Below are 112,184 nucleotides of genomic sequence, written 5' to 3' on the forward strand. Positions count from 1 at the left end.
GCTTCGACGGGACACGTGAGTGGATAGTGTGGAGTGAGACTAAACCGGGACTAAACCAGGACTAAAACAGGATTAAAACAGAATTAAACCAGGACTAAACCAGGACTAAAACAGGACTTAACCAGGACTAAACCAGGACTAAAACAGGACTTAACCAGGACTAAACCAGGACTAAAACAGGACTTAACCAGGACTAAACCAGGACTAAAACAGGATTAAAACAGGACTAAACCAGGACTAAAGCAGGACTAAAACAGGATTAAAAGAGGACTAAAACATGACTAAACCAGGACTAAAACATGACTAAACTAGGACTAAACCAGGACTAAACCAGGACTAAAACAGGACTAAAACAGAAATAAAACAGAACTAAAACAGGACTAAATCAGGACTAAACTAGGACTAAACCAGGACTAAATCAGGACTAAACTAGGTCTAAAACAGGACAAAACTAGGACTAAACCATGACTAAAGGAAGGTTAAATCAGGACTAAACCCGAACTAAACAAAAACTAAACCAGAACTAAACCAGGACTAAAGAAAGTTGGATTCAAACTGGCACAAAACTGAGACTGAATCCAGGACTAAACCACTGGTAAACAAGAGCATGACCTAAACCAAGACCCTAAACCAGGACTAAACCAGACCTAAACCAGGACTAACACTCTCTTTGTAGCTGCACATCTGGCAGAGTACTGATTGGCTATTGCAATAATAAACACAATATCACAAGAAGCACATTTATTAAGTTATAATAAGATGATCAGGTCTTTCATTGAGAACATGTAATGTTAAAGAAGTGAATCAGTGCACTGCCCTGTTGGACGAGTGAGGAGCGCAGCTTTGTTCCTTCTGTGGAAATCAGCCAACAGTTAAAAATATAAATTTAATATAAAAATGATAAACATAAAGCCTTTTTTTTTTTTTTTTTTTTAATTTAACACATCTTTTACATTAAAACTATTAAATGCTGATGAATTGGTCATTGCATTGTTGGACTAGGGAACACACATACAACTTTGTTCTCATAAATGTTACATGCTTATTGTATTTTTGTGATGAGGAAACAACATTATAACATAGATCAGAAGATAACATGGGCCTTTTAATTATTATTATTATTATTATTATTATTATTATTATTATTATTATTATTATTATTATTTTATTTATTTATTTTCCTGTATAAAGTTCAGATTTTGCCCCTTGCGTCCATGTAGCAGAGGGGATAAAACACCCTATTAACCCATTACTGCACACATGGCATACTTTTTCTTATCAGGCAGCATCCCTCCCTTAATTACACTTTCCAAATTTAAATCCATTACCACGATAAGAATCTTATCCGCTGTCACTCACTGCTGCATCTCTCCGCTCTCTTGGTCTCAATTAGCAGCGCTAGCAGAACGAGGAAATGCAAATCCCGCTATGAATTTATAATAAGCTAACACCAGTGTCCATTGAAACTAGAGGAGCGATATCTAGGCCAGTATGAATGGATATAATAATGAATGGGAGCTCGTGTTTTCAAGCAGTAATCCTGGTTTTGTTTAATTTTAATACAGGTTTAGACTAAGATAATACTTTGAGCATTAAGTATCAATACTAAAAAAGTCACATTCACAGAGACTGGACAGAGACTGAGCTGGATAAGAACTGTCTTGTTTTATCCTGCTTAAAGGTGCATTATGTAACTGTTCCAGCGGACCTGTTTGTCTCCATGGAGATGTTATTGCTTTGCCAGGGATGTTCCGCCATATGCCATTATACATACATATCGTTTTGTTCAATAGTACCTTGAAAATCATACATCCTTACTCTGACTGGACCTCTGACCTGTGACCTTGTTTCCATGGATGTAGGCAAGTTTAATTCCATACTTTGGTACATTCTGAGGTGGCCAATAACAGAGAGGAGGACGGTGCGGGGGTGGGTGGGGGGTGGGGGGTGGTAACAGCAAACATACATAGGTTCAAATCAATATGTTCTTATAATGAAGGACGACTGTAGAATGTCCTGCTTTAGAAGACTTGGGAAATATAAAGAGTCCCAACTGGATTTCTATGAATGGGAATCAATACAGTCTTGTTTAGACCAATTTTAGTCCTGGTTTGATCCTGGATTAATCCTGTCATGGTTTAGCCCTGGTTTAGTCTTGGTTTAGTCCTGGTTTATTCCTCGTTTTGGTCTTGGTTTAATCCTGGTTTAGTCTCGGTTTAGTCCTGATTTAGTCCTGTTTTCGTCTTGGTTTAGTCTTGGTTTAGTCCTGGTTTAGTCCTCGTTTTGGAGTTGGTTTAGACCTTGTTTTAGTCCTGGTTTAGTCTTGTTTTAGTCCTGGATTAGTCCTGGTTAGGTTTTGGTTTAGTCCTGGTTTAGTTTTGTTTTAGTCCCGGATTAGTCCTGGTTAGGTTTTGGTTTAGACCTTGTTTTAGTCCTGGTTTATTCTTGTTTTAATCCTGGTTTAGTCCTGGTTTAGTCCTGGTTTAGTCCTGGGTTAGTCCTGGTTTAGTCCTGGTTTAGTCCTGGTTCAGTCCTGGTTTAGTCCTGGGTTAGTCTTGGTTTAGCCCTGGTTTAGACTCTATTCAGTAACTAAAAAGGGGTCTACATTATGTGCAGTGTGTAATGAGACAAATAAGATAAAATCAGATCTTGATCTGAAATGCACAGGACTAAAACAGGACTAAAACAGGACTAAACCAGGACTAAACCAGGTCCAAACAAGGACTAAACCAGGACTGAAGAAGGACTAGACCTAAACCAGGACTAAACCAAGACTAAACAAGGAATAAACAGGACTAAACAGGACTAACCCAGTCTAAAACAAGATTAAACCAGGACAAATTTAAGGATTGGTAAACTGTTATATAATGTTAATAAAAAGGGGGGTTTTAAGTGATATAATTCCATAATAATATTGACATTCTAACTCATTTTCTAATTCAGCCTGTATCAGGGATTCTGTTGCACTGCAGTGTTTCTGTGGGACCCACACTATATCAATCCATAGTATCCATAGCATACAATGAATAAGTAAATACATTGGGGACATGGTAATAGTAACGTGAACATCAATACATTTCAATGGTGAAGGACGGCAGTAGTGCTGTAGTCTCCAGGTCAATTGGTTCAGCTCATTGCAGAGTGAAGTATGTAGAAAGACCCGGTTTAAAAGACTTGGGAATTATCACTGGAGATTCTATTGTGTCTATGGAGTATTTCTGTGAATGGGAGGTACAGTCCTGGGTTAGACCATGTTTAGTCCTAGTTTGGGGGCGGGTGCAGAGATCTGGGTGGCAGTCGAAGGCGGGGACCTCGACAACCAGATCTCCGGACATGGAGACTAGCTCTGGGGACATGGAATGTCACCTCACTGGGGAGGAAGGAGCCTGAGCTTGTGCAGGAGGTTGAGCGTTACCGGCTAGATATAGTCGGCCTCACCTCCACGCAAAGCTTGGGCTCTGGAACCCAACTTCTTGAGAGGGGTTGGACTCTCCATTTCTCTGGCGTTGCCCGCGGGGAGCGGCGGCGAGCTGGTGTGGGCTTGCTCATTGCCTCCCTGGGAAGGGTACTAGACAGTGCACCAACCGGGGACTCCGTTGTTCTCCTGGGGGACTTCAATGCCCATGTGGGTAATGACAGTGACACTTGGAGGGGCATGATTGGGAGGAATGGCCTCCCCGATCTGAAACCGAGTGGTGTTTTGTTATTGGACTTCTGTGCTAGTCACAGTTTGTCCATAACAAACACCATGTTCGAGAACAAAGGGTGTCCATCGGTGCACGTGGCACCAGGACACTCTAGGTCAGAGGTCGATGATCGACTTTGTTGTCGTGTCATCTGACCTCCAACCGCGTGTCTTGGACACTCGGGTGAAGAGAGGGGCTGAGCTGTCAACCGATCACCACCTGGTGGTGAGTTGGATCCGCTGGCGGAGGAGGAAGCCAGACAGACCTGGCAGGCCCAAGCGCATCGTGAGGGTCTGCTGGGAACGTCTGGCGGAGCCCTCTGTCAGAGGGGTCTTCAACTCACACCTCCGGGAGAGCTTCTCCCTGATCCCGGGGGAGGTTGGGGACATGGACTCTGAGTGGGCCATGTTCTCCACCTCTATTGTCGATGCGGCTGCTTGTAGTTGTGGTCGTAAGGTCTGCGGTGCTTGTCGCGGCGGCAATCCCCGAACCCGGTGGTGGACACCGGAAGTAAGGGATGCCGTCAAGAAGAAGGAGTCCTATCGAGCCTTGTTGGCTCATGGGACTCCTGAGGCAGCTGATGAGTACCGGTGGGCCAAGCGTGCCGCGGCTGGGGCAGTCACAGAGGCAAAAACTCGGGGTTGGGAGGAGTTCGGGGAGGCCATGGAGGAGGACTATCGGACGGCCTCAAAGAGATTCTGGCAAACCGTCTGACGCCTCAGGAGGGGGAAGCAGTGCTTCACCAACACTGTTTACAGTGCGGGTGGAGAGCTGACCTCGACTGGGGATGTTGTCGGGCGGTGGAAGGAATACTTTGAGGATCTCCTCAATCTCATTGTCACGTCTTCCGAGGAGGAAGCAGAGACTGGGGACCCGGAGGCGGACTCGTCCATCACCCTGGCTGAAGTCACTGAGGTGGTTGGCAAGCTCCTCGGTGGCAAGGCTCTGGAGGTGGACGAGATCCGTCCTGAGCCCCTCAAGTCTCTGGATGTTGTGGGGCTGTCTTGGCTGACATGTCTCTGCAACATCGCATGGCGGTCGGGGACAGTACCTGTGGAATGGCAGACCGGGGTGGTGGTCCCTCTGTATAAGAAGGGGGACCGGAGGGTGTGTTCCAATTACAGGGGAATCACACTCCTCAGCCTTCCCGGTAAGGTCTATTCCAGGGTACTGGAGAGGAGAATCCGACCAATAGTCGAACCTCGGATTCAGGAGGAGCAGTGTGGTTTTCGTCCTGGTCGCGGAACACTGGACCAGCTCTATACTCTCCATCGGGTCCTTGAGGGTTCATGGGAGTTTGCCCAACCAGTCCACATGTGTTTTGTGGATCTGGAGAAGGCATTCGACCGTGTCCCTCGCGGTGTCCTTTGGGGGGTGCTCTGGGAGTATGGGGTCCGGGGCTCTTTGCTAAGGGCTGTCCGGTCCCTGTATGACCGGAGCAGGAGCTATGTTCACATTGCCGGCAGTAAGTCAGACCTATTCCCAGTGGACTCCGCCAGGGCTGCCCTTTGTCACCGGTTCTGTTCATTATATTTATGGACAGAATTTCTAGGTGCAGCCAGGGGCCGGAGGGGGTCTGGTTTGGGAAGCACAGGATTTCATCTCTGCTGTTTGCAGATGATGTTGTCCTGATGGCTTCTTCGAGCCAGGACCTGCAGCAGACACTGGGGCGGTTTGCAGCCGAGTGTGAAGCGGCTGGGATGAGAATCAGCTCCTCCAAATCCGATGCCATGGTTCTCGACCGGAAAAAGGTGGTTTGCCCTCTCTGGGTGGGTGGAGAGTCTCTGCCTCAAGTGGAGGAGTTCAAGTATCTCGGGGTCTTGTTCACGAGTAAGGGAAGGATGGAGCGTGAGATTGACAGGCGGATGGGTTTCCTCCGTAGGGTGGCCGGGCGCACCCTTAGGGATAGGGTGAGGAGCTCGGTCACACGGGAGGAGCTCGGAGTAGAACCACTGCTCCTACACGTCGAGAGGAACCAGTTGAGGTGGCTCGGGCATCTGCTCAGGATGCCTCCTGGATGCCTCCCTAGGGCCCAGGGCTCCCTGGGCATGTCCCACCGGGAGGAGGCCCCGGGGAAGACCCAGGACACCATGGAGGGACTCCATGTCTCTCGGCTGGCCTGGGAACGCCTTGGGGTCCCACCGGAGGAGCTGGAGGACGTGTCCGGGGTGAGGGAAGTCTGGGAGTCCCTGCTTAGACTGCTGCCCCCGCGACCCAGCTCCGGATAAGCGGAAGAAAATGGATAGATGGATGGATGGATAGTCCTAGTTTGGTCCTGTTTTAGTCCTTGTTTAGACTGTATTCAGAACTAAAATGGGATCTAAAGACTAAACTATGGCTAAACCAGGATTTAACCAGGACCAAGCCAGGACTAAACCAGGACTAACCCAGGAATCAACCAAAACTAAACCAAGACTAAAGCAAGGCTAAACCAAGACTAAAGCAAGGCTAAATCAGGACTAAACCAGGACTAAACTAGAAATAACCAGGATTAAAACAGGACTAAACCAGGACTAAATCAGGATTAAACTAGGACTAAACCAGGACTAAACCAGGACTAAATCAGGATTAAACTAGGACTAAACCAGGACTACAAAACCTAGACTAAACCAAAACTAAATGATTACTAAAGCAGGACTAAACCAGGACTAAGATAGGATTAAACTAGGACTAAACCAGGACTAAACCAGGATTAAACTAGGACTAAACCAGGGCTAAACCAGGACTACAAAACCTAAACTGAACCAAAACTAAATGATTACTAAAACAAGACTAAACCAAGATGAAACCAAAATCACACCAGGTCTAAAATAGAACTAAACCACAACTAAACCAGCACTTTACCAGGACTAAACTAGGACTAAACCAGGACTAAAACTCTCTATGCATAATTAAAATCTGATTTTAAACTACAAAAGCGTGGGGACTTGGACTACCACCTGCTCTCACCTGTTTCACTGCTATTTATATGAGTCTGTTAGCTGCACCTGTTTGAAGTTCTAGCCCGGCCCAGACAAAGCAGGGGGACTTGGGCAAACTATTGAGTATTTTGTCCTGAGGATTGGCTACATTTCAACATTCAACATTTAAAAATATAAGATGGAGCCACTAAACACATCTGAACCAATGAGTGTGTGAGTTAGTGGAGACACGGGGACATTTCAGAACGTGTTTGTGCCTATCTAAACTACAGTGTGAGCAGTTTTTATGCAGAATAAAATAGGTTTGTTTTACGTCATACCTAGAGAAGATTTCGTTGTCTGCGGAGGAAATGATGGTGCTTCAAAAACCGCAGCCTTTGTGATTTACTATGAGTCCATTCAAATTGCGATTTTGACTGGTTTGAGTTGAACCTTGCAGTCGTACTTAGGGAGGGAGCCGTTGTAACTCCCTCCCTAAGGACTGCTTTACGAGACGGCAACAAAAAGACAACAGCGCCGTGTCTGAGATATGACTGCTGTCTTCTCTCACATCTCTACAAAATGGATGACAGCTGTTGTGTTTCAGGTTATGCTCCTCAGGGCTCACAACTGCTTTGAAATTCAAAACGGCACTGGGTCTTGTTTTGTCAAAAATATTGTGTTTTGTGCGATGTCCTCAAACAGTAGCCTCTATCAGGGCTGAACAGATTGGTTTGGTCACATTGTAGCCGGGGTTAGCATAGTTTTAAATAGTTTTACATTGGTCAAGTACTCGGTTTTGTTACTTAAGTAAAAGTACACATACTGTAGGAACAAAGTACACAAGTCAAACTAAAAGGATCACATGAAAAAGTCTACTTAAGTAAATGTATTGAAGTAACCGTTTAAAAATGTTATTAAGGAGTGAAAAGTAAAAGTATTTAGTGCAGATTTTGAGGTTGAGGGGGAAAGAGGAGGAGAGGGAACAGAGAGATGGAGAGACGAGGAAGAGGAGTGGAGAGAGATGGAGAGATGAGGAAGAGGAGTGGAGAGAGGATGGAGAAAAAGGGGGAGAAGCGGGAACAGAGCTGGAGAGAGGAGCAGAGAGAGGGAGGAGGAAAGAGGAGGAGAGGGAACAGAGAGAGGGAGGAGGAAAGAGGAGGAGAGGGAACAGAGAGCTGGAGGAGGAGAATTATCAGAGCTGGAGAGAGGAGGAAGAGGAGCGGAGAGAGGGAGGAGGAGGAGAGGGAACAGAGAGCTAGAGAGAGGAGGAAGAGGAGCAGAGAGGAGGAGAAGGAACAGACAGCTGGAGAGAGGAGGAAGAGGAGCAGAGAGAGAGAGAAGGAGTGAGGAGGAGAGGAAACAGAACTGGAAAGAGGAGGAAGAGGAGCAAGGAGAGGGAGGAGGAGAGGGAACAGAGAGCTAGAGAGAGGAGGAAGAGGAGCAGAGAGAGAAGGAGAGAGGAGGAGAGGAAACAGAGCTGGAAAGAGGATGAAGAGGAGCAAGTAGAGGGAACAGAGAGCTGGAGAGAGGAGGAAGCGGGAGATGGAGAGAGGAGGAATGGAGAGAGAGAGGAGGAGAGGGAACAGAGAGCTGGAAAGAGGAGGCAAAGGAGTGGAGAGAGGGAGGAGGAGAGGGAACAGAGAGTTGGAGAGAGGAGGAGGCGCAAGCGAGCGAGAGGGAGTGGCAATGAGATCGGACAGGTTTTGTGAAGTAAGGTTATGAATAGTTTATGAAGGAGAATTTTGAAGTGAACGCTTTGCTTTATGGGAAGTTGATCCGTGCTGCAAAATTTTGAAGGAGCTGAAGGAGTTTCTGGAGAGATTTGTTAGGACAAAGGAAGACAAAGAGGAGAGAGTCACATTAGTCAATCCAGGAGGTGACAAGACTGTGGACGAGAATAGAAGCAGTGTGAGGAGTGAAAGATGGGAGGAGACAATATTACGGAGGTGAAAGTAAGGACAGGGGAGTCATTGATAGAAACGGAGAAGCTGTTGGATTTAGCAAGAGTGGAAGAGGTGCGTACAAGGAGCACATCAGTTTTGGAGCTGTTCAGTTTGAGGACGAGGAGTTGATTTCCTGTTGACAGAGGGGGAGGGACGGAGGGAGGTGGAAGTGATGAAAAACATTTAGCGGAGAGGTTTAGCTAGGTGTCATCCACATAGCAGTGAAAGTGAATGTTGCGTTTACGGAATATGAAACCAACTGGGAGAATGTAGATTGAATGAAGAAGAGGGGCCCTAAGATGGAGCCTTGAGGCACACCAGCGGAAACAGGAAAGGAGTGAGCCAGGAGAGAGGAATGTGAGAGATGCCGATAGTTTGGAGTGTGTGGATGAGAATGGTGTGTGCGTTGGGGTCAAAGGTCGCTGTTAAATCAAGGAAAATGTGAATGCAGAGAAGGCTAGAGTCAGAAGCTATGAGGAGGTCAATAATGATTTTCAGAAGTGCTGTTTCAGTGCTATGGAAATTGAAATTGTTTATAGATATTGTTAGTGATCAGGTGGGTTTGGAGTTGAGATGTAACGGTCTTTTCAAGAATTACAGATGAAGGGTAAGTTAGAAATAGCGCAAAGTTTGTTGAATAGGAGTGATGAATGCAGTTTTGAGCGATGACGGGACAGTTCCAGAGGTCAGGGACGAGTGAATTTATTAGTATAAATTAGTAATGAAGAGGGCAAGTGAGGCAAGACAGGATTTGACAAGAGCTGTAGGGAGAGGGTCAAGGCGACAGGTAGAAGTTTCGGACTTGAGAATGAGCTCAGAGACGACTCGGACAGAAGGGAGGGAGAAGCTTGATGAATGATGATATGAGGTGTGACGGGGGGAAAAGGTCTCCACTCCATTACAGCTCCACTTCATCAGGTGTTGATGGATAGTAGTGATTTAAAAGCGGAAATTGTGTTCTTGTGAAGCATTATGTGGTTACTGTACATTTCTTTGTGTATTGTTAGTCCAGTTTTGTTTTGTTGTCGTTCAAGTTGGCTTCGATTGTCGCAGAGTGGGTGTGTACTGGGGTGCAGAGCGGGAGAAAGACACAAATCTAAACTAAATGTATGTCAAAACATATTAGCTTGGCCTTAAAGATTGGGTATTGCTTTTCTATGGGGTATTAACAGCTAACACACAACATATTTTGTTGTTTTGAAAATGGTATATCTTTCAAAAACAGCGTATTAACATGTTTTTTAAGTTTCACCTTTGTTTTTGATGCTCTGAATCTCCCCTCTCCTCGCTCTCCAAGTCATTCCCCCTTCAGAGCGTTATCGCATTACAATCAACTGGCATCCCACTAGTGAAACTACTGCACATTGCGTCAGGTTTGTGAAGTTGTAGTGTAGAGTTTGGCATCATGCTTATGTGTATTTATGGAGAATTGTCGTGTGGGAGGTTGGGTGACGTAGATTTTTGGCTTAGGATAGGATCGTACTGCTTAAAATTCAATTCAATTTTATTTTTCACAATGATCAACGTTATATAAGGCACATGCATACATTTGCACACTCAAGCGTTTCACATACTACATATAGAAATGTATATTGTACACATATTTCTGTTTACATATGTATGCCAGTATATAAATGACACTGTGAAAAATATGGACACCCTAAGAAGCTGTGTAAGCTGATGAAATGTCCAACTAGTTCATGGCTTGGCAGGTAGTTATATTTTACTTTTGCCATTAAAGTTTGACACACTGTTTTATGAAAGCAGAAAAAGAGGAAAAAATATATAAATAAAATGAAATAGAAACTAACAGAAAGAAGTATGTATACTAATAAAATTAAATAAAAGAGAAAGAAAAACATAATAATAATAATAATAATAATAATAAGAAGAAGAAGAAGAAGAAGAAGAAGAAGATAATAAAGATTACCGTAAGGAGGGCTTGAATAGGGCCCAGGAGAGATCACTAGATTGCTCAAACATGCATGGATGACATCTAAAACATCTCCAGGCATGTTTTTGATGAGGGAAGAACATTATAACATGGTAGAAAGCTCCAAAAGTAATATATGAATTACCAGTCACCACTAAATCATAATTAAACCCAGTTAAACCAAAGCTAACCCTGAACTTGTGCCTTCTCTCCACAGACAGTAACTTTGTGCTGGGAAACGCGCAGGTGCAGAGTCTGTACCCCATCGTCTACTGCTCCGACGGCTTCTGTGAGCTGACCGGCTTTGCTCGCGGGGAGTTGATGCAGAAAAGTTGTATGTGTCACTTCCTCTACGGCAGTGAGACCAGTGAAAACCTGACCACTCAGATGCAAAAGGCACTGGACGAACGCAAAGAGTTCAAGACCGAGATCATACTGTACAAAAAGAGCGGTAAGAGTCAACGTGTATGTGATGGGTTTTCATGTTTTTTCAAATTCTGACTTGGTTTGGTGGATAGTACCTGTGCCAAATATTGTTTAAACCTTAATTTAACAGTATATAAAGGTGTTGTCACTTATATTTATTAGTTTAATTATAACTATTGTGCAATTTAGACAAGTTTTGGCCCTTGTTTACAGCATGGTTACTAATTAACAGTTAGAGAATAGGTTGCATTTATATGACATCACAACACTGTCGAATCCCTTTAGTTTAAACTGAGCTGGAGACGGGTCAGAATTTGGTAGAATTTGCTGTTTAACTGTCAGATTACAGATTTGTTGACCTGGTTTATGGTTAATATCTCTGTAATTACTGGGCTTATCCACACGTCTTTTGTGCCAATTTGAATAAACCAAAGTGGAATCAGGTTTTTCACACTATCTTCAGAAACTGTTGCCATTATTCAACCTGATGTGATGTGTGATGTGTTGTCAGCGGAAAGGGGTTTAAACCATAAGATTAATGCTGCAAGTTTGTGGAGCCGATCCCAAAGAAATAAATCTCTCATAGAGTCATATCGGCCCATACCCTCCCTCTGAAATCATAACATAACCAAATTCTAGGTTGTGAACATAGCCTATAGAGCTTATGCAGACGAAATCACAGTCTTTAGAACGAGTGAGTGGCAGGAGTATAAAGAGTGTCAATGGTGAGTAATGACATCTTCTTCTGTAAGAGCTCAAAACACGTCTAAAATGTGAAAGAGCGGCTGCAGTCTGAAAACAAATATAAAACACATTTTGTCTGTTGTGCTGCTCATAACTCTGCCTCAGTACAACTTAGTCAGAATGATGAGGAGCATTTGAATAAAATGGTCTCCGTGCATAGCCTCTATTGATACTTTGCGGTGACTTCACGCTGGGGGGTTCTACACGTATCCCTATAGTTACCATAGTGACACAATAGTAAAAGAAAAAGTTCTTTTAGTGAAAATGTTTTGTTGTTCATCCAAGCCGCTTCTTCAGACCTGGACGACTGATGGTGACACTATGAACACATTAGCCAAAAAAGCTTTAAGATCGTGTGAAAACTCAAGAAAAATGTATTAAAACAACACATTTTCAGGAGCCTGTGATCAATACGAGCGTTCATTGTCCTGTTTAGGCGTTTGACTTTCAACAAAAAAGTTGAGAGTGACTAATTCAAAAATGTTGGCTAACACTAGCTAGCTTAGGATGACCAGACGTCCATGTTTATCTGGGACAGTCCCCGTTTTGAGTCCCATGTCTTAGCTGATTTATCCAAAACCACTGATTTGTCCCAGTTTTATATCATACTTTTCCCAGGTGTTTCTATTTATGACCAATTTTTATCCCAACCAACAGTAAAGAAGGTAATATATTGTCTTTTTTTTCTAAAATGCAGAAAAACATGTTTGAAAATGAGCATAAGGCAAAAAGTGGACAGTTTTATTTATACCAACCATCACAAATCGTGTGTGTCCCAGTTTTGGATTTTGAAACTCTGGTCACTCTAAGATGAGCTTGTGACTTTAAGTTTATGTGTGAGAGTCTTGTTTAACAGTACAAGTCATCTCATCTGTTGTAGTTCCAGCTAAGTCAGTTCTTTATTATCAGATTGTGCTAAAACAAAGCTCAGATTAAAGTCTAACTTGACTAACAGAGCTTCAGACAGAGCAGTGCCTAAAGTTAGCACCCCGCTCCCAGGAAAAGTTGATGACATCAGCTGCAAACTATCAATCGTTTTCCTGTGTTCTTGTTTTTCCAGGTTGTAAATTCTGGTGCCTACTCGACATCGTTCCCATAAAAAACGAGAAGAGCGATGTGGTCCTTTTCCTGGTTTCACACAAAGATATCACCGAAAATAAAAACATCGACCACGCCAATGAGTCCGAGACCGGTGAGAGCGACGCACACAGACAAAAGCATTTATCCCTCTATAATTCACGCAGAACGGCAGCAGCTGCGGCTTTGCCTATTCCACAGAGCAGGTTTAATAGAAATGGTTTATAGATATTGGTATTGTGTGAAACAGATTGCTTCTATCTGGTTTTAGTCATATCTGAGACCCTTTCAATTCATTATTCCTAAGCTTGCATGTTCAAAAACGTTATTTGGTTTTGCAGATTTGGGAAGTAGTTTGGTTGTCTTTTGTTGGGTTTTATTGACTGGAATGATTACAGTGCAAATAGGATAGAGAGCGGAAAGGCACAATTCAAGACACAATCAGCTCTATCTGCCACTGAGTTTATCTTTATGTGGATCAAATGGGTAATATTTTACTCCGTATGAAATTGAAATTGTGGAGCCTATGAACCGTAAATATGAGAAATTATCGGCCGGAGCGTAGACTGTATAAAGAAGTGGACTAAGCGAGTGTGACGTCGTCCATAGGGTTTGGTTCCGGTCAAACGAAGCTCATCGAGGCTAGCGGTTATAGCGGCGAATTTGGATGCGAGTTCCACATTTGCAATTCTGACCGTGAGTATCATAGCAAGCAAAGAGCCGATCCGAAGCGAGGCTGTTGAAGGTAACGCCCTCACCGCTGGTTTAGCAGGGAGTGGGGGCTTAGCTACGCTGTCAATCAAAACTGAGCGACCTCGGGGAAGAAGGCACCTCGATTTAAGACCAAAATTATGAGGCTCACTGCAGCGGTTACAGAGAGAGGAGCGATAGTTTTTCAATAGAAAGTGAATTGGAGCCAGAGTTGATGGAGTTGGAAGCGCATCTATGCTCACTTCCTGTCTGGAACGTGGCGGCTAGCATGTTAGCTATGTCCATTTATATGTACAGTCTATGGGTCCGAGGCAGTAATGAAGTAACTGGTCAGACGTTGTTGGGAGTAGGAACAGGCACATTTTGGAACATTTATTACTTATTTGTGGTTACTTTTACCACACAATTACCTTTTGTGTTATATTTTACTCAGCATATTTCTGCATTGTAAAAAATATCATCCAAAATATTGTAATGTAATTAAGTGGTTTGTTCTTTAATAAAGGAGACTGTGGTGGTTCACTGCAGTCTAATCTTTTCTCCATTGTTTGCAAAAGAGCTGAACAAAAAATGGCAAATCAAATCATACTTTAAGCTTGCAGTATTGACATAAATATATATCAAAATAACACAGTAAATCAACAGAAATTGACAGTTAAAAAACATCATTTGGAACATTCACCAGGGAGATAGATGATTTGTGTCATGTGGTGATGCAGTTAACGTAAATTTTGGACTATAGAGCACACCTGAATACAAGCCGCACCAGCTAAATTTGAAAAGAAAATCAATTTTGTGCATATATAAGCCACACCTGAATATAAGCCGCAGGCTTTTGTGTTGTAACATGTGATATTTACACAGAAAGATGGTACACAGAAGGTTTTTTTTACTTTTAATTTAGGAAATGCTTTTTTTTTTTTTTAAACTGTGTCTGAAAAGCAGTTCAGTTCATAATCTTTCCCCATGTCTCACTTTTGCATTTACTGTGGCTGTTAGGCAGTGGCCGTTAGGCAGTAAAGATCTTTAAATTAGCCGCACTGTTGTATAAGCCGCAGGGTTCAAAGTGTGGGAAAAAAGTAGTGGCTTACAGTCTGAAATTTACGGTACTTGGATTACCGTACTTGTTTTTCTCACTGTAAACCTATGGAAAACCGTGTTGACGTTTTACTACAAATCGTGGTTAATTGAAATACTGTAAGTTGATATTTCTCGTTCCTGTTCCAGATGAGGAGACAGGTCTTCAGATCCACCGCGTCACTCGTCCTTCGGGTTTCAGCGCAGAGAGACGCCGCAGTCGGGCTGTTCTGTACCAGCTCTCAGGTCACCTCCAGAAACAGGATAAGACCAAGAGTAAACTCAAGATCAACAATGTAAGACACAACAAGTAGAAGTAGTATAGTAGTAGTAGTAGTAGTAGTATAGTAGTAGTAGTAGTAGTAGTAGTAGGGGGCGACAGTAGCTTAGTTGATACTGTTTGTCCAGTGAGCCGAAGGTTGGTTCCAATCCCGCTCTCAGGTTGGCGGTGCTATTCCAGCTCCTACAGATGAATGCTGTTGTTGTGTTCTTGGGCAAGACACTTAACCCGCCTCGTCTCCAGTGTTTATCAATGTGTGTGTGAATTGGTGAGTGGTTCCTTGATGTAAAGCTTTCAGTGCCTTGAAAATATAAAAACTTATCACATTAGCTTTATACAAATTTACCTTACTAGTAGTAGTAGTAGTAGTAATAGTAATAAAACCAGCACCCAGATCACCTCCAGAAACAGGACAAGACCAAGACCAAGCTCTAGATCAACAATGTAAGACACAAGAAGGAGGAGAAGTGGTAGTAAGTAGTAGTAGTGGTAGTTGGTGGTAGTAGTAGTTTGCCTGAGATCCATAATACACATTTCTCCAATACTTTAATAGATGTAAGTCTGGTCACCGGTGGATTAGCCAATTAAGGGCATGCACGTTCTGTCTGTATCAAAACAAATATGGATATGTACGAGGAAAAAACAAGTAAAAAAAAAAAATCACAGGGGACTGAAAAAAACACTGTATATTTCTGTAGAATCAATGAGTAAAGTACTAAACCCTGTTAAACTGAGGTGACTTTTGATTAATTGACTTTGTTTGTAAATGATGGACGACCAATGAGCTGCTTTATTTCACATGTCACTGAAATAAACAAATCTGATTGGACGATCATGTTTGGTTCTGGCTTGAGACGCGTTGGAGGGAGTAGTGGAGAGAGAGATATACCAGACTGATATCTTTCTCTATATAAAAAAGATATAAAAGACTAGATACAGACTTGCCAGACAAGGTAGTAGAAATAGTGCTGGTAGTAGATTTCAGCCTTTAAAACAAATCTAATCATAATTGGAATTCTTGTTCGGAAATTGGAGATTCTTCCAAAATTGCTCAGCTCTAGTGAGAAATGTGTTTTGTATTCTCATCACTCTCCAACTTCAGAGCGTTTGTTTTGGCTTTTGATCATTTCAGAGATTTGTCTTGTCTGAAGTGATATATCTGTCATAGCAGAGACTGAACCACCACGGTGACTACAAATACCTGTGCAGTACTTCTTAGTTCTTTGATGTGTTTTTTATTGTAAACTTTTGTCTTGAGTTTTTTCAACAATTTGTCAGACTAATACTGTGCTTTTGAACGTTAATTTCAAATATATTTCAAACCTTATTCAAAGTATGAGTCTTTCAAATGTTGGACAGTATTTTAGAGAAATGTTTTACCTAGAGTGAATACAAATTTTAACCTTGATGCCCTCCCTGACCCAATCCTCTGTATACCAAAATTTGGGATTAGCTGGGATTAGACGTGCTTTCTTGTTACTTCTATTGAATTTAATTGTTTAAATATAAATTTAAAGTCTCTCTACCTGATTTTTACCATCTTAAAAACAAAAATAAGTTATTTCTTACTTACGTTATGCATTCAGAGCATCCTAATTATTCACCTGGATGAGTTTATAACCACTATTCACCTTTTTCAGATTGCAGTTTTGCCATAATGGTAAAGCTAACGGCAACTAGCATGCTTACCGCGCACTTACTGTCTATCAGACAATAAAACGATATATAATGCAGACAGTACATAGCGGACATATTTTGACCTCAAGAGCTGCTTATATAATATGTCTGTACTGGGGCAAGACACATCTTGCTCAGATACATGTGGGAAAAATTAGACACAACAGGTATAATGGAAATTTAAAACATTCTCTTAGTCTTTAATAGCACTAAATTAAGTTATAATGTAATTCTGTCCTCAGATGAAAACGTGACAGTCATCTCATATGAAGTCATTTAATAAGAGTCTAATGCATTTTCGTTCAGAAACATTTGGCTGCACACTGGTTCATTGTAATGTGATTATGGAAAACAGGTCTGAAGTCTAGACAAGAACATAATGGCTTTATTGAAGGGGAGCAATTTGCATCTGATTAATGCACTCATAAAAATAGTAAGAGGAATTATAGTAGTAGTAACAGTAGTTTTGGTTAAGACCTGGTCTAATTCTCCTGGTTCAGTCCTATTTTAAGCCTGGTTCAGTTCTGGTATAGTGCTGGTTTTGTCCTTGGTTAGACCTTGTTTAGTCCTGCTTTAGTTTTAGGTTAGACGTGAATTAGTCGTTAGTCATTAATCCTGGTTTAGACCTGGTTTAGTTCTAGTTTAGTCCTGGTTTAGGTTTGGTTTAGTCCAAGCTTAGAGCTGAGTTTGGCTGAGGTTAGACCTGGTTTAGTCCTGGTTTAATCCTGGTTTAATCCTTGTTTAGTCTTGGTCTAATCCTCCTGGATTAGTCCTGGTTTAGTACTGGTTTTATTCCTGAATTAGTCCTAGTTTAATCCTGGTTTGGACTTGGTTTAGTTCTGGTTTAGTTCTAGGTTAGTCTTGGTTTAGGCTTGGTTCAGTCATGTTTTAGTGCTGGGTTTGTCAAGACCTAGTTTTGATTTATTTTTTGGGTTAAACCTGAATTAGTCCTGGTTTAATCCTTTTTTAGTCTTGGTCTGGTTCTAGTTTAGTCCTGGTTCAGTCCTAGTTTTGTCCTGGTTGGTCGTAGTTTGGGTCTGGTTCATTCATGGTTTAGTGTTGGGTTTGTCTGAGGTTAGACCTGGTTTAGTCCTGGGTTAAAACTGAATTAGTCCTGGTTTAGTCCTGTTTAGTTTTGGTTAAATCCTGGTTTATCCTGGTTTGGTTAGTTAGTTTTGGGTTAGACCCGAATTACTCTTGGTTTAGTCCTGGTTTAGGCCTAATTTAGTTCTGGTTAAGTCCTGTTTTAGTTCTGGTTTAGTCCTCATTTAGTCATGGTTTAACCCTCGTCTAGTCCTCCTACTTTAGTCTTTATCCCTTATTTAAAACAACACTATTTCTTCTTATATCTTATCTTTTCTTCTCAGAGCGTCCTCACCGCGAATGCTAACCCCATCCCGGAGTACAAGGTCGCAGACATACAGAAGTCCCGGTTCATTCTTTTACATTATGGTGCGTTCAAGGCCGGCTGGGACTGGCTCATACTCCTGGCCACTTTCTACGTTGCCATAACTGTCCCTTACAACGTCTGCTTCACTGCCGTCGAGATCCGGGAAGACGGAGTCGCTTCAGCTCGAAATCCCCCCACAGTCAGTGACATCCTGGTGGAGATTCTCTTTATTATTGGTAATATATTGATCATTTATTTGTTTGTCTGTTTTGAAATATAAATGTTTAAAGCCCACCACACACTACAGGTTCATTTGCCCAATTTAGAACCCGATTCGCCTCTCTCCGACTCTGGGCTGCTCTGGCATATCGTAAATTCATAACCACAAAACATCACCACGGCAACAGTCAATAAAATAGAGCGTCAGGGGCAGACGGAGGCGCAAGATACAAACTGCGAAATGGAAAAAAAATAATGAAATGACTCTATGACTCACCTGTTGTTAAACTGCAGCATTCTCATCCATATTATCCTTTAGACTGAGTGCAAATATTGACACAGTCCACAAAACAGCATTATTATCCAGTTTGAAGTGTTCTCTATAAGTAAGAAAGGCAAGAGTAGATCCTCACGTGTGTCTGTTTACATCCACAGTGAGGATCAGGGTGAAGCTGTTGCAGATTAGCATTAGTGACTCTACTTCCTGTGTCATTTATCTCCAGCCTAAAAGTGTTTATCTGAACTAGTGCACCACATTTCAAATAATAATAATAACAACACAGTTTGGACTAGCATCTAAACTAGAAGTGCAATGCTCAGATCTTTGGAACACTTTAGAGTCTCAAAGCGGGCGTCCTTTTACCTTTTACTGTAGAAAGGAAACAGCTAATGTGAAGTGCACGCATGATTTTTAGCTTGTGGTGTTCAGTCTTTTTGCTGCCGTATCTCACTACAGTCTTTGAGCTCGGAGATTTAAAGTCTAATATGATTCTCCTAATGTTTGTGGGTATTTTTGTTGCACATTTTAAAAGACTGAAAAATCCTGTAGTGTGTGGCGGGCTTTAGCTTTACATTTTTACATTCTTGAGGCCCCATTCAATTGTAAACAGTTTGCAAATAAGAGCCATATATGTTTTTTATAGATAAGCTTAATCTAAATCATTCTTAATAAACTATTCGGTAATTTTTAATTCAAACTACCATCTGTAAGTTTTTTTTACTAGTAGATGGCAGATTTGAAAACTATTGCAGTTTTTTGTCATGTTTTATTGTATTTGTATTTGTTTTAATCAAATTTTTATCTTGTTAAGTGTCCTTGGTTGTTTTGAAAGGTGCTTATAAATAAAATGCATTATTATTATTATTATTATTATTATTATTATTATTATTATTGCCCCCCCCCTCCCCTCACCTGGCCCCTCCCCTCACCTTCCCCCTCTCCCGTCCCTCATCTGACCCCTCCCCTCATCTCACCCTTCCCCTGTCCCGTCTCTCGTCTGACCCTTCCCCTCACCTGGCCCCACCCCTGTCCCTCATCTGGCTCCTCCCCTCACCTCCCCCCTTCCCTCATTTGGTCCCTGCCCTGTCCCTAATCTGACGCCTCCCCTCACCTGGCCCCTCCCCCATCCCTTATCTGGCCCCTCCCCTGTCCCACATCTGACGCCTCCCCTCACCTGGCCCCTTCCCCGTCCCTTATCTGGCCCCTCCCCTGTCCCTCATCTGGCCCCTACCGCCTCACCTGGCCTCTCCCCCGTCCCACATCTGACAACTCACCCCTCCCCTCACCTGGCCCCTGCCCTGTCCCTCATCCTGCCCCTCCGCTCCCCTCCCATCACCTGTTCAGTCTCACCTGTGCTCTCTGGTCTTCTCACTATCAGACAGCAGTAACATAGATAGCATCTAGTGGTCACATATGAGAATGCAACAGGGCCAGGACAGTATATTTTGGTATATTGTTTACATCCTTAAAATGTCCACCAATTTGCTGTAATTATTTAATTTATTATAATTAACTACAGCAATGAAAATCTGATCTAATTAAACTCAAAAATCCATTTGTGACTTATGGCAAAATTCAAGGAAAGAATATTGATTTGAAAAGAGCCGAGAGTTCAGTCACCCGTGAGGACGATCCCTAAAAGCCAAACTAAAGAAGTTTAAACATTTCATTTGCATAATTCAGATTTGCCCTGAGGATTTGTCAGTTTGTTTTTTAGTCAGATTAATTATTTAAATAAGACCTCTTCACTGCCAAAATATCATCTATCTGCTGTGTTATGCATCATCGAATTTGGTGTAGTGCCTTTCTGTTAGGAGTTTGCATGTTCTCCCTGTGTCTGGGTACTCCATCAGACTGAAATGTGCAACATATTCTAACGCTCCAGCTAGGTACTCCTGACCCGCATCCTGGCTCAGATCTGGTCCACTGCTGACAGGATTTACCCAGAGACACTGAAGGATGGGTCAAATGCGGTCAACATATTTCCATAATATTAAAACCTACTTAAAATTCTACTCTTATTTTTGTCTTGTCGCAGATATAGTCCTGAATTTTCGGACTACTTTTGTGAGTACGTCTGGACAGGTGGTGTACGACGCCCGCTCAATCTGTATCCACTACGTCACTTCCTGGTTGTTCGTCGACCTCATCGCTGCCTTGCCCTTTGATCTTCTCTACGCCTTCAACATCAGTGTGGTCAGTACTACTAGAACCGATTTACTCCTGGTTTAGTCCTGGTTTAGTACTAGTTTGGTCCTGGTTTAGTCTTGGTTTATCCATCCATCCATTTTCTTCCGCTTATTTGTGGCCGGGGGCAGCAGTCTAAGCAGGGACTCTCAGACTTCCCTCACCCCGGACACATCTTCCAGCTCCTCCGGTGGGAGCGTGTCCTCCAGCGTGTCCTGGGTCTTCCCCTGGGCCTCCTTCCGGTGGGACATGCCCAGTTACCCTCACCTATGGTAGTCTTGGTTTAATCCTGGTTTAGCCCTGGTTTAGTCCTCTTTTAGTCTTGGTTTGACCTGATTTAGTTCTGGTTTAAACCTGGTTTAGTCATGGTTTAATTCTGGTTTAGTCCTGGTTTAGTCATGGTTTAATTCTGTTCTAGTTATGGTTTAGTCTTGGTTTAGTCCTGGTTTAGTTATGGTTTAGTCTTGGCTAAGTGTTGGTTTTATCCTGGTTTAATTCTGGTCTAGTTCTGGTTTAGTCTTGGTTTAGTCCTAGTTTTGTCCTCCTTTTGTGAGGTGTTCCTGATCTGTTGTCAGTATTTTGGTTTAGTCCCAGTTTAGTCTTGGTTCAGACGTTGTTTAATCCAGATTTAGTTCTGGTTTAGCCCTTGTTTAGTTCTGGCTTAATCCTGGTTTCGTCCTTGCTTAGTCCTGCTTTAGTGGAGCTCTTGTTGCATATTCCTGGTCTGCAAAGGTCATGATCTAAAGTCAATTTGATGAAGCATGTTTTTTGCACAGAATTGAAAAATGGCCTCTGTGACCCGGGATAAAACCATTTTTATCTAAACTAATGGGGTCCCTGTGAAGCAGCGCTACATGACATTTCTAATTACATTCAATCTAATGGGGGAGGGAGGGGATACATTTTTTATTTAAACCTTGCCATTGTCTTACATAACACAGTTCAAAAATCGTTCTTAGTATAAAATTGACCAATCAAACATCATGCTAGCATCGATTCTCTGTCTTAAGCTGCGTTCACTTAGCTGCGCTCGGCTAATTGAACTACGGCACTGGCCTAAACGAAATATCACACTGTCAGATTTTTTATTTTGAGTGTCGTAGCGCAATGATTTTTATGCTTTTTTTCACATATTGTTGCTGATAAATTAGGTGCCTGCTTGTCTCTATGGAAATGTTATTGCTTTGTGTAAAATGTTCCATAGGATAGCATTAGAGCTAAATCTATGGCAAGTTTTCAGTCAGGTCTGAATGGTTTGTGGTAGTGAGGCTGTTTGTTTCTCAAGGTATTTTTGAGCAATAAAAACACCAATAAATTTTAAAAGCTGCATTGCTGTGGATAATACCAAGAAACGCAACAACATCTCCATGGTAACAGATCCCGAAAAAGGTTACACAAAGCACCTTTAAATGTGATTGCATCAGGTTTATCGGAATGCAAACATGTGGGGAAAAAAAACAGTACTTATAGATGATCTTTTTTGGTTCTTGTCTCCGTTGAGGTGGTGTGGCTTGGCCTGGAATGTCCCACAGTATGGCATTATTAAAGTGATCTCTCATGGTTTTATTCCATTATAATGTCACTGCGACCTTCACAGCGCCACCTTCTTGTCTCAATGGTGATATATTAATTAGAATAACAGTAGAAAAGAAAATACTAATTAGCTGCTACTCTGTTGGTGGTTTTCAGATTATAGACTGTGATGATGTCAAAGTCCCAGATGGGGGCAAGAGCCAGATGGGAAGAATACTTTGAAAATATCCAATTAAAATGTATTCTGTAATGTATTCTGTTACATGGGCCAATCAGAGTACTGTGTTATGAATACTTTGAATACTTTTACACCGAGTTGCATTATATTGTAGTATAAAAACAAACTGCTTTTTACTTTTGTTGCACTGTTTGTTCTATATTAATTTATGTCTATTTTCCCCTTTAATTCTGTGTCGTTCAAAGCCAAAATATTATTAAATATTATTGTCCTATAGATATATATTTATACGTTTCCTGTGCCATTTTGAGGAGTTTTTAATCAATCAAAAGACAGAATTTCCGTTGCGTTCACACTTGTCGTTATTTCCTCCTAAATCAAACCCATTTTATACCTGATCTAAACTAGCTCGATCCTGTTTTTCTCATTTTTCTGCAGAATTTCGGGGTGCATTTGTTGAAAACCGTGCGTCTCTTGCGTTTGCTCCGGCTGCTGCAGAAGTTGGACCGTTACTCCCAGTACAGCGCCGTGGTCCTGACTCTGCTCATGTCCACATTTGCCCTCCTCGCTCATTGGATGGCTTGTGTCTGGTACTTCATCGGACGCAGCGAGATCGAGAGCAACAGCGCCTCCTCCTGGGACATAGGTGCGTGCATTATTAAAGAGCCTGCAAGTCAGTGTGTCTTAGCCCGGTACATAAAACACTACCAGGCAAATATTTGGACACACCATCTCATTCAATTTTAAGTTTTTACTACTTTCTACATACAGACGACATCAGATATATAAAGTAAAATATATGGAATTATGTAGTAAAGAAAAAAAGGTAAATAACTCTGTCTAAATATTTTTATATACCATATTTTCAGGATTGTACGTTGCTCCGGAGTATAAGTCGCACCAGCCAAAAATGCATAATAATGAAGAAGAAAACATATATAAGTTGCACTGGACTATAAGTCACATCTTTTGGGGAAATTTATTTTACAAAATCCGAGACCAAGAATAGACATTTTATCTTTAAAGGCAAGTCTATAGGCTGAACAGTAGTACAGCACATGAACGTAACACATTTATATTTATTCAGCTACATGAAGCATAGACAGAACTGAATACATGTCTGGTTTGTTCACGTAAGATATTAACAGTGAACTAAAGCAGAGCACTAAAGATATTAACTAAAGCATAAAAACAAGGTAACAAGTTTACTCTGGATCTCACTCCAAATCACTAAATCTATTAAATTATTTATCCTCGGTGTCGCTTCTGACAACTCTGACAACTCTGGAAGTAGCACCCGTCCCCTTTTCCCGTGGCTGTCATACTGGTACACAAGCCGAGAGCGCCCTCACACAGTTTTCAATGTGACAATAACGAAAATGCGAAATTCTGTACTTTTTAATTCACATGTAAGTCGTATATGAGTATAAGTCGCACCCCCAGACAAACTATGAAAAAAAGTGCAATTTATAGTCCAGAAAATACAGTATTTTGTATTCAAATCCTCAAAGTTGCCACACTTTTCTTTGTCAAAAAAAATTTCGTAGAGCTATTTAACTTTTTTGATGTCTTCTGTATGTATTATAAACTGTGCGTATAAATGGACATAGCTAGCCACTCTGTTCCAAACAGGAAGTGATCATGTGTGCGCTTTGGCTCCATCAGTTCTGGCTCCAATTCACTTTACATTGAAAAACCGCCGTCTCTCCCTCTGTAACTGCTGCTGTCAGACTTATCATTCTGGTCTTAAAATGTTCATATGAATCCCCTCTACATGTTCCACATGTTTTTTATAATAATAATAATAATACATTTTATTTATAATGCACTTTACATTTGAACAACAAATCTCAAAGTGCTACAGTGCAAAAAATACATTAAAAACAGAAGACAATTAAAATCAGTGTAAAAGCAATAAAACAATTTATTTCACTATTGGGTCTGTAATTCAACATATAATCATTATTAACAAACAAATCAGGCGCCTTCTTTCCCTGAGGTTGCAAAATAAGTCCACTGTGTTCTGTCTGCATCTAAATATAAAGCGTGTTATTGTCAGATAATCAGGAAGTGTGCGTTTGTGTGCTAGTAGCCGTTTCGCTTTGGTCTCTGAAAGTTGTGAAAAACTAATTGCATTCATTTAAATTGTGATTGCCTTACCGTTTTGTTTACACCGATAAAATCCAAACCAACACATACATTTGTAACCTATTTGCAGCACGACACCTTAATTTAGCCGAAAGCCGTTTAAAACAGCTGAAAATCCCATATCTGTGCACTTTAGCCGATAACCTGATTCAGTGTGGTGTATTCTCAGCATGTGGCGTCCTTTTGCTGAGAAAACACTTCTAATTGTGGGTTTGTAGCTTTGGCTCACGCTGCGTTTAGCTCTGAAAGAATAATAATGCCAGATTCACACCACTCCAGTCGCATCCTGTTTTTCCTACACAAACGAGGTGCGATCTGACGGCAAGCGCGGAGGGACAAAATGCATTTCACCTTGTTGGAATTGAGTTTATCGGACCGGTCTCCGTGTGGTACATTTGTCTGCACATGCTCAGTAGGAAGATGTACAGATTTTAGAAGGGACTGACAATCGATGGTATACTCTATTGACGGAGTTAGCAATAGGCGCGAACACGGGGGTCCAGTTTGAGTGCTTAGAACTTAGACGTGTCAATATTTTAAGCTAAAAATACATTTGTTGCAATGAATAAAAAAGGTTTAAAAAAGTTTCGTAAATCCTGGTTTAGAGCTGGTTTTGCCTTGATTCAGTCCTGGTTTAGTCTTAATTTATACCTGGTTTAGGACTGGTTAACTTCTGATTCCGTCCTGGTTCAGACCTTGTTTAGTCCTGGTTCAGTCCTCATTCAGTCCTGGTTTAGTATTCATTTAGACCTTCTTTGGTCCTGGTTTAGACCTGTTTTAGTCCTTGTTTAGACCTATTTTAGTCCTAGTTTAGACCTGTTTTAGTCCTGGTTTAGATCTGTTTTAATCCTAGTTTAGACCTGTTTTAGTCCTGGTTTAGACCTATTTCAGTCCTAGTTTAGACCTGGTTTAGTCCCGGTTTAGACCTGTTTCAGTCCTGGTTTATACCTATTTTAGTCTTAGTTTAGATCTGCTTTGTCCTGGTTCAGTGCAACTTTTGTGTTCAGATCTGGTTTAGTCTTGGTTTAGACCTGTTTTAGTCTTAGTTTAGACCTGGTTTAGTCTTGGTTCAGCGCAGCTCTTGTGATTATATCTGGTTTAGTCCTAGTTTAGACCTGGGTTAGTCCTGGTTCAGTGCAGCTCTTGTGTTTAGCCCTGGTTTACCTGGTGACTTTAGTTAATGATAAAGTAATTGCTTGTCTGTTTCAATAAAAGGTAAAAACTGTAATGGCTGCAGTGGCCTCAGACAGACAGAACCTGGGGCAGTTTGAAAAGTACAGCTGTGACTGTGGAGGGCAGATTGGATTTAGAGAGAGCAATGAGAGCATGAGATCTACTGCTGAGAGCGCCTTTAAAGAGGGGGTATTTACTTCTATGGGGCATTTAAGAGGGGGTATTTTGCTTCTGTGGGGCATTAAAGAGGAGGCATTTACTTCTATGGGGCATTAAAGAGGGGGCATTAAAGAGGGAGTATTTTACTTCTATGGGGCATTAAAGAGGGGGCATTAAAGAGGGAGTATTTTACTTCTATGGGGCATTAAAGAGGGAATATTTTACTTCTATGGGGCATTAAAGAGGGGGTATTTACTTCTATGGGGCATTAAAGAGGGGGTATTTTACTTCTATGGGGCATTATAGAGGGGGTACTTTACTTCTATGGGGTATTAAAGAGGGGGCATTTACTTCTATGGGGCATTAAAGAGGGGGCATTTACTTCTATGGGGCATTATCTGCAAACACATAACATATTTGTATCGGCATGTCACCTTTTTTCAGGCCTGTTTTTGATGAGGGAATATTATAACATAGTAGAAAAAAGTTGCGTACCACTCACTTTTATTTTTTAATTTTTTTGTCTTAATTTAAAATGACGTTTAAAAGTCCACCACGTAACTTTCTGGAGGTGGCACGTCACCTGCATGATTCCATGGAAGTAAAAAGTTAAAACCATACTTCAGACGCATGTTTTTCAACTAATTAAAAAAACATACTTTAGTCTATATTTGGGCTAAAAAGTTACGTACTGGGGCTTTAATGAAAATGTTCTAGATAATATAGTTGTGGTATAGATCAAGATCATTGGCTCAGGAAATATCCATTGTTGTCGTGTTTATCTGATTTCTTCAATAACAATTCCTTCCCAAATGATTATATAGTTTCAATATGAGTCTTAGTATCGATTCGTATCTGGGAATCGATTCTTGACCCCCTCTCTCTCTACCTTAAATGACGTGTAAATAAATGTTTCATAATGTAGTTGGAGTCAGAACATGCTGCAGTACTTCCACCGTCAGGCACAAGGCTCTAATAATGCACCAGGGGACATCTCTCTCTATCCTCTTCCCTCTCTCTTCTCTCTCTTTCCTACCACCTTCTCTCTCACTCTACGTTTTCTCTCACTACCCCTTTCTCTCCTATCTTGTCCTATTCTCTCTCCTCTTATTTATCTTTCTAACTCCCTTCCTCCACTTTTCTCCCATCCCTGTCTCTCCTATCTCTCTTCTTCAGCCCTCTCTCACACTCCTTTTTCTCTCTCCCTTTCTGTTCCCCCCCCCATTCTTTTACCTGTCTCTCTCTTTATTTCTATTTCCCTATTTCTCCCTCTTTCATTCTCTCTTCTCCCCATGTCTCTCCCATACTCTGTTTCCTTACTATTCTTTCTCTATCTCACCACATCTCTCTTTCTATATCTCTATATCTTTCTTTCCTTTTCTTCTCTCTCTCTATCTATCTGTCTAACTACATACCTCTTTCTCCCCCTCCATCCCTCTATCTCCTTCTTTCTCTTTCTGTCTCTCCCTTTCCCTCTATCTATCCATCCATGTCTCTATATTTCTCTCTTTTTCTTTCTCTCTCTCTCCTCCTCTCCCTCCCTCTATCTATCTAGTGATTTCCCTCTCTCTTTATCTCTCTTTCCCCCCTCCCTCCTCCATGTCTCTCCCTCCCTCTCTCTTTCACTCTCCCTCCCTCACTCTCTCTATTACTCTCTTTTACTCTCTCTCCCTTTTTCTCCCTCTATTTCTCTCTCTCTTCCTATCTTTCACCCCCCTCTCCCTCTCTCATTCACTCCCTCTCTCCCTCCCTCTCTCACCCTCTTTCTCTCCCTCGCTCCCTATTTTTCTCTCTCTTTCTCTCACTCTCCCCCCTCCCTCTATCTTTCACTCCCTCTCTCCCTCCTTCTCTTCCTCCCTCTCTCTCCCTCTCCCCATCTCTCCCTCCCTCTCTCTCCCTCTCCCCCATCTCTCCCTCCCTCCCTGTTCCTCTCTCTCCCTCCCTCTCTCTCCCTCTCTCTCTCTGTTCCTCTCTCTCCCTCCCTCTCGCTTCCTCTCTCCCTCTCTTTCTCTCCCTCCCTCTCTCTCCCTCCTTCTCTCTCTCCCTCTCTCTCTGTTCCTCTCTCTTTCACTCCCCCCCTCTCCCTCCTTCTCTCCCTCCCTCTCTCTGAATCGATCTCTTCCTGACAGTCGTATGTGGACATGTGGACATGTGGACACGTGGACACTCTTGACATTGAGTGACTCGTGCTTGGTTGTCACACAAATATAAGTTGACGTTGTATTAAACTCCTCCTCCTGCTCCTGTCTGCTGAAGGACTGAAATAATTACCCATCAGGCCTTGCAGCTCTGCGCTAATGAAGCTAACCACGAAAGGTCAACTCTCACGCTTGAACTTGTCCTTGTTCAAAGTGACAGGTTGAACTATTCATTAATATTTTGGTGAAGTTTATCATTTTATTTCCTGTTTGGACACGGGCAGTAGATGTGACATACGCAGAGGTCATTCATAACTGTTACCTAGCAACCATAATGTAAACATCAACATTTTTCTATGATAAATATTGAGCACAGATACTATCCCACCAAACCAAGTCAGAATTAGAAACCTCAAACCCTGTCATATGTGTTTCTTTCTCTCAGGATGGCTACATGAGTTGGCGAAACGGTTGGGAACGCCATACTTCCTGACCCCGCTCACCTCCCTGCTCGGAATATCAGACCCAGAGGTGAGAAAACTGATAAATATATGAGCTGTTCTAATCAAATATGTAAAAATATGTTACGTTTGCATCACAGTTTGCTGTAGTGTTTCTTCCGTAGTTGAAAATGCACCTGGTCTGGTCACAAAAGTGTAAGTTGAGCCGTTGCAAAACAGAAATAAATGACAAACGTTGCCGCATTTTGCATCATCCATTTTGGACAGTTTTTGAATTGGCAAAAAGGAGAATTGGTCCACTCAGCTTCTTCACTGCATATATACATCTTAAAACAAGCAAGTATTTTAGGGCAAGAGTTGGGACACTTTAGAGCTGTTTTCACACTTTTTCATTTGTTTAAAGGCTCAGTATGTAACTTTCTAGAGGTGGCCCGTCACCAGTTTGAAACCATGGAAACAAAAAGTTAAAACTATACCTCGAAACATTCTCCATGGTGATAGATACGTTTTATGCCATACTGTGGAATATTATAGCCAAAGGAACAACACTGCCATGGAAACAAGCAGAAGTAGAGTCAGGTTTGTGGAGATGCAAGCTCGCTCACAGTAACAACAGATGTTTTTTCTATGTTTTTCAAGGCTATAAAAATATCCATAATGAAAAAAAAACATGCTTTAGTTTTACTCTATGTTTTTGGCAGTAAAGTTACATACTGTGGCTTTAAAGGTGAACTGTGTAATTTTTCTGCTTGCTGCCATGTTATTGAATTTTTCACAGTATGGCATTAAACTTATCTATCTCAAGCAGGAGGCAGAACCCCCAACACTTACGTTACATTCCATCTATCTATTTACTCTCTCTATTCCTCCACCTTTCTCTCTGTCATGCTCTCTAATTTTCTCTCTCCATCTATCTCTCCCTTCCTCTCTCCATCTCTTCCTCTACCCTTCTCTCTTATTTATCTCCTATCTCTCCTTCCCGCTCTCTGTATCTTCCCTCTCTGTTTCTATCCATCTATTCCTCCACCTCTCTCTCTCCATCTATCTCTCCCTTCCTCTCTTCATCCCTTTCTGTCTCCCGTTCTCCTATATATCTTCTATCTTTCTTTACCTTCCCTCCCTCTGTTTCTATCCATCTATTCCTCCACCTTTCTCTCTCTCTCTGTTTCTTACTCTCTCTCCATCTATCTCCCTTCCTCTCTTCATCTTTTCCTCTCCCCCTCTCTCTTATATATCTCCTCTCCCTCTCCCACTCTCTCTACCTTCCCTCTCTGGTTCTATCCATCTATTCCTCCACCTTTCTCTCTCTCTCTTTCTTACTCTCTCTCCATCTGTCTCTCCCTTCCTCTCTTCATCTTTTCCTCTCCCCCTCTCTCTTATAAATCTCCTCTCCCTCTCCCGCTCTCTCTACCTTCCCTCTCTGGTTCTATCCATCTATTCGTCCACCTTTCTCTTTCTCTCTCTTTCTTACTCTCTCTCCATGTATTTCTTCCTTTCTCTCTCCATCTCTTTCTCTCCCCCTCTCTCTTATACATCTCCTATCTCTCTCTCCTGCTCTCTCTAACTTCTCTCTCTGTTTCTATCCATCTATTCCTCCACCTTTCTCTCTCTCTCTTTCGTACTCTCTCTCCATCTATCTCTTCCTTTCTCTCTCCATCTCTTTCTCTCCCCCCTCTCTCTTATACATCTCCTATCTCTCTCCCTCCTGCTCTCTCTAACTTCTCTGTTTCTATCTATCTATTCCTCCACCTTTCTCTCTCTCTTATTCTTCCTCTATCTATCTCTCCCTTCCTCTCCCCTGTCTTATATATCTCCCTTCCACTCTCTCTACCTACCTTCCCTCTCTCTGTTTCTATCCACCTTTAACTCTCTCTCACTCTCTCTCCTTCCCCTCCTCTTTATGTCTCTCTCCCTCCTTCTTTCCCTCTTCCTCTCTCCTCATCTCTCTCTTCTCTTCTTTTCTTTTCGTCCCAGCCCACCCTGTCCGCCGCAGTGTCCAACAGCAGCCAGTGGAACTCTTCGGGCCTGTCTCCTCCGGTCCGTACCCGCGTTCGGCCTCTCGGTTCTGGGATGACTCTGAGCGGGGGTCCCTCTGTGCGGAGCTCCTATGTCACTTCCCTGTACTTCGCTCTGAGCAGTCTCACCAGCGTCGGATTCGGGAATGTCTCAGCCAATACGGATTCGGAGAAGATATTTTCCATATGCACCATGTTAATAGGAGGTGAGTATATGGTCCATTCAGGTTAACAGCTCCTTTTACCTTTAGTTCAGTACAGATTGACAATTCCTGGGCTGAAATGATCCAAAAGTTTCGAGTGAAGGTGTGTGGAGTTTAAAAACACAGTGGAGCACTTCCTGTATTACCACTTGATGACATCACAAGGTGGAACAGAATGTTTTCAGTTTGAGAGAAGCCTAAATATGCAGGGTTTGTGTGTTTAGACATGTGTGAATGAAACAAAACACAACTCCAGTGTCATATTAAGCTAACCCCAATTTTACCAACATTTTCCAAAGCTGTTTTAAACTTGAATATCTCTTTAAACAATCATTATCACTTCTTATTTACTAGGTCAGCACCAGGCCCTATAATATTGTTTGTATAGTTTATATGCAGACACATAATGTAATCTATATTTTAATCACTGAATCCATTCGCGGTCCCTTGTGTGCTTACGGGCTGCAGAAGGCTGTTACTGGCCTCGCTACGTGGATCACGAGGCGGGTCAAATGTTCACAATCACTGCTTAATAACAGGGAAACAGCCAGTCACTCTGCATCGTGTTCCTGAGGGATTTCAACCCATCAATTTACATACTAATGCATGTGATTAGTGAGAGGACCAAGGACAAAACGCACTAGAACAGACGACATGCTGAATTTACAACCAGGGCTTAGTTTACAACACAAACAGTAGAGTAATTTATTTTTGTTTTAATTTAATCGTTATTTAACCAGGAAAATCCCATTGAAATTACTAATCTGTGTTTCAAGGGAGGACATCAAACAGCACATCAGCACATCAGCATTTAAACAACAGGCTCTGTACTTAGCTCACTGTGTCTCAAAGCTAACAGTCACTTTTACTAAAACCAGAAAACATAAAATAAACAACCTATTCAAATTAAGGTTCAACATTTGTGGATAATAAGTTTGGATATTTCTTTCAAAAACAGTGAATCCTCCATAGAGTTACTGTACACACAGATCCATCTGAAACTATGACAAAATCACACAGTGGAATGTGAACAGAAACCAATACTCTGTGTCCTCCCACAGCCCTGATGCACGCGGTGGTGTTTGGGAATGTGACAGCGATCATCCAGAGGATGTATTCCCGGCGTTCCCTGTACCACACCAGGACCAAGGACCTGAAGGACTTTATCCGAGTTCACCGTCTGCCCACAGCTCTGGAGCAGCGTGTCATGGAGTGTTTCCAGACCACATGGGCCGTCAACAACGGCATCGACGTCAGCGAGGTGTGTGCAGAGTACAGACTATAAGTACTATGATAGTCATGGACACAGTATTCATTCACTCCACCATACTGTAGCCCTGGGGCAGACTGGCGGGAGTGAGGCTGCCCATCTGCACCATTCACCCCTCCAACAACACACACACCACATTCATACTAGGCTATGTGTCTGAAGTGTCTTGCCTGAGGACACAATGACAGTGTTATCCAGGCCCAGCTCATCTTCAGATATAACAAGACCAGGCTTTGACAAACAGTTATGTTAATGTAACGAAACTGATCAGAGCCTTGTAAATGTTCATAAATCCTGATTAAAAAATGTGCATTACTGTGTTATGAGGAGAGGTTTATTCAAAAGTTACATTTACCACATTCAAGACCCTGTATTTTTCTACTTTGAATGTCCTCATACATGTGAATACATACATAAAGTACAGCTACAGTACCTCCTCTTATGTCAGGTCTAAAACAACCTGACAATTACAACAAATTAAACATAAATAAATTAATAAATACTATAGGAACTGAAGGAGGTGAGCAGAGGTCAAACTCTTCAGATGAAAAAAGTTGCATAAAAATAAGTACAGTTTTAAATATTTATCCCGTGTAAAGCGTCCTGACAGTGTTTTGTGCTGTGTCCTGGGATGGCCACTCGTGCTGGGGTCTGGATGCCCCTGTCACTTACAATGGGATCAAATAAACTCTGGTTTCTAAAATTGGTCTATAAAAAAACTGATGATTTTTGCCGCTAGGTTTGAATGAATACAAAGTCATGTGAAGGAATTCTGCCACGGCAAAGTGGAAACAGTTTAATTTAATGCTTTAGTTCTCCAGATTAAGTAGACGTGCGTATATCCATGTGTTAATCTGGTTTATCTGCTTTACCATGGGCAGCGAGGCAGATAGAAGCAGCTCTGTTAGTCAATGCAATGATTTTAAATGAGTTTTGATACTATGAAAAAACAATGTGACCAAAGATTAGGCACAGTTAGTACTAAGTTTAGAAAAATGAAAGTAAAACTGCATATTTCTACTTCTTTCTTGTTCATATTCTTTCATGTATTGTTTGTGTATCTCTGGTTGTGGGAAGGTGAATGGTTTTAACTCGACACTCACCCACTCATTCACAGGAAGCTTTATTTTGCACATTAAAGACACAAACATGAGCACATTAGACTTAGATACTCTGAAAAGTACAGTGTGTAACTGGGGCAGCTCATTTGGAGTGTTTGTCCTCTGATCCAAAGGTTGACGGTTCAAATCCCACTGTCAACATAAGCATCACTGGTAGAGCGGACAGATCCACTGATCCACAGGTTGACGGTGCAATACCAGTGCAACTTTCTGGAAATAGAACATTAGAATCATAGTTACATCTCTTTTTATGCCATACTGTGGAATATTATAGCCAAAGCAACAACATTTCCATAGAAACAAGCAGGAGAACACTCTCCTCTAGGTCAATTGAGTCAGGTTTGTGGAGATGCAAGCCCGCTCACAATAACGATGCATGCTTTTCTGCATTTTCTAAGCACAACCTAATGCAAAAAACATGCTTTTACTTTTTATAGGCTTAAAAAGTTACATACTGTGGCTTTAAATACCAACTTCACCAACTCCTTTCAGCTTTAAATGCGCTCTACCTGATTTTCCCTAAATATCTAACAATAAAGGTGTATATTGCTTAAAAATACCTTGAAATCGCACATTCTAACTGTCATACTTGTATTTTGGAACATACCACTGTCTCCATGGAGATATACATATTTTAAAGCCATATTGTGGAGTATTTCTGGCAATGTCCCGTAATACCATCCCCATGGAGACAAAAGGTGTCGGACTGAAACGTGCAACTTCCTGTTTATAGGTGACATCTTGAGGGTGTTTTAAAATTCAAAAGCTATAATATTTAGTTTTCTGAATTGTTAATTGCTATGACAACGGTGCAAATGTTCAGCTGTATATAGATTTTTTTTGTCGTGTCTCCAGTTGCTGAAAGATTTCCCGGACGAGCTGAGGGCCGACATCGCCATGCATTTGAACAAGGAGCTCCTGCAGTTGCCGCTGTTCGAGTCGGCCAGTAGGGGGTGCCTGCGCTCACTGTCCCTCATCATAAAGACGTCATTCTGTGCACCCGGAGAGTTCCTGATCCGACAGGGAGACGCGCTGCAGGCCATTTACTTCGTCTGCTCCGGATCCATGGAAGTGCTCAAGGACAACACTGTACTGGCCATCCTCGGTGAGCTATGCTAGCTTTAAAACCGTACTCCATAACTTTTCTGGTTGAGGATCTGCCACGTGCTTGTCTCCGTGGAGATATTACAAAGCTCCACCTATTCATTTTTTTCCCATCGCCTTTCCATAAATGAATAAATAAATAAAGTTTGAAAATTAAATCTGTTTCTGAAACTTAGAAACAGCTACGTTTTAAGTTTTAATCATGTTTTTGGACTGAAAATAACCTCTAACTGTGTCAGCTCTCCATAGATCAGTTTGTCTCCATGGAGATAGATACGTTTAAAGCCAGACTGTAGAACTTTTCAGGCAAAGCAGTAACATCCCCATGCATTTCTCTGCAACGATATTGCCTAGAATGTTCCACAGTGTAGCATTAAACTTATCCATCTTTTTGGATTTTTGTTTTGTTGCTCAGAAATACCTTGAAAAACATTCATTCTTCCACAGATCTGACCTGTCACTTGTTCGAGTGGCATCACCTGCTTGTCTCCTTGGAGATAGATAAGTTTCAGGTGATACTGTGGAACATTTCAGGCGAAGGACCCTCCACCCGAAAAGCTACAGTGCACCTTTACGTTAAACAAGCCCAAATGACTCACATATTTTAGTTCAAAAGTCAAACTAAACTATAAAACGGACGTGTTATTTAACCTTTTTTCTGCCTTTGAATCAGCACAGAAGTAACAGACAGATCTTATTTCTCTGGAGATTAGAACGCTGATTGTGGAGTTCACCTAATCAATTAACCGCTGCTCATTACACGCTTAACCTTGTCCACCATTATAGCACCTGGCCATTCTTCTCACTTAAACAACACAATACTGACAACACAATGTGTAGGAAAAGGTCCAAATTGTGTCTACATGTGTCTCTATGGTGGAATGTTCAGCAGTTACCATGGTGACACGATGTAGTTCCAACTAAGTCAGCTCTTTTTGATCAGATTGTGTTCAAATACAATCAGATTAAAGTCTAATAGAGCTCCAGACAGATCAGTTCCTCAGTTAGCGTCACACCTCCAGGGAATGTTGATAATCAGCTGCAAATGTTGTCACCCAAACAAACATTGACATCAGCATCTCTTGACATAAATGTTTAATCCCTCGCTGTGGAACATTGCAGGCAAAGTGTTAACATCTCCATGGAGACAAAAGTTACACAGTGCACCTTTAAAATGTCTGTCTCTCTCCATATTACCTGTTAATTAGCCGTATTGTGTCTGTGGGTTTGGCACAACAACAGCTTGCATCTGCATAAATAGATGAAACGGACTAAGCTAATGCTAGTGGCTACGGTTCAGGCGTGTAAAGCAGAGGAAGTAAATTGCCATCAGTTTTATGCATTTTAATGATGTCTAAATAATAAACTACAGAGAGATTGGAGTCATTATCGCAGCAGTAGGAAAGTAGGATGTGTATATTTGGGTTTGAACCTTTTTTGCAGAAAGGATGCACAACTCAAGTGTCTGGGAAAGCCCTGTTTTCCTCTGACCCAGATTTAAATGCCAAATGAATCATGATCTGCCCAGCACTGCTCACTTCCTCCTCCATCACATTATCATTTGAATGTTGAGATGTTTACTTTATGTTTTCAGGTGCAATTTCTTACTTTTCTTTAGCCCATAATAACCGATCAGAGAGAAGAAACATTACTTATGCTCTTACTTCTACTGATACTCGTGGTACTACAACTATGTCATTTTTATTCGTGTTTATTGACAGTTTTAAATATGCAAATGAAGGTAGAACGATCAGGGAGAGTGGGGCGTGAGCAGCGGGGTCTGAGACGAGGTGAGCAGTACTGGTAGGGGTGAGCTGGGTCAGAAGAGGTGAGATTCGTACCGGTCGTGGAGAGCTGGGTCGGAGACAGAGGAGCTGAGCGGGTCCAGGGAGCGGGATCACAGTGGATACGCGGACGATCAGGCGCTGAGTGTCAGGTCCTGGCTCCCTTTGTCCTCCCCAGGTGCACGTTGATTGCTGATTAGGTGCAGGTGTCCGCGGGAGGAGCCTAAATCTCCGCCCAGCTCCAGGCTCAGATATAGAAGGGAGGGGGGAAAAACAGTGCAAAAAAAAGGCAGGACAGACTGGGATCTTGACACATTTCAAATACTGAGTAGTAGAGATCCCATCAGAAAAACGGACCATTTTGGGACGGGCCAATCACAGGCAGTTATTTTTAGCATGTGTCTTTCAAATACGAAAGACTTTAGTGCTTGTGTCGGCGCAGTGGGTGAGACGCTAACACATGTGCGACAGAGAAGATTCCAAGTTCGATTCCTGGGTCGCCTTTCTATGGGGAGTTTGGATGTTCTCCTTGTGTCTGGGTCCTCTGGGCTTTTCAGTTTTCCCCCATCAACCCAAAATATGCACAATAGGTACAATCCTCCAGCTATAAGGTAGTCCTGACCAAGACTAGCTCACGATCTGCAGAGCTGAGCTTTTCAGTATTAGCTCACTGCTACTGACAGGTTGCCCCAGCGGCTCAGGTTAAAGGAGGATCAAACGCAGTGAATTTCCCTCATGACGGATCAATAAAGTTTACCTTAGGCTTAAATTAACCTTAACTTAACTTGTTCTTTCTCTGTCGCACCATGCGTCTCTCTGATTGGTCAATCCCTCTGTCAGTCATGTGGATCGAAATAGTAGAGACAGTAAACGGTGTAATGTTGGTGTTTTTTACAGAATCTAAAACATGGTGATATTGTCAGGTTTGCACATTGAATGGCTGCAAAATAGAACGGGAAGGAAAGGAGTTTAAAGTAGATTTAATAAGGCCAAGGCACAAGACACAGAAATACAGGACATCCACACAGAGACAATCTGACAAACGAGGAAGGGAACACACAGACTAAATAATCAAAGCTGAGAACATAAGAGGACAGGAAGTAAATCTGAAACAGAAACCAGGTAAGTGATTTCAAAATAAGACAATTAGCCAAAGCAAAATGGGACACGATGAGATATAACAGATGAAACTCAAGAGACAGTTATTTAGATTGTACTTTGCCGTTAAATATCCAAAAGGTAAAGTACTAATGTTGAATCTGATCATTTCTATTAATGACAAGGCCAGGAGTGGGCAAACTAGAGCCCGGGGGCCACATACGGCCTGTTGGGCTTATTAATCCGGCCCATCGAACGTGACTAAATTATGGCACACTTCAGCTACATCAACCTTGTTATACTGTCTTATTTTCTTATCAACCCTTCTGCAAAAATGAGCTTATCAAAGAAAAGAAAAGTGCATAGTGAGTGCTGAGTATTTGATATGGAGTGGACAACAATTTTTTTTTTTTTTTTTTTTTTTGTGGGCATTCAAATGAGCAAAAGCTAGCAAGCCTTTCTTTGAAGGTGAGTTTATAAAATAATGCATTTGGAAAACAATTTGTGCAGTGAGTCTTGTATAGTCATGCTTTGCTACATGTTACATCCTGGCCTGGCCCCTCTGTCAAATTTTAGAAACCATCGTGGCCCGTGTCTCAAAAAGTTTGCCCACCCCTGGACTAGACCCATAACATCCCCTTTTTCAACAATATGTATTAAATCGCATTGTCCTGTAGCATGATATCATATAAAACCCAGCAATTATAAAAACATGAAGTCTTGGCTGGCCCTGCAGGTGTATTGTTCTGGCTCTGACCTAAGTTGACTTTGCTCCCCTCCCTTTTGTCTCCCTTTAGGTCGTGGTGATCTGATAGGCTCGGACTGTCTGACCCAGGAGGAGGTGATAAAGACAAACGCATGTGTGAAGGCTCTGACCTACTGTGACCTGCAGTACATCAGTCTGAGGGGACTCGCCGAGGTACTCACGCTTTACCCCGACTACGCCCAGAGGTTCGTGAATGAAATCAGGCACGACCTCACCTACAACCTACGGCAAGGACGCAACTGTCAGGTAACCCACGAGGGATAAGAGCTGTGGTCACCTTCAAGGCAACCAAAACGCTTTACATCAAGGAAGCACTGACCCATTCACACATATTCATACACTAGTTTACGCAGACACTGGGGGTGAGGGGGGCTAAGTGTTTTGCCCAAGGACACAACGACAGCATTCATCTGTGGGAGCTTGAAACACAACCACAACTTGCAGGTCAGTGGATCCAATGATGCTTATGTTGAGACTGGGATTTGACGCTTATACAGAGACATACTTGAGTCACACTTGAGTTTTTTGATTAAAATAATTTAGCAGCACACCAGCTACTAAACATGACCAAACGTAACCATTTTGTAAAACGTTTTCTGGCTCTTTCTGTCACAATAATGATCTCTGGAAGCTCAAAATGCCAAAGTGATTGAATTAAAAGCATGTGAGAATTAAGGGGGTGTTATGCAAAACTGATTTTCTTGGAACTTTCTAGCATGTTATAATTTTGTTCCCTTATCAAAAACATGCCTGAACGGTTTTATGCATGTGTGAGTAATTTAGTGATTTCTCGCAGGCACTTTTCGAACATTCCTTAGGTTTCTTACAGGCCTACAGTACCCATAATCTTGCGTGACAATTTTTGTAGCTTTAGTAGCTTTATTTTTTACAATAATTCTATATGTTTTGCAGCTGTAAAACCCCTCACCACACACTTTATACACTTTTCTCACACAGGCGTTAACATTTTCTCACATTTCTGTCTTGTTTAAACACTCTCAAAGTTCAAACCTTCGTAGGCGCCTTTGTCGGTGCAGAACGTTTCATCGACATTGTGGGTTTTGTCGGGGAGAAAACAAATTGCAAACATACAGCACTTCAGAGTCACACCGTGATCCAACATTTATGTAAATTTGTCTGAACACATTCCGTACTGTACAGGAGACACGGCACGGAGGAGACTGATGGACAATGGTCTACAGTCCAACAGCCAATCAGGACGCAGAACACAATGCACGTGAAAAATTGCACTAAAAACTGTAAACAAAAGCATGTTTCAAACCAGTACACTATACCTTCACAAACCTGATGTGCAGTGTTTCATTAGCAGGATGCACGCTGATTGAGTTGTGAGAGCGCTCTGAAGGAGGAGCAACTTAGCATAGAGAGCAAAGAGAGAGGGGCTCAAAGCATCAAAAACAAAGGTGAAAATTATAAAACCTATAAAAGATAACATGATGATTTAAATATGTTATGTAGCACCTCTTGAATCTAGTGGCCTTACAGTATCGAGCCATAGATTTCGAGATATAACGTTATTCGATAATCCACTAAAATAACCTTATTTAAATTCCTGTCCTCTCCTCATGACCCCTCCTCTTGTACCAGTATTTGGAAAAAAGGATTAACCATCTGGCTTTGGAACGCTCAAACACATGGGATACCACTGCTCGAAAACTACTATAAATACGGCAGCATTTTACAGTTAGCTTTCCAGGTTAGCGCACGCATGAATTAGCATATGTATACCATCAAGAGTACTGTAACGCTAGCTGCTAATTAGAGCATGCAAGCCAAAGAAGTACCCAGGGACCAGACCAGTGCATTGGCAGGGTTTAAAACGTGATACACTGGCGAGGGCCTATATTAGATTCAGTCTGTATTCATTTGGCGTTGGAGTGAACTGGAATATGCACTAGGAAATATGGCGTTTGTTGGGTTTTTGGGCGGATCAATTTGGGAAAAATATCTATCAGTAATTGTCTTTTTTTCTGACAAGCGTTGCAAGATTTAGTTGTTTCTAGAGGAAATGATCGTACTTCAAAAACGTCACAGAAATAGCTTTTTTGGTTGACATTTATTTTGTAGACCTAGTTGCATTTTATAAATTATAGCCAAAGTTCTTCAACACTTAATCAAACATAAGGGATAACACTAAAAATACTCTACTTTAAATACATTTTCAAACTTCAATCTCTATAGTCTACGGTATTTTTTAATAATTACATTCAGACGTCACTGAATACTGTATTTTTTTGTATCATGTATTTGAGCAAAAATGTGCCTTACCCCAGTACAGATATGTTACATAAGCAGCTCTTGAGGTTAAAATATGTCCGCTGTGTACTGTCCGCAACTTATTATACATTATTTTACTTTCCGAGAATCAGGAAGTGCTCGTTAGTATGCTAGCTGTTGTGAAAATGTTGTGAAAAGTGCTTATAAACTCATCATGGTGAGTCATCAGAATGCTCGTAATTCATTTAAGACGGTACAATGAGGTAGTGCCTTTAAAGACATGAATACTTTTGTTTTTATGAGATAACATTTTGATATTAAAAAAAAAAAATACAACAACTATGTGATATATTTTGATTTAAACATTTGTCAGTAGAAAAAGCTAAAAATATTAGTCTGAAAACTGCTAGTTACATGCAAGACATACTTTGTTTTGCACGTTTCATTTCAGTAATAGAAGTATATTTGAGGCCACATTTATAGAGCCCATTTTGAGTCATTTTAGGTTGAAATGTAGAGAGGGGTTTGCTGCTTGGATGTTACAGTGAGTTTTTGGTTGGCACAGATCAGATGCCCCGGGGGACGAGCAGAACCTGGTTTGCTCTGGCTGATGTGAAGTGCTTTTCTCAGGTGGGACACAGAGCAGAGCGGGGACTAATGCACCAACACAGGCTTTTAGTGCAAATATACCACTTACACTGCATCGCACACTCACTACTGCAACCATGTGCCTCGTAAAGTCTGACTACGCAGTTATAGATGTACAGAATCATACACAACTATTACAGCATTTCAAAGAAGTACTATGTGGTAATTAAATGTGGTAGTAGAGGAGGTGGCGGGAATAGTGGTAGTGGTATTGGTAGTGGTGGTACTAGAAGTAGTGGTAGTGGAGGTAGTAGTGGTAGTAGTTGTGGTAGTGGTAGTAGTTGTGATAGTACTAGTTGTGGTAGTGATGGTAGTAGTGGTAATGGTAGCAGTGGTAGTAGTGGTAGTAGTAGTTGTGGTAGTGGTAGCAATAGTGGTAGTGGTAATTGTAGTAGTAGTAGTAGTAGTAGTAGTAGTAGCGGTGGTAGTAGTTGTGGTAGTTGTTGTAGTAGTGGTAGTAGTTGTGGTAGTTGTAGTAGTAGTAGTAGTGGTAGTAGTTGTGGTAGTTGTAGTAGTAGTAGTTGTGGTAGTTGTAGTAGTAGTAGTAGTAGTAGTAGTTGTGGTAGTTGTAGTAGTAGTAGTAGTAGTAGTAGTTGTGGTAGTTGTAGTAGTAGTAGTAGTAGTAGTGGTAGTAGTTGTGGTAGTTGTAGTAGTAGTTGTGGTAGTAGTTGTGGTAGTTGTAGTAGTAGTAGTTGTAGTAGTAGTAGTAGTAGTAGTAGTTGTGGTAGTTGTAGTAGTAGTAGTAGTAGTAGTGGTAGTAGTTGTGGTAGTTGTAGTAGTAGTTGTGGTAGTAGTTGTGGTAGTTGTAGTAGTAGTAGTAGTAGTAGTAGTAGTAGTAGTGGTGGTGGTGGTGGTGGTGGAGATGCCATTTGGTGGAACATTTCAGGCAAAGCAATATGATATGGAGCAGATGCAGACCATCCTCTAGAAAAGTTACACTGTGCTCCTTTAAAGGGGCCATATTGTGCTGTTTTCTGATCTATGTTATAATGTTTCCTCATTGCAAACAGACCTGGAGCTGTGTTTGTTTCATTCACACATGTTTAACACAAACCTTGCATATTTAGGCTGAGTTCTTCTCTCAAACTGAAAACACTCTGTTCCACATTGTGATGTCATGTGGTATTACAGGAAGTGCACCACTGTGTTTTGAAACTCCATACACCTTCTCTAGAATCTTTTTGATAATTTCAGCCCTGGATTTGCCGATCTCTACTGAATAAAAGATGAAAGTTAACTTGAAAACAACCTCTTTGTGACATCTCTAGGTGGAACAGAGGATTTTGAGCTTTGGAGATGTACAGAAGAACTCCTAAATATGCAGGGTGTTTTTTTGATTACTTCTGTAGGGTATTAAATGAACATACCACATTTAAATCTCTGTGTTACCTTTGAAAATGCCAAAAACAACATATTTACATATTTAATATTAATATACATTACAACGTGTTTAGGCTAATGAAACTACTGCACATCGCATCAGGTTTGTGAAGTTGTAGTGCATTGTTTTGTATCACACTTTTGGAGGCTTTGAATAATGCCCGAGAGAGATCGCTAAATTACTGAAACATACATGAATGACATATAAAACCTCTTCAGGCATGTTTTGGATGAGAGGACACTGTTATAACACAGTAGAAAGCTCCAAAAAAGTATATATTTTTTGCATATAATCCCCCTCTTTAAGACATCCCATAAAAAACATAACTAAACTAAATTCAAATGACCCAATTGTCACATAAAAGCTATTGTTGTCTCCACTGTAGCAAACCTCCAGAGACAGGATAAACACGGAGATGTGGGTCTAAAAATAGCACTGTCATCTGGGTGTGTGTGAGGAGGGGAGGGCGGGCGGCAGTGTGTGTGTGTGGGGGGGGGTCATCCCTGGCTGTATAAATATAGAGCCTCACAGACAGATGGAGATGGGACGAAGACGACCGCAGGCCAAAAATGTTACTACCACGTGCTGCAACACTGGGTTTGAAGGCACGCATAGTCTAGAAATTACAGTTACTTTAAAAGATGCTTACGACAACAAGATTTCACTACAAAATCTTGCCTATTTTTTAAATTTTTTGTTTTTATTTTGTTGAAGTCTGTCATTTTACCCACTATTTGGACAAGGGCAGCAGATATGACATACATAGAGGTCATTATGTAACAGTTACCAGCGAACATGTACTTTTCATTTCAACTTTTTTTTTTTTCCACAAACTGCCACACTTAACTCATGTAAAACTATGATAAATATTTGCAGCACAAGTACTACTACTACTACTACTACTACTACTACTACTACTGGATTTCGATACTAAGGAATAGACTCGATACTGATTCTGATACCACAATGACAATAAAAAACAGTCTTTATTTAGAGCAGGGGTGTCAAACACATTTTCACTGAGGGCCACATCAGGAAAATGGTCGCTCTCAAAGGGCCAGATGTAATGTAAAATAAATTTAACTATTTTTTTTAAACTTGTTCATAAACTTTCTGTATTTATTATTTATTCAGTGTACAAATACTACATATGTATTTCCAAAAAAAGTAAAAATATGGCTGTGTAACTTGCTACCTCCTGATAAACTGACATTTTAAGACAGTTATACCTTTTAATTTACCTTGTGGGCCACATGAAATGACATGGCGGACCAGATTTGGCCCATGGGCCTTGAGTTTGACACATGTGATTTAGACAATAGAATGTGATTTTCAACATTAAATAACACTACTGTACTTTTGTTTATATTCCCACGTGGCCTTATATCTGTGTAATCCCTCAGTCGTCCAGATAGGTTTTATAGTGGTCTATGGGTGTATACGAGTCTATGCGTCTCATACAGGGTGGCCCAAAAGTCACTGGCAGTTGAAAAAAAAAATCATAACTCTTAAATACTACTAAATATTTTTCTTTTACTTTTTCAGAGCATTTAGAACGACCCTTCCAACATTAATATGAGCAAATACAGCACCGAGGAACGAACCCTCATTGTACAGTCACACGGGTCAAATTCACAAACCCAGCAGTGTTCACGTCGACATTTTAATACCAGAGATGCCCCAAGCGTAAATGCCATTAAAAGGAATAATAAGTGGTTTTCAAAGACAGGGGGCAGTATGTGATCTCCACAGACCTGACTAGTCCCGATTTCTTGCTGTGGGGCGATCTTAAAGAAAAGGTGTTTTTGAATAAACTCAGACAATAAACGACTTAAAACATAATAACGAGGATCAAATAAGAACCATAAGCCCGGAAATGCTTTCAATTGTTATGCAAAGTTTGTTGGATCAAGCCATTCAGTGCGAAACTGAAAATGATGGACACTTAAAAAACATGATTTTTTTTTTTTTTTAAATTAGGTCATTTTTACTTTTCCTAGTCTACGTAGTGATAAGTTGAAGTGTAAGTGAACAATTATAACCGTATATATTGCCAAAAATCTCAGAAGGTTTAGTTTACCTACTGCTAAAATTTGATGAGTATAACTTAAGAATTATAGGAGCTATTGAAGATTTAAGTGTCAGTGACTTTTGGGCCACCCTGTACTGTGCTGATACAGCTCAAAATCACTCTAAAGCTATTCAGGAAACGTTAATTTCTGACTATTTTAGTATCAATACCTGTTCAAATGAGTGTCTAGTTTTTGCATCTGATTCTTGATACTTCTGACAACCCAACACCACACACCGCCTCTATATATTCCCTTATATTTTTATGTTTTCTTCCTGTCTCCAGTCTTGATTCGCACGTGTACTGCTGGTATTTTTAGCTCATCGAGGTTTAAATTTAGCTGCGGTTTTGCCTGGAGGGACCATGAGCGAGATGAGTATGTGTTGGGGATTTCACAGCCAGCGTGGAAGGCCCCGCTAAAGGAGGGCATAACGTTTCCCGCCCCGTGTGCTATGTCATATGTAAATGATTTGATGTTCACGTTGTTGAAAGCTTCTATAATGTCAGCTGTAGTGGCGTTTAGGGTCTTTGGAGAACGCATGCATGAAAAATATAAACTGCTACAGATTACAAATAGATTTAAAGACGCTCTGTTGGATTTGTACTGTCTTAAACAAACAGAACTAGTTCATTTTAAGCCGTTTGCAGTGGTCCAAAGTTATTCCTCACTTACCTTTTGCACTCAGAGCATTCTAATTATTCACAGTGATGAGTTTATAAGCACTTTTCACAACATTCAGAGACAAGAGCGGAGTTTTGCTGTCATAAAATGTAAAGCCAACAATAACTGCATTCTTATTGATTCGCTGCAGACACATTTTGCTGTTTATAAGCACTTTTCGCAGAACTAGCATGCTAACACGCACTTCCTCATTATCAGACAGCACACAGCGGACTTATTTTGACCGTAAGAGCTGCTTATATAATACATCTGTACTGGGGTAACTTTTTGCAAAAAAAAAAATCTCTTATACAGGCACTTAAATGCAAATAATTGAGGTGTGTACTAGTACTAACCAGGCCCAACCTTACGTAATGTGTACTATATAAGACACATTTGAACCTTTCCTATCCTCTGTAGACTTGGAATACAGTTTTGGCGTTTTCTTTCCATCAAAAATCCATTACTTCGTGTCAAAATCTGCGATAACCTTTCAAACCTGCTCCAAATGAAGCCTCAGAGGATTCGGTCTGAATGAGATTCTTCTGTGATAAAATGAATGGACTTAAACCACTGGCAGCTATTGTGAATGAGTCAACCTTTACACAGCACTCAAGCTCCTCCTGGTGGACTAATATGAGAACTACAAGAACTACATCACATTTCAACAGCTTATTGTAGGAAATCAGGTTGTATTTAGTAATAGGGTTGTCAAAAGTGTTACTAATTAAAACTGGATACTCATTTGAAGTATCAATACTAAAAAAAAAAACATTCGCAGACCACATAGACTAGTATACACCCATGGACTACTATAGAACCTATTGGACGACTGAGGGAATACACAGATAAAAGGCCATTTAATGTAAAAAAATGTCATTCTGTTGTCTAATAACACTGTTTTTTATCATCATCATGGTATCTGAATCAGTATCGAGTCTGTTCCTTAGTATCGAAATTGAGTTTGCAATTTTAATATCATGACAACACTAAGATATATATTATAGTATCAATATTTTATCTGTCAAAAGAATAAGTTATTTGCGTATTGGACCATTTAATATTTTGACTGACCTGAGTTTTGCCATCATAAAGGTAAAGCTAACAGTGACTAGCATGGTAACTACAAACTTCCTGATTCTCGGACAATAACTCTGCAGATTTACTGTGACCTCATGAACTGTTTATACATTTTATTTGTACCGGGGTGAGACACATTTTGCTCAAACAACAAATCAGATACTCAAATTCTACAATGGAGCTGGCAAAATAAGTCCAAAAACATAACTTTTTTCTATCTATTTGAAGTTTTTTTAATGTAAAGTAGAGCAAAATTTATGTATAAAGAACATTTTTGTCACTGTTTTGTTTTACCTCTAGGACGATTTCGAAAGCAACGGGGGCATCGCCAAAAAGCTTGCGTCGATCAAAGAGGACGAGGAGGGCTCCAGCTCCGAGGGATCTCCCAGAATGCCTTTGGGCAGGATGTCACACGGTCTCCGCTCCCCCCTGCGCTCGCCCCTCCTCTCCCCGAGACCCTTCAGACCCCCCAGCGACCATAGCCCACGACCGATCACTCTGCAAATCCCTGTGGTCAGCCTCTCCTGCCCCCAGCCACAGCTCAGTCCAAGGTATTTTCAATGCAATTTTTCAGTTTTTTTTTTTCTAATTCTGACTTGGTTTGGTGGGATAGTGCCTGTGGTAGATATTTATCACAGTTTTACATCAGTTCAGTGGCAGTTTGTGTGGAAAAAAGTTGAAAAGAAAAGAACAAACATACAGGAAGTAGCACTGAGTTCTAAAATAGAATCTCTCTACCTCTGTCAACAACACAGGAAGGCATTTTTCTGACAGTTTAAACCTTCATTTAGCAAAAGAAAGATGTTGTCATTGATTTTCATTTGCCAGATTGTAACTGTTGAGTAATTTAGACAGGTTTTGGTCCTTGTTTACATTATGGTTGCTAGGTAACAGTTATGGAATTACCTCTACGTCACATGACACATCCGCTGCCCTGTTATTAATGTTCATATCTTCAGTTACTTACACAATAGCGAAATAAAAACACTAGGATCATGTAGAACGGATTAATACAAACATTTTAAGACCAAAATGACGAGTCTGACGGCAGCAGACGCAGAGAGAATTGTTGCCAGAGTCGATGGAGCCTGAAGCGCGCCGATGATCACTTCCTGTTTGAAACACGGCGGCTCGCAGGTTACCTATGTCCATTTATATATATACAGTCTGTGTGTCCAACCAGGAAGTAAAATTCTAAACTTCACCAAAATACAAAATAAAAAACTAAAAAAAACATGGCAATTTTTTGGATTTTTTTTTTTTTTTTTTTTTTTTCTGTGAGGGAGTTGGTGATATAAGATGAGAGATCAGAAAATATTTTTGGAGCCAATCCAATCCAGCTCTGTCAGGGTTAGGGAAGTGACAAAAAAAAGATGTTATGATAAAAATATATAAATAAAGTTGTAATTTAATGAACAGGATTGTAAAAGATAAAGTAACAAGTAACACAAATGGTCTAAAATGTATAAACAAAAAAAACGCAAAGTAAGAAACACCAAAATAACAGGTTTAACAGGTAACGTTTAAGCTTAATTTCTTTAAAAAACTAGTCACGTAGGTCTATTAAAAATGAGGGACAAAATAAAGGACACAATATCAAACCACAAGTGTCCCAAAACAAACACGAGTCACATAGACCTACAAACAGAACTGAGAGACAAAACAAGAGACAGAAAACAGAACTAAACTAGCATCTTAGACACACACAGAGACAAACGAGTGACTCAATGAGGAGTCAATGGCGAAAAGGGATACAAAACATAAGAGATACTAAAGGATGAGCTGTAACACCTCTCAGAAATGTGCTAAAACTCGCCTGTACATGGCTCAGCGGAGGTTCAAATAACGCACATAAAGCACAAACGTTATCAATAGACGACCTTTACCTGCCCCCATCTCAACGAACTACGGGGAATACAGGAGGTTAAGACTATTGTGTTCTGTGTACTAGTGTGTGCAAGTATGAGAGGATAATGTGGCCCCAGAGATTTGCAGCATTGATTGAATTGTTTTACAAGAATTAACGGGGCCAGTGAACCAAATAGAAACACACTTACGCACAATATGCAGAGGTGAGTGCGTCTACAAGTGACAAAAGGTTTACGTCGACAATATGAAATCATTTGAACATTTGTGTTTCTTGCATCGTTCCTTCAGATATGATTTAGTTTGTCTTATTTGTGTGTTTATGCTTTTGAGAATACCAGATTTTGTGCATTATTATGTGCATTGAAAAGGTTTGGTAAGTACTGGTACCAAAAAAACATCATTCGATTTGTGCCAAGTTTCGGTTCCTTGGCTTTAAATGTCTGCGGCAATTAGCCAATAAATACACCGCACTCTGCACTGGCACAAACAGCACTCACGTTTTAACATAGGCTGATGTCCAAAGTGTCCAAACAAAGAGCAGTGTGTCATCTTACGGGTAAAGAGAATGAAAAGAGATGAAGAAACAGCGATTTGTAATTTGTATCCCCCTGAAAACACATCATGTCTCCAGAGTCAAAGTGCGTAATAATAAATCCACAGTCACAGTCTGCAGTGTCTGTGTAAAGATGAAGCCAAAAATATCGCCTGACATGAACCAAACTCTGCCAAAATCCTCCTCATCCTCACCAGTCCCAGTAAAAACACAATTCCCAAATACATGTGGTGTAGTACATATATCAAGTTTGTCCCAGTTTTGGCAGCTCAGGGTGATGTGGGCTGGGTTCCTGGCTTAATCCAAAGAAAGTGTGATATGGTCAGATTGTGGGATCGAAGTATTAATCAACTTGATAGATTGAGTGTCAAAAAAGGTCTTTGACTGGAGTAAGTCACCCTGGGCAGCAGAGCTACAGAGTTTTTGCTGAAGCACAACTTCAGTATGTATTCCATAATAATTTTCCATGCAGCGTTAACAGAATAAGAGCAAAACTGGTGTCCAATTCTGAAGAGCAGTGGCTGAATGAAATCTTGGCTAAACCCAAGTTGCGAACATATATTCAATTAAAAGACTGAATTTTATGTCAGAGCAAATTTGAGCAGGAACTGAGAGGTTTTCTCCAGCCACTGAATAAGAAAAACTGTAGTTTATGTGAGTTGGCAAAAGTGGAAAGTGAAGTTCATTTTTTGTTGTATTGTCCATTTTATGACAAATTTAGAAATCCTTTATTTGCTGAAATGTTCACTCAGTGCCCTGATTTGATTGGCAACATTTCTGTGTAAAGCCTGGAAGAAGCAGCAGATGAGTTTGTTTAAATGAGTCTATTGTTTTTTGTAACACACGTCTGGACTATTGTGTTTTGTTAATGTTGTCTTATAAGTCCATTAAAGGGCTCGGCATTCTTTGTACGCAAGACAATAATAAAATCAAATCATCAGTCATCATATATCGAGTGTGGAGCATGTGTGCGTAAAGATGTATTCAAGAGAGGCTGATCAAATATAAAATCCATAGGTCTCCACGCTCCACTGATGCAACTATTACCCTGTGTGACCTTTGAACTGGTTTCACTTATAGGAAACATGATTAGATCCAAGATGTGAAGTTTATAATTTTACTTCCTGGTTGGACACGGGCAACAGATGCGACATAGACAGAGGGATTTTTCTGTTTTAGAACCTATGCTACTTCCTGTATTTTTGTTCTTTTCAACGTTTTTTTTTCCACAAACTGAAACTGAACTAATGTAAAACTGTGATGCGTATTGAGCACAGGTGCTATCTCAGCAAACCAAGTCAGAATTAGACCTGAAGTTCAGTTTAAACCCAAACAAACTGTATAAAATCTCGTCATTTTGTCTGTTTCAGGTTTGTGGATGGAGGTGAAACCCAAAGCTCATCGAGGTTTGATTTTTCTCCGAGTACGAGCCACAGTTATCCTGCCAGTCCCGACACTTCACCGGGTTAATGCTCTTTTCAACACAGATTATTTAAACCATTATTGACTTCAAAAAAATCTAATACTAATAAGTTTGCTCTGTATTTTGTCTGCAGTGGATCCTGAGGCAGCGGACACCATGCGAACGATATCAAAACTCAAACATGAGGTCAGCTTTAAAAATCCAATCAGACTTTATTACATTTCCTGTTTCCATACATTAAAGCTGCACTATGTAATTTTTCTGGTGCAATATCTGCCAGCTATATTTGTCTCTATGGAGATATTATAGTTTGTTTTGGTTTTTTTCGGCAGTATGGCATTAAATTCATTTCAATTAAAGTGGTTGTCATCTGCTTGTCTTCACGGGGATGGATAAACTTAATGCCATTCTGTGGAACATTCCAGGGAAAGCAACAACATCTCCCTGGAGACAAGCAAGTGGCAGACGCTCTACCAGAAAAGTTACATATTGCACCTTTAGAAAAACAATTAAATATGTTGCTTATCACAGAGAAAGAATTAATTTAGATCCTTGTCGATATGTTATAGTTACCAACCTTGTAGAAATGTAACTACGGTATGTAACTTTTCTAATACAGGGCCTTGAATCTTCCACAGTATAGCATTAAACTTGTACATCACCACGGAAACAAGTAGGTGATGTCATAAATTTGTATAGATAAGTTTAAATGGTCAGTGGTCACATTTTTATACAGCGTTTTTCCACTTTCAAGCCTCTCAAATCGCTTTATATCAAGGAACCACACACACATTCACACACATATTAATACACCGGTGCACACACACACTGGGGCGAGGCGGGTAAAGTGTCTTGCCCAAGGACACAACAACAGCATTCATCTGTAGGAGCTGGAATCGCACCGCCAGTGGATAAACACTCTACCAATCGAACTACCGTTTCACCCACTGTCGCTGTGTATTTAATGCCATACCAAGGAAATTTCCTGGCAAAGCTGCAGCATCTCCATGGAGACAGCAGGTTACGAACTGCCCACCACAAATGTTACATAATGCACGTAAATATATTTCTATTTTCTTTCAGATGAGCGCATTGTCGCGTCAAGTGACCAGCGTCAGCCAGGACCTACAGGAAGTGACACGCCTCCTCAAGCCCCTCCTCCTGAATCCTTCTATAGCACTGACCACGCCCATCACCAACATAACCCCACCCCCGAGCCACCAATCGTCTCACAGCGTGTCCCCCGCTCCTTACTTCCTGTCTCCTCACGCGGCTACGGACTCAACAGAGGGACAAACTTCGACGTGTTTAATGCAAAATTCCAATCTACAAAACCCAAACGATTTCCTTGCTTCTCCAACCAGGAAGTTAACGCATTCCTCGGCACCGTCATCGCTAACTAGCTCACCCAATGAACGCAATGTGCAAAAGTCACACTCCTCTTCAAACCCAACTTTATCGACACCGCTGCTGATCGATCTGGACGCTACCGATACCCAAGCCATTTCCTGGTCCAGTTTGAGATCGACTCATCCGGATCCATTTTTAAACGCACAGGACAGTCCCACTACACAATTCAGCTTAATCGACGAAGGGAGACCAGTAATGTGACCAAAACGTTTCAACAATTTGTGAAAAAAGAGCCGAGCATGCACATGATTATACATTTACTGCATGCGTAACAACCTGTATTATAGCTTGTATTATTTCAGATTCTAGACGATGCACTGATTATCATTTCTTGGTCATTTTTGAAAACATCCAAGGAATATTGTCTCATGATCCATATTGTGATAAAATTATTAAAAAACAAGTTGCAGATTTTTGTTTCCCCTGATTTTTTTTTTACCATCAGAAACAGAAGTAGTTCATTTTAAGCAGTTTTAGGTTATTTTTCATTTACCTTATGCATTCTGACCATCCTAATTATTCACAACGATGAGTTTATAAGCACTTTTCACAACTTCAGATGCCAGGGCGGAGTGACAGTAAAACAAACAACTACCTCCATGCTAACAGTGCACTTCCACGCTTTATAATTAAACGCAGACAGAACAAAGCAGACCTATTTTGACCTACATTACATTATATCTCAAATACATGGGAAAAAAATCGAGCAAAAGCCTTTAAAAGTGAACAATATTGGGAAAACTAACTAAAAACTCATTAAATTAGCTGTGTATGATTGATAATGCTACCTAAATAACTAGCATTTGCGAAATACAACCGCTGAAATTAAAATTTATGCCATTTTTAAATCAAATTGAACCCAAGCTTTTTAATTTTTTTTTTATTTTAGCATTGACATAGCCATAGAACGTGATAATATTAAGAATAAAGTGTAATATCGTCTGTGTGAACATGTGTGCCCTATATCTTTTGACCTAACCATAACAGGAAAACAGCTGGTTGTGGTTGGATGCATGCTAGATTTCGGGTTGCAATGTTCCAATTTTTGCAACAATTATTGACGATTTGTGACGTGAACTGAGAGAACCCCGTTTCTGAAGCTGAACAGGTGAAGAAAGTCATCCACAGCCTTTTATGAAGATACAAGAGCGACTACAGCGAGGAGGCGTCCCAAAAGTGTAAGGTACGGTTCAAAATCACTACTAATGTGTGAATTTGTTTGGTATTTTTAGAGCTAATTTGTTTTTTAAAGGTGAAATGTTTAATTTTTATGCAGAGATGATCATGGAATGTTTCACAGTTTGGCATCAGGCTTATCTATCACCATGGAGACAAGCAGGTGACTCCATGGGGCAAAGTTACAGGTCGGATCTGTGGAGAGGTTAACTCGCAGTAAGAATTGATGTTTTTCCAAGTTTTTTTTTTCCAACAATAAAGCAAAAAAAGAAAGATAAATCAGTTAAATGCCATACTGAGGAACATTCCAAGCAAAGTAATGACATCTCCATGGAGACAAGCAGATAGCAGAAAGCGCGCCTTAAAAATGAGTTATTGTTTTAGATGTTGGTTAGCTGTAGATGCAAAAAATGAACTGTAGATTCTCAATAACTTGTCTTAGCAAAATAAATATAATGAAATGTTTGGTTGTACTTGTCCAAAAAAACGAATGAAAAACTGATATTAGACTAAAAATTAAATATGTGATATGTAGTATTGGGAAGTAACTGAATACGTGTACTGAGAAAACATATTCAGAATGCTAATTTAGAGCAATTGCAGTACAGTTACTTTTTCATTTGGTGGTGTTCAGAGTACAGTTACTTTCCTAAAATCAAAGGAATACATGGCAGAACTTGATCACACACACATGAAAATAGAAAACGCTGCTCTTGTGGTGAGACTTGAGATTTTTCCTTTTCCAATTAGTGATAGGAAATGCAAAACAAACAGTGAAACAAACATAAAGCTGTTTTTTAATCTCATGTTGCGTTTTTACTCTATAATTCAAACTGAAATTGTAAAAGTACTGTATTCAGAACACAGTACTCTGATTGGACCATGTATCAGAATACTTTATAAAGTATATTTTAAAGCAGGAATTCAGTATTCTGTAACTAAATACAGTTTTAAAGTATTCTTCCTAACACTGGTGATATGTGAATGTAAATGTGACACTTTCATATTAAACAAAGCACAAGTGTAATTCTCATTATCGCCACAAGAGTGCAGCATTTGAACAGTGAACATCTAATCTCTGTTTCAACAAATATGACTGAAAAATTGTTAATAATTATAAAATATAAAGTAAAATGAGTAGTGAAATATATCGCTTTATGTAAATTTTAAAAAGTAGCTCAGTTGATAAAAAGTGTTTTTCCACTGATCCTGGAGGTTGGCGGTTCGAATCCCGCTCTCGACATAAAACATCATTGGTAGAGCGGTCACATACATTGACCCACAGGTTGGCGGTGCGATTCTTGCTGTGTCCTTGAGCAAGACACTTAACCCAACTTGCCCCCAGTGTCTGTGTATGGTGAATGTATGTGTGATTTAAAGCGTTTTTTGAGTGACTTGAAGCTGGAAAAGCACTTAATAAAAATGTGACAATTGACCAAAAAGGACAGAAAGCTGCTCTTATAAACAAAATAGATTTAAATAGGATTGAAGATTTGCAATTGTGTACACACCTACTGTATATTAACAAGAAATGTATATAAAAACAATAACACAATATCAATACAAGTACACGTGTGTAGACCACAATAATGGACCAACCAATTTTATTTATTGTTTATTCAAATAACAAAACATAAAATAAGTAGTAGTGTGCATACATTTATAACCTCTGATATGATTCTATAGTAATCACTTTCACTTTTGCACCAGTATTGCAGTTTGTCTCTCCTCTTTTCTCTCTCTTTCCCTCTCTCTTCTTTTTCTCGCTCACCAGTTTCTGCTGAACTAAATGCATGTGTTTTTGTTTGTCCCTCCTCCTTTCTCTATCCCTCTTTTTCTCCTCTCCCTCTCTCTCCCTCTCTCCTCTTTTTCTCCTCTCCCTCTCTTCTCTTTCCCCCCTCCCTCTCTCTCCTCTTTCTCTGTCCCCCTCTTCTCTCTCTCCATATCTGTTTTTGTTTCTCCCTCCTCTTTTCTCCTCTCCCTCTCTCTTCTCTTTCTTTCTCCTCTCCCTCTCTCCTCTTTTTCTTTCTCCTCTCCCTCTCTCCCCCTCTCTCCACTTTCTCTTTCTCCTCTCCCTCTGTCTCCCTCTCTCCTCTTTTTCTTTCTCCTCTCCTTCTCTCTCCTGCTCTCTCCTCTTTCTTTGTTTTCTCCCTCTTTCTTCTTTTCCTCCTCTCCCTCTCTCTCCCTCTCTCCTCTTTCACTTTCTCCTCTGCCTCTCTACTCTCTTTCTCTCCCTCTTTCTTCTCTTTCTCCTTCTTCTCTCCCTCTCTGTCTCCTCTCCCTCTCTCTTCTTTCTCTTCCTCTTCTCCCTCTCTTCTCTTTCTCTGTCCCCCTCTTCTCTCTCTCCATATGTGTTTTTGTTTGTCCCTCCTCTTTTCTCGTCTCCCTCTCTCTTCTCTCTCTCTCCATATGCTCCCTCTCTCCCCTCCCTCTTCCAGTGTAGAGTCAGCATCTCCAGTAGTAGTAGTAGTAGTAGTAGTAGCAGTATTAGTAGTATTTGGACCACATTGGTGCATATTTGAACATCGATTGCTGTTGTCAACACATTTTCTAGTGTGTTTTTTGGGGTTTTTTTAACCGATGGATTTTAATTTTCATCTTAAACTCAACACAGCGTAACAGGTGAGCTCTTTCTATACTTACATATTTAAAGTTTAATTTCTGTCGTCAAAGTAAAGTCTATTTAATATTGTGAACAGGTGAATCCCATTTTGCCGTTTTGCCTCGTTAAAAGCCTGAGTTGCCTGTGATTTGTGTTGAGACGTCCCGCTCTGGACTGGAGGGTCAGGAGTGCACTGGGGGACTCTCACAGGAGGGGACAGAGGGGTCAGGGTCAGGGGGTCAGGATGTGGGACAGTGGTGTCAGAGTGAAGCGGAGGAGATGAGATGTAGGCTCCGACTCATCAAAATGTGGCCTCCGTTTAGTGTGTTTATGTTATTCAAGATCTTAAACATAAAGGTTGAGTTAAGTTAAGTTAGGGTTAGTTAAGTTTAGTTTATTTTAGTTAATTACTGGAAAGAACAACTGACAGTTGCTAGATCTTGTTCAAATTAAGACCTGATTATTTGTTAATGTTCGGTCACTGTCCATAACAAAATAGGGATTCAAACTGAGATTTAACCTGGATCCTACCAGGACTAAACCAGGTCTAGAACAGGACTAAACCAGGTCTAGATCAGGACTAAACCAGGTCTAGAACAGGACTAAACCAGGACTAAACCAGGTCTAAAACAGGACTAAAACAGGTGTAGAACAGGACTAAACCAGGTCTAGAACAGGACTAAACCAGGTCTAAAACAGGACTAAACCAGGTCTAGAACAGGACTAAACCAGGTCTAGAACAGGACTAAACCAGGTCTAGAACAGGACTAAACCAGGTCTAAAACAGGACTAATCCAGGTCTAGAACAGGACTAAATCAGGTCTACATCTGGGCTTAACCCGGCTACAATCTAAATGCCCCCTATAAAGTTAAAGATGACACTATAAAACATAACAGGGGCATTTCAAATAAACAAACAAATGCTAAAAACACAAAAAGATGCTCCATGTACATATGTTTTTATTATAAATGTACTAGCTACTAAATAATTATAAAATACAATTTAATAAAATGTAATACAATTTGAAGAGGTTCTTCACAGATGTGTATAAGCTCCAAATGAGGAACTGCATTGTGTTGTTATCTGCAAACTGGATTAAAATAAACACAAAATTAAATGATTAGAAGTACGTTGTGATAGTAGTTTGTATTTTTTATAATTATTCTAAATGCAATGACAGACAAATGTATTTTTCCATTATAACAGATACACTAAGACCTTTACAATTTTTGGACAGAAACACTAAAAATCATTAGTTTTCATGTTTAGAAGAAAAACGTTTGAATTGAAAACTATTACAATGTATTAGCAGATTATTTGGAAGATTTTAAAACAGACTGTATCTTATTGCAAATAGAGTTTAATTTGATTTTAAAATGCATATGGCAGATTAGACTCCTCATTCCACTAAAACACAGTGAGATGTGACTACATAGCATTCTAGTTTTTTCTAATTTTTGTAATTTTGGTGAAGTTTATAATTTTACTTCCTGGTTGGACAGCACAGGTGACAGATATGACATATATAGAGGTATGTTACCTAGCAACCATAACATTAACAAGGCCTAAACTTGTCTAAATTACACAATAGTTATGATTAGTGTACACTGTCTCTACATTTTGGATGGATTGTTCAGTGCTGATGACAGAGGTAGACGGATTCTGTTTGAGAACTTTTGTATTTTTGTGCGTTTCTTTTTAACTTTTGTTCCCGCCACTGAACTGAAGTAAAACTACGATAAATATTTAGCACAGGTACTATCCCTCCAAACCAACTCATGATGTAGAAAAATATATTAATCTGCAAAATGCGCTTTAATCGACAAAGAAAAACCATCACTTTGACCAAAAAAACATTTAAACAGCGTGTGAAACTAGAAGCGCTCACACTATAATAACACATCTACTGCATAACAACTTTACATCGCACTTTTCCACTTTCAAGTCACTCAAAGCGCGTTCACACACACATTCACACACCAGCATACGCAAACACTGAGGGCGAGGTGGGTTAAGTGTCTTGCCCAAGGACACACCGACAGCATTTATCTGTGGGATCCGACCGCTCAACTAATGATGTTTTATGTCGAGAGCAGGATTCGAACCGGCAGCCTTCAGATCAGTGGACAAACGCTCTACCAACATGTTTGAACTCGTGCAGATTATATATAAATTTATAAAAACAGATTAGCTTCATATTAGCGTTTGTATTGAGATTATAGCTGCATTTGGGGGCCATATGTTTAGCTGGAGTTTTGGTTGTGGTTTAAAGGGCCATAAAAACAAGTGTGTTCTGAAGTGGTTTTTAAAGAGACTAGAGACGAGCCTAATACAGCTCACTTAAACTGCTATTTCTATGTGATTAGCCCCATTTTTAACTTTTACTGCGTTTGTAATAAAAACACATAGAAAAGCTCTCTATTAAGTCTTTAATTTTGGGTTAATGAAAACTGCCGACCTCCGCTATGATTTTTCTGGTTTAGATCCAGGGAGATGCTGTTGGGTGGCCTTAATGTTCCCCATCATGGCATTAAAAATATTATATTGACCTTGCATTTATTTCATTAATGGTGTTTTAGCGCTCACAAATACATTGAAAAACGTGCGTTATTTCTGTAAGCAACGTCGCCTCTCCACAGAACTTGTGGTAGTGTCGACTGTTTGTCTCCATGGAGACAGATGTAGCGTAATGGCATACTGTGGAACAGTTCAGGCGAGGCATTATCTTCGTAAGCATTATTCATCAATTCGTCAATGATTAATTTACTTTTTAAGCAATTTTATAAAGTCTTTAAAGTCTAGAATATCTGGAGTTGTTTAAAAGAGAAATTATTATTGTTATTATTATTATTATTATTATTATTATTATTATTATTATTATTATTATTATTATTATTATTATTATTATTATTATTATTATTATTTTATTAAATTTATTTATTTATTTATTTTTTGATCTACAGCCTTAATTCAATATCTAATAGCACACATAAATCTTAATGTGGGATGTCACCTGTATGATTCCATTGAAACAGAAAGTTAAAGCCATATTTCGGAGCATTTCCCTCAGAGATCGAGATGTTTTATGTCATAATGTGAAAGATGCGAGTCAGGTTTGTGGAGATGCAAGTCCACTCACAGTAAAAATGTAGGTTTATCCTATGTTTTTCAGTGCAATAAACACAACCAAAATAATGCAAAAAACAAAACATGCCTTTATTTTAGTCTATATTTGGGGCTAAAAAGTTACATAGTGTGACTTTAAGTATATTTTGATGTATTATAATAAAGGTTTGTACTAAATATTGTAATAAAGGTTCACTTAAACTGTAAAAAAATGTGCTGTAAAAACACTCTAAAGACAATTTGACATAGTTTATGCAAATCAAAAATAACTTGTGTGTTTTCAGAGCTCTCAGGATGGCGCAGGTGGATCACGTGGAGCAGAGGTTATCGGGAGAACCAGAGCGCAGCCCCAGCTTTCGGGACAGCTGCAGCCCAGAGGAGAGAGGCGAGAGCGGGGAGAGTCCTGCCTCCAGCCGGGCTAGTGTCCTGGAGGTCAACGGGAGCCCGGCGGGGTCAAACCAAAAGGCAAACAACAGCAGGCCCATCAAAACACTAGGGGGTGAGACAGTACAGTCTTATGCTGTTTTAATATGTTTTATTTATTAGTGTGTATTATTTAGCAGGAATCACAGTGTGAAACTTTGAAATGGGAGCGTGGCTTTTGAGAAAAAGTATAACAGAAATATTTAGAAATGGCAATGTCATTATGCAAAGATCCAATTGAACTGCAGTCCTGGTTTAGTCCTGGTTTAGTCCTGGTTTAGACACAGGTTTAGTCCTGGATTAGACACTGATTTGGCCTGGTTTAATCCTGGTTTAGTCCTGGTTTAGTTTTGGTTTAGTTGTGGCTTAGTTCTGGTTTAGACACTGGTTTAGTCCTGCTTAAGTCCTTGTTTAGTCCTGGTTTAGTTCTGGTTTAGACACTGGTTTGGTCCTGCTTTAGTCCTGCTTTAGTCCTGGTTTAGTTTTGGTTTAGTCCTGGTTTAGTTTTGGTTTAGTCCTGGTTTAGTTTTGGTTTAGTACTGCTTTAGTCCTGGTTTAGTTTTGGTTTAGTCCTGCTTTAGTCCTGGTTGAGTCCTGGCTTCTGATTTAGTTTGGTTAAGTTCTTCAGCTCCAGTTTTGTTCTGCAAAGTTTAACACGGTTTAGTACTTGTGTAGTCCTGCCATTAGTTTTTCTTCTGGATTTAGTCTTAGTTTAGTCTTATTTTGGTCCTGGTTTAGTTCTAGTTGAGCTATTGTTTAGATCTCGTTCAGCTCCGGTTTTGTCCTGACCTAGTTTAGTACTGCAATAGTCTTTGTGCATTACTGATTTAAGTTTTTTGTTTTGTTGTCTTGGTAGCAACAAGACAAGTTAAAATAGTGGCAAAAATGCAAAAAATATAAAGTGCTATACTGTAATTATAAATGGTTAAAGCTCGCCACACACTTCAGGATTTTTTAGTCTTAAAGAATGTTTACATGTGCAGATATGGCAGTGAAGAGACTGTACACCACAAGCTAAAAGTTGTGCACTAATAAGCTAATGCACAATCAGCAGCTGTTTCCTTTCTACAGTAAAGCGACTCGCTTTGAGGCTCTAAAATGTTCCAAATATCACAGATGCAAGTCCAAATGGTGTTATTATTTGTGAAATGTGGTGCACTAGTTCAGATAAATGCTTTTAATGCACAGAAAGCTCGTGGTAAATGACACAGGAAGTAGAGTCACTGTTGCTAATCTGCAGCAGCCTCACCCTGATCCTCCTGTGTGGATGTAAACAGACACACGTGAGGATCTACTCTCACTTTTTACATTTAAAGAACACTTCAAACTAGCCCTTTTTTTGTGGACTGAGAGTCATTATTTGCAGAGGACTCGTTCTAAAGGATAATACGGATGAGAATTCTGCAGTTTAACAACTTTACGAGAGCTGAGTCATAAAGTCGCCAAATTATTTTTTGCTATTTCTTGAGTTGACGCTCTGTTTTATTGACTGTTGCCGTGGTGACGTTTTGTGGTTGCGATATGACAGAGCAGCTCAGAGTTGCACTGACACCACACACATGATTCAAAATCACATACGAGGATCCAAAGTCAAGTCACGCCTCCCCAAAGTCTGGGACTAGCAAATCAAGGCCTAAATCAGGCAAATTATTCTGTAGTGTGTGCGGGATTTAGTGCATGAACTGAAGTCATATAACGCTGGACTAAACCAGGACTAAACCAGGAATAAACCAGGACTATAACAAGAGCTTAACCAGGACTAAACCAGGACTAAACCAGGACTATAACAAGAGGTTAACCAGGACTAAACCAAGACTAAAACAAGAGTTTAACCAGGACTAAACCAGGATTATAACAAGAGTTTAACCAGGACTAAAACAAGAGTTTGACCGGGACTAAACCGGGACTAAACCAGGACTAAACCAGGACTAAACCAAGACTAAACCAAGACTAAACCAGGACTAAACAGGACTAAACCAGGACCAAACTAGGACTAAACCAGGTCTATAACGAAAGCTTAAGCCAGGACTAAACCAGTGACTAAACCAGGACTAAACCAGGACTAAGCCAGGACTAAACCAGGACTATAACATGAGCTTAACTGAGACTAAACCAGGACTAAACCAGGACCAAACTAGGACTAAACCAGGTCTATAACGAAAGCTTAAGCCAGGACTAAACCAGTGACTAAACCAGGACTAAACCAGGACTATAGCATGAGCTTAACTGAGACTAAACCAGGACTAAACCAGGACTAAACCAGGACTAAACTAAGACTGCTGCCCATGTCCAAACCGGCAAGTAAAATAATAAACGTTAACAAATGAATTTTTTTTTTTTTTTTTAAAGGCTCGATTTTGAGTTGAATCTCTACTCTACTTTAGCTCTAATGTAACACTGTGCTGTGTCGTCCAGGCCTCATGATCCCAGTGTTCTGTGTGGTGGAGCCAGTCTGTATGACCCCGTCCCACGATGATGAAGAGGAGGATGAGGAGGAGGGGAGGAGGAGGAGGAGGGAGCACCACGCTGAGTTTGTCTTGGTCCGTAGAGATGTGCTTTTCTCTCAGCTGGTGGAGAGCGCTCTGCTGGCTCTGGGGTACTCCCATAACACCACCGCACAAGCTCATGGTAAGAGCGACAAGGCAGTGCTTTTAAAATTCTTACAATTCTTGCTATTGTGTAAAAAAAGAGCGTTTTTAAAAAATATCATTGTGGTATCAGAATCGGTATCGAGTATTGAGTATCAAGTCTATTCCTTAGCATCAGAACTGAGTTTGAAATTTTAGTGCAGGTGCCATATTGAGGACTTTTTGGGACTTTTTCTAAAAAATAAGACACCCCTTTTCTGGAGGAGTTTATACCACCAGTTGGTCTCCATGGAGATTTTATTCCTTCGCCTGGAATGTTCTGCAGTTTGGCATTACATTTATCTATGTTTATCCAGACATCAGGTGCTGCAACCTAGCCAAATTACAAGTCAGATCAGTGGAGAGGAGATAGCTAGATTTAATCAGGGGCAGGGCTTGACATTTTTGGTTGAAGCAAAGGTGACGCTAAGGTTTTCAATGCGGGTGCTCACTTAACATGTTCATTTCAAATCTTATAACAGTGGAGTACCCCCAACCCCCCACCCACCCACCCAATTGCAAACAAGTTTAAATGTAGCTAGCCCCTGTAGCGATTTTTAAAACGTAATACGGAACATTCTGTGGTTGCCATGTCAGCATTTTTAGTTGAGATTAAATGTGCTACGTAAACAGGCCAAAAATCTTTGTTGGAGCCCCCTCAAGTCCCCCTTTCCAGCGCCACCTCTGCTTTTAATGCCATACTGTGGAATATTCTAGGCAAGGCAAGGTCCATAGTGTCGATATATTTGATCCCACTGCAAAGACTGGAGCGATGTTAAAGATAAGGTTATTCCATCTCTCTTAAACCAAACCCGACTTGTGGCTTGTAGGTTTTCAGGTCCTTTTTGTGGACCCATGACCTAGCAAAACATTCCTCGTTTTGCTAAATACAGGCTTCTAAAACCGCACCATCCCACGCCCTAGACCCCCCTCTGCCCAGACACCAAACCAATACACGCTTTTGTTCTGCGAAATAAACCTTAAATTAACCTTTTTGTCTTAAGTAAATAATTCCTGGCTCAACTTTTGCATTTTTGCTCCTGATGCGGTGACAACCAAAATTATTACTTCTATTTTGGCCTTGCGTGGAATTGTGTTCGCGCATAGCTTTGGCTGTTTACTGGCTCTAGCGTGTATTTTTAAATGTTTAAACTTTATGTTGCTCACTTATTTGAAAATGAGATGGCTATTTTCAATTTATTATACCAACCTGGCAGTTTAGGTCTGTGTTTAAAGGTGTTCTTGTTCCTTCTTAAATGGGCTCTGAGTCTCCCCTCCCTTTGCTCTCCGCGCTAAAGCACTCCCCCTTCAGAGCACTATCACAACCCAATCAGTATGCATCCCGCTAATGATACTATATACTAATAATACTGCACATCGCATCAGGTTTGTCGAGTTGCTGTGCACAGTTTTGTGTCATGCTTTTGGAGAATTGTCATGTGGGAGCATGGGTGATGTAGGCTTGTGGGCGGAGCCTTGACAGCACAGCTAACAGTCAGGAGGGTTTGAATAGGACCCGGGAGAGATCGCTAAATTACTCAAACATGCATGGATGACATCTAAAACCTCTTCAGGCCTGTTTTGATGAGGCAACAATGTTGTAACAGGGTAGAAAGCTCCAAAGTCGATTTTTCATGCTCCCTCTTTAAGATAATCAATGATTACAGGAAGGTTGGCAGTTCAAATCCCTCATTACTTATACCATATACCAGAGGTGCCCAAACTCTTTTCACTGAGGGCCATATCCTGAAAAATATTCGACATGGAGGGCCAGTGGTAAATACAGTGGATAATTCAGATGGATGTACTTAGCGTAGTTTTGACTTCATACTTTACGTAAGGCTTGAAATATTAATATTAGGTCTGTATGACAATGACAATGCAATGTGATGTTATTTAGGTTCTATTTGAAGGATTACTCAAAAAAGTACTGATTATGATCAATTGGACCAGTTCAACTGAAGGTCTGACGGCCAATAAAAATTGGTCTGAGGGCCGGATTTGGCCCCCAGGCCATAGTTTGGACACCCCTGCCATATACCCATACTATACTTGAGTCATTTGGCAAGACTCTTCAGATTCAGTTCAGATGTATTGTTTGTTATTATAAAGTGCTATCTCTTATCCTCTACCTGATTTTTACTGTCTTAAAAACGTGAAAAACAACAGAATTAGTTCATTTTAAACAGTTTGAAGTGCTGCAAAGGTATTCTTCACTTACCTTACACATTCAAAGCAACCTAATTATTCACAGAGATGAGTTTATAAGCACTTTTCACAATTTACAGAGCCCATCATGGTAATGCTAACAAAAACAAGCATGCTAACAGCTCACTTCCTGATCATCGGACAACAAAACGCTTTATAATTTCACTTCAGGGGTTGCTTATACAGTATATTGTGGCATTTTGTTCCATTACAGTAGCTGTGTTTTGTTTTTATCTCAGGTATAATCCGAGTGGGTCAGTGGAAGCCCATCCCCATCCACCTCCTCACAGACGCTCCAGAGGCCACAGTGGGAGACATGCTACAAGACGTGTACCACATGGTCACACTCAGGATACTGCTCTACAGGTACTACTACTATTACCACTACTTCTGCTATTATGACTGCTACTCCTACTTGACTAATATATTATAACAGTACTTTTACATGAGTTAAAGTAATATGAAATGATTTGACCATTTGTCTTTCTTGCAGCACTCCTTTAGACATGATTTAGTTTCTCATTTTCGTGTCTATCCTTTGAAAATGTCAGATTGTGTGCATTTTTTAACAATTGCCCTTCAAATTCAGATGTCACATTCAGACATATGTTAGTCTCTTACTAGTAGTCACCCCAAATATTTTTTAACTCTTGACTTTTGAATTTCTTGGACCATGACTTTGTATTTCTATTTGAGTAATATTATTCTGAAGTAACATTACTCTTACTTGAATCAAAAAGAAAAATAAATAAATAAAAATGAATTTTAAATAAATCTGATCACATTTTGAATATAATTATGATTTCATTGTTGTCTTTTGCAGTTATTCTCGTCTGGAGGACTTGCCCTCAGAGCAGTGGACTCATGCGACGGTCAGAAACGCTCTCAAAGAACTGCTGCGAGAAACCAACCAGAGCACGCTGGCCAAAGAGTGTCCACTGTCACAGGTACATACTACTACTACTACTACTAATGCTACTGCTACTACTACTGCTTACTACTACTTACTATACCATAATCTATATTCTTTAATGGACCTATTTTTGTTATAGTTTGTTATGGTTTCACATTGTATTACATTTCAGTATTTTCTGTACGCAATTTCCTGCACTTTTTGTAAGTATAATTTCTCCACAAACTTTTCAAACAGGGCTAAAACAGGATTAGAACAGGACTAGAGCAGGACTGGAACAGGACTAGAGCAGGACTGGAATAGGATCAGAACAGGATTAGAACAGGACTAGAGCAGGACTGGAACAGGACTGGAACAGGACCAGAGCAGGACTAGAACAGGATTAGAACAGGATTAGAACAGGACTAGCAGAGAATTATAACAGGACTATAACAGGATTATAACAGGACTAGAACAGCATTATAACAGGATTATAACAGGACTAGAACAGGATTAGAACAGGACTAGAACAGGACCAGAACAGGACCAGAACAGGACTAGAACAGGATTAGAACAGGACTAGAACAGGACTATAACAGGACTAGAACAGGATTACAACAGGACTAGAACAGCATTACAACAGGACTAGAACAGGATTATAACAGGACTAGAACAGGATTATAACAGGACTAGAACAGGATTAGAACAGGGCTAGAACAGGATTATAACAGGACTAGAACAGGATTATAACAGGACTAGAACAGGATTAGAACAGGACTAGAACAGGATTAGAACAGGACTAGAACAGGGCCAGAAAAGGACTAGAACAGGATTAGAACAGGATTAGAACAGGACTAGAACTGGATTAGAACTAGAACAGGACTAGAACAGCATTATAACAGGACTAGAACAGGATTATAACAGGACTAGAACAGGATAATAACAGGACTAGAACAGGATAAGAACAGGACTAGCACAGGATACGAACTGGACTAGAACAGGACTAGAACAGGATTAGAACAGGACTAGAACAGGATTAGAACAGAATTAGAACAGGACTAGAACAGGATTAGAACAGGACTAGAACATCACTAGAACAGGGCCAAACAGAATAAAACTAGGCCCAAACCAGGAGACGTGTCAAAGCAGACTTACACCCTACCTCCCTCTCTCTCTTTCTCTCCCCCTTGTGTCTGTCCCATGGGAAAGCTTCTCCCCCTCCCTGACACAGACACACCCAAGTCTCATTAACAACCTCAGATTTAAATCATCGTCTTCGTCACTTGTTCGTCGTCACAGTGTAATTAGTGATCAGACCAAAAGTGTGTGGGCACCGCTCCATGTGATCTTTAATGCTCGCTGATTCCCATGTGGACGAGTCATGAGTCAGTGTGGGACTCACTTCTGTGAACTGCAAGCTCACACATTTTATGAAACTGATGAAGTTCATTTTTATCTCAGTATTTTTTTTTTAATATCATGTTGATGTTAAGATACGACAAACACAACTGAACCTGTGTTTTCAAAGCTTTAACCTGCAGATAGAGACACATACAAGTTTGTCTTATGCTGAGTTTATGGACAGGCCTCATGTGAAAGCTCAGAACCTCTAGAGGCTGCACTAGCACTAATTCATGATTGGCTGCAGGTTCGAGTTTAAGTAGTGACCATTCAGATCAGAGAGAGTCATTTTGTGTTTAAACCAACTGGATTTCAGCATCAAAACTGGCAACCCAAATGAGAGAATCGTGCGAGGCTCATCCTGCTTTCTGATTGGATAATCATCTTGAGAACCGAAACACCAAATTATAACATAAACAACTTGGCATCATGTTCAATTTTTTTGTAATTAAGAATATATCAGTATCAGAATTGTTATCAGAAAAAGATATATTTGATTTGAACATGTTTACCTTGTATTTGGGACACAAGATAAGTCAAGTTTATGAAATGTATACCTATACCTTTAAAGGTTTTTGTAGAAGAATGCATTTCATTACATGGAATTGGCATAATGCTTTACTATATTATATAACTGTGCTCATTTTACTTTAGGGGACAACATAAAGTAAAGCCTTGTATTTTCTCAGCATGTTTTTCCTAAATAAATTTGTATTCCTGTTTTAATGTTTCAGAGCATGATTTCAGCCATAGTCAACAGTTCGTACTACGCCAACGTCTCCATCTCCAAATGCCAGGAGTTTGGACGCTGGTATCAGAGATTCAAGAAACATAAAGGTAATACCACAGCGGCAGAGTGGTTATCCTGTCTCCTCCTTTCAGTAATAAGGTTGCGGGTTAAACTTCTTGCTATCAACACTTTGCTCAATAGCTTTTTATTATAATCACTCCTATCACTTTTGTTTTAAACCTATTCCCTGTACATTCACTGTCATTCTATTTGGTAACTACTTTTTCCATATTTTGCATTAAGATGTGTCAAAGTGGCACTCTTAATACTTAAGTTTTAACAATTTACCTGTCCCAAATACTGTCCGCCCCCTTTCATATTTGTCGTATTTAGTCTACTTTACACGACAGTTCCCAGTTGGACCTGTCTAAACTAGAGCAGTCTTAACTCCTAATGGAAATCACTCCAGGAAGGTAGAAGAAAAACTGACGATGCCAAAACCACAAGCAAATTTGGCTACACTGGATAATCAGAAACACATTTTGTGGTTTTAAAATAATGACTGAAAAAAATGGGCAAAAATGAGCTTTATTACACTACAGGGACTTTAGTAAACACATTCACATTCCGATGTAATTGTAAGGTTTGTTTCACGGTTTATAATAATAGACACATTAGTTACACATTGCTTAAAGATGCACTATGTAACTTTCCAGCTACCCTCTTGTTTCCATGGAGATGTCAATGCTTTGCCTGGACTGCTACACAGTATTGAATTAAACTTATCTATTTTATTTTATTCTATTGTCAAAAAATGATCTTGTAAAAAACATTCTTATTGTGAGCGGGGTCGGAACTCCACAGATCTGACCTGTAACTTAGCCTGATGGCTCCAAATGGTTGTTGCATAGTTAAAACAACTTCATGGAAACAAGAGTGACCCTCCCCCCTTTCAGCACACACCATTTTTTTGTCTAATCTTCCATATATTGTTGTGCTACTGTTTGTTCTTATATGTTGAGTGCTGCAGAGCTAAACCTTTAACACACAAAGAGACATTTGGACCCAGTTTCCACGAAAAATAAAAGACTGGGCAGCAGCAAATACGTTTTGACATCTAAAATGAAGATAACACTGTATATATTGTGGGGTTTTTTTTTGTTTTTTTTAATTGTTTTTTGGTGGGACGCTGTAAGCATTGACGGACAAAAATTATTTCATATTGTTATTATATGGACTGATATGTTTTTGTACTATATAAATAGGTTAATCTCATTTCCTGTGTCGTCTAGGTGACACTATGGTGAAGTGGACGCCGCAGGAGATATCTGATTTTAAAGGTTGGTGAATTACATGCATTTTGCTTCATATAAATATATTTTATGCAGGAAAATATATATATATGTTGAAAATAAGACCACAAGCTGCAAGAAATAAACAGCAGAAGTCCAGAACAAGACCGTATAGACTAGTATACACCCATGGGCCACTATGGAGCCTATCTGGATGACTGAGGGATTACACAGATATCAGACCACATAGGAATAGAAAAGAAAGTACGACCGTTTAATGCTGAAAATTACATTCTATTGTCTAAATTAGTATTTTTTTTTGTATTATTGTGGTGTCAGAATCGGTATTGAGTATTCAGTCTATTCCTTAGTATTGAAATCAAGTTTGAAATGTTAGTATCATTACAATGCTAGTTTTTGGCTACTCTGCTCACCACAGGTTGTTAGCTTCCAAATCCGTGTGCTAAATTATGAAAATCTACTTATATTTTGTGTTTTATTTCACCACAGTGGAGAGAGAGTTGGATTCGACTGGCCTACCCCAACGCGCTCCCTCTCTGCTCCCGTCACCAACTCACCTGTCGCACCTGTCTGCACCTGCTGCTATCTCTCTCAAAGGCTTAGACCCCCAGACACCTTCATATTTACCCCACCCATCCACCCAGCACCACCCCAGGAACGCTGCACCTCTCCTGGGCCACTCTCTGCTCAACCCCCAACTACCTCCGCAAATCGTACGCCAGCAAATCGCCATGGCGCACCTATTGAACCAGCAGTTAGCCATCAGCCGCATGTTAGCTCACCAAAACCAACATCCCCAAGGCCAGAATCACCAGTTTTTAAACCATCCTCCCATCGCAAGGACATGTAAAAGTGCAGCGGTGAGCAGCGAGGTACAAATCAGAAATAATCATAACAGCTGGGGATCAGGAGAAGTATCTGTGGATATTTACCAACAAGTGAGGAACGAACTCAAGAGGGCCAGTGTGTCCCAGGCCGTGTTCGCAAGAGTGGCCTTTAATAGGACTCAGGTAAGAAGTTTTATTTTTTATTTTATTTTATTTTTTACAAGGTACTCGATAACATTTTTGTGGTACATTACAATACATTTAATAAAGTTTACTCTTCCTGATTTGTTTTAAAATGGTTTTGATCCAACATTGGTTCACAAATCCATTAAGGCTTCACCTAAGGATTAAGGGATACTGGGCTTGCTTTTTTTTTTTTTTATTATTAAAAACTGGACAGAATTGTTGAAATTGTAAAAGATCTAAGGCGGGGTTGTCCAAACTACGGCCCCGGGGCCAAATGCGGCCCTCAGACCAATTTTTGTTGCCCCTCATGCATCAGGAAGTATTTTTTTACTACAAATTAAAGAGATTCCACCTCTATAAGCTGAATAAGAAGATAATTTTTAGGTTTGTGCATCGTGACACAGAGCTAAAAATGGTCTTCCAAGTCTTATTAAAGGTACAATGTCTCTGTCAAACCTGTGTTAAATGCACCGTTTGACTCCCTGTGGCCCTCCGCTTCAAATATGTTTCAGTATGCGGCACTTGGTGAAAAAAAGTTTGGAAACCCCTGATCTAAGGGATAAAAAGAGCAGTTACACTTAGAGAAGATTTGTCAGGTTAAATCCCGGTCTGGGCACTATTTTTTCACTACTGCGAAATAAGAAAGCTATAACCTCGTCAAATACTTAACTTTTTCATATTATGTTTTATTCTAAACCCTTTCTTAAATAAACTGGACAAAATGTTATTGATTGTGTTTAAATGTGTGCACTCTATGGGTCCTCTTTAATTGAGGGAGTTACTGCAGCCCTGACCTGCTCCTGCTGCTATGTCCAAAGCCAGACTCAAGACCAGAGGAGACAGAGCCTTTTCTGTGGTAGCGCCCAGACTATGGAACAGCGCCCTCTGTCTGTCAGATCCTCTCAGTCTTTAACACAGTTTAAGAACAGACCGAAAATCCACCTCTTCTCCCTGGTATTTAATAATAGCTAGACAGGATATAATGGTGTTTTATTGTCCGTTTGCTTTGTATCATGTTCTCTGTATATTTGTTTTTTGTTGACTTTTATGTGAAACACTTTGATCAACTGAATTGAATTGAATTCGACTGTTCCAAACCCCATCCAAGAAACATAGTGATAATGCTTTGTATATTTATTCTTATTATTTATTCATTTTAAAAAGGACCATGTACAATTAGAACATAGCACACAGAACAGATGTTGTCATTTGATTTCCCGTCTTATCTCCAGGGTCTTCTGTCTGAGATCCTTCGTAAAGAGGAGGACCCTCGCTCGGCCTCTCAGTCTCTGCTGGTGAACCTCAAAGCCATGCAGAACTTCCTGAACCTCCCCGAATCCAAAAGAGACCGGATCTACCAGGAAGAGAAGGAGAGGACATCTAACCCCGCCCACCACAACCACTCCACCAATCACATCGCAGCATCCAACGCCATCAGACACACACAGGTACAAGGAATTTGCTTCTATAATCTGACAAACAAAACAGTTATAACACAATCTATGAAAATGTATACCTTCCCCAGCACCACCAGATCTAAACCAGGACTCAATCGGGTCTATTCTAGGTCTAAAATGGGGCTATACCAGGTCTAAAATAAAGCTTATGGATTTCAGCTTCCTGATAAATGCAATAATTTGAGGACTTTTTCCCATTCAATTTAATATTTTGTTTTAAATTGTTGAGCAATATGGCAACGATCATAGATTCTCATCATCTGAAATGCAAAGACAATTTACACACAAGGAAGGCAGAGAAACATTTATTTTACATAATTGTAATCGCCTGGATAGCAACCTTAGCGGTTCAATGAGGAACAGAGCAGAGCTGAGACAGTTTGTCCAATGCAGACCCCAGTGCATTTATTTGAACACCAAAAATATTTACAAAAACAAGGAAAATTTTAAATAATCAGTATGGTAGTACGTCCCATACATACAGCACTATCTGCGAGCCAGCTGAGATTTGCCCCTTTTGTAAAGCACCTCCCTAATTGGCAGAGCCCACTCTGTATTACAGGTACGTTTTCCCAAATCCAATTCTATTGTTAAAAATTAGCTCCAATCAAACAGTGTAATCATTTATTCAATTAAATTGTTAGTTAGAATAGAACTCTATGTTTACTTTATTTGTTTTAACAGTGAACACTAATTAGGTAACTCAAAAAGCTAAAATATAAGACACCCCTCCTTGTTAGCACCCAGTTGTTTACCTTGCATTCAATTATCAATTAGCTGATGCAACATTTATCAATAAAACATTTTAAACTTTTGTGTATATTGTCCTTTCTTTCTGCTAGCCTCAAAGATGGGCCCATGTAATGGACTAGCTACATTACAATAATGATAGGGTAGACAGGATTTTGGTCATCAAAGAATAACTATTGTATAAATTCCCAAGTGATTTGTGTACAGCTGCTTGTGTCTGGGTGCTCTGGTTGGAATCTCCCAGCAAATTAAAATAGATTGCTTGTCCAGCTAAATACCAAGATCCACTGCTCCTGACAGGTTTAACCCATAGAGAGCATGGGTATAATAACAACTAAACTAACATTCCCCCTCTGTCCTAGGATGAGATTGACAATTGACCACTCCATAGGTACTGCAGCTGCAAAGAATTCTCCCACAGAGCACAATTTTTTTTAGGAATTAAAACTGCCCATGTTTGACTGACAGGGCATCCAGCTTTCACAAAGGTTGGATTTTTTAGGGATTCTCTATTTTCAAAACATGAACATTTAAAAAAAAGTCAGGTTTGTAAGATTTAGCCTAGCCCTGCTCTGAGCCTGCGATAGCTCTGCTCTAGCAGCTATTACTCTGATTGGTCAGAACGGCTCAGTTTGTGCAATTTTCTGATGCCACTTCTGCTGTGCTTTTCCACCTTCAAGGCACTGAAAGTGCTTTGCATCAAGGAACCACTCACCCATTCACACACATATTCATACACATTCATCTGTACACAGACAATGGGGGTGAAGTGGCTTAAGTGTCTTGCCCAAGGACACAATGACAGTATTCATCTGCGAGAGCTAGCATCGCACCACCAACCTGTGGGTCAGTGGACAAACATTCTACCAACTGAACTACTGTCTAACCTGCTACAGGGACTTTAATGCAAAAAGATGTCTGGCCAATTATAATATTTCCCCCACTAACAAGTACCATACTGAAAAGGGTGTCTATGGTCATAATGTTTTGACAGATCCTTGATTATTTTTGTGTTTTTACGCAGACTAAGTGGAGCGCTCCTGCCTCAGACCTGCTAAAGCTGGACTCTCAAATGAACATCTCTAAAAACATTTACGATGAGATTCAAACCGAGATGAAACGAGCCAAAGTGTCCCAGGCCCTGTTTGCTAAAGTTGCTGCCAACAAGAGCCAGGTTAGTATCAAGTTTACAAGACTTTTTACTTATTTAGGGCCCGAGCACAGATGTGAGAGCACAATGCAATCACACACTGCTCGTGTTCTACTGACATGGACTGACAGCGACAGGCACCTACAGATTTCATACAGGTCCATTTTTGTGTCAGTTTTTACCTATTTTCAGATCATAAACTTTTTCTCAGCTGAAAATCTGTCTGTTGTCTTAAAAAACACTTTTTAATCATTAGCTTCAGCTATGCGTCTGCTCTGTGTCTGCTCTAACTAAACTCAAGCTCTGATTGGTTAAAGCGATCATGTGGTACAACATAAACGAGCATGTTAGCGATGTGAACAAGCCCAGCTATCAACTACCACAGGTTTAAAACGTGATTCAGAATCTCCTGGAAGCATAAGTATTATTATTTATAATTTACAATTTATTTATTATTCCCTTGCCCCCCTCCCAGCCACTCTGCTCCGATCACTCTCGTTGCTCAAACTCTCATGGGCAGTAGCTCAACTTTGCATGGTCCATGGGCCTGACCGGCTGTACCTAAAGGCTAACCTTGTGACATGCGCCATTGAGCCGGGGTGTGGATTAAAGTTCTATCTTTAGAAATGACCCTCCAGCGCCCCCCTGCAAAGTTAAAATGGGTCGGAAACATTTATTTCCAACGTGACAGCGGAAACATGGCATGTCAAACCAAGGTTTATAGGCAGCCCTCCTATTGGGCGTGCTCTTCCACGGTTACAAAGGTTGCTGGGTGTGCAATAGCGCCCTTCTACTGGAGGATCAGTGAGCTGCAAGAAGGTACTTTGATTGTTGAATCTGCCCAGAGCAAAAATAGACCTATTCCTAACTGAGATCAAATTAAATACAAAATGTGTACTTTTAGTACACATTAGTTTATTTTGAATGCTTTTAGAATTTTAGTTTATTGAATCGATTCTGCAATAAGCTGTTTGTCTGAAGGTTAAATTGTGGGTAAACGCTCATAATCCTGTGAGCGCTGAGCAATAACAGAGTGACAACAGCTTTAGGGCCCTTTATCACTGCTTGCAGTTTTAATTATCACTTATTTCTATTCTATTTGCTTAAACTAGTGTTTTTAAGATGTTTTTTTAAGGTAAGATAGGTTGCGTTCACATTCTTTCATCATAATCTCAGGTGGAGGGGCCCGTATAATGCCATGAGAGAGTCACTGTTTTTGAAATAAATACACAAACTTAAGATATACAAATGTACCTTATCATTATTTGTTTAGGACTGGCTCCACAAACGATAGTGATTGTACAATGATAAGCTTTAACATTTGTAGATATTTCACTTTAAAACCTCCAATACAGGCCTCTGCCCTCCATCTGAAATCAAACTGTAGAAGTGAACAAAAGTACCTCATTGAAACCCTCTGGTCCGTCTTGTGTCAGGGCTGGCTGTGTGAGTTGCTTCGGTGGAAGGAGAGTCCCAGTCCAGAGAACAGGACTCTGTGGGAAAACCTGAGTCTAATCCGCAGGTTCTTGTCTTTGTCCCAAACGGAGAGAGATCGGATCTACGAAGAGGAGAGCAGAACGCAGCATGGAGAGAGAGGAGGGTACATCACTGAGGCACAGGTACGTCAACCAGGACATAGGAGGCCTGTTTCACATATAACGCCATGATTATCCCACACATGACCCACTGTATATCCTGCATTAATTCTGTATTCAAATCTAAAAAACTATTCAAAATGATTAATAATACAGCTCTACCTCCATTGAAAAAAATGTATTAAACTCTCTGATCTACCCGGTCCACGGCTTTTACTTAGTCGGCTGTTTCTTTTCAAATCATCAGCTCCAGACGGTCTGAAAGAGTCTTTAGATCTTAATAATTTTACTAGCAATTTGAAAAAGCACGAGTGTGTCCACATCTATGTAGTAACTCTGTATAATCCCTCAGTCGTGCAGGTATGATCCATAGTAAAAGAAAAACTCAAATCTGTCAACTGAATGAATCGTTATAGGAGTGAAGACGTTTCGCTGCTCATCCAAGCCGCTTCTTCAGTTCTGGTTAAATCGCTAGTGGACACTGCCTTATATCTATCTGACTGGAAACAACAGGTGTGTTAGTTTCAGAGTAGTTAGCTTCTCCCTTCCATTTTTGGGGGTGGTTGAGAGCGGTGTTGTATGCTGTAGTCTTCGAGCAGGTCGTGGGTAGCGGGACTCAGAGGCCGGAGTGTTCGTACCGGTCGAGGTGAGCTGAGGCGGAGGCGGAGGTGCAGAGTTGTTCCAAGGAGCGGGATCTGGCAAAGAATTAAAAATAACCAGCTGAGAATTGAGATCATAAACGCAAAAACTAGACTGAGCCAAGCAGAGCAGTGCCACAGGGGATACAGGTTGCAGGTGTGTAGTGGGAGGTACCAGAATCTCCGCCCAGCTCCAGGCTCAGATACAGAAGGGAGGGGAAACGACAGCACAAAAAACACAGGGCAGACTGGGATCTTGACATGGGCATGGTGACATTTTATTGTATTTTACTGCTAATGCTAATGATGAGCTGTTAGTTTTATAATGTCATTGTAATGAAATGTGCGTTTTTAATGTGCGTTCACCTGCCCAGAGACTGCACATGGAAAGTAGCAGTAGCTAAATCTGGTACAAATCATCTTTTCTTTTGTAAGATTAATGCATTTGCACACAATAAAGAAGAGAGAAAGAACCATTTTTTATCATTTTTACTGAATTAAACTAAACCTCACTGTACAATCTTTTCCCAAAAATAGACTAGACTAAAAGCCCTGTCAGCGGGTTTACATCTCTACTAATATGACTTCTTTTCCCTATTTAGCCTCTGTTTGGCCTCCTGCTTGTTTCCATTTGTTTCGGCTATAATATTCTCCAGTGCGGTATAAAACATATTTATCTCCATGGAGACTGTTCTGAAGTATGGTTTTTACTTTCCAACTATTTCTAGTGGAATCATTTATCTTTTAGGTGATGGGCAACCTCCAGAAAGTTACACAATGTTGCTTTGAAGATGTACTGTGTAAAAGTCAGCAGTGTGATCACAAAGGTACAGAGCCCTGCAGATGACAGAAAGAAGAAGAAGAATATTATCATGAGGGAACATAATTTCTATACATGTATTTTCACGAGCGTACAAGATATTTAGCTTAAAAAATAAAAATAATATCTAGTTCCTTCATGATAATTAAGTCGTTCCCTCAAGATAATATCGTGTGGGAATGTGATATTATCTCGTGGCCACGCATTAATTTTATATTTTGCAAATGTCCTATGCCGGGCTCCGTACAAATGAGTTTTCCTCAAATAAATTATATTCAGTGGGATGTTTTTATGATACATAGATTGTGATTAATACTGGAAAAAGTGCAAAGGAAAAGTACTAGTCAGTTACAGGAAAAAACAAACAAACAAAATACTCATACCAGAACCAGACCTAAACGAGGGCTTAGCTGAAATAATGCATACTCAGACGTCAATCGCAGATAAGTAAAACAGTAAATTGGGAAACAAATAAATAAATAAATAAATAATAATAATAATAAAATGTCTGTGTGCTCCACCTGCTGCTCTTTGTCTCAAACTAAACTCTTGTGGTAAATGACTTCCTACACATTTCCTGCCCCCTCCTCCCAAACCCCAAATGTCTCGTCTGACCAAAACCTCAGTATCATTGACTCAGGCCTGTAATCATCGAAGCAGAGACTGAGTTTTGTCATTATCTCTATTTAGACCTTTGATTTGAATGGACCACAGCGTTACACAGTAGATTCCAGTGTGGGCTGAGAAATCCTAATACGCCTCTGCATCTGTCTCAAATCCTTCTTAAGTCTTACTAAATGTTTTGTCATAACCGAAAGATGTAAAGATTTGCGTCTTAAAAAGGTGAAAAGCTGAACTATTTTATTTTAAACGGTTTGAAGTGGTTCAAACTTTACCTTATGCATTCCAAACATATTAATTATTCACCATGATGAGTTTATAAGCACATTTCACAACTTTCAGAGGCCAGAGCGGAGTTTTGCCATCACTGTATAAAGCTAAGAATAAGTAGCATGCTAACAGCACACTTTCTGATTATCGGACAATAAAATGCTTTATAATTACACAGTGGACTTATTTTGTCTGTACTGGGGCAAGTCCAATTTTGCTCAGATACATGGGGGAAAAAAATCGGTAATAACGCTTTAACCCTTTAGCGTCAGTTGCTATTGCCGCCGATAAACTCGTGGTTGTGGACTTTCTATTGGCGTAACTCCGCAACCAATTGTGCTATTATGTAAATTCAAACGGCGTCACAAAGTAGAGGCATGGGGCTCTTTAAATATGTTACTGTCCTTACGGTAATCTGCTTAAATTGTCCTTTGAAGATTCTTCCAGTCAGTTATTCAATGCGTCAAAGAAAAAATAAGGATGGATATGTAAAATAGATGTTGTTGTGTGAAAAAAGGCAAAAATACATGCTGATAGTTCCTTTAACTTTAATATTTATGGCTAAAAAAGAATAAAAGTCTAGATGAGCTATACTGGTCTATAATGTGCTCAGTCCTTAAAGGGTTAATACATGAACATTCCAGGCAAAGCAATAACATCTCCATAGAGACAAGGAAGTTACCCTCCCATCAGAAAAGTTACATGGTGCACCTTTAAGTAGATTAAGACACATTTTTAAAATGCTTTTTTGTTTTTTGTCTACAGATTCTTCACAGACAAACCTTGCCTACACTCACTTCTCCCTCTCCAGTTCTCGATCACCCACGTCCCGTTTCTCTCCTCACTGCGCCTCCTAGTGACGACACCTCTCAAAAATCCCCCCGCCCTCGGAATCGCATCTCCATGGAAGCATTGGGAATCCTGCAAAGTTTCATCGGCGACGTCGGCTTGTACCCCGACCAAGAAGCTATCCACACATTGTCCGCGCAGCTAGATCTCCCCAAACCAACTATCGTCAAATTCTTCCAAAATCAACGCTATAATATCAAGCATTACAACCAAGCTAAACCGCAAAGTCCAATTGAAGATGCAAGGGAAAACTCATTTGAAAATTCAAGCGAGAACGGGACAATTTTGGTGGAAGAATCTCCAAAAGGACCAAACCAAGATATGGAAGTTGATTTGAAAGTTGACAATGATGAAATGTCAGTTGGGTCGCCTTATAGCAGCGCTGGGAGTCCTTCAAACACAACCAAAAGTGATAAAAATGATGAGATTAATACGTGGGATTCTTGTGAAGCTGTAGACGTGTGAACTTTTGACATACACGTTGAAATAAGTGCAAAAATTAGTTACAAAAACTGGACTAAAAAGTGGAAAATGGCATTTAATATGTTTGACAATAGTGACAGTATTTTGTTGCTCTTAGTTTTATTTTGTTTATAATATTTAATGGATTTACATGTTTATTTTTTCTGTTTTGTTTTTTTTCCAGTGAGTTCTAAGTTTTCCTTAATGCTCTCCAAAATGTCTGTGTGCCCATTTTCCAAGTAAAGCAAAGGTTTTGAAAGTTATTGTACCATTTCAAAAAACTACAACTCCTGGGTTTCAGATGATGCCACATGTGTCAAACTCAAGGCCCCTGAGCCAAATGTGGCCCTCCACATCATTTTATGTGGCCCTCGACAGGGTCAATTAAAAGGTATGATGGTCTTAAAATGTCATTTTATCAGGAGATATGCAGTTACACAGACATATTTTTACATCTAGACAAATGCATATGCAATATTTGTAACTTGAATAAATAATAAATACAGAAACATTTAGTTAACAAGTTAAAAAAGTAAGATTTATTTTACATCTGGCCCTTTGAGAGTAGCCATTTTGCTGAAGTGGCCCTCGGTGAAAATGTGTTTGACACCTCCGCTGTAGACCAATAATATTTCATACAGATGTGGGCAGCTAAAATGAATATTGTTAAAATGGTGATTTCTGTTTTTATACAGTGAGTTCTAGGGTCTATTCATTAATCGGAATGATCAGGTTCATGGCAAAGTCCTATGTAATCAATAGGAAACACTTGTGTCTCTTGCGCCCCCATCTGGGACTATAACATCATCACATTCTTGAATCTGAAAACCAGCTCAATTTTGTTTGGAACTGTTGCAAATTTAAACCTTATTGTAATTTGTAGCACATAATATCCAGGCCTTGTAAACTTGCATTGCTTAAGTAAAAGTAGAGTATGTAACTTTTTGGAAGTGGCTAAAACTACACTTAAGAAGATTTTTATGCTATGTATTGTGGAATATTACAGCCAAAGGAACAACATTTCGATGGAAACAGGCAATCCTCCAGGCAAATTAAGTGTCAGGTTTGTGGAGATGCAAGCACTCTCACAGTGAGGACGCGCGGGCATTTACGTTTTTCTTTTAGTCTATTTTTGGTTAACAAGTTACACACTGTGTCATTTGTATAAAATTTTGTATAGGAGCTACAAAATTGGTCCGTACAATATATTTAGCTTTATTTACTTGCTATTTATACCTATATTCATGGGTTTCAGACCGTTCCTTCCAGATTTGAAGGATTTTGTAAGGGCCTTTCCCCATTCAAAAGATATATTATGATTTGAATTGCTTAATTGCTATGACAACGGTGACAGTTGCAATAGCTTGAAACCCATGAATAAGTTAGTAAAACGGTGTTATGTATAAGACTGACACATTTTGTTTTCTCACTGGACCTTGGAGTCGACAAACCCTCATTTTGTCGAGATAAATCTTTTGACTTAAGTATTGTCCATTTTTGAATCTTGAGCCTTTTAATTAGGAGTGTATTTACGTTTTAGTGTTTATGTCTACTACTAAACGTCTGCTTTGTGAAGGCGTCGTCCTCACAAAACTAAAGACCAGTTTTAATTTAATTTGAGTAAAATTGGTAGGTTTGGTCCCAAATGAGCTGGTGAAATACTAGCATGTGCCCACATCGTTGTAACGGTGTCTGAGAAGGGACTATTTTTGACGAGTTTATACAATTTTAAGAAAAAACATTAAAGCTGCATTGCGTAACTTTTCTAACGAGGGTCCGCCAACTGTTTGTCTCCATGGAGATCTCATAACTATCACTGGAATGGTCCTCAGTGTCGCATTAAACATATCTATCTTGCATTTATTCAGTTTCATTTAGTACTCGAAAATACTTTGAAAAGCTTGGATTATTACCGTGAGTGGGGTCGCCTCTCCACAGATCTGACCTGTAACTTGGCCTTGTGGCATCAATTGCTTGTCTCCATGGAGATAGATAGGTTAATCCCATATTGTGGAAGATTCTTGGCAATACAGTAACATCTCCATGGCGACAAAGCAGGTGGACTCTATTCTTAAGTTTTGTTTTCTTTTTGACAAATCTGAATAAATCTGATGGTGCTAATTGTAACGCGCTGATGACTGGCCACCCTTCTCTTGGATCACACAAAATGACTTGGTAATAAATAAAAAACTAAATATTTTTGGATGTGTTGACTTGTATGTTTTAAAGAGTTTATATTAAAGATTCTCAGTGGACTTAAAGGCGCAATATTACTTCAGATACTACATGTTTCCAATGTGATGTTTTTGTTTTCCTTTAAAAGTTACAAGAAAAGATTCAACTGACCGATCTACCTCCATGAAAATACTCAACTGACCACACCTGGTGAAGTTACAGGTCAGATCTGCGGAGAGGTGACCCTGCTCACTATAAGAATGCATGTCAGTCAAGGTGTTTTTCAGCAATAAAATACTTGTAATTGAATAAATGCAAGATCAAGATAAGTTTAATGATATACTTTGTAACGTTACAGGAAAAGTAAGAACAAAAATGGTGGACCCTCCCCCCAAATAAGTTACATACTGCACCAAAAAAGTGTTAGATTTGATCATATCATAGGAACGAGCCTCACACAAGCCAAGGTTGCCAGTTTTAATGCTGGAATTCAGCTGGTTTAAACCTAAAATGCCGTCCTCTGATCTGAACGGTCACTACCTAAACCCCAGCACCTGCAGACAGTCATGAATCAGTGCTAGTGGAGCCTGTGAGTGAATTCTGGAGGTTCTGAGCTTTCACATGAGGTTTGTCCATTTACTGACAATGAGAAAAACTTGTATGTGTCTCTATCTGCAGGTTAAAGCTCTGGCAACACAGGTTCAGATGTGATTGTAATACCTTTAATTCTAACTGCAGGCTGCATATTTCCTTTAATAAAGCTTATAAATCCCAAACATAAAAAATGTGTTGACTTTTACAGGCAGGATATAAATTGTAGTTATTGTTCCAGCCTTCTGCTAAAGTTGCATCTTCAGTTTCTGCAGTCAAACACATTGCACATGATGCCCTCCCAGTCCCTCGCCGAGCCCACTGGAGCGCACTGTCCCCGGTATTAGCCTGCTAATCAGAGTGCATGATATTAGCACATTAGCGTTAGCCTGGCTGCGTGTTAACCCTAGATCACAGGTGTGTTTATGGTCCCCGCAGAGACACCCAGCCTCGCCCAAAAGCATCGTGGGTAATATCTGCACCTGCGCCCCCCTGTCCCATTACAGGCAGGGCCCTAATAGACAGCTGTGTTAGCCAGTGGACCGTACGCACACGCACTGATGAGCTAATATCGCTGTGATCAGGAGAACAGGAGAGCTTTGGACAATTAGACTAATGCATTTGAACTCAACTAAGCTGTTTTTAACATGGGGCAGCTGAAAAGAGTTACATCATTATAGTTACTACTACTATTTCCACTACTAGCCTACTTTGACTACTGCCAGTGTTGGGAAGAATACCTTGGGTCAATCAGAGTCCTGTATTCTGAATACTCGGAATACTTTTATACCGAGTTGCATTATATTATAGTGTAAAAACATGACATATAATTACAAACTGCTTTTATGTTCCGCTGTTTGTTTTGCATTAATTTATGTCTGAACCCCACCACCACCACCACCACACACACACACACCCACCCCCCCCCACACACACACACACACACACACACTGCACACTGTGTTCTCACTAATTCTGTACAGTTTAAAGCCAAAATGACATGATGAAGTACCACCATGTATTCCTTTTATTTCAGGCAAGTAACTGTACTCTGAATACCACCAAATGAAAGAGTAACTGTACCAGAATACAGGTACTCACTATTCTGCATACATATTTTTGGTACATTCAGTTACTTCCAAACACTGAGTGCTGCTACTGCTGCTGCTGCTGTTTCTACTGATATAGGTACAGTATAGAACTACTAGACCTACAGACAAACCAATAAGCCACTGCAATTCAGCTGTATTACAATTATTACTATCATACCCTCTTGTGTAATGTTGCTGTGTTTAGAGTTGCAAAAACGACTCGCCTTTTACAAGAGAAATGTCACTTTTTTGGACTTAAAGATGCACTATATAACTTTTCTAGTGAATAGTACATATGCCACCTGCTTGTCTTGAAGATGTTATTGCGTCGACTGGAATGTTCCACAGTATGGCAATAAATAATTACCTGCAGGGAGACAAGGTGGTGACACCACCAGGTAAGGTTACAGTTTAGTCCTACTAAACACAGCACTTTGCTAATCTCTTTGCTTCTGTCTGGAGACACGGGGAAAAGGCAACAATCACGGAGAGGAGCAGAAGTGAAGAGAGTCTGAGGAAATGCTGGATCAGTAAACCATCAGAAAAGAGTCTCTATAGTATAAAATAATGACATTCAGATTTAAGCAGATGAAGGAGAGAAGGGTTGTTTATTCCACTCATTGTCCTTAACAATATTCTGCATTTGAAACCATGCATTCATGCAAAAGTACATGCACTTTCTCAATGCATTTTTTTTTCAAAGTGGGAGTTTTTGCAATGGAGATCTTGCTCATTTTCTCACTGCCACTGGTTAGGTCAACCTAAAAGAGCATTTGCTCTGAGAGCAGCGCATTTGGGCTGGTGTGAACCCAACAGTCACATTCTGGATCGCAGTAAATGGGCGCTTGGGCACTTGAAACAGGAGGTCTCGGAGTGGCAACTTAATATCAGCCCAACTTAATATCTGTTGTCTCCTCCTGTGCCTGTCTGCACAGGTGAGGCTGCGTCTGTTGTTCAAAAAGCTTTTTCTCCTCCGCTACCAGCAGCTCAGACCACACGCCGTGCAGTGGTGATCCTGGTGTAGGAGCCGACCGCAGGCCTTTTCCTTAAGAAATAAATAGTTATCGTGTGAACACATAGTCTCGCGTGTGTAGCTTCCTCTGGTTCTCATGTTCTCATGTCACACTGGGTGCACTAAATTCCACCTGCAGCTGGAATCTTAGCCATGGATCTTGGTATTTAGCTGGACGATCAATCTATTTTAATTTGCTGGGAGATTCCAACCAGATTACCCAGACACAGGCAGAACATGCAAACTGTGCACAAATCGCCTGGGAATTGAACTTGGGACTTTCCTTGTAGTTTTAGACCTAAACCACTATCATGAGAAACTTGTGAGTTGAAGAGAACTCAAAGACGACTACCCCACATTACAAGCTGCCCAAAAAACAAACTTGTTATTAAGGCGACTCCAAAATACAAACACATTTGATCCCAGTCTACAAATAACATAGCACCAAACCAGACTATTAACATCATTTAACACCATCAAACTGCAGCACATTAAAGTGGCTGTATCCAATTACTTACTTGTATTTGAACAAAATGTGCCTTGCCACATTACAGATATATTGTATAAGCAGCTCTTGAGATCAAAATAAATCTGCTGTGTACTGTCTAAACCAAAGTATAAAGCATTTTTATCACCTGAGAATTAGAAAGTGTATTGTTATTGTTGTTGTTAGCATTACAGTGACGGCAAAAGTCCATTCTGAAGTTGTGAGAAGCACTTATAAACTCATCATGGTGAATAATGAAGATGCTCTAAATGCATAAGGTAAGTGAGGAATAACTTTGGACCACTGCAAACTGTTTTAGAATGAACTAGTGGTAAAATATCTGTAAAATCAGCAGGTTGTGATTAGCTGACAGGTGACAGGAGGCGGTGTCACAGTCTTCCTGGTTGAGTTCATGCTTCACGTCACCTCTTCTCCCTGAGGACTGTGGTCTCTGTCCCGGACACCAGCTGCAGCCCGGGAAGAAGAAACACCAAGTCTGGGTCTCTCTCACTCTTCTTCTCTCTTTCTGTCCTCCTTTCTTTACATCATCTTTTCTTTTTAAAGTATTTTTGAGCAATAAAAACACAGATATACAGGTTTAATGCCATACTGTGCAATCACAATGACCCCTGACCCTGGAACCTGCAAATAGAGGACACAAACAAGTCAAGTTTATGGAATTTAAAGTCAAAATCTCACAGACATACATAATCCCTTTAACTAGAAAGAAACACTGACCTCCCCAGACTGCCATTGTGTCCTTTGGCAAGACATCTCCCCAGTCTAATTGGCAATATGTACGAAGTGACCTCCATATGTCTTTCTGAAATGTAGTGTTCATCAAAAACAGCACGACAAAATTAAGCTCAGCCGTAAATGCATTAACCTTATGGTGCAAACACAATCAGTGGTGAACCAAAACAGTGGGATCTTTAAGCCTATACTCTTATATTTCAATGAAGTTATGACACATTTTACCCTTGATCATGTCCATACACTAACACATCAGCCTTAACGGGACGGGTCTATAAATCTCATCCAAATCTCATCTCTCAAAACACAAACATTAAAACTACTATAACTTCTATAAACATGACCAAATTGACAATGTTCTTGTTCATATAATATCCTAAATGACCTTAAAGTTTCAACTAAATAATTTGATAGATGGTTTATTACACAATCAGAAGGAACATCTGGAATACTTTGTGAATAATGTGAATAGTCAAACATTAAACCCTTTACACACATATTATAAAGTGAGTACAAAGAACTGTTGTATGTCAGTGTACTCTCAGACTGTGCTCCCCTTTTACTGAATCATGTGACAGTCCAAAACAAACTCATTATCTTTGTAAAATGTGAACAGGTGGATTACTACGGTTTAAATATTTTTTTAGTCCATGTAAATGAATGAACATGTCACAGTGAATCAAAAGTCAGTCTGGACAGAAACATCATTAAAATACAAATTATATTATTATGGACAAATTGTGTTTTGGTCTTTAAACATTCTGCTTCTTGTCACACACTTCAAATGTATTTTCTGTAAGTGTAACATTACCACGGTCCACATCCTCAATGATAAAACCGTTTAGATGTTCTTCAGCTAAGATACTACCTTTAAGTTACATTTGAATGAAATATTTTTAACTTCTGCAAGAAATCAGAAGTAAAATCTAAACTTTACACTCACACTGCTCACTGGGCCGTGATGGAACCATAGATGTCCCATAGGTCTTCTGCAGGACCATGTCTCCACTGTCCCCGTGACTCTGGATGAGGGACAGTGGACACATGGCCCAGCGCACTTAGACCACAGTATGATGCACGCCTTGTCGAGGAGGACTCATCGAGCTCTGTCGGCTGCGCACTGGGATAACTGGCCTTACGTTTGGTCAGTTGAAAGTCCTGCGCATTCAGAAAGTTATAAAACTATTCGGCTGAAATTGTGTTCAAAAGTACTATTCATATCCACTGGAACATTTAAATTATGATTTCGGTCTGATCATGATTCGTCTTGCAGCATTTGACCCATTTCATACATCACCTGCAGCTTATAACCCACCAGTTCTATGACTCCAAACATTTTAAACACTTTCCTCATTATTATACGATTAGGTCTGATGGGTGTAACAGAAACACACAGTTCTCTAGTCTCTATACTAGTGTCAGCACAAATCTGTTAAATGTCTGTCATAAATCTAACCAGTTCAAACTCTGTTCTTTACTCTTTCATTTAAAAAACATTCAGGGATTGTAAAAAGCAGATAAATCACAGAATTAAATACATACATTATATTGCCTAATTTGCACCTAAATATAAATTTGTTAGATGTAATTAAATTGTGCCTTTGTGTTTTCCTACCTCCAAATACCACTGGCCACGTGTTCAGTCCCATGTCGGAGCTTTATGAATTACTCCGAGGAAGAAATGAGCTTTATGAATTCTCCTAACAGTAAAAACATGTTTAGTGTTTGTTGATCATCTGTCCAAATATGGAAGTTTGAGACATTTCACCTCATTAGCTGCAGATCACCAGTCTTTTAGTTCAAATCTCTGAGGCTTACGTAATTAACAGCAAACTTCTCTGACAGTTTTGCGTGCGCTATGGCCTTATGTCACGTTTACAGTTGTGGTAGTAATGACTTCATAAAGTTAAAAGCATGTACTTAGATTTTTTCTTTGCTCTCTGTGTTGTAGAGATTGATCCGGCCTCTAAACGTTGTGAAAAGTGCTTATAAACTCATCACTGTGAATAATTAGGATGCTCAGAATGCATAAAGTAAGTGTAGAACAACTTTGGACCACTGCAAACCGTTTGAAATGACTCAGTTTGGGTTTAAATGTTTTCAAAAAATCAGGTACACAGCCTTTTATTCAAGTCATTTTTTTGTCCTCTCTGCTTGTTCTTCTTCCTGGCACACGACACAGTTTTCCTCTTTGAGACGCAGCCCTTTTCAGCAGACAGCGCCCCCTAATTTCATTAATTATAAAGCAATATGCTGCAGTCGGCCCCTCCAGAGAGAGTTTAACCCACCACCGGCATCTGGTCTACCCAGGCACAGCTCTTGAAGAGGGGGAGGAGGGGACGACAAGGGCACGTTTAAAGAGGTATTAGCTAATGCACCAATCAGCCATAACATTATAACCACTGACAGACTCCTCATAAAGGGCCCATATCACACTGTTTTATGATCTATGTTATAATGTTGTTTCCTCATCACAAACACACCTGGAGTTGTGTTTTGTTTCATTTACACATGTTTAACACACAAACTCTGCATGTTTAGGCTTCTCTCAAACTGAAAACACTCTGTTCCACCTTGTGATGTCATTCGGTAATACAGGAAGTGCTCTTTTGTATTTTTAAACTCCATACACCTTCACTGGAATCATTTGGATAGTTTCAGCCCTGGAATTGCCAATATATGCTGAACAAAAGGTAAAAGGAGCTGTTAACTTGAAAACTACCACTTCATGACATCACAAGGTGGAACAGAGCGTTTTGAGCTTTGGAGATGTAGACAGACCAATAATGCAGGGTTACTCAAACGTGTGAATGGAACAAAAAAACAACTCCCAAGTATGTTTTTGAGGAGGTAACAACATTATAACATGGCTTACCTTTAATACTTGTAGTCAACATTACAATTGTTAATATTTTTTACCTGCAGTTCAGCTTATAAAAGGTGTTCTGGGTCTTCAGTGGTGCTTAAGACCTGGCTTAGTCCTCTGTTAGACCTGGTTTAGACCTGGTTTTAGTCCTCAGTTTGGTTCTGTTTTAATACAGCTGTTATGGGATACACTCTTGTACTAAAACGAAAGTATCATTATAAATGTGTGCTGGTTTCTGTTGTGGTCATTTGGTCTTTTGTCAAAGTCCACATTCCTGACGCCCCATGATTTGTGTAAAAGTAACATATTATTTTGGTTTTATCCAGAGCCTCTTCTGCAGATCCGGACTGAACCAAGAGGAGTGGACAGTGTGGGAAAGAAGTCCATTTGCTGTTTTATTGTTGCATAACTGAACGCACTGGAAAAATGTACACATGTTTAAAGCTTTCAGAAGTCAGAAATGTCTTATTCCTACTTTATATTTGGGTGTGTTAAAGCTACAATATGTTTGCCTGGCGCATCCAGACATCTCTCAGTATTTTTATACAGAGGGATATCGCTCAGATCACCCTCTGTCATATCTCCAGCCAGAACATGATCGTGTGAAATGAAGGAGCTGATTGGTCACCCATCATTTTAAACAAAATCTAATTCCTCTCACTTTCAGTTCCTCGTAAGCGGCCATATTTGTTTTGATATGTCTGTTCCTGATTGGCTAATCCACCTGTCAATCACACCCATCTGAATGCCATCTGAAGTACTGAAAAAAGTGTGTATTTTGGATCCTGGACAAACTATACATTCTTTGATTTTATTTACCAGTAGACGGCAGATGTGAAACCAGTCTGCACAAGATGGACAAGCCGTTTATGTTTTAATTTTGTACAATTATACAATAAGAAAGGAGAATGAGCCTCACGCATTAGTAATTTTTTTTAACAAAGAGCGTAGGCTATATACAGTTCCTTTAACCTTGTGTATAATTCATAATATTGTGAAAATGGCACATTACTTCTCGCATCAATAACTCAAAAGTAAAACTAAAAATCCTCTAGGCACCCTTACACCTAGCTATTTTTTATTTAGCCTATCTTTATTTACTAGTTTGTTTCCAGACGTCTTAAATAAAACAGGACTCTTATGGGAATGTTTGCAGATCATGAATTATTTGGCATTGGGATAACACTAATTTGACTTTACATTTCCGCGTGAGTACACCTGCCGCGCCTCTCCCCGTGTCGCTGTTTGTTCTGATAAAACTAGGTCAAAAAGAATGTTTACTGTACCCAATACGCGACCAGGAAGTCTCTAGGCGAGCTCATTTCTACACGCGAGGCTGTTTGAATATTTCATTTGGCGTCTGCAGCCCTGGTCGAAACGATATTAGCTGCGCAGTAAGTGGTTTTAGTGGAATTAGGGCTGAAAATTACATTAAGGTTTGGTGCTAGTAAATACAGGAAGAGCAAACCTTACCGTCAGCTGCTGGAAGATAAATTAAACAGGTTCATATGAGCAGGATATATATAGGTTTTAGCGAAAAAATAGATTAAAATAATACAGTAGCATGTTTTTTTATTATGGAAACGTGCTCGCATCTCCACAAACCTGATGCTTATTTGGCCTGGAGAAGCTAGCATACAGTACATGGCCATTCACACAGAGCAGCTTCCTCTTTTCTGCATCATCAGAGGTAATTTTCTAATCTACCTAGCAACCATAATGCCAAAATGTGCCTAAATTACACAATATTTGTAATTAGACCTATAAAAATACATGCGGGTTGTATTATTTTGTTTGGGGCTATGGATCTTGACGGTGAATACGTTCTTCAGGGACTGTGGAGCCGTTTAAAGCCTACAGAGAAACGGTGCAGTGTTGATTTATCGGTCACACGAACATAGAACGTTTTATACAAATGAACCGACTTTATGTCAGATTTTTGCAGCAAAAAATGTCCCAAATTCTCCATTAAAATGAATGGGATTGCCACTTAACTGTTAATCAAATTTACGGCAAAAGTGGGCGTGGCCGAATAAGGTCAATAGTTGCAGTAGTAGTACAATTAGTAGTAGCATAGTTAGTATATGATTTTTGTGATGTGCAGGCTACAAATCTGTCCACTCTAAATGGTACACAGATTGAAAGAGTCACCATCTACTTAAATAAATGTCTAATCTGTAAAAATCATCTCAGGGTCAGTTAATTAGAGAAAAGAAATAGTTCAAGCAATCTTTCTAGACTGTGTGAGCGCCTCTTTACGTCAGTGTCAGGACAGGACGTGTGCAACCTTCAAAATAAAACATGTATGTGGTACAAAATCAAATTTACACATTGATGATAATAATAATCATATTGCGTATGAGAACACAAATTGAACAGGTGCTCTCATTGGGCCCTTCCTGTGTAAATATAGAGTAATTATTATGAGAAGAAAGAAAGAAGAATTATAAAGAAATCTATGTTTTTATTAAGTTTTATTTAAGGTGACCAGATTGTCAAATTTCAAAACTGGGACAAACTTGGGATAGTTTTAAATCAAATTGTGAAAAGATGCCAGTATATAATCTGTATATAATCAGTATATTTATCTGTATATAATCAGTATATTTATCTGTATATAATCTGTATATTTATCTGTATATAATCTGTATATTATAAATATATAATCTGTATATTTATCTGAATATAATCTGTATATTTATCTGTATATTATCTGTATATTATACGTATATAATCTGTATATTTATCTGAATATAATCTGTATATTTATCTGTATATTATCTGTATATGATCAGTATATGATCAGTATATAATCAGTATATAATCAGTATATAATCTGCATATAATCTGTATATTTATCTGTATATAATCTGTATATTTATCTGAATATAATCTGTATATTTATCTGTATATAATATGTATATGATCAGTATATAATCAGTATATAATATATATATAGTCAGTATATTATCGGTATATATGATAAGATAAGATAAGATATGCCTTTATTAGTCCCACAGTGGGGAAATTCCAGTATTGCACCGCACAGTTAAAGAACAGAAAATATATATATAATCTGTATATAATCTGTATATAATCTGTATATAATCATTAGGGACACCTGGATCAAGTCTTGTATAAAACTAGGATAAATCAGTGGTTTTGTATAAATCTGCTGGAAAAGGGGACACAGGGCTCCAGACTGGGACTGTCCCGGGTAAATGGGCACGTCTGCTCATACTAGTTTTCTGGCACAGTAAGAGTTAAAAGTATTTGTGGTATAATAGGTGATATTGTTTGGTGTTTGTCTGATAAATGAGTGATGAGGATTCACTGGAGTATAAACAGGAGACATGCTTCTGCACTTCACATGGACCTGCACATAAATAAACCACTATGTTTACACTGCGGGGTTAATATTTCAAAGCAGGACTATTGCATTCTCTAATAATAAAGACGACGCACACTTTGAGATTCAACACATCTCAACAGATTCAACTTTACAACGAGATAAATTCACTTTCACTTTGTGCTAATGTTATGGCGCAAATAGCTTCCAAACGTCAAACCGATTAAACAAACTAAAGGTCAGCAAGTATACTACTCCATCCATCCATCAGGGGCAGCGGTCTAAGCAGGAACTCCCAGACCTCCACCACCCCAGACGCTTCTTCCTCCAGCTTACTACTATTACTACATCACCAAATAACCAAAACACAGTTCAAATATGAGCTCACACAAACTATAACTGCTTGCACTACTACTACTACTACTACTACTATTACTACAGCAAATACAGGGTAAAATACTGCTACTGCTGCTGCTTACCACAACATATACAAATACTAAACACAAGTATATGTTACAGTTCACAAAATCTGTTACTGCAACTTCTACTACTACTATTTACAGTATTATAATATCGTTTAGTCTGTCTTCAAATAACATAATTCAAATATGAGGTCGACAATGTTTACTAGTACTACTGCTACTACCACAGCAATATAGGCAAAATACTGCTATACTACTACTATTGATACTACTACCAAAGGTAGAACATAATCAAGTAGAAGTAGTAAAGTACTGGACTTAATTACAAATTTTTTCAAGTATTTGGATACTTTTTACTTCTCTACATTTGAGAGTAGGTATTTGTACTTTCTACTCCACTACATTTTTGACTGAAAAGTAAACGTATTTTTAAATTATCGCTTGAGACCTGCTGAAAAGGCTGAGGGGTGCATTTTTATATTTAAGTTCATATTCTGAGCAAACAAAAATATACAAAATATACAGCTCGAAGAAACAAAAACAAAAACAAATATTAATTTGGTTGTTTCTGTTGAACAAAATTCAGTACAAATCAATACAAAATACTTTACTTTTACTCTTTAAGTACATTTCTAAACAGATTTTTATATAGTTTTGCTTAAGTTGATTTTTTCATGCAATACTTTTACTTTAATTTAAGGTTTGTTTTTCTTTTCTGCTCCAATATCTGTACTTTTACTTAACTAACAAAACTGAGTACTTCTTCCATCACTTACTACAGCTTATCCAAACATATACATTTAACCAAATACTGTTTATCTTGAAATAACACAGGTCAAATATAAGGTCAGAAGTGCAAAGTTAGTGGCTAAAATGTGCTCCGGTTTGGGACAGACAGTGGTGGCTACAGCGTCTGATGAAAAACTACCCATAACAGGAGGGCTGTACTTCACAACTCTGTAATTACTCAACAAATGCCTGATTCTATGCACTATTTTTAACTTTTGCATTCCTTCAGTGGATAAAATGATCGCTTTGAGACAGCACAATGCCAGAAATAACGGGTTATAGTGAAACATGGGCGCGGCATGGTGGGCTTGGCTGACCAGTGAAGGATCCATGTGGTTACACGCTACTATACTGCGACCAATGGTATGTAATCCATCTGGAGGAGGTATTTGTTCCCACGCGCAGGGAAAAAAATAGGAAAAATACAGTCGTTTGTAGCTGGGATGACCATTCACGGATGAAGGAAAGGACAAAGGAGAGATGTGAGGGTGAACTAACAGTACTTTGAACTATAGAAAAGTGAGATTATTTAGAAAGTTTGAAGTTACAAGGTTAGAGCCAATACCAAGACTACCATTAGTACTACTACTGCTACTACTGCTACTACCACCACTACTGCTGCTGCTACTAAAGGATCAATACCAAGACTTCTACTACTACTTCTATTAGCCTAAATAATCTCACTTTTGTATACTAGCCTAATAGTAGTATTACTGCCGCTACTACTACGGTCTACTACTTTCAATACCAAGACCATTACTACTACTACTACCACTACTCCTGCTACTGTGCGGCCAATATCAAGACTACTACTACTACAACTACTACTACTACTACTACTACTACTACTACTACTACTACTATTACTACTTCTACTAACCCAATACTAATATTACTGGTGCTACTACAATCTACTACTTCCAATACCTAGACCACCATTACGACTACTACTATTGCTTCTACTACTATTACTACTACTACTACTACTACTACTACTACTACTACTACTACTGCTGATGCTGCTGCTATAGGGTCAATACCAAGACTACTACTAATACTATTACTGCTACTAGCCTAATACTGCTGTTACTGATGCTACTACTATGTCCTACTACTTCCAATACCAAGACTACTACTACTACTATTAGAGGGTCTAGTACTACAACAACAACAACTACTACTACTGCTACTACAACTACTACTACTACTACTATTACTACTACTACTATAGGGCCTACTACTACTACTACTACTACTACTATTACAACTACTAGCCTACTGTTACTGTTGCTATTACTTCCAATACCAAGAGTACTGTTAGTAGTAGTCTACTACACTACAAAACCATCTGACTTTTTAGTTACTACGGGTTAGAGGTAATAGTATTAGTAATAGTAGTAGGCCGATACAGATAACTTTCCAGCAACTTTACAAATTATGCTTGCACGTTGAAGACAAAGTTACTCACGTGTTCTTGTACTTTTGATATTTCAGTAAGAACTTGTAAACAAAATGACAACACAAGTAAACAAGTCCCCAACAATAACTTAATAAAAGTGTCAAAGTAACAGTGGAATTCTCTCTCCCTGACAGCTTAAATGATCTATGCAGAGTTTATGAGTTTAAACATGACTTTTAGCTTTGGTTAATTGCAGTAATTATCAGACAGGCCCTTCTCATTTAGCACAGTGAGACCTCGCAATTAAGGAAATAAATGACAAATGCGGGTTGGTTTTTTTTAGCCTAATTAACAGCTAGATTTAGACTGTGATTATGGAAAATAAAGGGGCATATAGAGGAGGCACTATATTTTTTAAGCTTTGTAGATTAGTACGTCCGTTTTATCCCCAAATTAATAGTTACATAAGCACTATTATCTAATCTTAGTGAATAAAAAAGTAACTGCATCAGTAGCCTACTGGGGTCATATGTGAGGAAATGTCGCCCTCTTGTGGACACTTTTAGTACTCGGTTTTCGCTGACTTAGTGAAAACCATATAGTCGGTGATAAAAACTCAATTTCAGAACTTTTTCCAATTTTTTTTTTTTTATAATAATGAGGACAATAAGAAGTTTATGTAAAATCTCATATTAATATACAATGATAAAAAAAACCCAATATTTTATTTAAAACTTGAACTTCAAAATCAAAAGCGAGTTAGTGTATCCTTCCGCTTCTTTTTGATCTTTTGTAATACATTATATCATTTTAAATCATTATAAAAATCAACACTTATTTTATTCATGATTACATGAATTTATAAGTCAGCGCTATAATCCTGTCCTTAACCAAATGAAGATAGAGGGTACTACTTTACTCCGCGGAGGTCTCCAACAAACGCTCATAAAATTTCTTTGTAAAAAAAAGTTTAATTATTGAATGTGGAATAAACTTTTTGCAAGCGTCACCTTTTGCTTTATGTGTATTTTATGTGTATTTTTTTTCGGTTCAATTTTTAAAGGATGCATCTAACAAATAAAATCGTGCTAATAAATCAAATATACAACTGGTAACGTTACTGTTCATTTGTATGGAGGGCGATGCTGTTGTTTACGTTTGGGGCTAACGTAGACAGACCCGCGTTTCAGTGGCCACAGAGGACGATCTCTCATCCAAATCTGATCAGACAATGGTTATTAACTTTTTATAACACTTAATATATTTTTAAGATCCAAAATTGCAGCTAAAACGATGGATGTGAACGGAGAAACATCAGTAAGTTAAGTGTAGTTAGCATTTTCTTGTCATTTCCGTTTCTGCCTGATTAGCTTCAAACTGTTAGCCCAACTGAAACTTTTACTACTTTATTTTGCATTTGTTGAGATACTGTTACCGTGCTATTAATTGTAAATAACTTTAACACAATTTGTACTATTATGAATTAAATAACCCTAAACCTTTTTATTATAGTAATTGCAGTTTTTAGGTTGTTTTTTTTTTGCAGATTACAGCAGCAGCAAATGCAGTTTTAGCAGTTGTCACTTGTGTTGATTTGCTACGATAATTGTTAACTTTAATGATTACAACTCGTGAATTACATTGTAAATTTGTGACATACATGCCTATGCATAAATTGAACTTGCCAATGTACATAATAAGGATTAAAAAAAAAAGCTATATATTAACAGTGCTAACGTGCACCTGTTTTGTTGTTTATGTTTAGCTAATTTTCAAAGTAACACATCAAAGGGTTTTTGTTAGGCCTTTTTTTTTTTTTTTTTTTAAGTTGCACTATGTAACTTTTCCAATGGCGGGTATGCCATCTGCTCATCTCCCTGAAGATTGCTTTGCTTTGTATATGTTGCATTTATTCAGCTTCTAAACCTGGAAAACATTCATTCTTACTGGGAGCAGAGTCTCTCCACAGATCTTACCTGTAACTTGGCTTGTTGGCATCACCTGCTTGTCTCTAGGGAGATGGATATACTCCACTCTAAATATGGCATTCAGCTCTTCAGACAAAGTAATAACACCTGCACAAACACAAGCTGGTGGCAGACCCTTCCCTAGAAAAGTTACGTTGTGCACCTTTAAACAAAATTCCATGCAGCTGCTACCATTAAGTTCCCCATCCATAATTTGGTGGTTTTCAGATTCTATTATGTGATGATGTTAAACTCCCAGGTGGGGCCCAGAGCCAAATTTCCCTATTGATTACAAGGAATTTTCCAAAAGACAAATTCACAAATGTTTAACCTGATCATTTCTGTTATTGACTAAACAAGAGCTTTTTTCTATCATTTCAGGTAACTTCTAGCGGCACGTCTCCAGTCCACAGCAACTATCCCACTCCTGAAGTGTCCCCCTCAGAGCACCACAGTAGCAGCTCAGACACCTTGGACCACGCCAGCCCTCGACAAGGCACCATCATCCCCAACCGCATCTTTGTTGCAGGCTTGGACCACAAAGTATGGGATTTACACTGAACCCAATGCAACCTAAGACTATGTTTATTTGTACACTACGAATGTGATCAGGCTCATATTTATCATTTTATGATCATTTTGGCCTCTATAAACCAGAGTCACCTACATGTGGTTTATTTACTAAGAAAAGATTGGAAAATGATACAGGAAGCTTAGTCCTAGGTTAGTTCTGGTTTATTGGTGTAGTCTTGGGCTAAGCCTGGTTTAGTTCCAAATTGTGTAGTCCTGGGTTAGACTTAGGGTGTTCTGGTCTAAAGAAGGAACTGCAAAGGCTAACCAGTGTCTTATTTACCACTTAACTAATAGACTCTTTTACTAATACTAATACTAACTTACTAGCTATGTTTATATGCATACCAAACATCTTAGCATTGTTCTTGACTTTTTTTTCTATTTTAGGAGTTGCCCTTACTTTTTATCAGAATAGTTACAGATAAACTGTGTTGACAGCCCTACAGCTTTTGACTAAATATATTACATTTTGTTTCATTTTTGAAAGGTATCTGAGAGTTACCTGTGGCACATCTTCTCTGAGTACGGGACAGTCACCAATGTCAACATTGTGAATAACCGCTCCAGACTCACTAAACGGTAACAGCATGTAATTTGCAAACTTTGGGCTTAAAGTGCATATGCCGGGTTTTCATGTTTTCCTAATTATTCGTTGGTTTGGTGGGAAAGCGCCTGTGGTAAATATGTATCATAGTTTTACATCAGTTAAGTGGCAGTTTGTGGACATAAGTTGAAAAGTAAAAAAAATACAGGAAGTAGCGGTGAGTTCTAATTTGGAAAACTCTACTTCAACACCGAAAATTCCGTCCAAAATGCAGAGACCATTTACGTGGAAGGATCACATTCTTCTGACACATTAAACACTGATTCCGCATTTATTTTTAATTGTCTAATCATAGCTTGTGTAATTTGGGGTTGGTTTTGAGGGCAGTCCAACTTGTCGTATGCACTGTATGAAATAAAAAGTATTCCTGTTTTCAACAGTTATGGATTTGTGACATTTGAAGACCCAGAAGATGCCAGAAAACTTCTCCTTGATGTAAAGTACTTTGTTGTCATAAGTAGTATATATATATATATATATATATATATATATATATATATATATATATATATATATATATATATATATATATATACAGTAGTGGTAATATTTTTTATAATGTGTTGTAATGTCTTCCAGGTGAATGGAGTTTATTGTAAAGAGAAGAGACTCTGCATTCGTCCGGCCTTTCATAAACAGCACGACTCAGGAAGTAAGTTAGAGCAAGAATGCTATTCCATATTCATTGATTCTGTCCTATTAGCAATGCAAATTGCTTTTGTGTAAAATATGCTATTAGCAATCACTATAAATGAAAAATAAGGAGACAGTTCACGCATATATTCTAAAGAAATATTTTAATATAGTTTTGTAAATTTGAACTTTAGTTTTAACAGACATGAAGTTGAGATGATCAATTTTGTTTATCTTATCAAATTTTTTTTGTATTGCAGTTATGATTTATCTTTTTAAACGCAAGATTCAGTTTGCAGTTCATATTTCAAGCATTCAAGAGAAGACTGAAATCTGAACTGCTAAAGCTAATACAAGAATCTTACGCATTTCAGAGCATGTTGTTGTTGTCTAAACTACAGGGTTAGCAGTTTTTACACAGAATAAGACCTCATTTACACACAGGGACATTTAGTTCAATGCAGAGGACAGTATGTTCTGATTTACTAATTATAACCGGTCAAATTGTGATTAATCTTGCAGCCCTATTTTGACATCATTTATTTTGCCCATAGATTACCAAAGGCCCATGTTTAGTATGGAACCTATGCCAATGCCTTCTGGGACGGTATACCTGACCACCTCTGGTTTCCCCTACACTTTTCACAATGGAGTGGCCTATTTCCACAGCCCACGGGCCGGCCCCAACCCACACCTCTGGACCCCTGTGAGTTTATATGAAGAATTATAAACAAATATATAACTTTTACTTCAATTTTTTCTTCAAACAATAGCTGGGTTTTAGGTCATATCACAGTATTCCCCAAGGCTCTGTCCTAGGTCCCCTTCTCTTCATCATCTATATTCTCCCCCTTGGTCTTCTGTTCCGTAAACACAATATTCACTTTCACTGTTACGCAGATGACACCCAGCTCTACATCTCCACCAAACCTTCCTCATCTCTCCCTTCCAACCTCTCTTACCCTCTGTTTACAGGAAATTCATTCCTGGTTCTCCTCCAACTTCCTCCAACTTAACAGTTCTAAAACCGAAGTCCTCCTAGTAGGCACCCCCTCTACTATCTCCAAATCCAACAGCTTCTCCATCTCCATCCATGATTCCACTGTCCTTCCTTCCCCTCAGGTCAAGAGTCTGGGTGTCATCCTCGACAGCACACTTTCTTTCCACTCCCACATCAATAACATCACCCGCTCTGCCTACTTTCACCTCCGCAATATCTCTCGTCTCCGTCCCTCTCTCACTCCTCACACCTCTGCCATACTTGTTCACAGTCTTGTCACCTCCCGGATTGACTACTGTAACTCCCTCCTCTATGGTCTCCCCAACAAATCCCTCCAGAAACTGCAGCTTCTCCAAAACTCCGCAGCCCGCATCATCACCAAGACCCCATCTTCCCACCACATCACCCCCATCCTCCAAGAACTACACTGGCTTCCCATAAAACAGAGAATCCACTTCAAAATCCTCCTCACCACCTTCAAAGCTCTCCATAACCTGGCCCCACCTTACATCTCTGACCTCCTCCACATCTCCATTCCCTCTCGCTCCCTCCGCTCCTCTTCCTCTCTCCAGCTCTCTGTCCCCTCTGCCCGTCTCATCACCCTGAGGGGCAGAGCCTTCAGCTGCTCTGCTCCCCAGCTCTGGAACTCTCTCCCTCCTGACCTCCGCAACATTGACTCTCTTCCACTTTTCAAATCCAGACTCAAAACCCACCTGTTCACACAATCCTACACCACATAATCAGTCACTCTCACCATCATCCAGTTTTTATCTGTTTTATCTGTAAATATGTGTTTTTAACTTTGTACAGTTTGTACAGTGTCCTTGAGTGTCCTGAAAGGCGCTTTCAAATAAAATGTATTATTATTATTATTATTATTCCATCTCTGTGGTGTTAAACTGAGATGAGGGCAGGTAAAATTACTTTTGTTAAACTGCAGTTTTTTGGTGTGGTTGGATAAATATAGCGGATTCATGGACCTTTGTAGATTTGTAGATTTTACTTTTGGTATTTTTTTTATTTTTTTTATGAAACAGCTACAAAATATATGCAAATTTAAATGCCATTTGAGAGAGAGATATCAGCACCTTACAATCTTTGCAATACCGAATGGCAGAAATCATGTCATACCAAGTATATTATACTTTGTAAACGCTAGATTTGAGCTCCATCTTGTGGTTAAAATCAAAATTGCACTTATACATAGCAGGTTGTAGCAGGCATATCATTGAATATGAGTTGTATGTATTTGTGCAGCAGCCAGCCCCTGTGACAGTCCCTCAGCCCTGGCAACCTCTCTATCACCAACCAACCTACCACCACCAGGCAAGTGTACTACTACTAGCAGTACTACTACTGCTATACTTTCAATATCAATACCAAGACAGTTGCTACCACTATTACTTCTACTACCATTACCATAAATGCATTGTACAAAACAGTGACTCTTTATTGTTCTTCTCAGCCGTGGTACTCCCAAAACCATTACCAGTGGAACAATGCTGAAGTAAGCAAATCAATTGTAGAGCAGGATAGTTTTTGAAAAAACAAACAAACTTGTGATTATATTAATAATGTACATTTTATGCATGTTTCTTCAGTCTGTTGGCTCTGGTCCAGTGATGTACGCTCAGCATGATTACCTCCACCACGTCCCAAATGGAGTTTCAGTCCCTCAGCCCCTCATGGACAACTCCAACGCAGAGGTCAGTCAGTGTTCAATACATGTGAATGAATGTTCACAAAGCACATTCTCCACCCTTCTCCTTCTGATTATGCTAAATGTAGTTTTTTATTGATTGATTCCTTGCTAGTAAAATGACAATTTTCCTCTTTAGCACTTTGACTCTGTAATGCACCAGAGTTGCCCGGTGTACCCTCTCAGAACAGAGAGAGTTCATTATTTTGTGCCTCATCACAAATATGGAAAGGTACTTAGAGCTTGTATATTACGCAGTGTTCAGAGTTTTTAAATTGTATTTAGACAAAGTAGCATTTCCATCCATCCATCCATCCATTTTCTTCCGCTTATCCGGGGCCGGGTTGTGGGGGCAGCAGACTAAGCAGGGACTCCCAGACTTCCCTCACCCCGGACACGTCCTCCAGCTCCTCCGGTGGGACCCCAAGGCGTTTCCAGGCCAGCCGAGAGACATAGTCCCTCCAGCGTGTCCTGGGTCTTCCCTGGGGCCTCCTCCCGGTGGGACATGCCCAAAACACCTCCCTAGGGAGGCATCCAGGAGGCATCCTGAGCAGATGCCCGAGCCACCTCAACTGGTTCCTCTCAACGTGTAGGAGCAGCGTCTCTACTCCGAGCTCCTCCCGTGTGACCGAGCTCCACACCCTATCCCTAAGGGTGCGCCCGGCCACCCTACGGAGGAAACCCATTTCAGCCGCTTGTATCCGCGACCTTGTCCTTTCGGTCATTACCCAGAGCTCATATAGCTCTATAGGTGAGGGTAGGAACGTAGATTGTCCAGAGCTTTGCCTTTGGACTCAGCTCCTTCTTTACCACAACAGACCGATACAGCGACCGCATCATTGCAGACGCTGCACCGAACCACCTGTAGACAAAGTAGCATTTCACATATTTTAAATAAAGGTTCACTATGTAAGTTTTCTGGTAGAGGGTCCATTAGCTAACCTAGACTGTGCCAGATTAATATGTGTAGCACTCTGAAGTGAGTTCTGGGACATCTGGATGTTCAAACAAAAGCATCACAACAATAGAACAAGCTGAGAAATCAAACCTTTGTTAGCTCCAAAGACCAAACCTACTTGTCAAAAGCCTGATTGTGACTGATCTCGTACTTGGATGGGAAACTGGTGGGAATACCAGATGACACAGTAAAGCGCCAGTGGCAAAACTGTCATTGCTCAATTGCCTAGTATGAATGTAGTATGTGTGAGTGTTGTTGGTGGTCGAAGTGGCAGATGCCGCAGATTTGGCATCTTCGCTTTTGTCAGTCTGCCCCAGGGCAGCTGTGATGTGTGAATGAAGAAAGCACTATAAGACCTATGGAAATTCATTATTGTTTTTCATTGTTTTGATCTGTTTCAGAATCACACGTACACGTACACGTCCTTCGCAGTCCCTCCTCTTCCTCCTGCAGTGGCCTACTCTTACATCAGAAACCAGTCTGACCAGGGGAACCAGAGCCCCCAGACTGGAGGCTCCTAAAGGGAAGACACACGCACATATCACCCCCCTGACCTCCACAGCCCACTTACTGTTTTATATAATGCACAATGATTTCAGCAATAAACAGATAAACAGCATCTCTACAGCTTTCTCTTTCCGAATTTGAATAATAATTTGATTTTATAGAAAATGGCAGCTAAGACACAGAATAATAACGTTTCACTCCTGAATACTGCAGTTTTTTTAACATCATCGTCTATTAGCAAACCCAAACTCTCTGGACTGACCATTTCCTTATAATAGCTTAAAGTGCATTTGACAGGTTAGACTACTACTTCTTTACAACATAGTTAAATCCATCTTTTTGTCTATTTCTTTTTTTTTATTCTGGTGAAGTTTATAATTTTACTTTCTGATTGGACAGGGCAGTAGATGTGACATACGTGGAAGTAATTCCGTAATTGTTACCTGGCAACCATAAAGTAAATAAGGGCAACAACCTCACTTAACTAATGTAAAACTATAATAAATATTTAGCACAGGTACTGTCCCACCAAACCATGTCAGAATGAGAAAAACATGAAAACTTGTCATATGCACTTTATATGTTTTTAAATGTCTAAACACTATGCATTTGTTTCTCTAATATGTTTACATTTTATACATGGTTTTAATTTGGATTTGACTCATGGCCTGTGAAACGCCATGTTGTCTCTCCAGGCAAAAAAAAATATTCTCTAAAATGTGTCTACAATGTAATATCTTGAGCTAATCATACAAGCTGCCACATCTTGATGAAAAACATATTTAGGTATTTTCTTAAAGGTGCATTATCTAACTTTTCTGGTCTCCATGGAGATTGGTGACCATAGAGAGTTATTTCTTTGACTAGAATCTTCCCCAGCATGGCATTAAACATACCTACATCCATGGAGATAAGCAGGTGACGCCACCAGGCCAAGTTACAGGTCAGATCTGTGGAGAGTCAAGCCCTCTCACAGTAAGAATGCATGTTTTTGATCTATTCTTCGGTGCTTGCAATTGAATAAAAACAAGATAGATACATTTAATTCCGTACTTAGGAACCTTCCAAGCAAAGCAATAGTATCTCCCTGGAGACAAGCAGATGGCAGACCCTCACCAGAAAAGTTACATAGTTCACCTTTAGTTTGTGGAGATGTTCAGTGTTCTAAATCACTTTAAAAGGGACTCTTCTGGACTTCTGGACCTAATATAGTTACAACACTGTTCATTATTTGAATGTACAATATTGCACTAAATGTTAAAACTCCTCTCATATGACTGGCATTCATACTTGTTCAGTCTGAGTGATCAATATGTTTCAGAAATGTTCCCAGGTTTGTTTAAAATAAAAGTTTGTTTTCAAAGTGTGTAACAAACAGGCCCGTTTGTTACCATAAGTGAACCGCTCAGCTCCTTCATTCAGCCTTCACTTAAGATGCTTTAAATTACATACAGCACTGTTGATAGCACACAGCTCTTTTAAACATATGTCCACATATAAAAAGGAAATTGCACATAATTGGTTTTAAAAATGTATTTATTATTAATTGTCTTTCCTTTTACCGCTTTTAGATCCTGAGGCACAGTAGCACTTTAATTGGCAGCTGCTGGTCCCTAGAGGGAAAGGAGACATAATTAACCAATCACAGTAAACTGAGTGCAGTATATTTGATGCACTCTCTATTTGAGAATGTTTTTAAGTCTCAATGTGCGCTACTGTATTCTATAGTGTTTTCATGAATGGTGTTGCTTGTTCTCTTACCTCCTGTTCTCGTGTCCAGATCCTAAAAGAGTCCCCTGGCAACAAGTTCCAATTTTTAAAGTTCCAAGTGAAAACGTACAGGCGTAGTGGAATAGGTGTTTTATTGGGTTATGGGTTTTAAAAGTTATGAATACAGTTGGATTTTAAATAGTTTGTGTTTAGGTTATTGTTTTAAAGCTAATGTTAATTTTCAGTCTCCTCTTTGGACATGATTTAAATATGAACTGAGTTTTGATTTTAATTTGAACACATACGTATTGGTTTCTGAATTATTCAAAATTAGAATCATTGATGTAAAGATGAACAATTTACTAAAGCTTTTGAATGTGAAAAAATCTTCAAAATGTCGCATATAGCAGGAAATTTATGTGTAAAATAAAGATGCTGTACTAAATTTTTCTTAAAAATTAATCTTAAATTTAACTTAAAAAACAGAACTAGTTCATTTTTAGTGGTTTGCAGTAGTAGTGATTGTTCTCCTACCTTATCTATTCTGAACATCCTAATTAATCACGACGGTGAGTTTATAAGCGTTTTTCACAACTTTTAGAGACCAGTCACAGTAAAGCTAAGAACAACTAGAACACTAACTACACTTTTCCTGATTCTCGGACAATCAAACGCTGTATAATTAGATGCAGGCAGAACACAAGATACATTTTACTCAAATACATGGAACAAAAATCGGGTACAGTCCCCTTAATATTTTGAACTAACTTTATTGACAAAGTTCATTCACATGATTCTGCGGATGGACCCGACTTTGGGACTGACCCCTCCCCACTCGTTGAATCGGCGATACTGCCCCGGGCCCATGAGGTACTGGCGCCCCCTGTAGTGCGGCTGCTCGTAGAAGATCCAGTGCCCCTCGGTCACGTTGCAGGAGTGAATGTCATTAAAGTGAAAGCGGTCGTAAAGGGAGGGGCAGTCATCGGTCAACTCCATCATCTGACCGCCAAACTCAGGACGCTCGTAAATCTGCATCCGATGAGAGCCCTGGTGCTGTGGAATTGACAAAAGGAGTTAGTGTTAGTGTTGTCACGATGCAAACATTTCAAACTTGACAGACTTGATACTCAATACCGATTAAGATACCACGATGATAATAAAAACTCTTTTTTTAAACAATAGAATGAGATTTTCAACGTTAAATCATAGTCTACTTTAATATTCCCCTGTGGCCTTATATCTGTGTCTGTTTCTGTGTCTGTGTTTTATACCACTCAAAGGTTCATTTATGTCCTGTGAATGTGACTTGTTTAGTATCTGTACCTGCTGAAATGAGTATCTACTTTCAATACTAGTCTTTTATCGATACAACCATATTAGTAATTAGTAAGTGAAGTGCATATGACAGGTTAGACCAGGGGTGTCAAACACATTTTCACCGAGGGCCCCATCAACAAAATGGTTGTCTTCAAAGGGCCAGATGTAAAATCATCTATTTTAACTACTTTTTTAATTTGTTAATTAACTGTTTCTGTATTTATTACTTATTCAGGTTTCAAATATTGCATATTAATTTGCATAGATGTAAATATATGGCTGTGTAATGATATAACTCTTGATAAAATGGCATGTTAAGACCATCGTAACTTTTAATTTACCCTGTCGAGGGCCACATAAAATGATGTGAAGGGCCACATTTGAGTTTGACACGTGGGTTAGACTAATAATTGTATTAAAATATAGTTTCATGATCAGATTTAAGATTTGTTGCTAAAAAATTTGCCTAGCTTTTACTAGTTTTTGCATTTATGTTTATAATTTTACTTCCTGATCGGATATGGACAGCAGATGTGATATAACTAGAGGTATTTCATAACTGTTACCTAGCAACCATAATGTAAACAAGGGCTAAAACTTGTCTGAATTACACAATACCGGTAGTTATGATTAGACTAATACAAATAAACAAGCTAAACACCTTTATTTTCTTGTTACTTTTCATGTTTAAACTTAAAAAATCCATTCCTTGTTCATAAATTGCTCATTCATTTTGGATGGACTTTTCCGTGTTGATGGCGGATTTAGAGAGATTCTGTTTTAGAACTCAGCGCTACTTCCTGTATTTTTGCACTCTTCTTCTTAACTTCTTTTCCACAGACGTAAAACTATGATAAATATTTACCACAGACACTATCCCACCAAACCAAGTAATAATAATAATAATAATAATAATTAGGAAAATGTGAAAACCTGCCATACGCATTTTGAATTGTCCCGGATGAATTCTCCATGAAAGTAACAGTATTCCTTAGTGAACATTCCCGACTTACACTTGGGATCATTCGACAGGAGCGCACGCAGTCGTTGAAGCCCATCCACCTCTGGTAATCTGGGTACTCCCCGCGGCGCAGGTAGTACTGGTACCCGCTGTAGTTGGGCCGTTCATACACCATCCAGGCTCCGGAGTCGACCCTGATGGAGTTACAGCGGCTGAAGTGAGAGTGCAGGTCCGAACACTCACTGCTGCACTCATAGTTACGCCCCTGGAAGTTCCGGTCCTCGTAAAATGTGATCTGAAAGAGAATATGATTTGGCTAGGAGTAAACCAGGACTATTGGTGTGTCTTAGATTCTAAAATGTGATGATGGTGTCCTGTGAGATGGGGGCGCAAGAGACAATTTTCCCTATTAATTACACTATATTTTGCTGTGAAATGTCCAAAAGGTAAAGAAATGTTGAACCTGATCATTCCTATGAGTGACTAGATCAATTAACGTCTTGAATTACAACAAAAAGCTGCATTTTAACAATATTCATTTTAGCTGCTCCCATCTGTATTAACTATTATTGGCCTATAGAATGTTGTGATGTCATCTGAAACCCAGCAATTCATGGGTTTCATCTTGTTATATGCAACATTTTGAGGACTTTTCCCCTTCTAATATGTTTTAAATTGCCAGTTACTATGGCAACAGTCCTAACTTAACAGAACCAGGACTAAACTAAGGCATTTGCGGTTAGACACTGTGTATTTAGCAGTTATTACTTTCAGTCTCTACTTTTTTTTTAGTTATGAAAATTGAGTATTTAACAAAATCAAAAACATATAACTCCAGAAAAATATATATGTAATGATAAATAATTCCGGTGTAATCCCTCATTCGTCCAGATGTGGTTCAATATGTATTAATTCAAAATGGCTTCTAGATAGGAGCTGACACGTTTTGATTGCATAAACAGTGTCCAGATGTAGATAACGATATGATAAAATTAGCCCAATAACTGATTAAAAAAGGCCTTATTAGTCTTACCTTCCCCATGTTTGTGGTTGTGGCTCCTCTGCACAGCCCCAATGTTTCTCCTGCATTTATAACCCTCCTCTGACCTGGGCCTTTGTGGTGCTCAACAATCACTGCTCTGGTCAGCTCTTTCTCCCCCTTTCCAAACTGTACTGTACATCTGCCCTAGAATCAGCTCTTTTCAAACGCACCCGGCCCCCTTTCCCCCATCCACTGTCACACATGAACTCGCTGACTTATGATGCTTTATAGAAATACTGGTTCAGAGAGAAGTTGCCTTTGCAGACTTATTTTGACCTCAAGAGCTGCTCATACAATAGATATGTACTGGGGTGAGACTATTTACTTAATGCATACTCCACTCATCTCGCAGTAATTGTTTCTTTTTGTAATGCTACCTAACCCTGACCCAACCATGAACCATATTAACCACAAAATCCTCAATGGCAATAGATATGTTTTATGCCATACTGTGGAATATTAATGACAAAGGAACAACATTTCCATGGAAACAGGGCCAATAATAATAATAAACACACCTAACACCTATAAGAAAACAACAGCATGCTTTCATTTTAGTTTGTTTTATGGCAAAAAAGTTACATATGGGGCTTTAAGAAACTATATTTAAACTTTTTTTTTAATTACGGCACACTTTTGCTGTTAAAACGTTGCAGTAGCACCTCATCCACTAAAAGATTATCAAACAACATCAGTTTGAGCCAAAAAGTGTATATAATGTCTGTGCCACTGGGTCTGGTCAATAATATTCATAGTATTTATTTTTGTGTCTTTTTTGGTTCAGAAGTTTGCTCAGAATAGTTAACTCAAATTGGACATTTTTCCAAGGTACATTGGTTGAAAATCTGCGGACTATAGTGAGTAATGTTCTTTTATCTTTATCTTGAGAAAAAAAAAATCCTCTCTGTATAGTTTAAAATTGTCTTGAAATGAAATTCAGGAAAAGATGCAACAGGTATGTATTTCAACTTTTAATTTCTTATTTTTAATTCACATTTTTACAACATTTGCTCATATATTTCTCATTCTCTGTCTCAGCAGTTGTCCATGATCCTCCTCAATGAGCTGATCCTGCTCACGTTACTGCCTCCAATGTCCCGGAAGCTGCGGTACTCCCCTGGGCGCACGTACATCTGGCGCCCCCTGAAGTTGTTCTGTTCAAACAGCAGCCAGTGTCCGTCCATCACGTGACAGGACTGACAGTCGGACATGTAGAAGCGCTCCTGCAGAGACTCGCAGTCCTCCATCAGCTCGTGCATTTGACCCAAGAGGTTTTCACGCTCATAAACGCGGACCCGGAACTGGCCTCTGTGCTGAAGAGATAAAGAGAAAAATGTTTAGGAAGAATATTCACAAAAAAGAATATACTTTTTGGGGTATGTCAATCCACCAGAAAACTTTAAACTTTGATTAAGGTGTAAGTATCAGACAAATGTGAACTGACTAATATTTCTGCACTTTTGTGGGTATTTTTGCAATGTATTATTTATTTATTATCCTTATTTGGAAGTTTACAACATGCAGACTTTTTTCAAACTATATCCTGTTCAGAATGACCATTTTGACCACCTCTGCTTCACTTATGGATATTCAGACTTCCAAGCATGTAAAAATCAACTTATACTATTTTGCTTATAAATAATACTTACTTCTTTTTTTTTTAACTTGTTTTTAAGATTTTTTTTTTACAGTACAATTGAGCTACTGTTACTTGGATGTTCTTGCCTTGTAAAATTTCATTACATTTTTAATCTTTCTTAAAAAACATCAGTTCAAATTTTATATTCTTGTTTTGAAGGATATTTTGCAGTTTTGATTTGATTTGAAAAAATGAGAGGGAAACTACTATGCCATAGCTACTAACACTAACCTAAATATTATATCTTTTGAAAAATGGCACCTTATAAGCAGAAACTGATACCCATGAATTGGCTTAGTATAATGTTGTGGGAAAAGTAAAGTTACTATTAATCTGCAGGTTTTAATTGTAATTTAACTACTTCAAAGACCTAGTAAGTTGTTAATAAACATGTTCCTAATACTGTCTAATCATCCCTGCATGTTGTTACCATAGGGATCATGCGACAAGAGCGAATGGACTCCATCTGAAAGGCCCCTCCCATCCCGGTCAGACTCCCGATCCTCTGCACATCTGCGTACTCTCCCCTCCTCAGAAAGACTTGGTTCCCGTTGAAGTTTGGCCTGTCGTAGACCATGAAGCAGCCGTTGTCGACACGAACGGAGCTGCAGCGGCTCAGGTGAGAGTGGATGTCGGAACTGTCACCGCTGCTCTCAAACGAACGGCCCTGGAAGTTTCTCTCCTCGTAGAAAATGATCTGGAATGAACAAATGCTGAGGTTTGATTTGAGGTAAGGAAGTTATAGAAAATTGGAAGTTTAAATGAACAAAATTTGAAGAAGAAAGTTGAAGTTAAAATAACAATAAAACTTAGAAGAAGTTCAAAACATACTAAGGTTCAATTTGAGGCAAGTAAGTAAATAAAATTTCAAGTTTAAAGGAACAATTTGTAACTTTCTGGAGGTGGCATATCACCTGCTTGATTCCATGGAGAAAGGCTGTTAAAATCATATTTCAGAACATTCCTAATGGAGATAGAAAAGTTGTAGGCCATACTGTGGAAGATTATAGCCAAAAGAGCAACATTGCCATGGAAACAAACAGGAACAGGTCCTGCTCCACGCCAAATAAGAGTCAAGTTTGTGGAGATGCAAGCCCTCTCACAGTAAGTAAGCCTGTTTTTGTTGTTGGTTTTTTTACTATTTTCAGTACAAAAAACAGAATGAAAAGAAAAACAAATTTCATTGTTGTCAATATTTTGCCTAAAAAACTAAATAAAAAAAAAAACATTTGAAGTTTCAAGCTATAACAAAAATCTCTACTAATATAACTACTATTATCCTTACTACTACAGTTACTTCTATTACCACTACCACCACTACAGCTGTTGCTCTCCCAAAACCAGTTCCATTTGCTCATATTTTCCAGTATCCATTTTGAGACAGTGCAAATGAATATTATTAAACTCCAACTCTTTGTTATTACCCTGCCCATGTTGCCAGTAGTTTTAGCCCTCGCCGATGATGCTACGCTAACCCTGTGTGTCTTCTATATAGACTTTATATAGTTCATCGCTTTGCTAACGTTTGTGCAAAAGTACCTGACTCATCACAGACGCACGTGGATCCATTCATTTCAACTGTAGGCCTCTTTGTACAGGGGTCACGCGAGGTCGTCACACGGCAAAAACTGTGCAATGTTTTTTTATATATTCTGCTTAGTAATACAAGGCTAAAACAATCTGGAAAACACATTCATAGTCTGTTTTATCATTAGAAATAGACAGGAGAAGCTAGAGGCGCTCATTCATACAGAAAGGTTCTCAACAAATCGTGAATACTGGTGTTTTTCAGTTTCTAGAATAAGATGATGTCATAATCCCAGATGGGGGTGGCAAGAGACAGTTTTCCCTTTGTACTTTGCCATGAAATATCCAAAAAATAAATGCACAAATGTTGAACCTGATCATTTCTATTTGTGACTAGATCCAAAAACTCACTATTACAACAAAACTGCATTTCAACAGTGAACATTGTAGCTGTGCCTCATCTGTATTTTATATATATATATGGCGGTCTATAGCAGAATCATCATCAGTTACCATGGTGACACAGTGCACACATTAGCATATGCAGTCAAAAAGTGTTTAGATTGTCTGAAAACTCACGAAAAAAGACAAAATGGACTTAAACAACACATATTCAGGAGCCAATGATCAATACAAGCGTTCATGGTCCTGTTTATGTGTTTGATTTTCAACAAAAATGTGAGTGACTAACTGAAAAATTGCTGGCTAATGCTAGCTAGCTTATGACTGTTATTATTTTTTGAGGGACTTTTTTAACACTAAAAATCATCTCACCTGTTCTAGTTCCAACTAAGTCAGCTCTTTATGGTCAGATTGTGTCAAAATAAAGCTCAGATTAAAGTCTAACAAAGCCTCAGACAGAAAATGCCTACAGTTAGCATCACACCGCCAGGGAATGTTGATGACATCAGTTTCAAAGAAATCAATATGAAACAATTATTTTGTCAGTGTCAACAGGTATCCTTTATAGGTAGAATAGAACTGTAGATCTGTGGGACTGGTCAAAGGGGTCGCTCAATTTAAATAGAAGCAAATAAATACTTAAAGTGTCACTGTGTAACGTTTCAGGTGGAGGGTCTGCCAGCTGCTTGTTCTTAGTGGGGTTATTGCTTTGCCTGGAATATTCCACAGTGTCACACTGAACTATTCTCTCTCCAAGGAGACAAGCAGGTGCCACCACAAGACTCAGTTACAAGTCAGATCTTTGGAAAGACGAGCGCACTCACAGCAAGAATGCCTGTTTTTCAAGGTATTTTTGAGTCATAGAAATCTAGCCTTATAGAAATGCATTGAAGAAATACAAGACTGATATGTTACTGTCATACTGTGGAACATTCGAGGCAAAGCAATAACATCGCCATGGTAGCGGACTTCCCACCAGAAAAGTGTAGTGCACCTTTGATCAAATATATTACTGGAAGATGGTGTTGCCAAAGAGGTAAAAAAATAACATTTGCCATCAATAATAAATCCGATCAGTAAAGAAAAGCAAAGAATATAAACTTTTTTATAATTGGTGGATACAGTCTAGATATTTGTGTGAATTAATGTCTAAAATTAGTTTAAACATGTAAGCCTATTTTTAAAATGTTCTATTTTATTTTTTTTTATAGTGACTGATGCTCATCCATTGTGCGAGGTTCAAGGTTATCTAGAAATAGTTGTTGTACTAAGGACAATGGGGCGCCATCTTGTGGTAACATACACTGCTTGCACTCTCTGCTTTCAGACAAACTAACTCTTAGAATTAACAAGTTTTTTTGGTTGTTTTATTTTTTAATCAAGAAACGGTTATTATTTTTAAATGATCAAATATATACACACATATACAACTGTCCGTGAATTTCTGCAGAGCTGAAAAAAAGAAAAAACTTACAAAATGCAAGTTTCCTACCAGAACAGGTCCACATGAGAAATGACAACCGATAAGTAATAGAACTAAGAACTAATAATAGAAAAATAATACAAAAATAAAGAAAAAGAACAAAGCGTAAAACTAAACCTAAAAAAACCCCAAAAAAACAAAAAACCACCCACATTGTCACCGCATTGGTAGAATTAACAGAGTTTTTTACAGAATCTTGAGCATGTTGAGCAGAATAACCAACATTACAAATATATGCATTTATTTAGATGCATCATTTATTTTGACAATTTTATGAAATGTGATTGTATTATTTTTGTCAATCCCCTATGTTTAAAATATGAACTTTGAACAGAATCCTATTGAAACGTAAATCGCTAACCTAATCACAGTCACAGTGCTTCTGAGAAAAACACACAGAGATACAAGTGCTCAGGTAGAGTAGGTGTCATAGTGTTGTGTTTTGAGTGCAGTAAACAGGAGACGCTGCCAATCAGTTACACAGTGCTGAGATCAGCTTTTATTGTACCGGCTGAGCTGACCAGGCGTTTCACAACATGGTCAGCAGCATCTAGAGTCACACGGGACAAATTAATACACTCATATGGAAGTGTGGCTGTCTAATCTATCCAGACTTCTGTTATGGAAAATATAAGCTTCCACATTTTGTTTTTTTTTCTGCCATCTGCTCTTCTCCATGGAGATGTTCTTGCTTTGCCCAGAATGTTCCACGGGATGGCATTAAACCTATCTTGTTGTACAGGGGCAAGCAGGCCCAATTACAGGTCAGATCTATGGAGAGGCAAAGTATACATGCATTCCGAGGTAGAACAACAACGCTTGTAACTGAATTCCTTTGCGTTTGCCCAAAATACCTTGAAAAACATGAATTCTTACAGTGAGTGGGATTATCTCTCCACAGTTCTGACCTGTAGCTTGACCTGGTTATGTCACCTCCTTGGAGATCTCCATGGAGATAAGTCTTATGCCATACTGTAGAGAATCCCAGAAAATACATATTACAACTTGTACACACTGATAGTATCCCTCTGACTTGTATAAAATCTTGCATGGACTAGAAAGGCAAAATTTGACATCTTTTGTTCAGTTTTATCTTTCAAACGTTTTACATATTTTATATATTTTCAATTCACACCTTTCTATTTAATCTACTGAGCGATTTAGCTTTTTGCCCCTGTTTAATCTCCAAATCCCATAGTGTACGTTCATGTGACACAGCTGCTGTCAGTACAGATTTTCAAAGCGCGAAATGATCAAAGTTAGATCCGAAGTTCAGAGGGGCCTCCTGTCGAGACAAGACCTGATCATGAGGCATTCTGGGAAAATCAAGGCCAAATAGTAGAGCTGTGAGATTTATGGCAGCCAGATCAAAATCACTATTTGAATGACTGCAGTTTTTGAAGTACCATAATTTCCTCCACAAACAAAAGATCTCCTGTCTTATTCTGCATAAAAACTGCTAACCCAGTAGTTTATTATGTATTATGTTTGAGTAATACTGCATTATTAGTCTAACTACATCTTTAAAGCTCAAAATGCTCTGTTCCACCTTGTGATGTCATGAAGCGGTAGTTTTCATGCTAACAGGTACTTTTTATCTTTAGTTCAGTAGAGATTGGCAATTCCAGAGTGAAGGTGTATGGAGTTTAAAAACACAGTGGAGCAATCGCTGTATTACCACATGACATCACAAGGTGGAACAGAGTGTTTTCAGTTTGAGAGAAGAGCTCAGCCTAAAAAATGCAATGTTTGTGTGTTAAACATGTGTCAATAAAACAAAACACAACTCCAGGTGTGTCTGTGATGAGGAAACAACATTATACAAGAACATATATCAGAAAAAAGCGTAATTTGAGCTAACTTAAAATGCTAACTGGTTTGTACTTAGGTCCAGCCTTGGCTCTAAAAACAGAGAAAAGGAATCACAACAATACAATCTCGTACTAATAAACGACTTTATGGTTGCTTTGGTACGCTGCAGACGTGCGTTCTGTATTGTAACCCTGCAATAATTTGTCTAATGATTTTATGAGATTTTTACGATCTTTGCGGAAGTAATCTCAAGCCATGAACGTGTGTGTGTGTG

The 112,184-nt window shown here is 39.5% G+C and overlaps 5 protein-coding genes across 6 annotated transcripts; 3 read left to right on the plus strand and 2 right to left on the minus strand.

Moving 5' to 3' along the window:
* Positions 1–10,652: 10,652 nt before the first annotated feature.
* On the plus strand, positions 10,653–51,332 carry LOC117385114 (potassium voltage-gated channel subfamily H member 8-like). Its single transcript, XM_033982387.2, has 15 exons — positions 10,653–10,916; positions 12,696–12,827; positions 14,651–14,796; positions 17,825–18,083; positions 20,385–20,542; positions 22,683–22,890; positions 28,308–28,393; positions 30,298–30,544; positions 31,603–31,802; positions 33,788–34,037; positions 37,716–37,930; positions 46,064–46,314; positions 49,556–49,650; positions 49,742–49,794; positions 50,692–51,332. Exons 1-15 carry the CDS (start codon positions 10,787–10,789, stop codon positions 51,217–51,219), a joined length of 2,958 nt encoding a protein of 985 aa, XP_033838278.2. The 5' UTR covers positions 10,653–10,786; the 3' UTR covers positions 51,220–51,332.
* An 828-nt stretch (positions 51,333–52,160) lies between these two features.
* Positions 52,161–77,191, plus strand: LOC117385123 (DNA-binding protein SATB2-like). 2 transcript variants are annotated; one of them, XM_033982400.2, is made up of 12 exons: positions 52,161–52,201; positions 58,208–58,422; positions 60,762–60,974; positions 63,421–63,547; positions 64,005–64,128; positions 66,209–66,311; positions 67,497–67,544; positions 68,007–68,527; positions 69,763–69,978; positions 71,762–71,911; positions 73,324–73,506; positions 76,597–77,191. In XM_033982400.2, exons 2-12 carry the CDS (start codon positions 58,218–58,220, stop codon positions 77,143–77,145), a joined length of 2,439 nt encoding a protein of 812 aa, XP_033838291.1. In that variant the 5' UTR covers positions 52,161–52,201; positions 58,208–58,217; the 3' UTR covers positions 77,146–77,191. The 2 variants fall into 2 exon arrangements, with proteins under 2 accessions (XP_033838291.1, XP_055084054.1); XM_055228079.1 differs by lacking the exon at positions 52,161–52,201 and adding an exon at positions 54,783–54,816.
* Positions 77,192–93,369: 16,178 nt separating this feature from the next.
* On the plus strand, positions 93,370–100,031 carry LOC117385133 (protein boule-like). The gene is made up of 11 exons (XM_033982412.1): positions 93,370–93,393; positions 94,425–94,586; positions 95,104–95,195; positions 95,601–95,655; positions 95,800–95,872; positions 96,408–96,559; positions 96,829–96,975; positions 98,111–98,179; positions 98,319–98,360; positions 98,455–98,559; positions 99,912–100,031. Exons 1-11 carry the CDS (start codon positions 93,370–93,372, stop codon positions 100,029–100,031), a joined length of 1,041 nt encoding a protein of 346 aa, XP_033838303.1.
* Positions 100,032–102,477: 2,446 nt separating this feature from the next.
* LOC117385141 (gamma-crystallin M2-like) lies at positions 102,478–105,101 on the minus strand. Its single transcript, XM_055228235.1, has 3 exons — positions 105,039–105,101; positions 104,058–104,300; positions 102,478–102,780 (listed from the first exon to the last, which is right to left on the minus strand). The coding sequence occupies exons 1-3, from the start codon at positions 105,045–105,047 to the stop codon at positions 102,514–102,516; spliced, it is 519 nt and encodes a 172-aa protein (XP_055084210.1). The 5' UTR covers positions 105,048–105,101; the 3' UTR covers positions 102,478–102,513.
* Positions 105,102–106,005: 904 nt separating this feature from the next.
* LOC117380626 (gamma-crystallin M3-like) lies at positions 106,006–108,159 on the minus strand. The gene is made up of 3 exons (XM_033977463.2): positions 108,111–108,159; positions 107,117–107,383; positions 106,006–106,360 (listed from the first exon to the last, which is right to left on the minus strand). Exons 1-3 carry the CDS (start codon positions 108,117–108,119, stop codon positions 106,082–106,084), a joined length of 555 nt encoding a protein of 184 aa, XP_033833354.1. The 5' UTR covers positions 108,120–108,159; the 3' UTR covers positions 106,006–106,081.
* Between the last annotated feature and the right edge of the window lie 4,025 nt (positions 108,160–112,184).

This window comes from Periophthalmus magnuspinnatus, chromosome 2 (assembly GCF_009829125.3).
Source record: "Periophthalmus magnuspinnatus isolate fPerMag1 chromosome 2, fPerMag1.2.pri, whole genome shotgun sequence".
In the NCBI taxonomy this organism is placed as follows: Eukaryota; Metazoa; Chordata; class Actinopteri; order Gobiiformes; family Gobiidae; genus Periophthalmus; species Periophthalmus magnuspinnatus.

Excerpts from the sequence above, each read along its gene's own strand:
- LOC117385114 (XM_033982387.2), top strand. The coding sequence starts at position 10,787 with ATGCAGAAAAGTTGTATGTGTCACTTCCTCTACGGCAGTGAGACCAGT. Across the intron at positions 37,931-46,063 it reads GGCAAGGACGCAACTGTCAG|GACGATTTCGAAAGCAACGG; the intron begins GTAACCCACGAG and ends TTTTACCTCTAG. Across the intron at positions 49,651-49,741 it reads CAGTCCCGACACTTCACCGG|TGGATCCTGAGGCAGCGGAC; the intron begins GTTAATGCTCTT and ends TTTTGTCTGCAG.
- LOC117385123 (XM_033982400.2), top strand. The coding sequence starts at position 58,218 with ATGGCGCAGGTGGATCACGTGGAGCAGAGGTTATCGGGAGAACCAGAG. Across the intron at positions 63,548-64,004 it reads CTCAGGATACTGCTCTACAG|TTATTCTCGTCTGGAGGACT; the intron begins GTACTACTACTA and ends TGTCTTTTGCAG. Across the intron at positions 68,528-69,762 it reads TGGCCTTTAATAGGACTCAG|GGTCTTCTGTCTGAGATCCT; the intron begins GTAAGAAGTTTT and ends TCTTATCTCCAG.
- LOC117385133 (XM_033982412.1), top strand. The coding sequence starts at position 93,370 with ATGGATGTGAACGGAGAAACATCA. Across the intron at positions 94,587-95,103 it reads TTGCAGGCTTGGACCACAAA|GTATCTGAGAGTTACCTGTG; the intron begins GTATGGGATTTA and ends CATTTTTGAAAG. Across the intron at positions 95,656-95,799 it reads CCAGAAAACTTCTCCTTGAT|GTGAATGGAGTTTATTGTAA; the intron begins GTAAAGTACTTT and ends AATGTCTTCCAG.
- LOC117385141 (XM_055228235.1), bottom strand. Across the intron at positions 102,781-104,057 it reads CCTGTCGAATGATCCCAAGT|CACCAGGGCTCTCATCGGAT; the intron begins GTAAGTCGGGAA and ends TCAATTCCACAG.
- LOC117380626 (XM_033977463.2), bottom strand. Across the intron at positions 106,361-107,116 it reads CTTGTCGCATGATCCCTATG|CACAGAGGCCAGTTCCGGGT; the intron begins GTAACAACATGC and ends TTATCTCTTCAG.